Source organism: Phyllostomus discolor, chromosome 2, assembly GCF_004126475.2.
Source record: "Phyllostomus discolor isolate MPI-MPIP mPhyDis1 chromosome 2, mPhyDis1.pri.v3, whole genome shotgun sequence".
Classification (NCBI taxonomy): domain Eukaryota; kingdom Metazoa; phylum Chordata; class Mammalia; order Chiroptera; family Phyllostomidae; genus Phyllostomus; species Phyllostomus discolor.
This window is the reverse complement of record NC_040904.2, coordinates 106,374,663-106,518,841: the sequence shown is the minus strand read 5'-3', so window position 1 is coordinate 106,518,841 and position 144,179 is coordinate 106,374,663. Positions and strand designations below refer to the sequence as shown.

Genomic DNA, 144,179 nt, shown 5'->3' with positions numbered 1-144,179 from the left:
GAGAACTTTGCTCTCAGGATTTCAAACCTATTATTGCTTGAGAGATCCAGAAGCTCGTGTTGAGCTGGAGCCAGTTCCTGGATAGCTCCAGTACATGTGGCTCCTGACAGTTTTGAGGGGACTTTGCTGGGCTGGGAGGGCAGCAGAGCTGGGCAGTGCCCACCTGCAGAGCTGCCTTTGGGACCCCGTTGACTTCAGTTTTCCAGGACAACTTTCTGTCCACAGGCCACATGACAGCTAGAGTCATTTAGCACATGCACAAACTTTCTGCTGATAAGAAAGATTGCAATCAGTTTTGTATCTGGAAGGTACAGTGCTGAGTGTACCATCTGCCTCATTTCAAAGTTTATCATCATCAGCCCACAAGGTCTTCCTCCCATTTCATTTCTTTATTGCCCCCCACCTTTATCCTAGGCCCAATTGCTGTCCCCCAATCCCACACCCCACCCCACCACAGGCATCTGTATTTAATGTGTCTTCACATTTTTGTAAAGCATGCATGTTTTCATGTGTAGGTTTCTTTTATTTTTACAAACATTTTATTTATTTATTTTTAGAGAGAGGGAAAGAGAAGAGAAAGAGAGGGAGAAAAACATCAATGGGTGGTTGTCTTTCACACACCCCCAACTGAGGACCCAGCCTGCAACCCAAGCATGTACCCTGACCAGGAATTGAACACATGACCTTTCTGTTTGCAGGCTGGTGTTCAATCCACTGAGCCACACCAGCCAGGGCTGTTTCTTTAATATACATTGTCCTGTGCTAATAAATCTTATTCTCCTTTTCACTTTGTCTTTCCTTTGATGCTACACTTTTTAAAAATCCACATTCCATGGTTTCTAATTTATAAAGGATTCAGTGTTTCAGTGTTTCTAATTTATAAAGGATTCCTTCCTGGCTTTCACCTCTGGGAGACCAACACCTAGGTGTCTTCATTGCTTGAAACACCTTTACTCTTAAGATTATTAACAGAATCGATCAATAATCATTTTGTAAGCTCTTTTTTATTTTTAAATTACAGGTGATGTACAATATTATATTAGTTTAGGTGTACAACCGTATGATTAGACATGTGTATAACTTACGAAATTATTACCCCAACAGATATAGTACCCATCTGACATATACATAGTTAGTATAATATCATTGGCTATATTCCCTATGCTGCGCTTTACATCCCCATGGCTATTCTCTACCAATTGGTACTTCTTAATTCCTTCACCTTTTTCACCCACCACCCCCAACCCCACTCCTACCTGGCAACCATCAAATATGTTCTCTGTATCCATGAGACTGTTTCTGTAATGGTTTGTTCATTTATTCTGTTCTCTTTTTTTAGGTTCTACATATAAGTGAAATCATATGGTATTTGTCTTTCTCTGTCTGACTTATTTCCTCAGCACAATACCCTTTAGGTCCATCCATGTTGTTACAGATGGCAAGGTTTCATTCTTTGTTACGGCTGAGTCATATTCCATTGTGTATATGCCCTACTTTCTTTTATCTACTCATTTACTGATGGGCACTTGGGCTGCTTCCATATCTTGGCTATTGTAAGTAATGCTGCAATAAACATATGGATGCCTATGTTTTTTCGATGTAGTGTTTTGAATTTCTTTGGATAAATACCCAGAAGTAGAGTCGCTAGGTCCTTTGTTATCTCTTGTTAGAGCCTTCGTTTTAAAGTCTATTGTGTCCAATATAAATATTGCTACTCCAGCTTTTTGTGTTTTGTTTCCATTCTCATAAAATATCCTTTCCCATCTCTTTACTATCAGTCTGTGTGTGTCTTTTGATCCGAACTAAGTCCCTTGCAGACAGCGTATGTAGGGGTCTTCTTTTGTTACCCATTCAGCCACCATATAGCTTTTGATTGGAGCATTTAAACCATTTGCATTTAAATAAATTTAAATGTATTTAATAGATATGTATTTATTGCCATTGTATATTTATATTTCTGATCTTTTTTTCTTCTTTTTAAATTTTTTTTTTATTTTAAAGAGCGAGAGGAAGGGGAAGAGAGAAAGAGAGAGAGAGACATCAATTTGTTGTTCCACTTATTGATGCATTGGTTGATTCTTGCATGCGCTCTGACCAGGGATCAAACCCTCAACCTTGGTCTATCCGGACAATGCTCTAACCTACTGAGCTACGCCACCAGGGCCTCAGTGAGTTAATTTACATTTCTCTTAGTATAAGCACATTGATATGTTATAGTTACTCTTTCCTATTTTTTTTACTTTGCCTCTGATTATGGTGTCTTTTGCCATAGTGAACTTGTTTACTTTGATGTAGTGCCCTTTTCTCCTTTCCTTTTAAAGCTTCTGGATATTGTATCATACTTAGAAGTGCTTTCTTATCTCTGAAGTTATTTCTAATTCCTCCATTGCTTCTTCTGTATTTTGTAGTTTCATTTTTTTAACATTTATATGTTTGGTTCATCTCTGAATTATTTTGCTATAAAGTATGAGGTACTGTACAATTCTGTGTCTTCTTTTTATTTTTCAGAAGGCTACCCTATTTGCCTAGCAGCTTTATATGGAATAGTTTTCCTCTGCTGATTTGAAAGTTCAACTTTATCATATCCTAACTTCCCTTATATTTAAATCTATTCCTATACTTTCTATACTGTTCCATTGATCTGCCTACTCCTGTGCCAGTACTACACTAGTTTATTATGGCCCTATATAAAATAGACACTTTAATTTCTTATAAGCCTAGCCCCCTCTCATTTGTTCTGGATATTATTTGGTTGCCAAAAATAATTGCGGTGGTATATCTATTGGGCTCTCACTGATTTTACACAAATGGACTTTCTAAAACTCTGGTATGTCTTTCCATTTGTTCAGATCATCTTTTTATTCATAAATATATTGCATAAATCTCATTAAGTTTATTCCTAGTTGTTTCACTTTCTGGTTGTTATTATTTATTTTTGTTGTTTCATTATTGTAAAAAGATTATTTTCTTCCATTAGTTTTTCCGAGTACTTGTTTGTAAATGTTAAATCTATAGTTTCAACATATTAATAGTAAACCAAACATCTTACTGAATTATTTTGCTGTTTGTAATACTTTCTTTTCAATTAATAGGGTTTTTTACAGCAGTGTTAAGTTGACAGTAAAATTGAATGAAAAATATATCCCCCACATACTCCCTGCTCCTTCCCTCCCCACCCTCAATACCCTACATCGAAGTGGTGCATTTATTACATCCAATGAACCAACTTTGTCATAATGTCAACCAAGGTTCATAGTTTACATTAGGGCTCATTCTTTGTGCTACACAGTCTATGGGTTTCAACAAATGTACAATGACATAAATCTATCATTATAATATTATACAAATAGTTTCCGTGCCCTAAAAATCCTATGTTCCACCTATTCATCTCTCCCTCCCTGTGAACCCCTTGCAGCCACTGATCTTTGTACTATCTCTATAGTTTTGCCTTTTCCAGAATGCTATATAGTTGGAATCATACAATATGTAGCTTTTTCAGATTGCCTTCTTTCACTTAGCAATGCACATTTAAGCTTCCTCCATGTCTTTTTGTGGTTTGATTGCTCATTTCTTTTCAGCATTCAATAATATTCCATTATCTGGATATATCATAGTTTATCCATTCACCTATTGAAGGACATTTTTGTTGCTACCAATTTTGGGCAATTATGAATAAAGCTTCTATAAACATTTGCATGCAGGTTTTTGCATGGGTGCACATTTCACCTCATTTCAATAAAACCAAGGAGCATGACTGCTGGATTGTATAGTAACAATGAGTTTAGTTTTGTCAGAATCCCCCAAACTTTCTTTCAAAGTGGTTGTACCATTTTGTATTCCCACCCACAGTAAATGAGAGTTCTGTCGTTTTACATCCTTGCCAGCAGTTGGTGTTTAATACACTTTGAGTCAAATCTTTGGGGTTTCCTATAAAATTATGTCATCTAGAAATGTAATTTTTTCTCTTTCTAATTTCTACACCTCTATGTTCTACCCTTGTCAAATCACATTGGCTATTACATCCATTAAAATGTTAAATCATAGCTGTGAAAATGGACAAATCTCTTTTGTTCTTGATTTTGAGTTGGGGAAAACTTCTCCCCATTAAAAACAATGCTGCCTTTTATATTGAAATAAATATATTTCATCATGTTAAGGAAGAAGTAGATGCCTATTTTCTCTCTCTCTCTCTCTCTCTCTCTCCCCCTATTTTCATTTCATTAGAAGTGTTTACCAAGGCTCTCTGCTCCTCTTGTTAAGCAGACAGCTGTGTCTTCCTGCTCAGTGCCACTGCAACCCTGAGACATGATGGTGAAGTTCTCAGTGAATAGACTTGGCTGTATTGGGCACCTGGTCACAGGTGCTGCTTTAAAGGGCTCCTTAAAAGGGCTGCTTTTAACTCTGGCAAAGTGGATGTTGTGGCCATCAATGAATCCTTCATTGACCTCAACTACATGGTCTACATGTTCCAGCATGATTCTACTCATGGCAAGTTCAAAGGCACAGTCAAGGTTGAGAACAGGAAGCTTTTCATCAATGGAAAGTCCATCTCCATCTTCCCGGAGTGACATCTCCCAGCATCAAATGGGGTGATGCTGGTGCTGAGTATGTTATGGAGCCCACTGGTATCTTCACTACTTTGCAGAAGGCTGGGGCTCACTTAAAGGGAGGAGCCAAGAGGGTCATCATCTCTGCCCCTCCTGTGGATGTCCCCATGTTTGTGACAGGTGTGAACCATGACAGGTATGACACCTCCTTGAAGACTGTCAGCAATGTCTCCTGAACCACCAACTGCTTGGCCCCCTGGCCAAGGTCATCCATGACAACTCTAGCATGGTGAAGGGACTCATGACAACAGTCCACGCCATCACTATCACCCAGAAGACTGGTGATGGCCCCTCTGGGAAGCTGTGGTGTGAAGGCCAAGGGGCTACCCAGAACATTATCCTGCTTCTACTGGCACTGCCAAAGCTGTGAGCAAGGTCATCCCTGAGATGAATGGGAAGCTCACTGGCATGGCCTTCCTTGTGTCCACCCCCAATGTGTCAGTTGTGGAAGTTGTGGATCTGACCTAGTGCCTGGAGAAAGCTGCCAAATATGAAATATCGAGAGGGTAGTGAAGCAGTCATCAGAGGGCCCCTTGAAGAGCATCCTGGGCTATACCAAGGACCAGGTTGTCTCCTGCGAGTTTAACACTGACACCCACTTGTCCACCTTCAATGCTGGGGCTGGCATTGCCCTCAATGACCGTTCTATCCAGCTCATTTCTTGGTATGACAATGAATCTGGCCACGGCAACATGGTGGTGGGCCTTATGGCCCACATGGCTTCCAGGGACTAAGAGCCCCTGGACCAGCAGCCCCAGTGACAGGAAGAGAAGCCCTCAGTTCCTGGGAAGTCCTTGCCCCAAGTTGATCCCCTAACATGCTGAGTATCTCCTGACCTCCAGAGTTTTCACCACAGACCCTCCGAAGAAGGAAAGGGGCTTAGGGAGCCCTACCTTGTTGTGTATGGTCAATAAAGTTCACTACATTTCACCCCCCAAAAAGGAGTGTTTACTAAGATTAAACTATTGAATTTTTTAGCCTTTTTGAAAGTGGTCATATGACTTTTCTCATTTCATCTATTAATATGATAAATTATATTGATAGATTTCCTATATTTATTTATTTGTTTGTTTGTTTATTTATTTATTTATTTTTAGAGAAGAAAGGGAGGAAGAGAGAGAGAGAGAGAGAGAAACATCAATGTGAGGTTGCTGGGGGTCATGGCCTGCAACCCAGGCATGTACCCTGACTGAGAATCGAACCTGCGACACTTGGTTCGAAGCCCATGCTCAATCCACTGAGCTACGCCAGCCGGGGGAGATTTCCTATATTAAACCATCCTTATATTTCTAAAAGATAGCTATTTTTCAAAAATCCCCTTGAATCATTCACACACACGTACACAAAAATCTTTCATCTCTGAAGCCTTGTCTCTGAAAAAAATTGTTAAACACACAAATATGAAAAAGTTACTCATAAGTGACCCTATTCCTTCAAGTCCATCTATATATGAAAAACCCTGGGTTCTTTGGCTGGAGAGGCCCAGATGGTTGGCACAAAGGAACTCCCCACCCCTATCCCACTGTGCAATCACAGTTAGGTCAGACACAGTTGACTCTTTGCCTGTGGGCTTGCTCTGGGCCCAGGGAGCTATGGGGCCTACAGCCCCATCCAGACTTCAGGCAAGTCACTCCTTCCTACCTCTTAGAGTCACCAGTCAGTTCTGTTAATGATCTGAGATCTTTGTTTCTCAACGTCTTTTACAATGCTGGAGGCCCAGGGCCAGGGCCCCTCATGAGGAAATGAGGCAACCAGGACGCATGGAACAGAGATTGGGGTCACCTGGGCATGGTGTGTCCTTTGAGTTTCTTAGGAAATGGCTTCCTGGTTTCAGCAAGGAAATTTGTGCTCATGTGAAAGTGAGATACCTCTGCTTCTACAAATCAAATTCCTGGGACCACCAGTCTACTGTGTCTCTATTATCTCTGGCTCTGCCCTTAACTCTGATGTTATCTTTCTAGCTCTCTCTCTCTTCCCAGCCTGGATAGGCCCATGACCCTGCATCTCTGGCACCAAGTCCAGCTGACTAGTGGGTGTAATAAAGCAGGCCCAGATCATCAGTGTGGCAGGCACCGCCCAGGCATCGTAAAGACTGCAGCTGGTGAGTCCTTGGAATGGGTCAGGGTTTAGCTGAGACAAAGCCAAAAGGAAACAGCACAGGGCCAGCAGCACTGAAAAATTTAGCTACAATCATATGAAACTGCAGATAATCGGGTGGTTTTAACCTACAAAACAACAACAACAAAAACGGCACTATTATACGGTTCAAACACAAAAGCTGCTTTTCAGACCAAAATATGTAGTCACAGAACCAAGTCTGTAGTGCCACCCAGTGGTCAGAGCAAGTAAGAAGCACTTGTTTCATTAGTCATGAGGCCAACTAAGAATAACAGACTTCCCGCAAAGATGGAGGAGTAGGTAGACACACTGTGCCACCTTGCACAACCAAAAGAAGGACAACAAATTTAAAACCAAAAAACAACCAGAATTGACAGAAAATCGAACTGTAGGGAAGCCCGACAACCAAGGAGTTAAAGAAGAAATATTCATCCAGACCAGTAGGAAGGGTGGAGATGGGCAGCCGTACAGAAAGGACTCATGGCGAGGCCGCAGCTGGTGGACCCAGCAAGGTGGAGGTTTGCAGACTGGGTAGTCCCACATTCGTGTGAAGATAAACTGGGAGGAAAAACTGGGGAGCAAAATAGACCCCAAAACCCAGGGTTCCAGTGTGGGGAAATAAAGCCTCAAACCTCTGACTGAAAACATCTGTGGGGGTTGAGGTGGCAGTGGGAGAAACTCCAGCCTCACAGGAGAGTTTATTGGAAAGACCAACAGGGTCCTATAAAGTATACAAGTCCACCCACCTGGGAATTAACACCAGAAAGGCCCAATTTTATTGTGGGTAGTGAGGAAAGTGACTGAAGGACAGCTGAAAGTGGAGCAAGTGGCATTGTTCCCTCTCGGACCCCTTCCCCACCCCATACAGCATCACAAGGCAATGACATGGGTTGCCCCGCCCTGGTGAACACCTAAGGCTCCGCCCCTTACTATGTAACAGGTGCACCAAGGCAAAAAAAAATGGCCCAAATGAAAGAACAGATCAAAGCTCCAGAAAAAATACAACTAAGTGACAAAGAGACAGCCAACCCATCAGATGCACAGTTAAAAACACTGGTAATCAGGATGCTCACAGAATTGGTTGAATAGGGCCACAAATTAGATGAAAAAATTAAGGCTATAAAAAGTGAAATAAAGGGAAATGAACAGGAAACCAACAGTGGTGGGAAGGAAACTGGGACTTAAATCAACAGTTTGGAGCAGAAGGAAGAAAGACACATTCAACCAGAACAAAATGAAGAAACAAGAATTCAAAAAAACAAGGAGAGGTTTAGGAACCTCCAGGACATCTTTAAACATTCCAACCTCTGAATCATAGGAGTACCAAAAGGAGAAGAGGGAGAGCAAGAAATTGAAAACTCATTTGAACAAATAATGAAGGAGAACTTTCCCAATCTGGCAAAGGAAATAGACTTCCAGGAAGTCCAGGAAGCTCAGAGAGTCCCAGAAAAGTTGGACCCAAGGAGGAACACACCAAGGCACATCATAATTAAATTACCCAAGATTAAACGTAAGGAGAGAATCTTAAAAGCTGGAAGAGAAAAGGAGACATTTATCTACAAAGGAGTTCCCATAGACTATCAGCTGATTTCTCGAAAGAAATCTTGCATGCAAGAAGGGGCTGGAAAGAAGTATTTCAAGTCATGAAAGGCAAGGGCCTACATCCAAGATGACTCTATCCAGCAAAGCTATCATTTAGATTGGAAGGGCAGATAAAGTGCTCCCCAGATAAGGTCAAGTTAAAGGAGTTCAACATCACCAAGCCCTTATTATATGAAATGTTAAAGGAACTTACCTGAGACAAAGAAGATCAAAACTATGAACAGTAAAATGACAACAAACTCACAGTTATTAACAACCACATCTAAAACAAAAACAAATTAAGCAAACAACTAGAACAGTAACAGAACCACAGAAATGGAGATCACATGTAGGGTTATCGGCAAGGGAGTGGGAGGGGGGAAGGGTACAGAGAATAAGTAGTATAAATGGTAGGTACAGAATAGACAGGGGGAGGTTAAGAATAGTATAGAGAATGTAGAAGCCAAAGAACTTATTACATGTATGACCCATGGACATGAAGTAAAATGGGGGAATGTGGGTGGGAGGGAGTGTGCAGGGTGAAGGGGAATAAAGCGGGGGGGAATGGGACAGCTGTAATAGCATATTCAATAAATTATATTTAAAAAGAAGGACTTCCGGCCAAGATGGAGGCATAGGTGGATGCACCATACCTCCACGCACAACCAAGATTGGAACAGCAACAATTTAGAGGCAGAATAACATCCAGAACTGACAGAAAATTTATCTGAATGGAAGTCAGACAGCCAAGAAGTTGAAATAGACCCATTCATCCAGATCGGTAGGAGGGGCAGACACGAGCAGCCAGGTGCAGGTCACAGCGCAGAGAGCAGAGCAAGTTGGGTGCATAAGGCATCCAGGGTGCGCAAGATCGCAGCGGGTGGACCCTGAGTATACAAGCGGCAGCTGGCAGACCCAGTGAGGCAGCGATCGTGGAGCAGGGCAGAGCGTGCAACCCAGGACCCCAGAGAAGGGACTAAGGTCCCAGGGAGAGCGGAGCTACCGCCAGTGTTCCCTCTCGACTCCGCCCCCACATACAACACCACAATCTAGTGACTGGGGTGCCCAGCCCTGGTGAACACCTAAGGCTCCGCCCCTCACCATAACAGGAGTGACCAGACCAAAAAAAAAAAAAAAAAAAGAGAGAGAGAGGTGGCTCAAACAGAAGAACAAATCAGTGCCCCAGAACTTATCCTTTTAAGCGACCGAGAGATAGCCAACCTATCAGATGCACAGTTCAAAACACTGGTGATCAGAAAGCTCACAGAATTGGTTGATTTTGGTCACAAATTAGATGAACAAATGCAGGTTACAATAAAAGAAATGAAGGAAAATGCACAGGGAACCAATAGTAATGGGAAGGAAACTGGGACTCAAAACACTAGAGTGGACTAGAAGGAAGAAAGAAACAACCAAACAGGAAAGAATGGAAAAATAAGAATTCAAAAAAAATGAGGAGAAGCTTTGGAACCTCCAGGACATCTTTAAATGATCCAATATCTGAATTATAGGGGTACCAGAAGGAGAAGCGGAACAGCAACAGATTGAAAACATATTTGAACAAATAATAAAGGAGAACTTCCCCATTCTGGCAAAGGAAATAGTCTTCCAGGAAGTCCAGGAAGCTCAGAGAGTCCCAAAGAAGTTGGACCCAAGAAGAAACACACCAAGGCACATCATAATTCCATTAGCCAAGGTAAAAATAAAGGAGAGAATCCTAAAAGCAGCAAGAGATAAGGGGACAGTCACCTACAAGGGAGTTCCCATCAGACTGTCAGCTGATTTCTCAAGAGACCTTACAGGCAAGAAGGGGCTGGAAAGAAGTATTCCAACTCATGAAAGACAAGGATCTATATCCCAGATTGCTCTATCCAGCAAAGCTTTCATTTAGATTGGAAGGGCAGATAAAGTGCTTCTCAGATAAGATCAAGTGAAAGGAGTTCATCATCACCAAGCCCTTATTTTATGAAATGTTAAAGGGACTTATCTAAGAAAAGAAGATTAAAAAAAACATGTATAATAAAAGGACAGCAAACTCACAATTATTAACAACCACACCTAAAGCAAAACCAAAAGAAACTAAGCAAACAACTAGAACAGGAACAGAACCACAGAAATGGAGATCACATGGAGGGTTAGCAACAGGGGAGTGGGAGGAGGACAGAGGGGGAAAAGGTATAGAGAATAAGTAGCATAGATGGTAGGTAGAAAATAGACAGGGGGAGGGTAAGAATAGTATGGGAAATGTAGAAGCTAAAGAACTTATAACTATGACACATGGACATGAACTAAAGGGGGGGGATGTGGGTGGGAGACGGTGTGCAGGGTGGAGGGGAGTGAAGGGGGAAATGGGACAACTGTAATAGCATAATCAATAAAATATATTTAAAAATGAAATTAAAATAAAAAAGAAAAAATTTTAAAACAAACCTATATGTGGGCAGGGACAACAGTGTGAGGATTGCCTGAGGTAGTGGGGAAGGGGAGCTTTGTGAAGGGGAGCAAAGTGGGAAAAAAAGGGCTACATGCATTAGCATAAACAATAAAATATCATTTAGATTAAAAAAAAAAAGAATAACATTCCTGGAGCTCCAACTGCAGACTGAGCGGAGCTTTACGGTGATTATTTAATGCTACTGCAGTTTATGGTAATAATTACTTATTTGATGTATTACAAACAGCTCTTTTGATGTAGGCATTTAGGGATAATTATCTTCATTTTAGAGGGGAGAAAAATGAGGCTCAGGGGATTCAAGGGAGTGATGCAAGATCCCCCCAGCTGAGGGAGGCAGACCCAGGTTTGCTCTTCACATTCAGCATTTTCCCTTCCCACTTTAGGGAGAAGATGAGTTTGCAGGCAGGAGGCCCAACCACGGCCCACCGCCCCCCACCCCCGCCAGTAGCCCCAGCCAAAGGTGGTCCAGGTGCACACGCCTAAACGCCTGAGCACTTTGTTTCATACAGGAACAGATATTAGTGAAACTATTAAAGCAGGTCATTAAATTAACAGCTTTTTAAAAACTGTATTAAAAGAAATTTATAAAAGGACTTCCAGGCAAGATAGAGGCGTAGGTGAACACGGCTTGCCTCCTCGCACATCCAAATTACAACTAAAATATAGAACAACCATCACTCAGAGCCAGCAGAAATTGAGATGAATGGAAGCCTGACAACTACAGAATTAAGGAAACCACACCCATCCAGAGTGGTAGGAGGGGCAGAGATGTGGAACAGGCTGGTCCCACATCTATGTGTGGTGGTAAAAATTCAGGAGGGATATCTTAGGACTGAGGAGTCCCAGCCCCACACCAGACCTCCAGCCCAGGGTTCCAGTGCCAGGAAGATAAGTCCCCAAAACTTATGGCTGCAAAAACCAGTGGGAATTGAGTCAATGGAAGAAACTTCCGGAGTCCCAAGCAATTCCTCTTAAAGAACCCCCACGCGGACTTAGACTCAGTTCCTCTGAGCTTCAGTACTGGGGGTAGCAGCTTGGAGGACACCAGAGGCATATGGGGAGGAACTGCAGTGTCTGGCATCAAGGCAAAGCTGGAAGACAGCTTTCTCCCAGACAGAAAGATGGGCAGAGTCACAGAGTAGGCAGGCTTGTGCCATATCTGAGACTATCAACCTGGCTAACTCTGTTTGCCCTTACCAGGAGATCCCTGAGGCTCCACCCCACCCTGTTAACAATGGCTTTTGCATATGAATGGCTGGTCTTGGCTCAAGCTTCACAACTTCCTAAATCCTTTCAAACAACCAACATCTGGTAGCAGTGAGGCCCCAGCCTCTTGCTAAGTGGCCACAGGCATGACATTAGCAGCCATGAGCCAGGATTCACAGCTTGGCTTTGCCTAGGACTCTCCATCCCAGCATAAGTAGCAGCTTTCTCAGATTACTTTATAGTTCAGGCAGGGTGGCCTGAACAAAACACAGGTGGGGGCTGACCTTGGCCTGCACCACCTAGGAAACCCTAGGACCTGCACACCCAGTGGAGACCTATGGGCCATGTTGGAGCACTGCCACCCTACCCCTGCACAGCTGACCCTCCACGGAGGGCAGAGTTTGGTGATCAGTGGTCACAACAAGTCCCTGCACTTGACTGGCCTGAGTAAATCCCTCCCATTGACCTGCCAACAGCAATCAAGGCTCAAGTACAAGAGGAGGGTGTACTTAGCCCACACCAAGGGTGGACCTTGAGTACACAGCTTGGGTGATAAGGGAGGCTGTGCGATTGGACCCTACAAGACACCTACTACATTAGGCCACTCTACCAAGACAGGGAGTCATAGCAGCTCTACCTAGTACATAGGAAAAAACACAGGGAAGCTGCCAAAATGAAGACAAAGTAACATAGCCCAAATGAAAGAATAGATCAAAACTCCAGAAAAAGAACTAAACAAAACAGAGATAAGCAATCCATCACATTCAGAGGTCAAAACACTGGTTATAAGGATGCTCAAGGAACTTAGTGAGGACCTCTACCAACATGAAAAGATCTAGTCAGAAATGAAGGATGCACTAATTGAAACAAGGAACAACTTACAGGGAAACAGCAGTAGAATGGATGAAGGCAAGAATCAAATCAATGATTTGGAACATAAGGAAACAAAAATCAACCAATCGAAACAACAAGAAGGGAAGAGAATCCAAAACACTGGAGTATAGGCCCTGGCTGGTGTGGCTCAGTGAATTGAGTGCAGGCCTGCAAACCAAGGGGTTGCCAGTTTGATTCTCAGTCTAGGGCACATGCCTGGTTTGCTGGCCAGGTCCACAGTAGGGAGCACCTGAGAAACAACCATACATTGATAGTTTTCTCCCTTTTTTCTCCCTTCCTTCCCCTAAAATTTTTTTTAAAAGAAGAAAAAATGAAAATAGTATAAGCAGCCTCTGGAACAACTTCAAGAGGTCCAACAGTCACATCACAGGGGTACCACAAGGAGAAAAGAAAAAGTAAGAAATTGGAAATCTATTTGAAAAAATAATGAAAGCAAACTTCCCTAATTTGCTGAAGGAAATAGACATGCAAGTCCAGGAAGCACAGAGAGCCCCAAACAAGATGGATGCAAAGAGGCCCACTTCAAGACACATCATAATTAAAATGCCAAAGGTTAAAGATAAAGAGAATTTTAAAAGCAGCAAGAAAAAAAGCAGATAATTACCTACAAAGGAGTCTCCATAACACTATCAGCTGATTTCTCAAAAGAAACTTTGCAGGCTAGAAGGGGCTGGCAAGAAATACTCAAAGTCATGTAAAGGAGAGACCAATAGCCAAGATGGCTCTACCCAGCAAAGATATCATTTAGAGTTGAAGGGCAGATAAAGAGCTTCCCAAACAAAGAAAAAAACTAAAGGGATTCATCATCACCAAACCATTATTATATGAAATAGTAAAGGAACTTATTTAAGAAAAGAAGATCAAAACTATGAACAATGGCAATAAATTCACACCTGTCAACAGTTGAATCTAGAAAACAAGGTAAGCAAACAAGAACAGAGACAGAATCATGGATACAGAGAGTGTTTTGATGGTTGCCAGATGGGAGTGGGGTGTGGGAGAATGAGTGAAGAGGTGAGGGGATTAAGAAGTACAAATAGCCCTGGCTGGTGTGGCTCAGTGGATTGAGTACAGACCTATGAACCAAAGTGTCGCTGGTTCGATTCCCAGTCAGGGCACACGCCTGGGTTGTGGGCCAGGACCCCATCAGGGGGTGCTCGAAAGGCAACCACATATTGATGTTTCTCCCCCTCTTTCTCCCTCCCTTCCCCTCTCTCTAAAAATAAATAAATAAAATATTTTTAAAAAAAAAGAAGTACAAATAGGTAGCTACAGAATAACCATGGGGATGTAAAGTACAGTATAGGAAATGGAGTAGCCAAAGAACTTATATGCATAACCCATGGATATGAACAGTGATAGGGGATGAACAATTGCCTGAGGGAGTAGGGGTGCTGAGGGGAGGGGGACCAAGGGGGAAAAATTGGGATGACTGTAATAGCATTTTCTATGCTATTATAATATAATAAAAACATAAAACTAATAGAAGAAAAGAAAAAATATAAAAATGAAGAACAATACCATACGCTTCAAAGACATTGATCATTAATTGTCAACTTAGTGAAGTTCACTCTGAAAAATTCTCAGTCCAAAAATTAATCAGCATTTATGTAATTTGGATTCAGTGTTTTAATTTAAATCTTCTTCAAGGGTAAAGTGTTCTTTGAGTCAAATGACGTATACAAATGGCAATGTCCAAACACTCCTCCTGTGATGCCACAGCTATTTCCTCCCATCCCATGAGACAGGAGCCAAGAGAAGAAGCTGTCTTGATAGGAAGGCTGAGGAAATGGCAAAGCAGGCAGGATGCCCCCCACCTCCGAAGGCCCCCAATCTGGGTGCAATGAATCAGGAGGGTACTGCAATGGCCAGCCCTTGGGACACCATCAGAGCCATCTCAGCCTGAAAGGGCTGGGATTATCTCAGGTGACTTCCCTCCAGGACACTAGAGCTGTGAAGCTTTCTGGAGTTCAGCATCATTTTACAGTTGGGGAAGCTGAGCACAGAGAAGGAAATCAGCCTGTTCAGGGTCACACATCTACATGGTGGCAGTCAGGTCATTCCCTGAGCACTGACTCCGCATCCCAGCCCCCTCCAGGCCCTGGATGAGATGGGAAATCCTGCTGCTACCACTAACCTGTAACTTGTGAGTTAGATCTGAGCCACCAGGACATCAGCAGCTCTTGAGCATGTACAACGTGAAAAGTTTGTCCCATTGCATGTGGGTCGTGACCTGAGAAAAGAGGAGATGAAGATGGTTCTGTCATAGACTCTGCACCTGTCTTCCAGTTTCCTACACAGTGTAGTCCTGATTAAAGATGGTAACAATGGGAAGGAGAAAGATGAAAGATTAAGGGGGACAAAGGAAGAGAAGGTGACTTGAGGATAGGAAGAAGGGATCTTGGGTCCTGACCCCGGGTTACTTGATTACATCTCAGGCTTAGGAAAGGCTTTCATACTAGGCTGCTGTTTCTCATGTGAGCTTTGAGTACATATCCGAGCTTTTTATATTGTACACATATATTACTTTGATTAAAGATGCAGATTAAGGGGGGAGGGAGTATAAGGGGACTAAATGGTAATGGAAAAAATATAATAAAGATTATATACAGTCGTCTCTTGCTATATTGCAGTTCACTTATTGCAGCTTCACTGTACCAAGAGTTTTTTTTAAAAAAGTATATCTAATTCTGTATCACAGAGTTTTCGCTATATTGTGGGATTTTGCAATATACTGTACCTATATAGAATTTTATATGTTGTTAAAATTACATAGGTTTAAGAGTGGGGAAAGCATTTAAGAGCATATGAAGTGTTTATAAGAGAGTGGGAAAGGTTAATAAGAGAGTGGGAAGGGTTTATAAAGCTTCAAAATATATGTAAATAATAAAATAAATATAACACCGCTACTTTGTGGATTTTCATCTATCGCAGGGGTCTCTGGAACGTAACTCCCGCCATAGATGAGGGGTCACTGTATATATTTTTTAAGATTTTTTATTTATTTTTTATTATTAGATTTTTTTATTTATTATTTATTTTTAGAAAGAGGAAGAGAGGGAGACAGAGAGGGAAAGAAACATCAGTATATAGTTGACTCTCGCACACCCCCTACTGGAGACCTATCCTGCAACCCCTGCATGTGCCCTGACTGGGAATCAAACCAGCAACTCTTTGGTTCACAAGCTGGTGCTCAATCAACTGAGGCACACTGGCCAGGGCAGGTTATATAATTTTTTAAAAGATGCAAATTAAAGCAGGAAAGACTTCAATTATGCACAAGGTAACTGAAGGGAAACAAAGCATTATCCTGGCAACTAGAGAGGTGAAGATCCCAGAGGCCAGGGAGCCTGAGAGAGGGGCTGGAGTAGGGAAATGAATCTTGTCTCTCCACACCACACAGTGTTCCTATGGATTCACCATTGTCTTTAGCCTTTGTAGGATCATGGACTCTTTTAAAATTAGAAACCTCAATTCACCCCAGGAAAAATATATCCCAATATATGCATACCCACAAAATTATCCATGTAATTTCTTGGGTGCACAGACCCCAGATTAAGAGCTCCTATTCTATGTGCTGATGACCAACCAGACTGTTTTTCGAATCAAGACCTCTTTTCTGAGGTTCAAACCCACACATTCAACTGTCTTCTGCAAACCCTCATGGACATCTCCAAAGTACCAGATAACCAAAACCAAACTCACCTTCCCCCAGGTTTACTCCACCTCCAATATTCCCAATCTAGGGACTGGAACCATCATCTACCCAATTGTCCAAGTGCAACACCTGCCATCAGCCTGCACCAGGAGGCCTCAGTACTGTCTGCACCTCCAAGTCCATGGTGGAGGTTTTAAACCATAGGGCCCTAGGCCTCACCCCTGGCCTCCTGAATCAGGGCCTCTGGGAGTGGGGTGCAGGCTGGCATGTCTGAAGGGTGCCTCTCCCCTGCAGAACATCTGTCCCAGCCTCACTCCAGTCACCACATCCAGTGGTTGCTACCTACTGAATTCATTAACTAAACGTGATAGAAAAAGCAAAGGTAAAAAAAGGATTCTTGTGCATTTGCTGACAAGGAGTGGCCCTAACAATGCCATGTACTCTTGACTCCAGCATATAATGGCATGTCAATTTGCAAAACCTAATGCTAGTAATTGCAAGAGACCAAGAGAGCTATAGCTTCAAATGACAGATAATTCACAACTGTCCACTCTTGGAAAATCAGATTCCTCTTTCTCTGAAATCTCTGGCCTATTTTATAAAGATGAAGGCTGGAGAAAGATTTGAATGATATGAGCAAGAATATTAATCTAATATTGTCTACATATGCAAAAATATTAAGTGAGAGAGCAGTAGATGCATCTGATATTGACAAGATAGATGGACCCTTCAAAGAAGCCAATACTCTTGATATGTCAATACTCTTAATATGCTTTTTTGTTTCATTTTTGTTTTTGTTTAGGTTCAGTTGTTAATAGTTGTGAGTTTATTGTCATTTTACTGTTCATATTTTTTATCTTCTTTTTCTTAGATAAGTCCCTTTAACATTTCATATAATAAGGGCTTGGTGATGATGAACTCCTTTAACTTGACCTTATCTGGGAAGCACTTTATCTGCCCTTCCATTCTAAATGATAGCTTTGCTGGATAGAGGAGTCTTAGATGTAGGTCCTTGCCTGTCATGACTTGGAATACTTCTTTTCAGCCCCTTCTTGCCTGCAAGGTTTCTTTTGAGAAATCAGCTGATAGTCTTATGGGAATTCCTTTGTAGATAACTGTCTCCTTTTTTCTTGCTACTTTTAAGATTCTCTCCTTATCTTTAATCTTGGCTAATATAATTATGATATGATTTGGTGTGTGCTTCCTTGGGTCCAACTACTTTGGGACTCTCTGAGTTTCCTGGACTTTCTGAAATTCTATTTCCTTTGCCAGATTGGGGAAGTTCTCCTTCATTATTTGTTCAAATAAGTTTTCAATTTCTTGCTCTTCCTCTTCACCTTCTGGCATTCTTATGATTTAGACGTTGGAATGTTTAAACTTGTCCCAGATATTCCTGAGCCTCTCCTTGTTTTTTTGAATTCTTGTTTCTTCATTCTGTTCTGGTTGAAGATTTCTTTCTGGTCCAAACCATTTATTTGAATCCCAGTTTCCTTCCCATCACTGTTGGTTCCCTGTTCATTTCCCTTTATTTCACTTTTTATAGCCTTCATTTTTTCCTCTAATATGTGACCCTATTCAACCAATTCTATGAGCATCCTGATTACCAGTGTTTTGAACTGTGCATCTGATGGGTTGGTTATCTCTTCATCACTCAGTTGTATTTTTTCTGGACCTTTGATCTGTTCTTTCATTTTAGTCTTTTTTTTTTAATTTAAGATTTAGTCATCCATTTTTAGAGAGAGGAGAAAGGAGGGAGAAAGAGAGAAACAGCAATGTGTAGTTGCCTCTTGCGCTCCTCCTACTAGAGACTTGGCCTGCAACCCAGGCATGTGCCCCTTTGGTTCATAGGCCCACGCTCAATCCACTGAGCAACACCAGCCAGGGCTATTGAAAACTTTCTAACACAAGAAGGAGAGCTCCTGAAACAGAAGTTTACAATGATTTCAAACACACTGCACAGATAAAATAATGAACTTAGAATAAGCTGAGAATTCAAACCCATTATTGTTGTGATGAAAGAATGACACATATGCTCTGAAAGCTCTCTAGTTGTTAAAGAAAATGTATACCTTAAACACAGAAGGGGAAATCCTTAATTTCTTCTCTTGATTTAAAAGGTGCTTTAAACTGGATATTAATATGGAGTATGTAGCTTTTTTTCTGAGGATCAAGTATTTGGTGTGTTTTATAAAAGTGTAAATTATTGAAATTATATATAGATTCTTTCTTTTTTTTCTTAAACCCCCTAGCCTTCAACTTCTGAAAGAGAACTCAGTGAGTTAATATGATAATGTTTAACAACATTAAACATTATACTTTTTTTAAGATTTTATTTATTTATTTTTAGAGAGGAAAGGGAGGGAGATAGAGAGAAACATCGATGTGTGGTTGCTGGGGGTCATGGCCTGCAACTCAGGCATGTACCCTGACTGGGAATCGAACCTGCGACACTTTGGTTCGCAGCCCGAGCTCAATCCACTGAGCTATGCCAGCCAGGGCAACATTATATTTTTAAAAACATTTTGTTTAAATAGCAGATAGCTTTGAAGATCGTTTTAAAATGTTTTCTATGGTCAGTATTACAAAAAAAATTAAAACCCAAAGGTGATTTATCCAGTTTTGCAACATGTAATAAAGTACATGTGCTCTCATTTACGCTACTGCAACACCCTCCTTACTGATCTGCCTGTCTTCAGTCTGACCTCCTCCAATCCTCCTTCTGTAGCCAGAGCAAACATTCTGAAATGCAAATCTGACTACATCATTCCCTTGCTTAAAGCAGTCCAGTGACCCCCTCATGTCTCGCAGGATAAAGTGCACACTCCTTAACAAGATGCACAAGGCCCCACCCCACTCCAATCTGGCTCCTGCCTACTTCTATCTTTATGATGCCCACCCCCACCACCACACCCACACAATTTAATCCACAGCAACACTGCAACTAACTACTAAACTACTAACAGGCCCTCTGCCTGGAATCCTTTATCACCCCCCCAGGAAGCCTTCCTGGACCACACCTGGCTCGATTAGGTGCCCTTTCTTTCAGTGCTCAGAGCCACTCCTGCTTATCTTTAGCACAGGACTAACCACAGCTGATTTTTTACAAAAGTAATTCAAAGTGGAAAAGAGTCTTTTCAACAGATTGTGCTGGAAAATTGGATATCTATGTGGGGGAAAATGATCCTTACCTCACACCATACATAAAAATTAATTTGAATGTATCATAGACAAAAAACAAACAAACAAACAAACCAGGGTTCAGAGAGCTTCTGGGTTAGCAAACAGCCCTCATACAAGGAGGATGGTGTGCCCCAAACCCTTGGAAATTGAGGCTCCTGAGATCTCAGCACTTGCAGACCCTGCCTTATGTACCTCTTCATGTGGCTGTTACTCTATATCCTTTATAATATTCCTTATAATAAACTGGTAAACACTTTTAAAATGTATCATGGACCTATACAAAAAGCTAAAAATAGCAATTTTAGGAGAAAATCTTGTGACCTCACCTTAAGTTAGGCAAAGATTTCTTAGAACAAAAAGCATGAACCATCAAAAAATTTCGATAAATTGAACAGGGTCACAATTAGAAACTTTGGTTTTTCACCACTAAGAAAATAAGAAGACAAACCACAGACTGCAGTGGACTTCCATGCATTGCTGTGGTTAATATAAAATAGTATAACCACTGTAAAAACCACCTGAGAGCTTCTTATGAAGTTGAAACACCATACAACAAGCCATCCTATTCACTTGTAGTTATTTTACCCTACAGGTGAAATGGAAACATACATCCACACAAAGACTTTATAAGGATGTTCAAGGCAGTTTTATTCACCATCTCAAAACCAGGAACAACCCAAATGTCTTTCTCTGGGGTCCTGAGAAAACACCTCCCCAAGAGTATAGCTGGGCCTCCCCCCAATCCCTGCTAACATGCAGATGGATAAATAGCTTGTGGTATACACACACTGCCCACCAATGATAATGGTACACACAACTATGTGGACTCTCAAAGGCATTGTGCGAAGTGAAAGAAGCCAGGCACAAAAGACCACACCCTGTACGGTTCTATGTATATGAAATTTCGGGGAAGACAAAGCATAGTGATAAAATCAGATGAGCGGTTGTCTGAAGCTAGGGACGAGGGAGGATGAAGGACTAACTGCAAAGGGGCAGAAGTGAACTTTTGGGGGTAATAAAAGCATTTTACATCTTGAATTGGACTGTAGTTAGCCCGGTGCTTCCACTTGTCAAGTCAGAAAACTACGCGGTACTTAAAATTTATGCTATTTGCTCTATGTAAGTAATACCTTGATGAAGTAGTATTTTTTTTTTGGTGGGGGCTGCTGTGAAGCATAAAGGAGAAGATAGGTGAAGGGATTCTGCTCAAGACCCTCCAAAAAGCCAAAGACCAAAAACCATTGATTTGTTTTGGGGGAGAGGAGGGCGGGGGGGGGGGGGGCGGCGGCTCGGTTCTCTGCGCACTTCAGCCTCACAGAGAGGATCAGGGAAATATTCCCCCGCCAGGGGGTAGGGTCAGTTGGCGGGCCACCACATTCCGTCCAGCAGCAACCAGACGAGGGCACGGACCCACTGTGACCCGGGAGGCTTCTCCAGCAAGGGGGGCAGGGGTGGGGCGTGGGGGGGGGGGTGCGGTCCGTTCCTGCGGCCGAGGGACCAGCACCAGAAGCGGCGGGTGCAGCTCTGCGTCCTGCGCTCCTGGGAGCGTCCTGCCGCCTGCTAGGGCCGGGCGTCGAAGAACAGAGCCTGGGCTGTGGTGCACACAGCCCCGCCTGTCAGGCAACCTTGGGCCGGTCACCTGTCCTCCGCTTGTAATGCAGCAGGGAAGCTCTTTCCAGCACCAAAGGTGCGGCGGCCGCCGGCAGCTGCTGTGGTGTAACAGAACCTGCCTCTGCGGCTCCGCTCGCCAGACCAGGCCTGCAGAGAGGCTCGCCGGCGCCTCCAGCCCCTCCACGACCTTCTTCGCTCAGTGAAGCAGATCGTCTGAGCTTTACCAAATCCCCACCCAAAAAGGACTGAAAATTTTTGTTCTGAATGACACAAGAAGTGTGGCCTAGATTGTTTAATTATCCATGGTGCTTAAAAGGCAGCTCACCAGCCGTGGCTCGCCAAGGAGGGGACCGCTAAGGGAATAAGCTGGAATGCAGAGAGGGAAGGGATCGGTCACCGCCCGGTGGGACACGAGACCCTCCGTACCCTCCCCTGCAGTGGCCGCAGCCCGCCGGGACGCAGTGGGCTGCCCCGCCCACCGGCTGGCTCGCCGGTCTGCAGCCGTCTCCTCCTGGCGCTCTGCGCAGTGTTCCGGATTCCCTGGACCCTGCAGAAAGGCCACCGCGTGGAGGACACGCCGCCCCTCTCTGGCCCTCTGGTCCCGGCGGCTCCTGGCCCGACGCCACCAGCATCGCAGGTGCAGCCCAGAGCAGCGCGCGGGTGAGTGGGCCGGAGCAGCTCGGGAAGAGTAGCTGGAGTTCAAGGCGGGTGGGAGGGGTGGGCGGAAAGCAGGGGGGTCGGCAATTGTTTCCATTCCTACCTTCGTTAGCTGCCGAGAGACCAGCAGGTGCTAGAACTGGGGAGGCAGGCAGGGCAGCTACGGACCCCCGCATCCTCGCAGGCAACTTTCCCCACACCCGAACGCGAGATCGCGACCCGTGCGGAGACCGAGACTTGAATCCTTTCCTGCTACGGGCTGGCGTTCTTGGCTGGTTTTAGAACTTTGCTTTCCCCATCTATAAAATGGGATTATAATGCCACTTCCCAGGGTCCCTGTGAGGATGAAACCACAAGACCCGGCCAAGTGATGAGCAGGAAGCCTGTGGGGGCAGATAGGCCCACGTTATCCCCACTTCCGGCCTTGCGGGTGCATTCGGGCACAGAAAACGCCCCCAGCCTTGGACCTCGGTTCCACAACCTGGGTACTTGAGTTCTGGCTAGGAAAGAATTCAGACCCAAGATTTAAACTAGGAGAGAAAGTTTATTTATAGAGTCACAGAGGTAGAAGTAATGAGTGGTTGAAGAAATGGGCTCATGAAAACTTACAGAGAGAGGCAAAGAGGGGCGGTTGAAGCTTAGGAGAAACACAGGGAAGGAAAGTGCCTGGGGGAAGGCAGTGGGGAAATGCAAGGGCATGCTCTGTGGAGACACTTTCTGGGTCCTGGCAGTGTGTGTGTGTTGGGGGTGGGGGAGTCCCAACACAATATTGATCAGATTTCCAACTGTGTCCTTTCAGAGCCTTGGTTTCTACTGATTGTTCCGCACCAGGGCAGGAGTCATTAGTCAGTGCAGCTGGCCCTGATGACAGCCATGGCACTGCCTGTCTGGTTTTGCTGCCTTTCTGGGCCTGGAGCTGAAACACAACTGAGGCCTAGATTTTAATCCTAGGGGCTAATGCTTAAAGGAGTGGTGTGCAAGGACCCTCATGGGAGGCCACTCATGGGCCCCTTATTGATCCTTCAGGGGGGTCTACCACGTAGCTAGCTAGCTAGCAACATGCCACAGGAGGAAAGGTCAGGGGAGGGTCCAAACCTCATGACCAGTGATATGAAAGGTCAGGGGGTCTAAATGGCATGACTTGTGATATGCAAGCTAAGGGACAGTTACCCTGGGGGCAAGGTCCTTCTTTTCCTAGTTTTGCCCATTGCTAGGCACCTAGGGCTTTCTGTCCTGGTGACCTTCTGTACCTGGCCCATTGTCCTTCCTCTGCTCCTGTCTAAGTGCTTACCACACTTCCACAGGATGAGAGAATGGCCTCCTGACCCAGGAGTCTCGTGGGGATGAAACCCAAAAAGCCAGCATTGGTGCTGCCTGTCACTACCAGATCCAATAAGCAGTGACAGGGATTGAATTTCTATGGACGCTTCATTCAGATGGTTGGTGATCTGAGAAGACAGCAAGTTTGTACACTAATGGACCGTCTTAAATTCTGACCCTTTTTATAAGGAGAAGAAAGTGTAGGTAAGGGGCTTGGAATTCAGGGGAAAAGTTAATCAGATGAAAGCTGCAGCATTCTTTCATCTCTGTCCTGGGGGTGGTCTTTATCTGTGTCCTGGGCAGTGGGTGTGTCACCCTGGAGCACAATGGCTCAGGTACTGTCTTGACTGCTTGCAGTTTTCCTGAAGCACAAAGATTGCTCACGGTCTCCTGGAGTCAGCGTGGGTCACACCTCCAGTTCCTGAAACAATGGCTTTTTACATATATTGATTACTAAGCTTTATTAGCTATTACCTGAAACTAAAGTTTTCCCAAAATTTGAGTCCCCCATCATCCCCCCACTGTTAGTTTAAACTATCTTATTTCTAAGAGATCAGTTTCATTGGAAGTACTCATTTTGTTGTTGAGCATATCTTAGCATTAGCCCTTCTGATGGGGGCTTAGGGACACATTTAATTGCAGATCCACATAAGGGGGCACCTTGTGTGTAACAACAAGCTATAATAAATCAAAAAGTAGTTTTTAGCACAATTGACAAAAGTTGTACACTCTCCAGCCAGGGCTACATTAGTGACTTTTAAGGAAAACATTTCCCTACCCTTTAGAGTTATGACAGGTTCCCAATTATAAATATCAGAGTAGGTTATTTTCTTACTGATATGCTTAAACAAAGTATAATTTCAAAGGCTTTCCAGGGGAGTACAAACACCTATAAGACATGTAGTGAAAGTTTGTTCAACATTAAGTTCCTCCTGCAAGACACAATTCAGAGATGTTTACTACATTTTTGCTAAATATATCCAAATATTTTTAAGTATCTTTTATTGCTTATGTTGTTACAGTTGTCCATTTTCTTTCTCCCCTTTATTCCACTCCCCCCCTGCACCCCTTCCTTCAACCATTCTCCCCCTTAGTTCAGGTCCATGGGTTGTACACATAAGTTCTTTGGCTTCTCCATTTCCTATACTATTCTTAACCTCCCCCTGTGTATTTTCTACCTACCATTTATGATTCTTATTTCCTGTACCTTTTCTCCCATTCTCCCACCTCCCCTCCCCACTGATAACCTTCCAGGTGATCTCCATTTCTGTTATTCTCTTCCTATTCTAGTTGTTTGCTTAGTCTGGTTTTGTTTTTAAGGTTCAGTTGTTGATAGTTTATTGTCATTTTTCTGTTTATAGTTGTGATCTTTTTCTCAGAGGAGACCCTTTAACATTTCATATAATAAGGGCATGGTGATGACAAACTCCTTCAATTTGACCGTATCTGGGAAGCACTTTACCTGCCCTTCTGTTCTAAATGATAGCTTTGCTGGATAGAGTCATCTTGGATGCAGGTCCTTGCCTTTCATGACTTGGAATACTTCTTTCCAGCCCCTTCTTGCCTGCAAGATTTCTTTCAAGAAATCAGCTGACAGTCTTATGGGCACTGCTTTGTAGATAAATGTCTCCTTTTTTCCTCCTGCTTTTAAGATTCTCTCCTTACCTTTAATCTTGGGTAATGCAATTATGATGTGCCTTGGTGTGTGCTTCTTTGGGTCCAACTACTTTGGGACTCTCTGAGCTTCCAGAACTCGCATGTCTAGCTCCTTCACCAGATTGAGAAGTTTTCCCTCATTATTTTTTCAAATAAGTTTTCAATTTCTTGCTCTTCCTCTTCTCTTTCTAGTGTACCTGCTATTCAGATATTGGAACATTTAAAGATGTCCTGGAAATTCCTAAGCCTCTCCTCTTTTTTTTTTTTTAATTCTTTTCTCCTCATACTGTTCTGGTCAAATGTTTATTTCTTCCTTCTGGTCCAAACCATTGATTTGAGTCCCAGTTTTCTTCCCATCACTGTTGGTTTCCTGTATATTTTCCTTTATTTCACTTTGCATAGCCTTCATATTTTTCTTCTATTTTGGGACAATACTCAACCATTTCTGTGAGCGTCCTGATTACCAGTGTTTTGAACTCTGCATCTGATAGTTTGTCTATCTCCTTGTTGCTTAGTTCTGTTTTTGGAGTTTTGATATCTTCTTTCATTCGGACCATACTTCTTTGTCTCCATTCACCTGTTATGTTGTAAGGGGCAGAGCCTTAGCTATTCACCAGGGAGGGCAACTGATGTTGCTGTGTTGTGGTGCTGTATGGGGGGGAGGGGTCCAAGAGGGTACAATGCCATTTGGTTTACTCTTGCCCAGCTTTCATTTACTTCCCTCACTTCCCACAAGTGGATTGTGCCTTTTCAGGTGCTAATTCCCAGGTGGGTGGGCTTGTGTACATTCTATGATCCTGTGGGCCTTTCCAATGGACTCTCTTATGAGACTGGGAGTTTCTCCAGCTGCCCAACCCCCACAGGTGTTTACAGCCAGAGCTTTGAGACTTTAGTTTCCCACACTGGAACCCCAGGTTGGATGGCCTGTCTCACTCCCTAGTTGTTCCTCCTAATTTATCTGCATGTGAATGTGGGATATTCCAGTCTGCCAGCCACTGGCTTGCCAGCCACCACCTTGTCTTGCGTCCTCACCACCTTGGCTCCCCATCTCTGCTCCTACTAGTCTGGATGAATGTTTTTACAATTTCTTGGTTGTCAGACTTCTGTACAGTTCGATTTTCTGGCAGTTCTGGTTGACTTTTGTTTTTAAATTGGTTGTTATCCTTCTTTTGGTTGTTCGAGGAAGTAAAGCATATCTTCCTACACCTCCATCTTGGCCGGATATTTTTATCCCATTTGAAAGGAACAAGTTCCCTATAACATGGGTTTAAACAAAATTAAAGAAAAGAATATAAGTCATTGTTCTCAAAAGATGACTTTAAGGTCTTCTTGAGGTTCAGCAGTTTATTGCTCCTCCAGTGCTTTCTCTACTGTGGTACGATGAATCCAAGGGTTTATTTCTGCCAACTTCACCACAGTGGAGGTTGGTGAGGAGTACATCCCAAGGTTCAGTCCACTTTTCTTCTAGTTGGTTCTCTGGAGATCCTGTCCTCCAAGTCTTGAGTAGCACCATAACTCCAGGCTCAAAGGAATGAAGCCAACCTATAGGGGAGAAGTTTCTAATACAAGCAAGATCATTAATACAGCCAAAGTCTTATTTAAATGTTGTATATTTTCTTCACCTTCACTTCTTGATACATATCTCCCACCCCAATCATAGCCTGAAATGGTTGGCTGTACACAATTTCAGAAGGACTCAACTGAATCTACTTTGAGGAACCACCCTTATCCTGAGCAGGGCAATAGGTAAAGCTTGATCCCAATGGAGAACAGTTTCTTGGCACAGCTTGACTATATTTTTCTTTAAGGTGTGATTCATCTTCTCTAGGTAAAGAAGCCTGAGGTCTCCATGCTGTGTGGAGCCTCCACTTAATTCCTAAAAATTTACTAACCTTCTGTGTAGTTTCTCAAACAAAAGCAGGTCCATTGTTGCTCTGGATACTATCATGCAGACCAAAGTGAGGGATTATTTCCTTCAGTAGGACTTTCACTACCTTGAGGATTTCTCCATTCTTATAGGATAGGTTCTACCCATCCTGAAAAGGTGTCAACAGAGACTAACAAATATTTCCATCCTTGGACCCTTGGCATTTGAGTAAAGTCTATTTGCCAGTCTTCAAATGGGCATTGTCCTTGGTGTTGTTTCCCTTCTTTCTTTTCATGGGGATCTGTCTCCTGGCACAGGAGTTTTTCTCCTGGCACACAACACATCTAACAATAGCTTTTTGTATGGCCTTAGAAATTTCAGGACCTGTGAGCCACAGTTTAATATACATGGTTAATGACTCCCTTACATAGTGAGTGGCCTCATGCAAATGCTCATGACTGGCTGTAATAAATGTTCAGGAAGCAGTATAACTTCTTTCTTATTCTTTCTCCATCCACTATTAGCTCCTTCATCAGAACCCCAGCTCTCAGCTTTCTCTAAGTCTACAGTCAAATATTCAGGGTCAAATTGTGACAAGTCTAAAGCAGGTACCAAAGGCATTATAAACATTCCTTTACCAACCACTTTCGCTGCTCCACCAGCTAGATTGTTTCCTCTAGCCACTTCAGTGCCTTCATTATGATGCCCTGGGCAGTGCATAACTGCCACCTGTAAAGGTACCTGAACAGCTTCTAATAATTTTTAAATTTTTGCTGCATGCTTAATCTCCTTTTTATTGGAAGTTAATGGTTCTTTTCTCTTCCAGATGGAACCATGTGATTGCAAAATTATGAAATCTTACCTTGAGTCAGTGTACATATTTGCTTTTTTTGTGTGCAACAATTCCAGAGTCCTCATCAATGCAATCAATCAGTCCAGCTTTCTGAGCAGAGGTTCCCGGCAGCAAAGCCTTGACCTCTACTATTCCCTCAAAAATCATATCTGCATACCCAGCCTTCCTGTTTCTTTTGTCCATATAACTGTTTCTATCTGCATATAGAGTCCAGTCTCCCTCTTTTTGAGGATGGTCAGTTTTGAGGGAGCCATTGGGATTGTTGAGAAGAATGGCTTGGTACCTGCTTTCCTTTGTCCATTTTAAAGGGATATACTCTGTCCTTTCAGAGTTTTTCCAGTTTAACAGATCTGATGTAGAAAATGAAGCATGTGCCTATAATATCCAGCAGGTTGGCTCTTTGGCCGTAGTCCCACTGGAAGTTTTTGCAAAGGGTATTGCTCTTCCCTGGTGGGGCCTTTTCCTCCACCGAACTTGGTTCCCTGGTGGGTTCCAGATGGCAAGAGCAGTTCAGGCTCACTGTTCCCAGTTCCCTCAGTCAAGTAAGGAGGAAGATCCCACCAGGGCTGAAGGGACCCTGGGAATGCTCATCCTGATTATGTAAACTCATGAAAATTTCTAGGTAAAGCATTTTGTCCCACTTCCCCAATCTTTGACAAAACAATAACTCTAGTTATAGTACAATGCAGTAATTTACAGACCCCTTCAGCAGCCAGCATTCTCCTGAGTCTAGATTATACAATACATAAGCCAAACAGTATTACAATAAAAACCACTTTCTTTTTAGTAACAGGTTTACAAGCACAGGTCAATCAATCAGCCAAAACATCCCAAAGTTCTGTTTCCAAGAATGAAGACTTTTCCCCCATTCTACCAGACAGAACTTTGTAATGTTACAAAATCAGAAGACACCTTTTTACCAGACAGAGCTCTGTAAACCAGAAACATTTTAATTCCTGACCATCTAAGTCATAACCTGGGACGGTATCCTAAACCAGAATGTGTAGTGATTCAATCAAATGTGAGGACAACAGGAGGTGCTGAGAGTTGGAGGAGGAGAGTCCCCAAGTGAAATCAGCTGGCAGCTGCTAGGAAGTCTCCAGATCCACACCCGAGGGCCCCCCAGTCCGAGCAGCCAGGGGGACTCCCTGCCAAATACCCAGACTTACCTGAGAGTCCCAAAGTCTGTCCCAGAGTGAAGTCTCCAGAATATGAAACTAGAAAAGCCAGCATTTGAGCTGCCTGTCATCTACCAGACCCAGTAAGCAGAGATAGGGATTGAATCTTTATGGGTACTTTATTCAGATGTCCAGCAGTCTCAGAAAATGGTGGGTTTGTACCCTAACAGACCATCTTAAATTCCAACCCTTTTTATAAGGAGAAGAAAAACATCACTAGCCATCAGAGAGATGCAAATTAAAACCACAGTAAGATACCACTTCACATGGGTCAGAATGGGCATGATAAACAAATCAACAAACAATAAGTGTTGGAGAGGATGTGGAAAAAAGGAAACCCTAGTGCACTGTTAGTGGGAATGCAGATGGTGCAGCCACTGTGGAAAATAGTCTGGAATTTCCTCAGAAAACTAAAAATGGAACTGCCTTTTGACCCACCAATACCACTGTTGGGATTATACCCTAAGGATTCTGAAACACCAATTCAAAAGGACCTATGCACCCCAATGTTCATACAGCACAATTTACAATAGCCAAGTACTGGAAGCAACTTAAATGACCATCAGTAAATGAGTAGATCAAAAAACTGAGGTACATTTACATAATGGAATTCTACACAGAAGAAAGAAAGGAGCTCCTACCCTTTGCAACAGCATGGATGGAACTGGAGAGCATTATGCTAGGTGAAATAAGGCAGGTGATGAAAGAGAAATACCATGTGATCTCACCTGTTAATAGAATAGAACCTAATCAACAAAACAAATAAGCAAGCAAAATATAACCAGAGACATTTAAATAAAGAACAATCTGACAGTAACCAGAGAAGAGGGGGGAGAAGGATAATAGGGGATAATGGGGGAGGGCCATCAAGGAACGTGTATAAAGAACACAAGGACAAAGCCAAAGGGGTTAGGATCAAGGGGAGGAGGCAGGGCTGGTTGGGGCAGAAGGTGAAAATGGAGACAACTACATTTAAACAATAAAAAATAAATTAAATTAAAAATTAAATTTGAAGGTACCACACTAATAATCAATAATGGTTAGCACTAAAGAGAAAAGTGTAGGTAAAGGGTTTGGAATTCAGGGGAAAAGTTAATCAGATGAAAGCTGCAGCATTCTTTCATCTGAGTCCAGGGTGCTGGTCTTTATCTGTGTCCTGGGCAGTGAGTGTATCACCCTGGAGCACAATGGCTCAGATACCATGTTGATTGCTTGAGACCTCCTGGGACACGAGGATCTGCTTATGGTCTCCTGGAGTCAAGGTGTATCACACCTTCAGTTCCTGAAACAATGGCTTTTTACATACATTGACTACTAAGTTTATTAGCTATTACCTGAAACTAAAATTTTCCCAAAATTTGAGTCCCCCATCAGGGGCATGGACAAGGGTAAAAGCTGGGATTTCTGATCAACATGGATTCCTGTGTAGGTGTAGGTAAATATACTTTGCTTCCTTGCACAATCAAAAGAAGGACAACAAGAAATTCAAAAACAAAAAAATAACCAGAACTGACAGAAAATCAAACCGTATGGAAGTCTAACAAATAACTACTTAAAGAGGAAACATTCATTCAGACTGGCAAGAGTAGCAGAGACGTGCAGCCAGGATGGAGAGGATGTGAGGCAAGGTGGTGGCTAGCAGATCCGGTAGTCTCACGTTTGCATGTGGGTAAATGGGAAGGAACAACTGGGGAGACAAACCACGCAACCCAGGGTTCCAGCACGGAGAAAAGAAAGCCTCAAAACCTCTGGCTGTAAATATCTGTGGGAATTGTGGCAGCAGGGAAAACACCCAGCCTCACAGGTGAGCGTGGGAGAGACCCACAGGGTCCTAGAACATACACAAACTCATCCACCTGGGAATCAGCACCAGGAGGCCCAATTTGCTTGTAGTTAGCAGAGGAAGTGACTGAGAGTCAAGTGAGCAGCATTGTTCCCTCTCTGACCCCTCCTGCACATACAGCACCACAACATAATTATGTGGATTGCCCCCACCCCGGGAATACCTAAGGTTCCACCCCCTACAACATAACAGTTGCACCAAGACAAAGAAAAAAAAGGCCCAAATGAAAGAATACATTAAAGCTCCAAAAATAGAACTAAGCAACAAGGAGATAGACAAACTCAGATGCAGAGTTCAAAACACTGGTAATCAGGATGCTCACAAATTTGGTCGAGTATGGTAGAAAAATAGAAGAAAAAGTGAAAGCTATGCAAAGTGAAATAAAGGAAAATATACAGGAAACCAACAGGGATGGGAAGGAAACTGGGACTCAACTCAATGATTTGGAGCAAAAGGAAGAAATAAACATTCGACCAGAACAGGATGAAGAGAAAAGAATTCAAACAAATGAGGAGGCTTAGGAAGCTCCAGGACAACTTTAAATGTTCCAACATCTGAATCATTAGTGGTGCCAGAAGGAGCAGAGGGAGAGCAAGAAATTGAAAACTTACTTGAAAACATAATGAGGGAAAATTTCCCCAATCTGGCAAAGGAAATAGACTTCCAGGAAGCTCAGAGAGTCTCAAAGTAGTTGGACACAAAGAAGCACACACTAAGGCACATCATAATTACATTACCCAAGATTAGAGATAAGGAGAGAATCTTAACAGCAGCAAGAGAAAAGAGAGTTTCCTACAAAGGAGTTCCCATAAGACTATCAGCTGATTTCTCAAAAGAAATCTTGCAGGCAAGAAGAGTCTGGAAAGGAGTATTCAAAGTCATGAAAGGCAAGGACCTGCATCCAAGATTCCTCTATGGGATAGAGTCTATCCAGCAAAGCTATAATTTAGAATGGAAGGGCAGATAAAGTGTTTCCCAGATAAGGTCAAGTTAAAGGAGTTCATCATCACCAAGCCCTTAGTATATGAAATGTTAAAGGGACTTATCTAAGAAAAAGAACACAATTATGAACAGTAAAATAACAACAAACTCACAACTATCAACAACTGAACCTAAAAACAAAACAAAAACAAACTAAGCAAACAACTAGAACAGGAACAGAATCACAGAAGTGGAGATCATAAGGAGGGTTATCATCAGGGAGTGGTGGGGGTAAGGATAGAATGCGGGGGAAGGTACAGGGAATAGGAAACATAAATGGTAGGTACAAAATAGACAGGGGGAGGTTAAGAATTGTATAGGAAATGGAGAAGCTAAAGAACTTATATGTACGGCCCATGGACATGAACTAAGGGGAGTGAATGCTGGAGGGAGGGAGTGGGAGTGCAGGGCAGAGGTGGATAAAGGGAGAAAAAATGGGACAACTGTAATAGCATAATTATCGATTTTAATAATCAATAAAATATACTTTAAAAAATGGGTAAAAGCCCATTCACCAAAGGCGCTCCATACAGCCTTGCCAGTGATCACCTACTCTGCTTTGGTTGGTGGCCATCTGGTCCTTTGGGTGCGACGCACAATATGGCAAGGACAATTGCAGCTTCTGCTAAGGAGGACATCCTTCCCTGTTCCTTCTAACATGTCAGTCTTCATCTATGGCCGTAACACCCCGAATGCTCGCGATCTCCTGTAAAACGTCAATCTTCACCCCAGACATCTTTTCATCAGGGAACCACAATCAAAACTATTAATGTTACAGAACACAACAAGGGGGGCCTGGGATGATATACTATTATTAAAAGAAGGCCCTGGGTCCGTTATGTCCGCCGCCAGAGGAAAGACATCTCTCAATGCCAGAGATTCGTGAAAAGGAAAGGAAATGTTTATTTAATGCTATACAAACTTAAAGTAGTGACCTAATGTCTTCACCAAAATCCCAAAGTCCCTTAAAACACCCACAAACAGACACAGTCCTTCCTTCCTTCCCCCTTTGCCCAGTCCAGAGTACCATATCTCAGAAAAGGAAATAGAAGTCCATGGCTCAGGCAGTCCTCTGGTTCTTCCCAGTTAGTACTGCCTCTCGACTGGGAGACCTCCCTGGGTTCTTAGCACCCTCCGCTGAGTCACCCGGATCTCTGCTAAAACCAGGTGGTGGTTCCCCCTTCTAAAGCTGTGGGGGGGGGGGGTCCCCACTCTGTCAAGGCCACGTGGTTCTCCCTTTCTCAGAGCTGCGGGAGTCTTCACTCTGCTAAAGCTGTGTGGCTCTCTCTCCAATGGCCGTGATCCTCTCTCTCAGGGCTGCAGGAGTCTCCACTCCGTCAAGTCCGCATGCTTCTCCTTCTCTCAGGGCTGTGCATGGCTCTCCTTCCTAAAGCAGCATGGTTCTCCTCCTCAAGCAGCATGGTTCTTCTCCTCAATGGCCGCCAAGTCTGGGTTTTTAATCCCTGCGGCCAATCTTCCTCTGCAGCCTCATTTCTGACTCCTCCCACACTCGGCTTCACATGCCAGAACTCGTATCCTTCCAGCTTCACTGGGCTGCCATCAGGAGTCTGGGCAGGTGTGGCCCCATGTCCTGGAGCTAATCCTCTCTGAGCTCCCACGCAGGCGCTGTAATTCAGGGGACCCCCCCCCAGTTACATCTGGGTGGGGAAGTTACTTCCATTCCCCTGGCTTAGAGCTGATCACAGCTACTTAACATATCTATGTAACCAGTCAAAGGTTCTAGATGTGCCAAACGACCACATCAGAGCTTAGCTGCAAGGCTGTTGCTATGCTAAACAGCTCTCAATGGCCCTGCTCCATTTGTCCCTTCCCCCAACCCACACCCTGGGCCGGTGGGGGGGGGGGGGGGTGGAGACATCCCAAAATCTCCTAGACACCTTAAGTTCTGTACCTCATTTCAAATGCCTATTTGGGATCTCCCCTCTTGGCTGCACCCTGTAACATTAACACTGTAAAACTCCTTCCAGAGCAGAGTTCCTAAGTTGCGGGTGGGAACCAGAAGGTCATGGATGGTCACTTGATGTGGGCCAGTTAACGGAGATACCTTAAGCTCTTTCTCTCTCCCTCGTGTTAATGCTCTGTTGCATCCTTTGCTAATTGAAGGGTAAACATGGGTCCGTTTGGGCTGCCAGAAAAAGGAAGCAGCCAGGGTCAGACGTAGGCGGAGGTACCTGCAGGGTTTACTGCGGACCCAGAGTTGAGGTGAGAATGAAATTCAGCACCAGTCAGAAAAAATGATGGAGAAGCGCTCTCACCCCATGCCCCTGGGATGGACCCCAGAGTCTGGAGCCACATCTTGGCTTTGAGAGATACGATCCCTGTGCATTTTGGGAAGGAAAAGGTTCCTTTGGATGATGCTGGGGGGCCGGGGGGGGGGGGGGGCGCCCTGCCCCCTGCCCCCTTCTCCAGCACTCCTGCCCCCACCCCCGCAGTCTTTCAAACGCTCCAACGGTCCCAACAGGAGACCGAACCTTGGGACCGCTGCCCGCCCCTGCGAACAAGCGCCCAGCAGCTTTGACCCGGAGTTGGAGTTTGAAGGTAGGGCCATGCCTTGGGGCGAGCCACCACGTGGGGCAGCCATTTTGTGCCATGTTCGTTAATAGCGGTGTCCTCGGAGCCCACGTGGTGCTGCGGCGCACACAGTGGGAGCGCAGAAATGTGAGGGCCCCGGAGCCACCCGGGGCCTCTCTGACTCAGCGAGAAAGACCAGCGTTTCCACCCCCACCCACGCCACGAGGCCAGCACTTGGCCTTCTGTCCTTCCCTGCCACCCGCCCCGGCCCATGCCCGCCCGCGCCCGCCCGGCGCCCCTGTCTGTGGTAGTTGGCACTCGCTCCCTGGCCCACAGCCGCATGTCCACCGGCCCTGGGCGCGGTCCGTTTATCGTAAGGCCCCCTGTTCTGCGCTCCCGCAGTCGGAGCCGCTGCTCTGGCGGGAGTTGGAGCCGCAGGCTCGCGCCCTCAGTGGGCTAAGGCGAGTAGTTGCCAAGCTCCGTGGTGCCGGCCCTGCCCTCTGGGGACCCCCGGGCGGAGGCAACTGCCAGGACCTCTCCTCCGGCCTGGCCTCTGCCCGGGGCGTCCCAGCGGGAGCCGCGCGCTGGTCTCCGTCTGAAGGACGCCCCCCCCCCACCCCCCGCAGCTGTTAAATTCAATGCCCCCGCTTTGTCGCCCCCCCCCACACACGCTTCCAATTCTGCCCTTGACCCCGGGCACCCCCCCACCACCACAGTGGGCCCATCCGAAGTGTTCTCGAGGGGGCTAATGGATCCGAATGGATTCCAGACCGGGGGAGGGCCCCCACACAGGGCAAAGAAACACTCAGAAGTCCGCACAGCGGTCCGAGCAGCGCGAAGTGCGAAGTCTGACACGGGGCCCTGCAGAAACGGAGTTCAGGAGGGCTTCTCTGGTCCCGGCAGTTGAAGCAAAATGGATAATGAAAGAAACCACTTACGTTTGCTTTTTTAAAAATCATTATTTCGTCCTCACAACAGCCCTGAGGTATTATTGTTATCCTCATTTTGTAGGTAAATTAGGGTTCAGAGAGATTAAGTGCCTTTCACCATGAGCAAGTGGAAACAAGGATTTGAAACCGGCCCTAGCCGACGCCAAAGCTGGTCTTAACCTCCACACTTATTAATATGAACATAGGGGGCAAAGAAAGCAATGCGAGTAAAGACGCTGAAGTGAGAGACACAGAAGAATAGAAGAGGGGACTGAATGCTATTGCATTGTGTGGGGGAATGGTATTTTGGCATCCATTCATTTCTGGAACATTTGAGTTGTTTCCACTTTTTGGCTGTGAGCAATGCTGCTATAAACATTTTTGTATAAGTTTCATGTGGACATATTTTCATTTCCCTTGAGATAGATATTATGGAATATATCTATCCATATAGGATATGGGTGATATGATAACTATGTTTAACCATTTCAGGAGCTACTAAACTCTTTTTCAAGTGGCTGTACCTTGTTTTACATTCCCACCAACAGTGAAGGAGGATTCTGAATTCTCCCAATCTTGACCACATTTGTTGTGATCTGGCTTTTTGATTCTAGCCATCCTAGTGGATGTGAAGTGATATCTCAACTGTGGTTTTGATTTGAATGTGCAATTTTTTTAAATCAAAGAAGTCTTCTCTAGAAGTCCTCCAGCAAACTTGCCATCAAGACCCGTTGGTCAGGACGGTATTAAACACAACAGAAATGGGATCACCAGCGAGGACTCACCTCCTAGTTTGGAGCTGGGGTGGTGGAGGAGGGTGCGCACCCTAACAACATAGAAGGTAGACTGGTAGTTACTGTCTTCTTATTTATTTACTTATGTTCTTGTGGGAGGGAGGGGCAGCAAGTGTCCAGGTCATTTGATGGATTCAAAGGGTGACCATATTTGGGGCCAGGATCTTGGTATCACAACGTCCAGAAGCAAGGCAACAGGCAACAAGGGAGCCAATGACATGGACTAGGTGGATGAAATCAGTATGATGGGACACATGGCCGAAGAGAAGCGATGGGTGTGGGGTGGAGTTTTGCTCATATGCCACTGCTGGTTGCTGACTGACTGAAAATCTCTGGAAGGCTATAAAGACAAGCACAGGGGGAGAGTGCTCCTCTCAGAGTCTGCCCACATGTCCCCTGCCCTGCCAACCAGTGGTCATGTTCTTTTGGCATATGAATATTCTCATCCATGACAGTCTATTACCTGAAGACGACACCACTGACACCATATGGCCAGAGTACAGTACAGGAGATAGAAGTCAGAAGAAAAATCCTAGTTCAGAAAAAGCTAAAGGAGTTCATCACCACCAAACCAGTTTTACAAGAATTGTAAAGGGACGTCTTTAAGAAGAATAAAGATTAAAACAATACAAATAGTAAAAAGGCAATAACTATATATCAATAGTTACTTTATATGTGAATGGATTAAATGCTCCAATCAAAGACATAGGGTAGTTACAAAATAATATTGAATTGTAATATTAATATAATATAAACTATAATTGAAAAATGAAATATAAAAAAGACATGGGTTGGCTGAATGGTGAAGAAAACAAGACCCATACATATGATACCTACAAGAGACCCACTTCAGACCAAAAGACACACAGAGACTGAAAGTAAAGCAATGGGAAAGGTACTTCATGCAAATGGAATTTTTTAAAAGCTGGAGTAGCAATAGTTATACCAGAAAAAAATAGGCTGTAAAACAAAGACTATCTCAAGAGAGCTAATGCCAGAGCCCAGTGAGGGAAGCCTCTCGGTTGTACCTGACCACAGGGTGGCTGAGGAGAACCTACCACCAGGTAGATGCCACCTGTCATCAAGGGTAAAGGAGACCCCAACAAGCCGAGAGGCAAGATGTCCTCGTATACCTTCTTTTTTTTATATAAACATTTTTGTACCTTAGATGTAAGTAGTTCAGTTGTAGGTTATTTTCTTGTTTTTTTCCCTTTTTAAAAACATTTTTAAATTTTATTTATTTTTAGAGAGAAGGGAAGAGAGGGAGAAAGAGAGGGAAAGAAACATCAATATGTAGTTGCCTCTTGCACACCCCCAACTGAGGAGCAAGCCTGAAACCCAGGCATGTGCCCTAACTGGAAATCAAACTGGCAGCTCTTTGGTTCACAGGCTGGCGCTCAATCCACTGAACCACACCAGCTGGGACTCTTATGTGCCTTCTTCATGCAAACCTGCCAGAAAAAGCACAAGAAGAAACACCAATTCTTCCGTCAATTTTTCTGAATTCTCCAAGAAATGTTCAGAGAGATGGAAGACTATGTCTGCAAAGTTCAAAGATACAGCAAAGAGTGACAAAGCTGGCTATAATAGGGAGATGAAAAATTATGTTCCCCCCAAAGGTGATAAGAAAAGAAAGAAAAAAAATCCCAATGCTCCTCAAAGGCCTTCATTTGCCTTCTTCGCGTTTTGCTCTGAACATCACCCAAAGATCAAAAATGAACATCCTGGTTTATCCGTTGCGGATATTGCAAAATAAAATTGGGTAAAATGTGGTCTGGACAGTCAGCTAAAGATAAGCAGCCATATGAACAAGAAGCAGATGAGCTAAAGAAGAAGTATGAAGAGGGTATCTCCACATACTGTGCCAAGGGCAAATGTGAAGTAGGGAAGATGGGCCCAGGCAGGCCAGTAGGCTCAAAGAAGAATGAGCCAAAGAATGAGGAGGAAGAGAAAGATGATGATGAGGAAGAGCATGAAGATGAAGAAAAAGGCTGTCCTGTAATGATGTATATGGAATATTTATGTGTGCTAACACAATTGTTTTGCTAAGACTGAATTTAAGTGCAGCTCAACATTAATTACCTTCAGTATAAAAGCTACAGATTTTTGTATAGCTGATAAGATTTTTTATAGAGAAAATACTTTATTCAAAATGCATGTTGTAGCTTTTCAAGGAGCTACAACACTTACATTTTAAAGCTTTGGATGTTAAATGTTTCCAAATATTTAATGGTTTTTAAAATTCCTTACTTGTGTATGGTAGCACAGCAAACTTATAGGAATTAGTATCAATAGTAAATTTTGGGTCTTTTAGAATATTGCATTTCTTTTTTTAAAAAACTTTTGTAATAAAATTATGTATATTTTTTAAAAGGCTATAACAAGTGACAAAGAAGATCATTTTATGTACAATAGCCAAGGTGTGGAAGCAACCTAAGAGCCCACTGATAGACAATTAAATAAAGAAGATATGGTACATACATTCAATAGAATGTTACTCGCCATGAGAAACAGTGAAATCATTTGCAACAACATGGATGGACCTGGAGGGTATTGTGCTGGGTGAAGTGAGTCAAGCAGAGAAAGACAAATGCCATATGATTTCACTTACATGTGGAATGTAAAAAACAAAATAAATGGATGATCAGGCTCCTAGATATAGAGAACAAACTGATGGTTGCCAGATGGGAGGGGTTTAGGGGGCTTGGTCAAAAAGGTGAAGGGATGTAGAAGTACAAATTGGCAGTTACAAAATAGTCACAGGGATGTAAAATACAACATAGGGAATATAAGAAGAGTTCCTAAATTAGTTAAGTGCCTAACCATCATACTCTTAACCTGAAACTAATATAATGTTGAATGTCAACAGTAATTGAAAATTTTTTAATTTTTAAAGGAAGTCAGCAGGAAAAGAATTTATACAAGGAATTAGATACTAAAAACTATTACATGCACTGGAAGAATGGGCTGTCGTTTGGGCCTGCAGGAAAGACTGTCTGAAATACCCAGAAGTGACTCAGAGGAGCTACCACTTACGTGATAATCAGGCAACTGTAAAGGCCACCTTAGAACTCAGTCGAATTTAGTGACAGCACTGTGGCTTAGAATCAAGTGCCACCAGAAGCAGAGCTGCATCTTGATACCCATAAAGGTTGGAGTTGGACACTGGAGCACCACTGCAGGAAAATCCCATGTCTCCATAAGCTTCTTTGCTAGGAGAAAACAATGAAAACTGCAGAAACATGGTCTGTCTCATATCTGCTTTCTGAAGTTTTTTAAAGATTTTATTTATTTATTTTTAGAGGGAGGGAGAAAGAGGGACAGAAACATCAATGTGGAAGTATTCAAGATACATCAATTGGTTACCTCTTAATGCCCCCAACTACGGACCTGGCCCACAACCCAGGCATGTGCCCTGACTGGGAATCAAACCGGCAACCTTTCAGTTCGCAGGCTGGCACTCAATTCACTGAGCCACACCAGCCAGGGCTGCTTTCTAAATTCTTAAAACTCAATTTGCATAACCCAATTTCTAGGGACTCTATAAAATATAGGGGTTTTTTGTTGTTGTTGTTTCCCAGCCTTTATAATATAGGAAGACACTCTAGAAGGAGATGGGAATTGAGGAAACGACCCCTGTTGTCAAATGGCATGTGATGTAGGAGCCTGAAGTGGCCATTGTGTTTGACAATTAGAAAATCCAAGAGGCTATTGAGAGGACTGCGTTCGTGTACTGGAGATGGGGAAAGCCAGACTGTATTGGGTAGAATGTAAACAAATGTAAGGAGCAAATTCAGTGGATGTGGTGGTTTGAGGGCTCCTACAAGTGGAAGAGGAGAGAGGTAGCAAATAGAGGTCACATTCAGTTTCACGGAGAGATTCAGTTGATTGTTTTTCTAAGAGTGGTACAGAGTCCAACAAGTTTATGGATGGAAGGGAACATGCCAACAGACAAGAATGGGGGAGTAAGTGGATAGATGATGGATGAAGAGCTTGCAGCTGGTTGGAGGGAATGCTCCTGATGGATGGGAAGATGCTCATGATGTTTTGCTAAGTGACAAAAACATTATGCAGCAAACATTGTATGACTCCTTTCCTGTTTTAAAATATATTCGATATGCTTAAAATACTCACTGAATTGTCAGACAGCCCTCATAGAGACAACATTCCATTCCACTGTTGCCAGGCTGCACTCCAGAGATAGGGCAGCCCCAGCGGATGGCACGGGCTTGGGCAGGCTGTGCAGTAGCTGGAGGGGCAGGATAAGAGTGGGAAAGGGTGGATGGAGGACAGCAGACCTATATTCTTTTTTAATTTTATTTTTATTGTTTATGCTGTTAACAGTTGTTCCTGCTTTTTCTCCCTTTCCTCACCTCCTCCCAGTCCTACCATCTCCCCTCCCCAAGCCAGTATCTATATTGTTGTCTGTGTCCACAGATTGTGCATGTCTGTTCTTTGGTTAATTCCTTCACCATCTTTCATCCCATTCCCCCCCACCCCCGGGCCTCCTTTCTGGCAGCTGTCAGTGTATTTAATGTATCTAAGCTTCCATTACTATTTTGTTCATTAGTTTATTGTGTGCAATAGATTCCACATATAACTGAGATCATGTGGTATTTTTCTTTCATTGGTTGGCTTAATTCACTTAGCATAATTTTCTCCAGGTCCATCCATGGTGTTGCAAAATATGAGTTTCTGTTTTCTTTCTTTCTTTTTTTTACTGCCAGCAGACCTATACTCTTGCAGGCCATATGGCTACAGGCTGCCTTGCTCCATAAACCTTGTGCCCAAGTCGTGATCCTAACTCCCCCACCCTCCCACCTGCTGAGGAACAGCCTGCCAGCAGTTCTTCCAGAACTGGCTTCAGAGACTGAGGCATAGCATCTCCCCATCCCATCCAGCCACATTATGAAAAAATCACTAATGTGATCATAACAGTCTATTTTTTATGCCAACCATACATATGAATATATAGAGGAATAAACAGAATGATAAGCTTACATGTTCTGTGAAATTCCAAGAAAATCATATAACAAAATGTTAATAGTGTTTCTCTGAGCAATAGGAATTACGTTTAATTTTTCTCCTTTTTGCTTATTGTATTTACTACTTTCCCACAACAATCTTGTATTACTTTTATAAACAGAAAAAAACAATGAGATTGTTAAAACAACACACAAGTGGAGGGTTTTCTTCAGATTATAAAATAAATAAGTTGCTAAAAGTAACTAAAATGATGGGTAAAGTAGTATGTGAGTTAAGCAACAGATAAGGAATACTCAGGCATGAAAGCAGGGGCCTAGAGAGGTTCAAAAGCACTGGAGCCAGATTTGGACTCTAAGACTGGGTGCATCTGAGCATCAGTGTTTGTAGTATCTTAGGACTAACAGGTCAGAACATAAAGCCTTGTGCTCACCCTGAAGTCCAACAGGTGATGCTCTCAAAGCTGAGCCTGTGTGGGGCTACACTTCTCAATATAAAGATGACCTAGAAATAAACTCTTTTCATTCCCAGAAGACTGCAAGGAAAACTGCCTTTCATGGATCCTGATGCTAATCAATTTGGGATGGGGGGAGTTTCCCTTGAGAATTTGTGTCCATAAGCTTGCCCTCATATAAGTTTTCAACCTGAATTCACAGGCTTAGGCACCACCTTCACCCAAAGGGGAAAAAAAATACTTGGAGCCAATAATATGATTAAAAATGGCCCCAGACTTTTAATGCACCTAGGTACCTGATAGAAGCAAGTGTAAATCTTTTTTAGTGGAATGCAGAATTTGCCTTCATCCCTGGCTTCCAAGAATTATCACAGGCAACGTTTCTCCCAAAATGAGCAGCTTCCAAATAAAATACTTCACTAAACATACAAACAAACAAGGCATTGTGAGTGACAACCAGCCAAAACAAGCTACCAGGTTTGGATCCCCAGTGTTTGAATTATCGGGTCTAGCATATCAAATAAGTATGCTTAATATAATAAATAAAAGGGAGCTTTGCAAATATGACAAAAGAACAAACAGATGTGAAAAAAACAAATGAAAAAATATAAAATTGAAATTTGAAATTCAATACATACATTTAACAGGTGATGAAATAACTGCTGAAAGGATGATTGGGGATGTAGAAGACAGAACAGAAAAACTCTTTTTGAAATATAGCCCAGAGAGACAAAGATATGAAAATACAAAATAGAAGTTAAAATGGCATGGATGATAGACCAAGAGGGTCTGTTGTACATATAATTCTAAAGAAAGAGTAACAAAGAAGAGGGAAAAGGCAGTATTTGAAAAGATAATGGAGCCCTGGCTGGTGCAGCTCAGTGGATTGAGTGCCGGCCTGTGAACTGAAAGGTGGCCAGTCTGATTCCCAGTCAGGGCACATGCCTGGGTTTCAGGCCAGGTCCCCAGTTGGGCTGTGTGAGAGGTAACTGATCAGTGTATCTCACACACTGATGTTTCCCTCTCTTTCTCCCTCCCTTTCCCCTCTCTCTAACAGAATAAATAATGAAAAGCTTTAAAAAAAAAAGAAAAGACAATGGAGAATTACTTTTTATAAATGACAAAGGACCCTAATCCACAGAGTGAAGAGGCAAAGTTCCAACTGTGATAAAAAGAAATGTGCACCCAGAATCATATCATAAACAACAGAACATAGCATATTAAATATTAAAATATTAATATCTGCATTTTTATGACATAATGGAGATTGAGCATATAACTTCCAAACTGCTACAGAAAAATAAATTGGAAAAAAAAGTCAATCCAAAAGAAGGCAAGAAAGAAGAAAGATGATAAAAAAGGCATGGGGGGGACACAAAATAAGATATAAGAAGTAAATATATCAATAATTGTACTAAATTTAAATATTTCAAATAAAAAAGCTGCATTGCAAAGATAAGCACAGTCAAGCTAGGTGAACAAAATCCAATTACTTGTTCTTTAAAAGATAAATAAAAGTATAAACATAAGAAAAGTTGAAAGCAAAAAGTGTGGAAAATTATGTACTAGGTAAATACTAAATAAAAGAAGTCTCGTATAGCTGTATATATGTCAGACAAAACTTTTTAGGGAAAAACATTAGAAATAATAAATAATTATAATAATAAAATATTTAAATTTTCAGAAAGATAACAATTCTAAACTTTAATAAAAATGACAACTTCAGAAATGAGCTAAAATAACACAATTACAAGGCAAATAAGACAAATTTACCATCTCATGATGTATTTCAATACATTTCCATAATTTGTAAAATAAGCCGTAGAAAACGTTCAGGATATAAAAGATTTGAGCAACACAATTAACAAGATTGACCTAATGAACATGTATAGAACTCTACATCTAATAACTACAAAATATATGGTGCTTTCAAGCATCCATGGAATGTGTACAGAAATGGACCATAAAAGTTAATTGCTGGGGTTAAAGGGAGGGATGAATAGACAGAGCACAGGATTTTAGGGCATTAAAAATGCTCTGTATGATATTATAATGGTGGATACATGCTATTATACATTAGTGCATAATGTAAATATGGACTTTGAGTGATAATAATGTGTCACTGTAGGATTACTCATCAGTTGTTCAAATGTACCACTCTGGTGTGGCATGCTAATAATGGGGAGACAGTGCTTATGTATGGACAGAGGGTATACGGGAAATCTCTGTACCTTCCTGTCAATTTTGCAGTGAACCTGCTATAAAGAAAAAAAAAATTAAGTCTTATCCTGGACAGGTCACTCAGTTGATTGGAACATAGTCCCCATAAGCCAAAGTTTTGGGTTCAACCCCCAGTTGGGGCATACAAGAATCAACCGATGAATGTATTAAAATAAGTGGGACAAGAAGTCGGTCCTGCTTTCCTCCTTCCTCTGTCTAAAATCAATCAATAAATAAGTAAATAAGAAAAAAAATTGTCTTGATCAAAAAATTAAATGCTTTGACCATAACACATTAGTCAAAGAAAAAATTGCAATGAAATTAGAAAATATTTAGGACCAAAAGGTGATGAAAATATTACATAGCAAAGCTTGTGGTGTGCAGTTAATGCAGCAATCAGAGAAAAATATATAACTTAAATGTTTCTCATAGTAAACAGGCTCAAAATTAATGAGTAAGCATCCATATCAAAAGCACTGAAATAAAACAGCAAAATAAATCTCTTAAAAAGTAAAAGGGAGAAAAAATAAAGATTAGAAAAAGAAATCAATTTAAAAAAAGATGGGCTTGGCCAGTGTGGTGCAGTTGGTTGGGTGTCATCCCACAACCTGAAAGGTCATGGGTTCCATTCCTGGTCAGGGAACATGGGTTAGGTTGTGGATTTAGGGCAACTGATCAATGTTTCCCTCACATCAGTGTTTCTCTCCCCTTTTTCTCCCTCCCCTCTCTGCTCTAAATCAATAAGCATGTCCTCAGTGAGGATTTTAAAAAAATTAAAAGATGAACAAAGCCAGAAGTCAATTTTTTTGAAAAAGATTCATTGTAAAAAAACTCTGGTTAAAATGCTCAAGAAACAATAAGAAGGCACTAACCAATATTAGAATAGAAATAAATTAAGAATACAAGCCACAAATTGGAAAAGGATATTCATCATTCAATAAATGTAAGGAATATATAAAAAGTTCCTACACACAGTAAGAAAAAGATAGACACCCAATAAATGTAGTCAAAAGGAATAACACAGAAGAAGAAACAAAAATGTTCCACAAACATTTGAAAAGGTGTTCAGCCTCGTTAGTAATTAGGGAAAGAAATGCATGATAACACCCACATGGTTCACAAAAATTTCAATGTCAGACAATACTAAGCATAAATGAGCATATGAAGCAGTGGTCACCATAATACCTGCTTAGCTAGCAGGGACATTTGGAAAACAGATTGGCATTGCTTAATGAACTTAAAATTATGCATACCCAGGAATTTCATTTCTAGCTATGTACTTCAAAGAAGTCTTGGATAGGAATGTTTATAGCAGCAGTGTTAGGAATAGGAAAAATATTGTAAACACCTGGAGATAACTTAGCAGATAACAGTAAGAAGAATAAATAAGTTTTAGTATATTTACCCAATGGAATACCAAATACCAATAAGAAGAAACTACAGTTATAGGGGACAACATGATAAATAATCATTAACAGAATATTAAATAAAAGAAGCAAGTCATCAATGAGTTACATAAAGAATTATCTCGACTCCTGGCCAAGATGGAGGTATACGTAGATATGCTTCACTTCCTTGCACAACCAAAAGAGGACAACAACCAATTTAAAAACACAAAACAACCAGAACTGCCAGAAAATCGAACTATATGGAAGTCAGACAAACAAGAAGTTGAAGAAGAAACATTCATCCAGACTGGTAGGAGGGGCGGGGACAGGAAGCCAGGGCAGCAAGGACTTGCAATAAGGCTGCTGCTGGTGAACCAGGTGGGTGAGGCAGTGACTGATAGACTGGAGATATCCCACATTCATGTAAGAATAAGCCAGGAGGAACAACTAGGGAGCAAGACCATGCAACCCAGGGTTCCGGTGCAGGAAACAAAGCCTCAAAAACCTCTGGCTATAAAAATCTGTGGGGATTGTGGGAGAGGGAGAAAGCCCCAAACTCATAAGAGAGCCCATTGGGAAGGCCCACTGGATCCTAGAATGTACACAAGCCCACCCACCCAGGAATCAGCACCTGAAAGGGCACAATCTGCTTGTGGGTATCGGGGAAAGTGACTGAAAACAGGGCAAGAGCCAAGCCAGCAGCATTGTTCCCTCTCTGACCCCTCCGCCACACCATGACACAGCAACATGAGTTGCCCATCCTGGCAAATACCTAAGGCTCCACCCCTTGCAATGTAATAGTTGCACCAAAACAAAGAAATATGGCCCAAATGAAAGAATAGATCAAAGCTCGAAAAACAGAACTAAGCAACAAGGAGAAACACAAACTATCAGATGCAGAGTTCAAAACCCTGGTAATCAGGATGCTCACAGAAATGGTTGAATATGGTCGCAAAATAGAGGAAAAAGTGAAAGCTATGTAAAGTGAAATAAAGAAAAATATACAGGAAACCAACAGGGAAGGGAAGGAAACTGGGACTCAAATCAACAGTTTGGACCAGGAGGAGGAAATAAACATTCGACCAGAACAGGATGAAGAGAAAAGAATTCAAACAAATAAGGAGGCTTAGGAAGCTCCAGGACAACTTTAAATGTTCCAACATCTGAATCATAGGGCTGCCAGAAGGAGAAGAGGAAGAGCAAGAAATTGAAAACTTATTTGAAAACATAATGAAGGAGAACTTCCCCAATCTGGCAAAGGAAATAGGCTTCCAGGAAGCTCAAAGAGTCCCAGAGTAGTTGGACCCAAGGACGCACACACCAAGACACATCATAATTACATTACCCAAGATTACAGATAAGGAGAGAGAATCTTAACAGCAGCAAGAGAAAAGGAGAGAGTTTCCTACAAAGGAGTTCCCATAAGACTATCAGCTGATTTCTCAAAAGAAACCTTGCAAGCAAGAAGAGCCTGGAAAGGAGTATTCAAAGTCATGAAAGGCAAGGACCTGCATCCAAGATTCCTCTATGGGATAGAGTCTATCCAGCAAAGCTATAATTTAGAATGGAAGGGCAGATAAAGTGCTTCCCAGATAAGGTCAAGTTAAAGGAGTTCATCATCACTAAGCCCTTATTATATGAAATGTTAAAAGAACTTATCTAAGAAAAAGAACACAATTACGAACAGTAAAATAACAATAAACTCACAACTATCAACAACTGAACCTAAAAACAAAACAAAAACAAACTAAACAAACAACTAGAACAGGAACAGAATCACAGAAGTGGAGATCACAAGGAGGGTTATCAGCAGGGAGTGAGGATAGAATGGTGGGGGAAAGGTACAGGGAATAAGAATCATAAATGGTAGGTACAAAATAGATGGGGGAAGGTTAAGAATAGTATAGGAAATGGAGAAGCTAAAGAACTTATATGTCTTTAATGAGTTACATAAAGAATTATCAATGTCTATGGGTAAGACCCATAGACATGAACTAAGGGGGGGGGAATGCTGGAGGGAGTAGGAGTGCAGGGCAGAGGCGGATAAAGGGGAGAAAAAAATGGGACAACTGTAATAGTGTAACCGGAAAAAATACCGGCATTCGGGCTGCCTGTCACTACCAAATGCAATAAGCAATGACAGCGATTGAATCTTTTACGGGCGCTTTGCTCAGATGGCCGGTGATCCGAGAAGATGGCGGATTCACACCCTAACAAACCATCTTCCCTACTCTTTCCTGGCCAGATCTTTTATAAGGGGGGTGGGGGAGGACAAGCAGGGTTCGGTGAAGACTTTGATTCAGCAGCTGCCACATTCCTGTCCTGGGCCTTTAGCTGTCTCCAAGGGGGAGGGGTAGTTGCCTGCTTCTTCCTGGTACAGATGTCTCCAGGCGGTAATCTCTAGCCAGCGCCCCAGGAGGTTGGCCGCTTTTCCCAGGCACCAGGATGGGCTTTATCTGTAGTTTCTGAAACAAAAGCTTAACATACACATTACTTGCTAGATTTATGGCTATTTACCTTAAGCCAAAATTCTCCAAGTCTTAAGTCCCCTATCAATAGCATAACCAATAAATTATATTAAACAACAACAACAACAACAAAAAAGAGCCCTGGCTCATGTGGTTCAGTGGATTGAGCACTGGCCTTTGAGCCAAAGGGTCACTGGTTCAATTCCCAGTCAGGGCACATGCCTGGGTTGCAGGCCATGTCCTCAGTAGGGAGTACTTGAGAGGCACCACACATTGATGTTTCTCTCCCTCTCTTCCTCCCTCCCTTCCCCTCTCTAAAAATAAAGAAATAAAATCTTTTTTCAAAAAAAAAAAATTCTCTCATTGCCCTGGCTAGGTAGTTCAGTTGGATAAAATGTCATTCCCATACACCAAGGTCGTGGGTTCAATCCCCAGTTAGGGTACATACAGAAGTCAATGTTTCTGTCCCTCTCTCTTTCTCTATTTCTTCCTTCCTCCCTCCCTTCCTCTCTCTCAAATCAATAAATAAAAAATAATTTTTAAATGACCTGAAAACTTCAGTGTCTGCCCTGAAAGAGACCCTTATCTCCTATTGCCTGCAGGGCTGAAATGCTAAAAAATAAACACAGAATCTCATTCTGTGAGTGGCTAAATTACAATACAAACTGAATTTTCAGCCTCAAAGGATGATCACTCTTTAAGTGAGGGCATTTAATTGGGAGGAAATGGGATCATGAAAGTGGGAATGGGGACATGTGAGAAGACTGACAGAGCTGGGGTGCTAGAGTGGTCATTAAGGAGGGCTGTGAAAGAATTCAGAGAGGAAAACGCAGAGAACAAAGTTTGTTCACTTTCTAAGAGAGGAAGGGGACCAGGAGTGGAGAAATATGCTGGCTCTGAGAGGTTGGGGTTTTAAGCTTTTATTGGCTTATAAAGGGTGGGGTTGCTGTTGTATAGCCACTGGGCTGTTAAGGGCATTTTAACACAGGAGGTTTCAGAAGCTGCAGTTTGCTCCAATGTCATCTTTTGCCTGTGGCTGTGAGGAGCGGTTAGTCACGTTCTGTTCTAGCTTTTCCAGTAATTTTACAGTCCTGTGGACATAAGCTCAGAATACAGCAAATGGTCCAGGCTTTGTCCTCTCATGAAGGATGTTGAATCCCTAAATTCTGATGAGTCTTTTTTTACAAACAAAAGCAGTTCTTCCACAGCATCTGAGGAGTGCAACCCTGCATTGCCTTTGGAAATGGTAATGGCCTCCCGTGAGGCAGTTAATTTGCAAGACAATCTGATTCTCCTCAGGACCCACCCTAATACCCTCCTTTGCTTCTAGAATCAAGTCCAGCAGGTGCCTAAAGGGAAGGTACAAAGTGTAACACACAAGGAAGTTTGCTATCCATCCAAAGGACTGAGTGAGTTTCCCCAATTTATATGGACAGAAATCCAGGGGATATGAGATTGGAATGTGAGAGTGAAGTTATTGTGTAAGACCTGCTTGCCCTCCCCAGAATGGTCCAGAGAACACATTTCTCAGCAACACACCCACCAAGTCTGTCAGTGAACAGAAAGGCCATGACCTTCATGTAAACAAATGTGTGGGGGGGGGTACCTTTTTAAAGAAATGTAAAGAGTTTATTCAGATAACGATTTGCAGTAGTCCTCAGTCTGAACTGAGAATGTGTTCCAAAGTGGAGAGAGTACAGCATGGTTTATAAAGGCTAAAATTCAAGGAGCTGTTGATTGGAGATGGATTGCTAGGGAAAACAAGACATCATAACCTTACACCAGTTGTTTTCCGATTGGTGGGGACAAATGGACCTTCAATGACTAGCTGACTCAGTAATTAAGCAAATGTGGTTCTGAGATGAGAACAGTGAGTAATATATGATTAAACATTTATCAAGTCCTAGTTTCAGCCTGTAGGCCCGTAGAACAAAAAAGTTGTCTTTGATCACACAATCAGTACAGAGAATATTTTTTAAATATTTTAAAAGATTTTATTCATTTACTTTTAGAGAGAGGGAAAGGAAGAAAGAGAGGGAGAGAAACATCAATGTAAGAGAGAAACATCTGTCGGTTCCCTCTTGTCGGTCCAGGCTTTGTCCTCTCATGAAGGATGTTGACTGGGGATCCATCCCACAACCCAGGCATGTGCAGTGACTGGGAACTGAAATGGCCACCTTCCTCTTTGTGGGACGACAACCAACCAACTGAGCCACACTGGTCAGGGTAGCACAAGGAATACTTTTTAAAACAGTGATGCACAGAGTACAATTTATCAGACAGTACAATCAGCACAGGGGGGCAGTTCTGGAGCCCAAAAGGTAAAGTTACCTTCTGCAAGCAGCTTCAGAGCTCAGCTGAAAAAATCCCAATATTAGACCACAAATTATGAAATTAAAATTCTTATGAGTCCTCACACCTTTACCAGTATGTACTTTTCCTAGTTCCTCTGCTCTGACCAGCTTGTCACATGCCCACAGTGTGCCCAGTGGGGTGGGAAATATTATTTGCCTTAAACCACTCAGGGTTTATTCCTGGGTTTAAGGATGGGACCAAATCCCAGGCCACATAGCTGATGTCAACTAAGTATTCTATCACCAAAATGTTTTTCTGGGGGGGGGGGAGGGGATGGATTCTAATCCAGAATATGCAGACACATGCATGAAAAACACATACTTGCTGTGTAAGTACCACATGCTAACCAGCTGGGCCACTGGAGATCTCCTCCACCAGTCCTGATTTCTGTCCAGGTTAATTAAGGTCTCTGTCATGATTTTAATACTGAAAATTGCTGGTAGTGGGTGATGCATGTAGTTCTCAGTGGGAATTCTGACTACCTGGGAAAGGGAATAGATGATGGGCACTAAACAGATGTTCTGCTCTGATTGGTGTGGCTCCCTGCAAACCGAAAGGTCAGCTATTAGATTCCTAATCAGGGCACATGCCTGGGTTGTAGGTCAGGGCAATAGTTGGGGGCGTGTGAGGGGCAACCAATAGATGTATCTCTCACACATCAATGTTTCTCTCCTTTTCTTTGTGCCTCCTTTTCCTTCTCTCTAAAAATAAATAAATAAATAAAGTCTTTTTAAAAAATTAACAGATGTCCCCTTGCTGAATTTCTTCTGTCACTGCAGAGGGAAAACATTGCAGACTCAGAATCCAGGATTGTTCGTAACTACCCACATCAGTACAGGGCAGGCTGGGTTTGTGTTCCCAATCAGCATAGTGGATTTGTATTTTAATTCTCATCATGGAATAAAAGTTCTGTTCTATTTTTTAGTATATATTTTTATTTATTAATCTTGAGAGAGAGAGAAACATTTATTTTTTGTTCTACTTATTTATGCATGCATTGGTTGTTTCTTGTATGTGCCCTGCCTGAAGATTGAACCTGCAACCTGGGCATATTGGACGACTCTCTAACCAACTGAGCTATTCTGCCAGGACTAAAAGTTCTGTTCTTAAAGAAAAGTTTGAAACACATGCATGAATGTATCTAGGCAACTGGATGGAACCAAATCCTGTTTATTTTCATAGCACATCAGTGGACGTGCTACTCTGGGGATCTCCTAGAGTGTCTGAAGCAGCCAGGACTTTATTACTTGGGCCTCCACTAAAAAAGTAGTAACGGTAACCTCAGATTGATCGCTGCAAGCTCTGCACACTATGTGCCCTGCGTGCAATAGCTCTTTATTTCTCCCTCGACCCCATGAGGTTGATACTGTCATCTGCCTTTCTCAACAAGGAACCTGAGGTTTAGGGATATAAGCGGCTGGCCCAAGGCAGTAGCATGTTGAAGGACCACTTCCTGGTTCATAGCCAGTGGCTTCTGGCTGTGTCCTCACATGGTGGGCAGGTGTGAAGGGGCACTGTGGAGGCTCATTTATAGAAACACTATGATTCATGAGGGCTCCACCCTCATAACCGAAACACCTCCCAAAAGCCCCCACTTCCAGATACCATTACAGCATGCATTAAGATTTCAACACATGAATGTAAGGGGAGAGACCCAGACATTCAGACCCTAGCAGTAAGTTCCCATAAGTTTTTAAAAGGTAGGTTCCAGGGTGTGTGAAAGTTGGAGGGAGTGACTGGAGACAACAGAGTGGAATGTGGTGCATTCCTGCAGGGAATTGGGTGGGATCCATTGAGGTTCCCAAGTTTGTTTTCAGAACTGCAAGAGACAGGCTGCCATGCTTGCCTACAGACAGGAGCTGTGAACAGGGTTGGGGCTGTGAGACCTAGATTTGGAGGGCACCCTAATCCTAATTGCAAATGTTATATTTAGACACTTAGCAAAATGTCATGCTAGCAAATATGATTATCAAGTAATCAGGTTACTCAATGGGGGTCTCAGTTATCCCATCTGTAAAAAGGAAATGAGACCCACTGCCCCTGACTGGCAAAATTTAAATGAGATATGCATGTAATCTTTCTGGCACTTAACAGGCACTTAATAAATAGCAGCTGTTATTGTTATCATTTTAATTGTACATAGCTCCATTTTGAATTTGTTCAAATGATTGAACAGATCATAAATTACATGATAATAACAAATGTTATGGTTAGCAGATACAGATCTGTGGATCCAGAACAGCACCTGAAGTAGCTCAGAGGTCATGCAGAAGGCTCTTGGCCCAGTGTCTTGGAAGAAATTGGATCTGAAGATGGCATCTAGGGTGCTGTGGGGCAGCCTCAGCCTGCTCCGCCTGCTGTGGTGTCTCCTTCCACAGACAGGTTATGTGCACCCAGATGAGTTCTTCCAGTCACCTGAGGTCATGGCAGGTAAAGCGCCCCCTGCATGGTTAAGATAAATTGCAGCAAAGTTTGGGTTAGAGCTGACTGCATACTTAGTGGGGAGGGAGAAACATATCTGTGCAGATGAGCAGTAAGTCCATGAGGCTCTCTGGAATAAGAACGTGGGAGTGGAGACTTCGAATTTCCTTCCTGAGTGGTAACATTGACCTCCTGGATGTAACTAATGAAATGCCAGCCTTGTTGATGTTTTCCAACTTAGACCAACAGTACAGGTTATTTGGAGGAAAAATTGTTTTGTATTGCTCAATGGAAGGATTTGTGTTGGGCTTCCCTGGTGATTGGGAAAATTTACACAGGGTTGTAATCTGAACTAATGTAACTTTTCCTCTGTAGATTTACATGAGGGCTCAGGGAACCCAGACCTGGAATGCTCACTTGTTAGAACTTACCTGCTAGGCAGTGTAGGGCACATCATGAGGATAGTTGCTAGTGACCTTGAGCCTTTTCAGATGTGCTTTGGGCACATGGCTTCCTCCTCATGGTTGAAGATGGCTGCTTGAGCTCCAGCCATCAACTCTAAAACCAAGTCTTTCCAGCCACTGGAGAAGAAATGGGCATGCCTGCTCTCTTCTAGGGCATTTTTGAAAGTTGCATACCTTTTGCCCATTGCTATCCCATTAGTCAGGATGTATCACATGGCCACTCCTCGCTGCAAAGGAAGCTGAACATTATAGTCTTTATAACTGACCAAACATCCCACTAAAGAGACTAAGGAATAAGGAGGGAATGGATATTCAGAAGACATTCAGCTATTTCTGCCACAGACCTCAACAAGTGGATTTAACTTGAAAGGTCCAGTCTTCTTTTCTATACTTTTTAAAACCAGAGGCAGTAAAAAGCAGCCAGATTGACCTGACCCTAGATTTTCTGTTCCCCTTTCACCTTGTGACATAGAGAAAGTGGCTAAAAGGCTGAAGGAATAAGTAGGGGAAACAAATAGCCCTAAAACCAGCAATGTTATAAAGATGAGAAGTTGTGGGGTGGAGCTGAGATGCAGAAATTAAAAGTTTGTTTCCTTCATCCTCACCCCTCAGAGCTCTGGGACACTGGAGCACAGGGTCACAAACCAGGGCCGGCTGACAAGTATCCTAAGTACTGCTTGAATATATTCTTCTTATAAAAAATTTAAATGTAGACAAAACTAAAGTCACTTTTGACCATAGCCACAATTGCTCATTCCCTTCCACCTCCTCACACTGCTTATCCTGGGTAAGAATCATAATTACAGAGATGTGTTTTTGACTCTGACTTTGGAGACTTTAAATCTGAGGAAAGGATTGGAACCTCTCCCTGCTCCTCCCCATACACCCTGTCCAGGGCACATTGTCACCTTATGTCCCCAGCACAGTTCCTCCTGCTCCCTCCACAGGTAGGGCCGAACTCTCCTGTATTCATTTCTATTGCTGCCTAACAAATCACCACAAACCTAGCAGCTTGAAACTGTTGGTTCACAGTTCTGTTGGTTAGAAGTCAGGCATGGGCTCTCTTCTTAGGGCAGCACAAGACTGAAATCAAAGTATAGACTGGGCTGAGTTCTTGTCTGAAGCTCTGGGGGTGGGAAATCTGCTTTCCAAGCTCATTCTTCTTATTGGAAGAACTTGGTTTATTTTGGCTATGTGACTAAAGTCCCCGTTCCCTGCTGGCTGTCACCCAGGGGCTGCTCTCAGCTCTTAGAGGCTACCGCGTGCCTCGCCAATGGCTCCCTCCCTCTTAAGACAGCAATGGTACATCAAATCCTTTTAATGGTTTGAATCGCTGATGTCCTTTTCTGTCACCAGCTGGAGAAAACACTACTTTTAGAGGGCTCATGTGATTATTTCAGGCCCATCTGGGTTATCTCTGTATGTTATGGTCAGCTGTCCCCTGGGTCATAACCTAATCACAAGAGTGAAACCCACCATTTTCACAGTCCCAGGGGTTATGCAGGAAGTCAGCATTAGAGGGCTCGAATATCTTGGAGCCATCCTAGAATTTTGTGTACTGTATTCCCTGAGCTTGGAACTGGTTCACCTCTGCTTCTCTCTCTACAGAAGACATCCTGGGCATAGAGGCTGCCCGGCCTTGGGAGTTTCAGCCCAGCAACTCCTGCCGCACCGTGGTCTTCCCACTGCTGACCTCTGGCTCTGCTTTCTGGCTGCTCAGGCTCTGGGGAGAGTTGGGACTGTGGCCCATCCCAGTGAGTGGGTACGTGCTGCTGGTGGCACCGCGGCTCCTCCTCACTGCCCTCTCCTTTGCTCTGGATGTGGCCGTGTACCACCTGGCCCCACTGTGGAGGGCAGAGCGCTGGAATGCCCTGGTCCTGCTGTCTGGTTCCTACGTCACCCTGGTCTTCTATACAAGGACCTTCTCCAATGCCATCGAGGGACTGCTCTTTGCATGGCTGCTGGTACTGGTATCCTCCCGTGTAGCTTGGAGCCCCACAACCAAAGAGCCTGCTCCGTGGTGGCACAGCTGGCTTCTTGGAAGTATCGTGGCGGCTGGCTTCTTCAACCGGCCCACCTTTCTGGCCTTTGCTCTGATCCCCATCTTTCTCTGGAGCATTTGCGGAGCCACGAACCCTGCCTTCAAGTCACTGATCAAGGAAGCCCTGGGGCTCCTCCCAGGATCAATCCTCACCGCATCAGTGTTTGTGGCTGTGGATAGCTGGTATTTCTCCACTCTCTCTAGATCCAGGGCCCTTGTCCTGACGCCTGCCAATTTCCTACACTACAACCTGGATCCTCAAAACCTGGTGAGGCATGGCACACATTTTCGGCTCACTCACCTGGCAGTCAATGGCTTTCTGCTTTTTGGGATGCTGCATGCCCAGGCCCTGCAGGCTGGGTGGCAAGAGCTGCAAGCCTGCCTCCAGGCCTTTAAACAAACAGGCTTTCGGAGGGTGCCGGATGCCCAGAGTCTACTGTCCAGCCCCAGGTCTCACCTTCTGCTCTTCTACTTCCTGCCCCTGGCCCTGCTGTCTGCTTTTAGCCACCAGGAGGCTCGGTTCCTGATCCCCCTTCTGGTCCCCTTGGTCCTGCTTTGTAGTCCACAGACCCAACCTGTGCCCTACAAGGGCACCCTGGTCCTCTTCAATGTTCTGGGCGCCCTCTTCTTTGGCTGCCTGCACCAGGGGGGTCTAGTACCTGGCCTGGAGCACCTGGAGCGGGTGGTTCATGCACCTGTGCTCCCAAGTGTACCTACCCACTACACACTCCTCTTCACCCACACCTATATGCCTCCCCGACACCTCCTACATATCTCAGGTCTGGGATCACCTGTGGAGGTGGTGGACCTGGGTGGGACCGAGGACTGGGTACTGTGCCAAGCACTGAACAACTTCACCAGACAACCAGCCTGCCAAGTGGCTGGTGGACAGCGGCTCTGCCGCCTTTTTGTGGTGACTCCTGGCACCACCAGGCCTGCCATGGAGAAGTGCAGTTTTCCCCTCAAGAGTGAGACACTTGTGTTTCCCCACTTGACCCTTGAGGACCCACCAGCCCTGTCCTCCCTGCTGAGTGGGGTTTGGAGGGACCATCTCAGCCTTCACATCCTGGAGCTAGGAGAGAAGCCTGACAACATGACAGAAAATCCACTGCCATAGATGAAGGCACCACTCCACCTTCTGTGTAGGTAGCTGGGCTGGGACAGAGCCCTGAGTCTCTTCCATTCCTTTCCTTTCCCTTCCAGAACTCCCACCACTGCCTCTCCTACACACAGCCCTCAGCTGTCTTACCTTCTGGGTAATCTGACATCCTTTTCCCCTCAAAGACCAAAGATCTGACTGGTCAAGGTCCCTAAAGAACCTGGTATAACCAATGGCCCCCAGTGGTTCCTGCCCTATTCCTTCCAGCCACTGTGCTGTTTTAAATATATGGTAGCATCTGGTTGTGAAGAGACAATCATGTGCTAATGACATTCCTCAATGACCTCCAAATCTTCCAAGATGCCTTACCTCTTGCTGCCATGACAACCTTTGGCTTCCTAGACACCTAGAAGGAGGCAGTGGGAATGTAGAGAGAGTAGGAAGCTCAGATTCAAGGGACCAGAGTTCTAATCCCTGGTCTGACACTCACTGGCTCTGTGATCTTAAGAAAGCTTCTTCCCTTACCCAGCCTCAGTTTCCCAACCTGTACAAGGGATCAGAGGATCTCTGAGGTGTCTGCCAGCTAACACTGTGTCTGTCATTCCTGGGTCTGCAACACATGTCCCCTGGCTAGATAGGCATGTCTCTCCCATGATCTTTAAGCATAGAAGTGGGTGTGGTGGTGTAATTAATTGCACTTTTATGCCTGCTGCCTTAGTGTTTGGCTATTACTAAAAAAAAAAAAATAGATCTGGAGTATTTCTTTCCACTGCCTTCTACACCTCTCCATCAATGGCAGTGGGACACTTTGGCCTGTCATCCTTTAAGGATCATCCTCCTGGATAAAGGATCATTCTTCCTTTAAGAATCATTTTTCCTCCTGAGCCCGCCACACTCAGAGTGGAGGACACACAATAGTCAGCTTCTAGCAGCACCTGACAACCTGGTGCTCCCAGAAACCTTTCTTCTTAAATGTGATCTGGTTCCTTTCCAAGCTCAAAGGCCTTGTCTAAAACCCCTCTTCACAGGATAGAGAGCGAACCCCCTGCCAAACCAACACGTGTTGCTTTGATGGAAGCTATCATACCCCTGAGCATGCTGCTCCCAACACAGGTACTCTCTACCCCCTCCACTGGGGACATGAGGAGCTGTGGTACTACACCTGTCCTTATTCTCCCACCTCACACCTCTGCCACCTTATGAGAACAAGAGGCAACAGGGCCACAGAGACCAGTGAGCTGGAGGTCAGCACAGAGCAGGACACCAAACCTATACAAATAACCAAATCTGAGTCCTTTCCTAGTCTTACCTTTTGCTGGCTAAAGCCTTGTGTAATCTTAAAGCTATACCCCTCACAGGCATGCTGTTCTGTGACTGCTATTAGGGTCTTAGTGCCATACCTTTCTCATGACTCCAATCCTAGGAAGAGGAAATTCATTGGTAGGCTGGTAAATGTGTAGCAACCTGTTTTCTGGGGCAATCCCACCCCCAATTTTAGCATTTGCCTATTTCTGTGGTGTAAATACTCTCACATGGCTATTTCAAACTACTAAATTGATGTTACTGAATTCCAAGCTGGGAGGAGATACCAAGGATCTACTCTCATGAAGCAGCACAAACTGGCTCTAGAACACTATTGGACATTTGCTTCCTTTAAACTCTAGAGACTCATTCGTAGCAATTCATTATTCTTGTAGTTTGTTTCTGCTACAAACATCTTGACTTGTCTTCCTACCCCTAAGATATCATCTCTGGCAAATGATAAGCACATATTTATTTTGCAGCCAAAAATGGCATTTCTGTCCATAGATATAAAACCAAATGCCATGTCAGACACACCCAAGACACTAGGATCCCAAACTCCTCCGGCTTCTGCCTCTTCCCTTTTCCAGGTGAGTCCACAACCTCAGAATTCCCTGGAAAACCTGTTGGTGTAGATTGTGGTGGTCTGAGCTCTATTAAATTTGTCATTAAAATGTACCTGTGTGGCATCAAAAGGTGAGCTGAAATCACTGCAAGGTCTGCAGAATGAGGGGGTGAGCTGCTTCCCTCTCTGGCAGAGCTTAGGAGAGCTTGAATGGCACGCTGGGAGGCTGTTGTCGGGGTTGGGAGGATTTGGTCTGTTTCTTTAGTAGTAAGGTAATTGGTGAGAAGGCAAGCCACTAATACAAACACTGAGGCTTTTATAATGATGTGGGGAGACATCCCAATGACCTCTGGTTGGAGCAGAAAGGACAGTTTTCTCTCTACTCTCAGACGCTTTCTACAGAAATCGAAGGAACTTAAAGTTCTTAAATACTCCTTCCACAAAAAATAAGCAAGTGCTCCCTTCTCTTGCTTTCCTTCCTTTCTTACTAAATGGCCAGTTTGTCTTGAAATTTCATTGCTTCCTGCACCTCTTCCCTTTCTGTTTCTTCTAGAAAAAGACAGTGAGTGTGCTTGTTTATGTTGAAGGTAGGGATTTGGGCTGGGGAATGCTAATATTGTGCTGTTCTGATATCCAGAGACCAATGGATAGGACTGAGACCAAAGAGACAGACAAGACAGTAGAGTGAACAAGCTCCTCAGGCTCACCACTGCCAGGCTACAAGAATCCCGTGAGTTGCCTCTGGTCTAGAAGAAGGATATGTCCTCTTAGAGGAGAAGAGGGTAGTATGCCAAACCAGGATTTTTGTCATTAGGGGAATTGGACTTCTGGCCTCAGAGAGGATTAAATAGTACCTCTGATGGGAAGGCTGAAGGGTGGGATGCCAAGCAGGAGTTTGACCATTAGGAAAGTGTAGGACAAGCTACTTTCATTCCTTCATCCTCAGCGTAGGTCTCCAGCCCTATCCAGCTCCTCGTGACTATCAGAAAAACCAGAGTATAAGTCTGTTTGGTTACCAATCAGTCTAAAAGCTTCTCCCCTGGCTTTGACCTTTCTAGATTGCATGAATAACTGTGTAGCCTAATTAGAGGTGATCAGCCTCTAATGGCAGGACATTTCTGTATACAATGGATTTTCCTACTACTGAGTCCATTAGCTACACCATAATGTTTATATTGTATCCTTGACCCTCTAAAGTGGTGAATAGGAATCCAGATAGCTTGTTCCATGGTAGGCAGTAGTCCTTACACCCAGTGGTGATGGTGGGGAGTAGGAAGGCAGGCACTGAAGGTCAGAGTAAATGCTACAGAGAGCTATGCACTTAGGCCCTAGAGTCAAACGCCTGTATTCACATCCCGCTCAGTAAGCATCTAACCTTTCCGAAATTAAAGTGGCTGTAAGGATTAAGTGAGATAACCCACACAGGGTGCATTAGCAAATAGCAATACAAAGTAAGCACTCAGTATGTTAACCATTCATTCCCCGGGCCTATAGTGCCCAGGAATCCTAATACAGCTTGCTAGAGAAGTACCACACTCATATCCATTACTCAGCTCGCACATTTAATCACAGGATTTTGGCATCTGCTAAGTTGTCTTTCCATCCATGATCTCATCTGCAGACAGTGCCGTGCTACATCGATGCAGAGGCAGCAGCAACTACCACGAGTTTTAGTCCCATTCGCAGAAGGCAGACTCTTTCGCTCTGCGGTACGGTCCAGGGCTCTCTCTGCACGTGCAGTATCAGGGTCTAGCCTACCTCCATTTCTGTTAGGCTTCGGGGTATTTCTTCACACACTGCCCTGTCCGATCACAGGGCTGCACCGAGGACGTCCGTTTGGCTGCTCTGGGTTCTCTGATAAGTGGGCCTCTACAAGCCGAAATGAGTCAGGATTCGAAGCCTTGCGCAGTGCCGGGGATCACTCCTTAGCGCCCAGGCCCGTGTCCAGACCAGAAGGAAAAGCAGTCGATCTCCGGCCGGCCAAATCCGGGTTTAGTGGTTTGCGTCCCGGCCCCTCTGGCCACCTGGTGGTGGCCCGGGGCGCTCCCGGAGGCCGCGGCGCACCTCCTGAATGAAGGTGTCTCTGAAGCGGGCAGCGCGCCGGCCCAGGGAAGCCGCGGGCCCAGCCCCAAGACCTCGCAGACGACGGGCCGCGTCCTGGCCGCGCAGCTGGGCCTGCAGTAGTGCGAAGGCAGTGAGCTGCGCCGCACGCCGGATAGGCCGCGATTCGGCCAGGCGCTCCACTAGCTGCGGGCTGTGCAGCAGAACGGCCAGCAGCCTCCGTAGGACCATCCTTGGAGCAACCCGGAACCCGTAGCGCGCCGCCCTGGCTTCTAATCGGCGACGCTACATAACGGACCACGTCTAAATCCGCACCGCCCAGTGACGACACTGCCGGGCTGGGATTGGTCGACGAAAGTACGACTTTCAGCAGTCGCCCCCGCGCGTTTCCGCTTCCGTCACCTCCGCGGCGGCTAGTAGTTCCCGGAGTGACGGTGTGACCGTCCACATCTCTGCGCTATGTCCGGTGGCCTCCTGAAGGCGCTGCGCAGCGACTCCTATGTGGAGCTAAGCCAGTACCGGGACCAACACTTCCGGGTAAGGGAGGCCGAAACCCGAGAAGGGAAGGCCCTAGGCCAGAACGCTGAGAGTTGGTTTTCTCTGGTCTCATCCTGTCGTTTCCCATGCTTTGGTTTCCCGAAACGCGAAGTGAGGCCCAGTGCCTGCTGGGGAATGGATGCTGAAAGGGCGTTTGGGTATCACAGAATCTCCTTCTCTCCTAGAAATCGCATTTGAGGCTCGCCCTCCCATTCCCTTGCAGCCACTCTTTGTTCCCGGGCCAGTGTAGAAGGGTTCGAGCGGCAGTAGTGGTGGCTCACGTTTTCCTGGACTGTGCCTTGGTAACTTTCTCATGAGGGGAAGGGGTGTCCTTCTGACACCTGGAGGGTGTGGAGGCGCCTTCCTGACCCAGATATTGATATCTGGGGCCTTTTATTATGTTTTGGTTTAGATTAGATGAGCCAAACTGCCCTTTGGCGCTTCGAGTCTTCTACGCAGTGGGTGGGAGACAAAAGTTTAGACCAGTCTCCACCCCTAGGGAGCCATAGGAGTGGGGAGATGGACCAGCTTAGCACATTAAGTGTCTAGATCAGTGGTTTTCAATTTTTTTCATCTCACTGCACACAAACGACTTAAATTTCGTGGCACACCAAAATAATATTTTCTGACCTTACCGAAAAGTAGGTATGATTTTGACCCATTCACACCGTAGGGCTGTTGTTTTGGCTATTGTTATTTTTTTTTTTTAAGATTTGATCATCTAAGGGAAAAGAGGTCGGATATTGCATGTTTTGAAAATTCTTGTGGCACAAGTGTTGAAAACCGCTGCTATACATGTTCAAGTCAGAACTGCTGGGCCTCAGAAGAGGAAAATTTTAATTTGGCCTATGTCATAGATTTTGTGGAAAAAGAGAAGGCAACATATTCAAGGTGGTTTATTCACTAGCAGCAAAGGGTGGGGTGAAGCTAGCCTCACTAACCACTGTTATCCAGTGTTGTTGCTGAAGCCCCCTGCTAAACCCTACAAGGGTGTGCAACCTGTGGCCCTGCATTCAGCTCAGCATGGCTGTGAATGAGGCCCAACACAAAATTGTAAATTAACCTAAAACATTATGAGGGTTCTGTGTGTGTAATTATGTGTCCCAGTGTATTTATTGTATGTCCCAGAGATGCCAAAAGTTGGACACCCCTGCAAGAGAGAAGGAAGACAGTTTCTGCACTCCTAAGGGCTTGTAATCCCATAGGAGGGACTTTAAATGGAGGCAGGTAATCATCACCTGGAGAGAAATGAGGAGTGTAAAGGGAGGATGGGCTGTGAGAATTCAGAAAAGGGATATAACCCTTGTGACTGGGCAAGAAAGGGGCACATATTGAAGAAGGTAGGCGTGGGGAATGTGTAAACAGCGTTATTAGAGTAAGAAAAGGAAATTTTGTTTGAGGCCAGAGAGAGGAAGATCTTAAATTCCTTTACTCAGTCAGCTGATTTTAAATGTTTACCATGTGCCAGGCATGATTTTCACTTCTGTCACTTAAGAGTTCTCATTACTTTAGAAAGTTCCACATCATAACCATCTTGAATTTCAAGCATCCTGAAAAATCCAAACTGAAAGGATTCAACGTTTCCTATTATTCTTCCTTGAACTCTAAAGCCTGTAGCTTTATTTTGATAGTAGTAAGATACTGTCATGCAGAATTTCTAATGTTCCCTGAACGGAATCCACATTAATATCATACCTTAAGTACAACACAGTTGTGTTGAGCCATAGGCTATTTGTTTGGACATTATTTGTGTGAGTAAAGTAGAAAGAAAAAAGAAAATGCCCTCCTGACCATAATTTTAACAAATAAAAACATTCTATTACAGCAGTAATACAAATAAAGTGCATCTAATGTCTTATTCCAAAGTTCTAAAAACCTAATGTCTTGTGGACTTTGTAGTTTTTAAAAGTTTTGTTTGTTTATTTTTCAGAGGGAGGGGGAGGAAGAGAGGGAGAGAAGCATTGATCAGTTGCCTCCTGCAGGCCCCCAGCTGGGGACCTGGCCTGCAATCCAGGCATGTACCCTGACCAAGAATTGAACTTATGGACTTGCAGTTTGCTGGAGGACGCCTGACCCACTGAGCCACACCAGTCAGGGCACCCTGGGGACTTTTTAAGGAAGTATTGGATTGGGTATAAGACTGGATTTGAATGCTAGCTACAACTACAGAGTAGCTGTGTGACCCTGGGCAAGTCTTAACTGTCTTTACTGAGGTGTAAAATGAGAATAAATTAGGACCTACCTCACTCAGTTCTCAGAATTAATGGCGACCTCATACATGGAAATCTCTGACCTACAGTCCCTTGATTCTCACTGGTCAGACATACTTACCTTTTTCTTGTTGATGATATCTATGAGTATTCATACTTTAGAAGATATAAACTTGGAGCATATCCTTCACATTGTTCTGTACTTTTTCACTTTTTCACTTTATGGAAATGTTCTATATCACTATATGTGGATGAATACTTTTCTTGGGGCTACATAGTTTTATTTATTGAGATATCACGATTTAGTTAACCATTTTCCTTTTGATGTGACTTTAGATGGTTTCTCTGTTCTGCCACTGAACGTAAGCACAAGACCTATTACTCTGAGCACTGTACCACAAAGCATTCAGAGATGAATAATGCAGTCTTATTCTCAGAGTGAAGAAACTGGATTAGTATTCTAAACAGACCAGTAAATGAAAAAGCCGTGCCTCTTGGGAAAGTGCGCTGGTGGCCTAAACATGATTCTGCTCAACTGCTTTCCAAGTTTGAATACCACTGTGTGGCTAGTATTAGAGCCCAAACATGGGTCTGAGGGCCTGAGAACAGGTCAGTTGGTAGGTCTTCTATTTAATCAGTACTTGCCCTCCCCAGCGTGGAGGCTAAAAGATTTTCTCCTAAACTCAGAGAAAAATATATGAGCATGTAAACTACCTAAGCAGTTGTTGCTTTGAACATTCTCTATGGGAGGGTTACAGGGGTACCCTATCTCTGCAAATCCATTTATTTTTCATTGCAAAGGTTAAAAACGCCCTTTCAAACATATTGGTTCAGGGTCTGGAAATTAAACTTCAACTATTAGAAAAGGATCCAGCGCTGAGGATATGAGTATTCAGGAAAAGGCATGCCACTTGTATGGCAGGCATTATGGTACAGGAAAAGGAAGGCCACGTGCAATGTAACTTTCAAGTCATGGCCTTCTATTAAAAGCAACCTGGACCTTGTGTAAGCGTTTCATAGATTGTGAACACTTCTCCCCCTCTCTTTTTTTTTGGGGGGGGGGGGGGGCCAAGGTATTTTGTTATAGATTGGGATGATGAGAGAAGGTGATGCCTGAATCAGAATTAATGAAAAGTTTTCAAATATTAGCAATACTACCTAAGCAAGGATCTTCTTAGATTGTGTTAACTTTTTCTCTGTTTGAAATTCTAGGGTGACAATGAAGAACAGGAAAAACTACTGAAGAAAAGCTGTACACTATATGTTGGAAATCTTTCCTTTTACACAACTGAAGAACAAATCTATGAACTCTTCAGCAAAAGTGGTGACATAAAGAAAATCATTATGGGCCTGGATAAAATGAAGAAAACAGCATGTGGTTTCTGCTTTGTGGAGTATCCTTCCCTTGTCTGATGTAGCTATTAGATGAAGGTGGGATCTAGAGCAGTTAGTCATCTGCTTAAAAAAAAAAAAAGGATATTCGCTAATTAGCATTCCTAAACTTATCTCTCTCTCTCTCTCTCTTTCCTTCCTCCAGCTACTCCTACTTTCTGCCCAGTATGAGTATACTCTTACATTGTGAAAGCTGGTAACATTTATATTCTGTTCTGAAATCCATTCTTTGTTTACAGTTAATTTAAGAAAAATAATCTTTCAAGAATATATGCTCATGGTGTTTTAAAAAGTCAAGGGTATAGTGAAAATAAAATCCTTGTACCATTATAAGCCTAGAGACAATCAGTTATTCTCTTGGGTCTTTCCTGAAGAAATCCTGTGGATGTGTGGTAGTATACTGCATGCACTATTTTTTTTTTCACCTCTTAGAAGTTGTTGCACATTAGCACATGTAGGTCTACTTCTTTTTAAAATGGCTTTAAAGTATGTATCACGTAATATTAGGTGTATATAGCTTGATTTTCCTAGGTCAAAACCAAAACTATTTGTGATCATTTATTCTCTTCCTGGAAACTGTAAATATTGGAACTTCCAAATTTATCATCTTTTTCCCTAATAGCTTTCTTTTTGTGGTCATTTTGTTTTATATGGTGAGAAACTTCCCAGACCTGATCTGACATGTCTTTTGAAAATTTTGTCCTGAATTATGTGTGTATTTATGTTGTAAATTTCCCATAAAGGTTGGGTTTCCAATCATAATTAGGAAAAAGGCTGCTCATTTTGTGGACCCAGGCAGAGCTGCTCTCTTAAGTTGTTGCCTTACCTTTCAGATATGTGGGTTTTCCAAATGCCAGAAAGAATTATATGTTGGCCAGCTAACATCAAGATGGTGCCCTAGCTCTTCCAGACAGTTCTTTCAGAACCCCGTCATTTTATTTGTATTTACCTGAAATTAAATGCCTTCCTGCTAGCAAGTCTTTCCACATAGACTGTTCATTAAACCCTATTTGCAGCTTCACTTCTTATTCATCTATGAATTTAGAGCCTCCTGGGTTTCTGGTCTTCTCCTCTAACTTTTTTAGAGTATTTCAGACTGTGACTTTGTTTCATCCATTGGTACTCTCCCACTGGCTTTTGTTGAATCACTAGTCTGCTGATGGCCTCTTCTATTTTCTGGGTGTATGTTTCTTTTCTCTCATTTGAATGGGTCTTAAGAAGGAAAGGAGGAAAATGTGCTCACTATTAGCTTGAACCATAAACCCCACTTTTGGTTCTGGTATCTGATTTCTGGGCTCTGCAAGCTTCTTCCTTCCATTCTCCCTTCACATGCAAGGAACCAGAGTGCCCCTGTTTTGTTTTTGCCTCTGATAGCAGTAGTTCACAGGGGACTGGGAGAACAATGAAAACACAAAAGACAAAGAAAATCCACCCTGTATGTCATAATCTGTCTGAGAGCTAGAGTATTTTTGCTTTTGTCTTACAGGCCAAAGATGAACAATCATAATGGCAAATACCCAAAAGAGAAGCTGCCATTGGCACTGTTAATTTTGTTTGCCCTTTTAGCATGCATTTCATTCATCAACAAAAAATTACTGAATGCCCACTATGTGCTAGGCATCTTGTAGGTTCTAGACACTGGAATTTCAGCAAGTGTTTCCCAGTATAATTAAAGACAAGGCAAACAATGTCTAGATCAGCATTTCTCAGTCTTTCTTTTTAATGAAATACAACGGCAACTCCATGTGCCCATTGACCCCTTTTATTAAGGTTGTTCTTGAATATATAGCCTCAAATTTCGACGCTATTGATTCCTTAGATAAGTGTACATTTTGTGGCCTAAACCTACCCTAAACATATTTTATACTTTACAAAACAAAATATTTGGTGAACAGGACCAAATAATTATTAACAGGATTACTCAGGAAATCATGACCACTGTAGCCATGGATAAGTGTCATATTTCACTCTCTAGTGCTTCTGGACCAACCTCAAACAGGCGTGTGCAAACCAAATTACTGTCTTTAAACTCTATTTGGTTGGACTAGTTTTTGTACTTTTTCTTAACAGCTCAGCTTCATTTAGCTGTTGTTTGCTGTATTTCCAAAAAGGTTTGGAGAAATGCTATGTAGTGTTCCTTAATATTTACACGTAAGATACTATTCAAGAGCAGATGCTGAAAATGCCATGCGGTACATAAATGGAACTCGTCTGGATGACCGGATCATTCGCACAGACTGGGATGCAGGCTTTAAGGAGGGCAGACAGTATGGCCGTGGACGGTCTGGGGGCCAGGTATGCAGGGTCTCTGGGCTTAGCCTTTACCTGAGATTCCAGTCCTAATGACAAGAGTTACAACTTTGTGCCTTAGGCCCTGGCCAGGTAGCTCAGTTGGTATCCTGATACACCAAGGTTGCACATTTGATCCCTGGTCAGGGCACATGTTTATGCATTCATTGGTTGATTCTTGTTAAGTGAAACAACAAATCGGTGTTTCCGTCTTTCTCCCTCTCCCTTCCTCTCTCTAAAAATCAATAAATTTTTAAAAATTAAAGAAAATAACTTTGTGCCTGTAACGTCGGCTTGAAGTGAATCTCAAAACACCCATTGGGATTAGTAAATTTTTTTCCCAACCAATGAAATGGTATATTCTGTACATTTCCACAAGCAGCTATTACTGGACTGTAGCTAGGGACTAGATATTTTCCACTTGTGAAAGTGTCTAGAACAAAAACAAAATGTATTGATATTTGAGTTTTCTTTTTATTTTATAATAGATAACTGAGTTTAACTACTTTGGAATGTGTTATTTTTGAATGCTAGTGAATGATTATGTATTTGGTGCTTGGTAAAAACAAAACAAAACCCTTTTAGGTAGTCTCATAATTCTGCACAGCAATTAAGCTCTTTTGTTTTTAAATCCTCACCCGAGGACATGCTTATTGAATTTAGAGAGAGGGGAAAGGAGGGAGAAAGAGAAACATCAGCGGCCTCCCACATACTCCCCGACCAGGGAGCAAACCCACAACCTTTCAGTTTACCAGATAACACTCCAACTGAGCCCCACCTGCCAGGGCAAGGCAGTTAAACTTTGAATTAGTTGCTTTAAAAAATTACATCCTGCTTGAATGTTCGTTCACATTATTGACATCTGAAAAGGCTTAGGTATTTGACACATTTGTGGGAGATATCTGTTACACTAATCTTCTCTATACTGTAACTTGTGTTCTTTTCAATTAAGGTACGAGATGAGTATCGACAGGACTATGATGCTGGGAGAGGAGGCTATGGAAAACTAGCTCAAAACCAGTGAGCAGTTAAGAATCCCACCAAGAAAAATTCACTCCTTTGGCCTGCTGAATTTCACATACATTACCCAAGGTCTGCAAACCTGCTATTTTTACCAAGCTTTGAGAGCCAGAAGCCCACTTCATGGTTTTCCTCTGAAAATTATTAAAGGACAAAGTTCAAAAGAATGTCTTTAATTCTAGTCTTAGAATATTGACCATGTGTCAGGGTACCATGATTTCCTTACCAGGTCAAGACTGTGTTCCTTGGCAACAGATTTTATCTATAATGTTGATCTAACAAAAAACCCACACATATACCAAAACACACTTCTTTTAGGAAAACTGAAAATAATTAAAATTTTGTTTGCCATATTGATGTCTAAGTAGGTCCGTGGTCTACACTGGGGCCTGGAATTACTATTTAAAAACTTTTCAGTTTCCTTGAGATGAAGTTTAATAAATCAATTTTTGTGATATTGTATAGCTTTTCTTCTTTTTTTTTTTAATTCCCACCTGATGACATGCCTATTGGTTTTAGAGAAAAGGGAAAGGAGGTAATGGGGTGGGGGGCAGTGGAGGGGGGGACATCTATGTAAGAGAAACATCAATTAGTTGCCTCTAATATGCCCCCAAACCAGGCACCAAACCTGCAACCTAGGCATGTGCACTGACTGGGAATTGAACCCATAACCTTTTGGTTTACCCAGGGCAATATTGTAAAGCTTTGCTCTAAATTAGGAACAAATATTGACAACTTAATTTATTTCTGTTGAATTCTAATCTCTAAATGCAAATTTAGGTGTTAAGAAAATTCCCTAAATAGTTGGTCCAAAAGTAAGCCTTACAGCCCCAGGGGATACCACCCGCTTACATATCAGGAAATTAGGTTTGGGACTGGAAGAGTATTTACTAAACACCTTTTTCAAAAGATGTGTTTTTCCTGAGGTTAAAAAAAAAATAAGAGTTGATTTGTATTATAGAGTACCTTGAATACTCTAAGGGAAGTGGGGAACAGTGTCATTAAGAAATGGGTTGAAATATCAGAGGACATGAGTTAAAACATTGCCTTGATATGCTGAAGATTGCTGAGAGGGCCATCAGGTTTATTCTTTTCATTTTCATCGGGAATGAAGTAACTTTTTAAAAAGCTTAAAGGTTGAGAGACTGCCTAATGAAAACAATCAGAAATGCTTCCCTCAGGAACTGTGTTCTGGCTAATTCTCATGTTGAAGTCTGTCTTGTTTTTTTTTTTGTTAATGTGCTTACTGAGTTTCAGAACCTTGGTAATGATGGTCTGCACAGAGAAGAAAGTCTAGAGTATTTATTTTGCATCTATAAAGCAAGAGGTGATTTCTAACATTGTACTGAACTGTTGCTCATTTAAAACTGCTAATCTAGTATAATTTTCCCTGACATAAGTGAGTTTTTTTATCTAGTAATAAAGTATCCCCAAACTTTCTATAGTTTATGAAACTTGTGGCTGAAGTATCTCAATTGTGAGCATCTTTGACACTACATAAGTACAGGTTTTCTCATTAATGAAAGCTGGTTATTTGAAATTTTTAAAGATTTTATTTATTTATTTTCTGAGAGAGGGGAAAGGAGGGAGAGATAGAAAAAGAAACACCAGTGTGTAGTCGCCACTCACATGCCCCTTACTGGGGACCTGGCTTGCAACCCAGGCATGTGCCCTGATTGGGAATCAAACTGGCGACCTTTTGGTTCGCAGGCTGGTGCTCAATTCACTGAGCCACACCAGCCAGGGCTGGTTATTTGAATTTTTAAAACAGCTGTAACTACTAGCACCATATGCAGTTAATTTCATGAGGACATACTATTCATTTTTTAAAATTTCTTTTTACACTACAGTTTGAATTTAATGTGTTTTATATTATTTTGTAATAAAGCATAACTCAGATTTCTATAGGCCTTAAAACTACATAGGGGTTCTATTTGGAATTGTGTCTTCTGTAACAAATTTCAATAAAGTTGGGCCAACTTATCCTTGTCTGTGCCCATTTCCTTACCTATAAAGAGGGACAGTGGAACCCTCTTACTCTGAAATACTTAATGTGTTTTAGGGGAATCTATAAATAATGTGCAGAATTTGCATGTCCATTTTGACAGCTACCTAATATATTAGTCACTAGCCACATGTAGCTAATTAACTAAATTAAAACATTCAGTTCATCATTCAGACTAGCCACATTTCAAATGCTCAACAGCCACATGTGGCTACTGGCTGTTATAGTGGATGCAAACACAGAAGATTTCCGTCACTGCAAAAAATTCCATTGGACAGCACTGTTTAAGGGCAGGCTGCTTGGAGCCTACACTGGTCAGAGTTTACAAATAAGCCCTATTATGACTGGAATGTCACTGGGAAAAATCACGACTCACCAAACAGTACATATTATTTGATACAAGAGAACACACATTTATAAAGGCATTTAGTTTATTTTTTTTCAAAAAAATATTTTTGTTAGAAGGTTTGAGTCATTTTACATGATCACAACCTTTAAACAAATTTATTTTCTGACCAAAAGGTACCCCTTAAGTGAACAGCTTGTGTAGGTCTGCTTTTGTAATGCCCAAATACAATTAGCACTTCTCTGATGGTATTCCCTAGGATTTTAAGTTGTCTACAGGCCAGGAGGCAGAGCCCAGCACATAAAGTATGTGCTTTATAACCACAGATTAGTTTGGTTTCTTTTTGTTATTTTTTATTTTAGAGAGGGGGACAGGGAGGGGGAAGGAGAGAAACCCTGATATGAGAGAGAAACATCAACTGGCTGTCTTCTGTACACGCCCCAACTGTGGATGGAACCTGCAACCCAGGCATGTGCCCTGACCTGCAATCAAACCACAACCTTTTGGTTTGTGGGATGATGCTTAACCAACAGCCACACTGGCCAGGGCTAGTTTGGTTTGTTAACATCACTAAGCAGAGCAGGCAGTCAATATATCTAATGCACACCATTAATACACTGTTTCTTGCCTAAAGGGTCTGATCCACCCAGAGTTTCCCATTCTCTTTAACACAGTGAATGAACCATGACTGTGGAGAAAAGGGGCAGCTCAATTTAGGCTAGTGCTGGCTGTGTCCCAGTTAAGTCTGCTATGTTTTGTTCCAACTATGAATTGAAGATGACCAGTGTTACTCGCATTTAATGATAAATAGAAAATACAATGCAATTCCAGAAAAGGGATTTAGGGACTACTGGGAGTAAGTGCTTCTTTTCCCGTAGGAGGTTCCCTTCAGAGAAGGTTGGTTCTCTACAGTTCTTGAGGGCTCTTAACTAAAAGTTGAATGAAATCTACATTCATTGCTATAAGTTTAAGAAAAGGAAAAAAAATCACTGGAAAGAAGCAATGACAGACTGGTAGGTTTGCTGATGGAGAAAACTGGGCATCTTGTTGAAGGCACATTGTAGGTAGCTTTTAGTTTGTACAAGGCCTGTAATCAACCCCAAAAGCATAAGGTGTGCCCACCTTGTGGACAATTCAGTGCCAAGCTAGTAACAGTAGAACAATGCCTATCTCTTTCACCAACTGCCCAGACTGTACTTCAAAAATGTCTTTGTTGCAAAGAAGTAATTACTGCAAACATCAGGACAAAGGTCATTCTAATGTAGGGCTTGGGCTAAATGGGTTACCATAAGGGACAGGGGGGAGTGACTATGTGTATCAAAACCAAGTTTCATGAATGCAGAGAAACATTTTAACCAGACTTAAAATATGTGTAATTTAGGCTAAAGCATGCTGAACAGTGCACCTCAAGGTGTCCCATAAAGCTGGAAGTGAATGGAAAACTGGACTTGGACAGCTCGCTTTACGTTCCCTGTGAACATCCCTGCAAGCCTCAGTGCTGAGATGATGGTCATTTCTCAACTGGAAGAAATAAATGGCAAGTCAAGCTTTGGGCATTAAATAAGATTCTTACCAGAACACACTTCTGTCTCTTCTGTATGCCTAATTCTGTCAGTAAGGAAATAAGATAGGGAGCTCCAAAGTATAAGACATTTTGAATCAATAGCCTAGTTACTTACTACTTTGTATAGCTACAAAAAAAAAAAAGTAAGCAAAAGTATCACATACATATTGGGAAAATCTCATTTTGCATGCTTATGTCTGAAAATTGAAAATCTCAAGATGTCCTCCCCATTTTAAACTGTCATCTTTCCTAATGCAAACACAACCCTACCTATATAGCAGCATAAAGTAAGTACCTCTAATCTGTCTTTTTAACTACTTGAAGCACTACAAATACTGACCTGGTTTTATACTAAGGAGTTTTGAGTCTGGGAAACTTAGGCACGTTCTGGGGCTGTTTACAATGTAAACACTGGTGTTGGTGCTTGGAATGTCTGGGGAGGGAACCCTGTATGTAAACACCTTTACCTGCTGGCAGTCAGCCTTAGCTTGGTGAAGTTAAACTGCACATTTTAGCTTTTTATTTTCAACACCTAACTAGGCCTAGATCCCAAGTGTCTTCAGCCATTTTGTTGGTATTTTTCTGTATAAGCTTCTGGGTTTCTTACTATATACGTTGTTTTTCCTGCCCATTTCAGAACAGATAATAGGGAAGTCTAACATGCACTTTTATTTCCTTTTACATACCACGAAAGGCTAAAGATGCAAGATCCATTACATTAACCCTAATGAAGCCAAGTGTAAGGACAGGGCCACTTCTGCCTTTCTGCAGAAAATGATGTTCATAGAAGCGAAAAAAGGACTCTGGTGGTAGAGTCTCAGGGTCCACCAAGCAGAGGCCAAATGAGAAGCCCTGCATGTTCCTGAGATCACTAAACAGATAAGAGTGTGTGTGGGTGGGGGGGGGAACGGGACCAATGACTCCTGCAAAAGACCTGAAGCCAGCCTTCATTTTAAATGTTAGTATTTTAAATACCCTTGAAATAGAAAGGTATTTGGCAAATTTTAATTTCTTAAGGAAGATAACACAAGGGAAGTGTCAACTTGTAAATTATTCTTAGGCTGAGTTCTCATTGACCACTTGTTTGATAGATACTAAGTTTTTTAATGGGTCAAAAACAAAAATCCAGAGAATTCAATGTTCCGACAAAAACCTTTATAAGTCTTAGGCATTTATTATAATTCTCAAATGTGTCTTCGTGTATAAAACACACCAGTTAGCTTATGGCCACTTCCTCTCACCCTTCAAAAGGAATGCAACTCACAATCTAAGACTCACTTAGAGAGGGAAGTCAGTGAAAGGTACTGCTGGTAAAAGGAAGTAGGATAGGACTGGATTTGTCAAAACAACTCCTAGCTACCCTTTATGCCCAGGGAACACCTAATACTTTCAGAGTTATGTTGTATCAAAAACATCCTGCAGTTTTAGGTTCTGGGATTAATTAAATTTTAAACCTGTATTCAGTTCACATCTAACTAAGTTTCAAAAGCTGCACCAAATCTACTAGGCTTTTTTTAATACTCTGCACTGCATGCTCTGTCTATATGCATGCGGTATTTGGATAATAAATATTAAATATGGGGTGGGGGGAACACATGGAATCCATAAAGTTAAAACTGAAACCAAACTGAACATTAAAAAATAGTACATGGTAGCAAGAGAAATGAATAAGCGCTAAAAATAAACTTGAGGTAACAATAGTGGCCCAATACCACTGATCTGAAATATCTGTAAAAATTCAAATAAGTGTTTGGAGATTCAAGTAACAAACCATCTGCTGCAACTTGGTCAGACTTCCCAGCCTTGCTGAGTTTTAGTCCATGAGCCGGCACTCACACAGCTCCTTGTAAATCCTCTTCCGTACTCGGGGCATATCTTCTTGGGAAAACTGGAAAGGCTGCTCTAAGGCGAGGCACTTGCAGTACTGTAAAGGTCCCAGAAACACTTAAATGGCATGTGGAGTTATGTACCAGCCCAATGTATAACACAATTTACAAAAGCCTTTTGACCACTAAAGGAACCCAATATATGAGAAAGAATAGCCCCTGAAAGTGGCCATTATTTAAAATCTGAATAGTTTTTACTCTGGTCTTTACTCTAAAAGACCATTTGCAAATGGTTAAAAATTTATAGCTTCCAGAGTGGCTTACTAATAACCTCTGATAAGACATGGATGATATCAATTATACATGCTTGACCTTCAAAGGTGGTCTTCCAATATAGAAACTACTCCTTCTCAACAAGGAAGGGAGGAAGGAAAACTAACCTGATAACTGTAGTTAGTACCATGTACACATCACAGGGACTCCTATCTTGCCTCTCTAAACTCAACAAATTTAGTTCACACATTGTAAATTCCAAAGATAAAAAAAAGGAATTGCATTACCTGGAGCACAAAGACTCCACAGTCACTGTCATTTTTCTGCTGTGGAATACACTGAGGGGAAAACAAAATGATCATTAAAATAAGACCAAGTCCTACTCTTCAGGTAAGAAATATGTTTTTATAGAAAAATGAGCAAGACACAGGAAGTCTCTAGCCAGGACAGCTGGTATGTACCTCTCGCATTAAAATGTTTGATTTAATGGAGGCATTTGGCCACATGAAAAGAGCTATCAATCAACCACAATTTATAGAACATTTTGCCTAAATATGAAAAATGGGAAATCAAAACCCTACTTAAAGACTTCCATTTGGATAATTAACTTTGCTATGAATTCACTAACAATGAACTTGTGGATCAGAGAACATGTACCTAGACTCTGAACACTTAAACAGTTATAGTCCTGCTTAGCAGTCTTCACTTTTCATCTCATATTACATAACTGTGTCCTACTAAGGAAAGAAATTGTAAAGATAAATGGTATGTTTTCAAAAAAACTGTTACTATATCCTTCCTAAAGTGGGAATATGAAAGATCCTGTCTAAATTTAGGAGAATACCTATATATTCTAGCTGGGTAAATTCAGAAAATTTGCAGGTTCAATTCTAATTTGAACTAATATACTAAGTTATTTAAAACAAAACTTAAGCTTAAGTTTTTTTAGTATTTATTTTCAAAGAGAGGAGAAGGGAGGGAGAAAGAGAGGGAGAGAAACATCCATTGGTTGTTTCTTTTTTGCCCCAAATGGGGACCTGGCCTGCAACCCAGGCATGAACCCTGACAGGGAATCAAACTGGTGATCTTTCAGTTTGTAGGCTGGGTGCTCAATCCACTGAGCAACACCAGCCAGCGCATTTAAGTTTAAGTGTAAAACTTAGCACTTGGGACTTCCAGCCAAGTGGGGAAGTAGGTAGATACACTTTGCCTCCTTGCACAACCAAAAGAAGGTCAATGACAAATTTAAAAACAAAAACCAAAACAACTAGAAAATATAACTATGGAAGTCTGACAACCAAGGAATTACAGAAGAAACATTCACCCAGACTGGTAGAAGGGGTGGAGAAGACATGCAGCAAGGCAGTGGCTGGCGGTCCCACATTCATGTGCAGATAAACTGGGAGGAACAACTGGGGAGCCAGACAGACCATGCAACCCAGGTTTCCAGAGCAGAGAAATAAAGCCTCAAAACCTCTGGCTGTAAACCTATGGGGGTTGTGGTGGTGAGAGAAACTCCCAGACTTACAGGAGAGTTCATTAGAGAGTCTCACAGGGTCCTACCATGTATACAAACCCATCCCCCCAGGAATCAGCACCACAAGGGTCCAATTTGCTTGTGGGTAGCGGAAGAAATGACCAGAAGCCTGCCAGGTACCAAGCAGCAGCCTTGTTCCCTCTCTGACCCCTCCCCCACATACAGCACCACAATACAGCAATGGGGGTTGCCATGCAGTGGCAAATACCTATGGCTCCACCCTTTACAGTGTAAGAGGCACGTGGAGACAAAGAAATATGGCCCAAATGAAAGAACAGATTAAAGCTCCAAAAATGGAACTAAGCAATGAAGAGAAAGCCAACCTATCAGATGCACAGTTCAAAACACTGGTAATTAGGATGCCCACTGAAGTGGTTGAGTGTGGTTGAAAAACAGAAGACGTGAAGGCTATGAAAAGGAAAATGTACAGGGAACCAACAGTGAAGGGAAGGAAACCAGGACTCAGAACAATCTGGACCAGAAGGAAGAAGTAACATTCAACCAGAACAGAATAAACAAACAAGAATTCAAAAAAATAAGGAGAGGCTCAGGAACCTCCAGGACAACTTTAAATATGCCAACATCAGAATCATAGGGGTACCAGAAAGAGAAGAGGAAGAGCAAGAAATTGAAAACTTATTTAAACAAATAATGGAGGAGAACTCCCCCAATCTGGCAAAGGAAATAGTCTTCCAGGAAATTCAGGAAACTCAGAGAGTCCCCATGTAGTTGAAGCCAAGGAAGCACATACCAATGTACATCATAATTACATTACCCAAAATTAAAGATAAGGAGAGAATCGTAAAAGCAGAAAGAGAAAAGGAGACAGTTATCTACAAAAGAGTTCCCATAAGAGTATCAGTTAATTTCTCAAAAGAAACCTTGCAGGCAAGAAGGGGCTAGAAAAAAGTATTCCAAGTTATGAAAGGCAAGGACCAACATCCAAGATGACTCTATCCAGCAAAGCTATCATCTAGAATTGGAAGGGCAGATAAAGTGCTTCCCAGATAAAATTGAAGGAGTTCATCATCACCAAGCCCTTATATCAGGGGTGTCAAACTCATTTTCACCAGGGGCCACATCAGCCTTACAGTTGCCTTCAAAGGGCTGAATGTAATTTTAGGACTGTGGAAATGTAATTATTCCTTAACAGTTAAGCAAGAGCTTGGCACTGCTGCCAGGTAGAAACAAGGTGCCGGGCCAGAATCAGCCTGCAGGCCTTGTGTTTACCACCTATGTCTTACATGAAATGTTAAACGGACTTATCTAAGAAAAAGAAGATAAAAAATATGAATAGCAAAATGACAATAAACTCACAACAAACAATTGAACCTAAAACAAAAACAAAACAAACTAAGCAAACAACCAGAACAGGAACAGAATCACAGAAATGGAGCTCACATGGAGGGTTATCAATGGGGATGCAGAGTGGGGGGAATGGGGAAAAAGGTACAGGGAATAAGAATCATAAATAGAAGGTAGAAAATAAACAAGGGGAGGTTAAGAACAGTGTAGGAAATGGAGAAGCCATGGAACTTACATGTATGACCCATGGACATGAACTAATTGGGGGTAGAATGTTGGTGGGAGGGGGGTGCAGGGCAGCAGGGAATAAAGGGTAGAAAAATATGGGACAACTGTAACAGTATAATCAATAAAATATACTTTAAAAAATAAATATATAAAACTTAGTACTTTTTCAGTTTAAGTATGAACAAATACGTCTTGCCCCTTAAGTTTTGGGTTAAAGGTTTGTTTCAAGACTCTGCATTTTTAACATTGTGTCAATGATCCAGACGGGGACAGTAACAGGGGTGGTAGTGGAAGAAATTGGGACAACAGTAATAGAACAATTAAAAAAAAATTTTTAAAGAAAGATCCAGACAGACCTGAGTTCAAGGACCTGACTACCAATAGTTTTGATGGCCTCTAGGGAAGGTCACTCCGAGGCTTCAGTTTTGTTTTGTTTTGTTTTTTTATCTATAGAATAAAGAAAATGCCTATCCCAAAATGACCAGTTACCTTACAGGCTATAAGGATCAAATGAGATCACACAAGCCAAACACTTTGAAAACAAGAAAGCACTGACCATTAAAATATAAGACACTAGTATCTGTAACAGTTAAGCTAGAGCTCAGCACTGCTGCCAGGAAGAAACAAGGTGCCGGGCAAGATAAAACAAGGTGGCTTGTTTTGAGAGGCTACACCTGGGCATTGTGACTCCCATAGAGCTTTACATGTCTATGGGCCAAACATAGTGCTGCTTCCGGATTGAGCTCAGGCTGAAGCACTCAGTTCACTGCATTCCCCAAATGCCTGGAATGCAGCTCAGTGTATTTATTCCCTTTCTAAATAGTCACTGAGGAAGAGGCAGGTGCCACCAAAAAAAATGTGTATATGTAAAATATATATTTATATATAAATTATATATTTAATAAATATATAAGTAATTTAAATATATACATTTGTTTATATAAATTATACATGTATCCTCTCTCTCCCCCCACCCCGCCCCAGTGGAGCAACCATATCATCAGTAGCTGCCCCAGGGATGAAATAACTAAACTTATCTGTTCCCAGCAAGCACTGGGAAACAGCAACCAGATGATGAACAGTAAGGTTTTGAGCTGCTTCCCTGCGGCCTCCAGACTCTTCACTGGCATGTTCATCACCAATCTAAAAATGCTTTTAAAGACACCCAACCCTCTGATAATCCCATCCCCTTAAAAAGCCTGGGTTTTCATTTTTATCACCTACTTACCTTTGTAACAGCAGTCTGCCAACCCTGAAGAAATTCAGGTCTATTTTTTTCTCTGGCTTCAGTCAGCAAATACTTTTTAATATTCTGGTTGAAAAGAAACCAAAACACAGATGCTATGTTCCATGATTTGGTGAAAAATGGAACCTGCCCACAGCAGATAGAAGCAAAAGAGGAGGCTATGGTCCCACCATTCAGCAGAGTATGCATGAACAAGTTTAAAGCTGGAACTTTATTTCAGACCTTTTACTTTGTAACATTAAGGACTCTGACCCTCTATACCCAGGTATACACTTAGACTGTGGACACTGATATATGTTGTAATAAGAACCTGTTATGAGATGGTTGGCCTTTTTCAGCACTAAGTCAACCTACTGAACCTGAAACTTAAAGATTACTCATGCTCAACGGAGGGAAGGAACTCATGGCAGAAATCATTAGTAACTGGAACTAAATGAAACACATTCCTGTTTCCATACTTTAGAGAACTACAGGTAAAGGTATTATTCAATTTGTTGAGGTATAATTAAACCCATTCTAAATACTAAATAAAGGCATATCCATAGCTGACGTTTCTACCTAGATGAAGCCTACTGGAGTTTCAAATTTTCCATTATGCCCTCAACCTCATCATGCATATCTTTCTCTGCATACCTCTTCTAAGAGTGAAATCAGAAGTTACAGGAGATAAATTAATCCTTCCTGAAGGAAGAGTAGAAGCATGTGTGTGTATGTTTGTGTGTGTATACATACATGCACATATGTATTTTATTTACATAAATGTTATACTGTAGTATTCCTGCAACTTGCTTTTTTAGCCTTAGTATGTCTTCGAGATCTTACCATTTTAGAATACAGACATCTATATTCTTATTAACTGCTATGGTCAGTTTAACAGTGTGATTATACTACAGTGTACATATTTAGCTAATCTGTTGGTAGAGCTAAATTTAGGCAGTTTTGATTTTTCACTATTATCAATAATGCTGCAATGAAAATCCTGGTGCATGCCTCATCCTTATGTGCAAATACATTTTTATGGACTAGACACCAAGAAATGGAACAGGTAGGCAATAATTTACAAGGCACTGAGAAATTATCAGAATTGCAATTGTTCAAGTACACATTCCACCAGAAAATATGAACCTCTCCAAAGGTTCATATTACCCACATATGAGGTCTGTTTCCTCTTACCCACATAAACAACTGAATACCATTAAACTTTTCCTAATAGGCAAAATAAATTGAACCATATTTGCATTTCCTGTATTTCCAGTGAGGCTGAGTATCTCTCCATGTGTTTAATGGTTAAATGCATTTTTCCTAAAAATACTCATTAGATCCTTCTTTTTCTTATTTACTTGTAGGAACTCTTTATATATTATGGATAGTGTCTATTATATAGGTCACAAACATTTTCTTTTAACTTTATGACATACAGAAGTTTTAAATTATGATATGTTAAAATTTATCAATCTGTTCCTTTATGTCTTTTGCTTTTTTGTTGTTGTTCTGTGTAAGAATGCATTCCCTACTCTAAGAACTTAACATCTTCTATATTATATACTAACTTTTGTAGGTTTGTGTTTTACATTTAGATCATTATTATGTCTGGAATTTGTCTTTATAAATAGTATGAAGTAAGGATCTATATTTTACTTTTCAAATAGACAGCTAATTTTCCCAGTGACATATACTGAAGAGCCTGTCCTTTCCTAACTTTATCATATACTAAGTTTCCACATATACATGAGTTGTTTCTAGATTCTCTATGCTGTACCACCAATCTACTTATCTATTCCTAAATAAATATATAGTTTTTAATTATTAAAACTTTATGATATGGTTTGACATCTAGTAAACCAAGTATTCTATCCTTCACTGTTCTACTTCAAAACTATTTTAGTTGTGCATGCACACAAATTTTACAATGAGCTAACCAGGTTTCATCCAAAATCCTGATTGAAAACTAATTAGGACAGAAATTGGTATACATTAGTTTGGGAAGAATTGATCACTTTCCAATATTGAGTGTGTCTGTCTTCCCATCTATTCAGATTTCCTTCCAATATTTTAGTTTTCATCTTTAAAAACTTCCACATTTTTTGCTAAGGTATATTTCTGGATAATTTGTCTCTTTGTTACTTTTGAAAATGGAATCTTTCTGTGTTCAGTTACATTTTCTAACTGGTTCTTGCCAGTGCAGAAAAATTAAGAAACCTACTAAATTTTCTTGCTTTGTATCCCACCACTTCATTGAAATCTCATATTTGCCAGCTGATTCTCTTGGTTATAATTCATTCTACAGAAGTATCTTGAAGATACAAGCAAATTTCAGCTCTAAGAGAAACCAAGGAAAATGACTTCTATCCATATTCAAAATAAACTGTTAAAAGAAAGGCACAATGAAATCTGATAAAACCCAAATAAGGAATGTATCTCAGAGAGGGATCTGGACCATAGACAGATACCTGTTCCCACCTGGATATTCCTAGTAAGTCCTTTTCTCTGCAAACATTTCAGTGGGCATTTATCTCAGAAACTGATCCCCTTGGTATTGACTTATGCTACTGACTTATGCTACTGTATCTAGAGCCAAGATAATATTTGGTCAATCACAAGATATATAAAAAAATAGGCAGCATATTAACTTACCTCTACACAAAACTTAAAATGAATGCCTTGGGAATCATAAAATGAAATAATTCGGTTAGAGAGTGTCACAGTAATGAGAGACCAGTGGACTTCCAGGTGAATAGGAATCAACAGAAGACTCTTTTTAAACAGATCCACCTAATCAAGACAAGAAAAAGAAATGCAGCCATCACCACAGGCTATCCAAATCAAAAACAATGAACAATAGCTTCATTTATTAACCTTTGACCTGCCCAAGTCATAAAACTAGGAAGTGGTGAAGCCAGAATTCAAAGCCAGGTCTTAGTCTGAAGTCCACGCAACTACTAAGCTGTAATACACAGTAAGTAAACTGATGACACAGAACCCTGGCTGGTATGGCTCACTGGATTGAGTGCTGGCCTGCAGATCTAAGGGTTGCCTGTTTGGTTCCTAGTCAGGGCACATGCCTGGGTTGCAGGCTGGGTCACTGGTTTGGGGGTGTGTGAAAGGCAACCAACAGATATTTCTCTCCCTCCTTTCCCCTCTCTCTAAAAATAAATAAGTAAATTTGTTTTTAAAAGAAAAGAGGCCAGTTCTCCCTGGGAGGCAGCACTACATTTTGCTTTGCCAATGAAGGATACACAGCTCAAGCATAAACAGAGAGGATTCTCAAAGTCCCTTTAACCCTTTAGCTTGTCGCAACTCTACAAGTAACAACATTACCACATGATCCAGAAAAACGTAAGCACACACCATAATAAACATCACTGCACAAACTGTTCTGTCTTCATGTGCTTCCCAATATTACCTACAGAGTTGACTGAACCATATGCTTCTGAGCAACTGCAGCTCCAATGACATGAAGAGAAGTAACAGTACACCAAGTGCAACACAGAAATTAATCAGCTAGCTACATTCTAGAGCTTCCAATGGAAACTCACACTGCCAACACCTTTGTCTGTCAACTAACATTCTCAGGTGTAGATGTAACCAGAATTTTATCTTCCAGTCCATGTTCAATACTATACACTTCCAGTGAACAAGCTTAAATAAAAGGCTTTACACACACATAGCTCTTGTTTTATTAAACTTTCCATTTCACACTATCAAATGTCTTCCGAAAGATCATGCTTTATCATTAAAGGTTCCACTTAAAAGAGAGGTCATACAGTATTTGTCATTCACCACCTGGCTTATTTCACTAAGTATAGAATACTATGCAGCAGAAAGAAAAAAGGAGCTCCTACCCTTTGAGACAGCACAGATGGAACTAGAGAGCATTCTATTTTACATAATGAGGATAGTTTGCATTTATGTTTGCCTTTTCTGATCAGTGCTTCCAAATCTTACTGAGTACGTATTAAACTTAAGAGTGGTCAAACACTGCACTGGGGCTTTCAGAACAGTCAAGCAGGCTGAAAATGATCAGTAAATTCTCCTACATATATTTTCTCCTAAACTTAGGCAACTTCCAGATTTCAAGTAATTAGAGAGTTCTTTCACGTTTCTTAGCTACAATGGGTTTCTCTCCTTGCAACTGTACATGGCTCAACGGGGTGGGCAAAAGACTTCTTTCACAAAAATTTCAATATATATCAGGCCATTCTCATGTACAATTTTGTTATGCAGGTTGCATTTTAAGAGCTCGGAACAGAAGTTTCTGTAACTTACTTGTTCTGCAAGAAAAAATACCATTTACCTGGCTTTATAACAACATGCTTAAGAAACATGAGGTTAACCATAACTGACTTCAAAAGAGACCTTTATTTCTAAGTTTCTCACAATTCTACAAGTAAAAACGTTACTACACAATCTAGAAAAATATAAAAGCACACCTTAACAAACATCACTGCACAAACTGTTCTGTCTGTCTTCATGTGCTTCCCAGTATTACCTACAGAGCTGACCTGAACCATATGCTTCTGGGATACTGTAGTTCTGAAAACATGAAGAGAAATAACAATACACCAAGTGCAATGCAGAAATTGGTTTCAGCTGTATACTAGAGTTTCCAGTGGAAACTCAAACTGCCAACACCTCTGTCTGTCAACTAACATTCTCAGGTGTAGATGTAACCAGAATTTTATCTTTCAATCCATGCTTAGTCCTATACTCTTCCACTGAACAAGCTTAAACAAAAGGAAGAAAAGAAAACTGATGGCACAGAAAGCACCACTTTCCATTTCAACTGCTAAACCCGTGTTTAGCAACTGTCAGGTATGACTTGGCCCCTTATTTTATGCTTAACTAATTTTCTTGTACATATTTGACTGCAACTCAATTCTTATTAGAAAAGAATCATGGTATTAGAAAAGAGGGCTATAAAACTTCTGTCTTTCTACAGACTCAATTTAGTAGTTAAAATTGTGGGCTCTAAAGTGGTCAAGTTCAAATTGTCTGGTCTGAAGTCTCTGGTCAAATAGCTCTTGCATTTATTGGCCAGATGACTGTCAATTTTCACAGCTGTGTTTCAATTTCCACCATATGAAATACAGACAACAATAGTACCTACCTTATGAAGTTTTTGAGAGTGATAATCCAATAAATCTTAGCTATTATCATTGTTACTACCTTAGGTCACGCAGATGTCAAAACTGAGAAAAGTATTCCTGATAATACTTTACATCTTAATTCATCCTTTATATCCTAATATAATATCCTTTGCAATCTAGAAATATTTGCGATTCCACTCAAAATTCTAGTTGTGGATAATAAAATCGTAGGTGTTTAATAAACTACAAATTTGTAAAGTTAATAAATTTCTTTTTTTCCGGTACTTTAATTTTTTTAAAGGATTTATTTATTTATTTATTTATTTATAAAGAGAGGAAGAGAAACATCCATGTGTGAGAGCTACATTAATTGGTTGACTCTTTCACTCCCCCAACTGGGGACCTGGCCTGCAACCCAGACATGTGCCCTCACTGTGACTCAAACCAGCAGCCTTCTGGTTCCCAGGGTGGTGCTCAATCCACTGAGCCACACCAGCCAGGGCTTTTATAGGTATGTTGAAGATTACTGTAGAGATCCCTTGGGTTAAAAAACTACAAGTCTAGTTTAAAAGAGTTGAAATGTTCTCAAGGCTTTTTTGCTTTCTAATACTCAGATAAGGTCCTGCTCTGGAATACATAATGTTCTGCTGGTCTCCATGACCTTGGAGCAAAGCACTTTAGCACTTCTGTTTTTCAGTTCCCTGTATCCATAAACCTGGCAGATGGATAGAAAGAAATATTAGAAAGAATTGACAATTGGTTCTTTTCAGCTCAAAAATTCTGAGTATCTAAAACAAGAAATCACATTTAAAATACAGTATTAAATAATGACAAATTTATATTCTTTCCAAAAAAAAAACATTTTGGGAGGAGCATACAGCCATGCTGTGAGCTGTCTGTGGAAAGGAGTAACCTCCAGAAGCTGAGGACTTCAGTCATGCCATGACAACGAACTGAATTCTGCCACCAATGAAAAAGCTTGGAAGGTGAGAATGCAGTCTGGCTGAATCCTTGAGTGTGGTCTACTGAGACCCTGAGCAGATGACCCAGTTAAGCCATACCTGATCATCGAAACTGCGAGATAATCAATAATGGAAACATCTCAGCATATGAATCTGGGAAAGAGGTGAATGAGAGTGGTTCTGCAGTGTTCTCTAGGTGGCCTTTTAAAGGTCAGTTGATTGCAGACTAGAAAATGTATTCCTAGCCAGGAGGTCTGAAGTGTTATGGCATGTTCTCTGAGGTTCCCAAAGCATTCCTAAATACTCTGAGTTGGGTGACCACAACAAATAGAAAAGGAAGGGCCAGAAATTAAGACCCTCCAGAAATTTTCTGGACCAACCTAAACCTTTCAAACACTGAATCATACAACTTGAGAAACTCTAAAAACTGGACCACCAAGGTTCCTGATATCCTTAACACTATGGCTGGTGAGAATCTAACTAGAATCTCTTTATAAGCTTTTAATGATTAAAAAATAAGAAAATTTGCCCTGGCTGGTGTGGCTCAGTGGACTGAGTGTCGCCAGCCTGTGCAACAAAAGGTCACTGGTTCGATTTCCAGTTAGGGCACATGCATGGAAAACAGTATGGAGATTCCTCAAAATATTAAGAGAACTACCGTATGATCCAGCTATGCCACTTCTGGATATGTACCCCCATGTTAATTACAACATTATGTACAATAGCCAAGATATGGAAACAACCTAAGTTTCTATCAATGGAAGAACTGATAAAAAAAGGTGTGGTGTGTATATATAGAATGGAATATTATTCAGCCACAGGAAAGAATAAGATCTTGCCTCTTGCAACATGAATGGCCCTAGAGGGTATTATGCTAAAGGAAGTAAGTCAGATAGAAAAAGAAAATGCCACATGATTTCATTTATATGTGGAAACTAAAAGAAAAACTTTAACAAACAAATAATATTAATCTCATAGATACAAAGAACAGATTGGTGATCACCAGATAAAAAAAGGGTTGAGGGGTGGGCAGTATGAGTGAAGGTCTCATTACGTGGTGATGGGTAGTAACTAGACTTTGGGTGGTGATCACTTTGTAATATATACAAACCTCATATTATATTGCACACCTGAAACTTACAAAATGTTATATACCCATTCTATTTCAATAAAAAGGTGAATAAAAAAAAAAACTTTTGGACTTCCGGCAAGATGGAGGCATAGGTGGACGCACTGTACCTCCACGCACAACCAAGATTAGAACAACAACAATTTAGAGGCAGAGTAACACCCAGAACTGATAGAGAATTTATCTGAATGGAAGTCGGACAGCCAAGAAGTTGAAGTAGACCCGTTCATCCAGACCAGTAAGAGGGGCGGAGAGGAGCAGCCGTGTGCAGGTCGTGGCGAGCAGAGAACAGGAGAACTGGGCACATAAGGCAGCCGGGAGCTCGTAAGGCATCTAGGGTGCGCAAGATCGCAGCGGGTGGACCCTGAGTACGCAAGCGGCAGCTGGCGGACCCAGTGAGGCAGCGATTGTGGACCAGGGCAGAGTGCACAACCCAGGATCCCAGAGAAGGGACTGAAGTCCCAGGAAAACGGAGCTACCGCCATTGTTCCCTCCCGCCCCCGCCCCCACATACAATGTCACAATCTAGCGACTGGGGTGCCCAGCCCCGGTGAACACCTAAGGCTCCGCCCCTCAAAGTAACAGGAACGACCAGACCAAAAAAAAAAAAGAGAGAGAGACAGAGAGAGAGAGAGAGACATGTCTCAAACAGAAGAACAGATCAATGCCCCAGGACTCATCCTTTTGAGTGACCAAGAGATAGCCAATCTATCAGATGCACAGTTCAAAACACTGGTGATCAGGAAGCTCACAGAATTGGCTGATTTTGGGCGCAAATTACATGAAAAAATGCAGGTTACCATAAAAGAGATGAAGGAGGTACACAGAGAACCAACAGTGATGGGAAGGAAACTGGGGCTCAAAACACTAGAGTGGACCAGAAGGAAGAAAACAACAACCAAACAGGAAAGAATGGAGAAATAAGAATTCAAAAACACAAGGAGAAGCTTAGGAACCTCCAGGACATCTTGAAACGTTCCAACATCCGAATTATAGGGGTACCAGAAGGGGAAGAGGAAAAGCAACAGATTGAGCACGTATTTGAACAAATAATAAAGGAGAACTTCCCCATTCTGGCAAAAGAAATAGACTTCCAGGAAATCCAGGAAGCTCAGAGAGCCCCAAAGAAGTTGGACCCAAAAAGAAACACACCAAGGCACATCATAATTCCATTAGCCAAGGTAAAAATGAAGGAGAGAATCCTAGAAGCAGCAAGAGATAAGGGGATAGTAACCTACAAAGGAGTTCCCATCAGACTGTCAGCTGATTTCTCCAAAGAGACCTTATAGGCAAGAAGGGGCTGGAAAGAAATATTCCAACTCATGAAAGACAAGGACCTACATCCCAGATTGCTCTATCCAGCAAAGCTTTCATTTAGAATGGAAGGGCACACAAAGTGCTTCTCAGATAAGGTCAAGTGAAAGGAGTTCATCATCACCAAGCCCTTATTTTATGAAATGCTAAAGGGACTTATCTAAGAAAAGAAGATAAAGAAAAGACATGTATAGTAAAAGGACAGCAAACTCACAATTATTAACAACCACACCTAAAGCAAAACCAAAAGAAACTAAGTAAACAACTAGAACAGGAACAGAACCACAGAAATGGAGGGCACATGGAGGGTTAGCAGCAGGGGGGTGGGAGGAGGAGAGAGGGGGAAAAGGTATGGAGAATAAGTAGCATAGAATGTAGGTTGAAAGTAGATAGGGGGAGGGCAAGAACAGTATGGGAAATGTAGAAGCTAAAGAACTCATAAGTATGACACATGGACATGAACTAAAGGGGGGAAACATGGGTGGGAGAGGGGGTACAGGGTGGAGGGGAGAGAAAGGGGGAAATGGGACAACTGTAATAGCATAATCAATAAAATATATTAAAAATATATATATATCAATGTGAGAGAGAAAAACATTAACTGGTTACATCTCGTATATGCCTGAGTGAAACCAAACCTGCAACCCAGGGATGTGCCCTGGCCAAGAATCAAACCAGCAACCTTTCACTTTGCCTCACAATACCAACTAAGCCACAATGATCAGGGCTTCTTTTTTTAAATATGTTTATTTTCATGCACACAAACACATAGACACAACTTTATATATATATGAGGTCTGTCCAGAAAACGTCCAACCATTGTTAATATAATGAGAATGATTTGTGTAACATTGATGTAACCTGGCAGCCAAGGAGAGTGGACTGGAATGAATATGCATAAACAATGACAACTTCACTGTACTAGTCAGTGGGTACAGTAATGCCACTGAGTGAGCATGTGTGCTGTGTGGCCATCACACTCAAATGATTGAGCGAATAGAGCAATGAATCTTCATCAAATCTTGCATTAAGCTCGAATATTCCTCTATAGAAACTATCTGGATGACCCCAATGGCTGCAGCTATGGGTGACTGGAGATTGGCAGCTTCATCGCAAAAAACTGCCCACTCCTACATCACATCTTATGCCGAGTTTTTTTTTTTTTTTTGCAAAACATCAAATTACCCAGGTGATTCAGCCTCCTTATGGCCCAAAGCTGGTGCCCTCCAACCTCTGGCTTTTCCCAAAACTAAAATCACCTTTGAAAGGGAAGAAATTTCAGACTGTTAGCTGATAGCAACTGGGAGAACTGTCTGAGGCCCAAGGTGCCTACTTTGAAGGGGACTGAGGCATCATTGTCCTATACAATGTTTCTTGTATCTTCTTTAATGTCTCTATTTTTCACATTACAGGGCTGGATATTTTCCGGACAGACCTCATATAATTAAGAAGTGATTTGAGAACTGTGTATGTTCTGCGTAAAAGACACTTACTTAAGAACGAAAGACATACACTATTAAGGGACAAGAAAAAGTATTTCATGGAAGTGAAAATAAAAAAGTTGGGGCAGCAAATCTAGTATCAGACAAAATGAACTTTAAAACAAAGATTGTAAGAAGAGAAAGAAGGGCATTATATACTGATAAAGGGATCACCAACAAGAAGTTACGACACTTGTAAACATCAGTGCACCCAACATACTCAACAGAGGAACACCTCAATACATAAAGCAAAATATTAGCTGACATAAAATGAAAGACTGACAGTAGTACAATACTCGTAGTAGGGGACTTAAATACCCCACTTACAACAATGGACAGAAATAACACAGAAACACTGGCTTTAAATGACACATTATACAACACAGAATTAATAAATATATAGAATATTCTAACCCCAAACAACAGAATATACATTCTTTTCAAGTGCACATGGAGGATTCCCCACAATAGATCACCTTATACCACAAAAATTTCAATAAATTTAAGAAGACTGAAATCATATCAAGTATCATTTCAAACATAATGCTATGGATCTAGAAAACAATTACAAGATGAAAACTGAAAATAAAAAGGAACACTAATACTTGGAGGCTAAAAAAATTCTGTTAAACATCCAATGGGTAAAAGAAGAAATTAAAAAGGAAATAAAAAAATTTATCTTGCTCTGGCTGGTGTGGCTAAGTGGACTGCGTGCCGACCTGCAAACCAAAGGGTTGCTGGTTTGATGCCCAGTCAGGGCACAGGCCTGGTCTCCAGTAGGGGGCGTGTGAGAGGCAACTACACATTGATGTTTCCCTCTTTCTCCCTCCCTTCCTCTCTCTCTAAAAATAACTAAAGAAAATCTTTAAAAATAAAAGATTCTTGTTTAAACAAATTTTCTTGAGTCAAATGAAAATAGAAACACTTTCCAATCTGTGGAACATAGCAAAGACAGTTCAAAGAGGGAAGTTTATAGTCATACAAGGCCTACCTCAAGAAACAAGAAAAATCTCAAACAATTTAACCTTACACTAAAGGAACTAGAAAAAGAGCAAACAAAGCCCGAAATAAGTGGGATAATGGAAATAATAAAGATCAGGATGGAAATTAATAAAAGATGAAAAGATGAATGAAATAAGTACTGGTACCTTATTTTGCCATGTATAATGTGCATTTTTTGTCCAAATTTTTGAGGGAAAAATAAGGATGTGCATTATACAAGGACAGTACTAATTCTGTATCCATATAAACATTTTTCTCTTATTTATGCTTGTGTGTTAAAAGTGAAGCTCTAGAAAGCAATATTGATATCCATATGCAAAATAATATCCTGAAACACAACAATTGGTTTTGTTTCTAAATATAAAGAAATAAAAAAACTGAATTAAAAATTAAAATGAAAGATTTTTTTCTGAAAGTTTGGGCCAAAATGTGGGTGCACATTATATACAGAAGCACATTATACATAGCAAAATGCAGTACTTTAAAAAATAAAATTGACAGAGTTTAGCCAGTCTCATCAACAGAAAAAGAGAGAAGAGCCCAAATAAATAAATCAGAAATGAAAGAGTAGTGACAACCAACACCACAGAGAATACTATGAACAATTTACACCAACAAATTGGACAACCTGAAAGAAATGAATAAATTCCTGAAAATATACAATCTTCCAAGATGAAATTGAATCAGTATTCAAAAAATTCCAGACAAACAAAAGTCCAGGACCAGATTGCCTCACAGTTTAATTTTATAAAACATTCAAAGCAGAATTAATCCCTCTCCTTACACTATTACAAAAAAATTGAAGAGGAGGGAAAGCTTCCAAACATTACCCTGATACCAAAACCAAAGGCAACACAAAAAAAGAAAATTATAAGCCAATATCCCTGATGAACACAGATGTAAAAATTTTCAACAGCCCTGGCTGGTGTGGCTCAGTAGATTGAGCACTGGCATACAAACCAACAGAGCATGTGCCAGGGTTGCAGACTAGGTCCCTAGTTGGGGGAATGCAAGCAGCAACCACACATTAATGTTTCTCTCACATACTGCTGTTTCTTTCCCGTCCTTTTCTCCCCCTCTCCCCTCTCTAAAAATAAATAAAATCTTTTTTAAAAATCCCAACAAAATATTATCAAACTGTATTCAACAATACATTAAGACAGTGATTTTCAACTGGTGTTGAAACACACTGTTGTGTTGTGAGAATTTTTAAAACATGCAACACCTGACTATTTAGTCAGAAGCACTGACCTCTTTTCCCTTAGACTGTCAAATAAAAAAATGACCACAGCCAACACAATAGCTGTCTGTTGTGAATAAGTCAAAATTATACCCATTTTTTGGTCATATGGGCAACAAATATATTTTTGATGTGCCACAGAATTTTAGTAATTAGTTTATGTGTGCCATAAGATAAAAGATTGAAAACTGTTGCATTAAAAGAATCATACACCACGACCAAGAGGGATTTATTCCAGAGATACAAGGGTGGTTCAATATCTTCAAGTCTATCAATGTGATACTCAACATAAACAAAATGAAAGATAAAAATTATATGATCATCTCAATAGATGCAGAAATAGCATTTGACAAAATTCAACATGTTTACAATAAAAAAACCCTCAACGAAGTGGGTATAGTGGGAACATACCTCACAAAATAAAGACCACACATGACAAACTCACAGCTAACATCATACTGAACAGTGAAAAGCTGAAATTGTTTTTTTCTATAAGATCAGGAAAAAGACAAGGATGCCCACTCTTACTACTTTTATTCAACATAGTATTGGAAATCCTAGCCAGGGCAATCAGACAAAAAGAAGAAAAGAAAAAAAGGGAAAGGAAAGGAAATACATCCAAACTGGAAAAGAAGTAAAACTGTCTCTATATGCACTTGCCATGATACTATATATAGAAAACCCTAAAGATTACACCAAAAAACTATTAGAACTCATAAATGAATTCAGTAAAATTGCAGGATAACAATATTAATATCCAAAAAACCTCTGCATTTATATGCACTAATAACAAACTATCAGAAAGAAATTTTAAAAACTATTGACTTGCAATTGCATCAAAAAGAATAAAATTCCTAGGAATAAATTCAACCAAGGAGGTAAAAGACCTGTACTCAGAAAACTATTAAAACACCGATAAAAGAAACTGAAGAAGAACAAATAAATAGAAGGATATATCACACTTCATGAATTGGAGAAATTAATATTGTTAAAATGTCCATAAACTCAAAGCAATCTATAGATTCAATATAATTCCTATCAAAATACCAATGGTATTTCTTACAGAACTAGAACAAATAATCTTAAAATTTATATCAAGAAGACCCTGAATAGGCAAAGCAATCTTGAGAAATAAAAAGTTGGAGATATCATGTTCCTGGATTTCAAACAATACTACAAAGTTACAATTAAAAAAAAAAAAACAAAAAAACAAAAAACAGTATATACTGGCACAAAAACAGACACATAGGTCAATGGAACAGAAGAGAGAGCCCAGAAATAAAATAGCTATATGGTCAATTAATCTATGACAAAGAAGGGAAGAATATACAATGGGGAAAAAACAGTCTCTTCAATAAATGATGTTGGAAAACTGAACAGATATATTCAAAAATTGAAAATACACCACATTCTTATACTATATACAAAATAAACTCAAAATGGATTAAAGTGTACATGTAAGAACTGAAACTGTAAAACTCCTAGAAAAAGGCATAAGCAGTAAACTCTCTGACATCAGTCTTAGCAATATTTTTTGGATATGTCTTCTCAGGAAAACACAACAACAAAAGTAAACAAATGGGACCACATAAAACTAAAAAGGTTTGGCACAGCCAAGGAAACCATCAACAAAACTAAAAGACAACCTATGATTGGGAGAAAATATTTTCAAATGATATGTGTAATAAGAGATTAATATCTAAAATATATAAAGAATTCATACAACTTAATATCAAAAACACAAACAATCCAATTAAAAAATGGGCAGAGGATCTGAACAGACATTTCTCCAAAGACAACATACAGATGGCCAACATCACTAATCATCACAAATGAAAAGATGTTCAACATCACTAAATCACTAATCATCAGGGAAATGCAAATCAAAACTATGAGATATCACCTCACACCTGTTAGAAGGACTATTATCAAGAAGACAGCTAAGAATAAGAGTTGCTTTTCTCTGGTGTGATTGCATCCTGTGCAGCTGTTATGTGAACAGTAGTCGTTTATGTCCATCTGCCTTCTCTCCCACTTAATTGCTTGCCACCACCCGACGGAAGATTTGACAGACATGGACATGAGCCCCCTGAGGCCCCAAAACTATCTTTTTGGTTTTGAATTAAAGACTGACAAAGATTATCACTTTAAGGTGGATAATGATGAAAATGAGCAACAATTACCTTAGGAACAGTCATTTTAGGGGCTGGTGCAAAGGATGAATTTTACATTGTTGAAGCAGAAGCAATGAACTGTGAAGGCAATCCAATGAAAGTAACACTAGCAGCACCTCTGACAATGGCTGTACAGCCAATGATTTCCCTTAGTGGCTCTGAAATAATACCACCTGTTGTCTTATGGTTCAAGTGTAGTTTAGAGCCTGTGCATCTTGGCACACAACACTTAGGACTGTGGAGGACAATGCAGAGTCAGAAGATGAAGGGGAAGAGAATGTGAAACCCCTAAGTATATCTAGAAAGCATTCTGCCCTAGAAGTGGTAGCAAGTTTCCACAGAAAAAAGTAAAACTTTCTGCAGATGAGGATCATGATAATGAAGATAATGATGATGGTTTTGATAAGGAGGAAGCTGAAGAAAAACTTCCGATAAAGAAATCTGTATAAGATTTTCTAGCAAAAAATCAAACCAGAATGGAAAAGACTCAAAACTATTAACACCAAGATAAAAAAGTAAAGAATCCTTCAAGAAACAGGAAAGAAAATACCAAAAGGACTCAGTCCTGTAGAAGACAGAACAAAAATGAAACAAGTATAGAAAAAAAGTGGTTCTCTGGTGAAGGAAAACAGACATGCAAGTCCAGGAATCACAGAGTCCCAAACCTGCAAAAATATTCAAAGTTATGAAAAGGAGAGAACTAGATTGCTCTACCCAGCAAAGGCATCATTTAGAATCAAAGGCCAGATAAAGAGCTTCCCAGACAAGAAAAAACTAAAGGAGTTCATCATCACCAAACCATTATTATACAAAATGTCAAAGGGACTTATTTAAGAAAAAGAAGATCAAAACTATAAGCAATAAAATGGCAATAATTACAAACCTATCAACAATTGAATCTAAAAAACAAACAAAAAATATGAAGAACAGACAGAATCACGGATGCGGAGAGCGTTTTCATTGTTGCCAGATGGGAGGTGGGGACTGGGTGAAGAGGTGAAGGGATTAAGCACAAATGGGTAGTTACAGAATAGCCATGGGGATGTAAAGTACAGTATAGGAAATGGAGTAGCCAAAGAACTTACACACATGACCCATGGACAGGAACAATGGTGGAGGGACTGTCTGAGGGATCGGGTGATGCTGAGTGGAGAAGAGGCTAAGGGGGAAAAGTCAGGACAACTATAATAGCATAATCAATAAAATGTAATTTAAAAAAGAAAAGAAAAAGGTAGTTCTCTTCCCAAAGTAGAAGCCAAATGTATCAATTACGTGAAAGATTGCTTCTAGATGACCAACTAGAAGGCTATTCAAGATCTCTGGCAGTGGTGCAAGTTTCCTTAAGACAGTTTCCTTAAGATAGTTTAAACAGTTTGTTAAAATTTTCGATCTTATTTCGCATCTGTAATAGTTGGTATCTGGCTATTCTTTTTAAAATGCAGAGCAAGAACTTTCCCTACTATGTCTGATAAATGATGTCCAGGTTCCATTGCCAAGAATGTGTTGTCCAAAAACGTCTGTTCAGTTTTCGAAGTGAAACTCCACCCTCTGCTTGATTGTAAGTATACATGAAATGTTACAATAGGACACAGTAGGAGTGAAGGTTAAACAAATTGAAATGGTGGGAAGACAAAAATATATGTGTGAAATACTTTCAATATTTTAATAAAGTAAGAAAAAAAGATTAAGTGTTGACGAGGCTCTGCAGAAAAGGGAAACCTAGTGTACTACTGGTAGGATTGTAAATTGGTACAGCCACTATGGAAAACAGTATGGAGATTCCTCAAACATTTAAAAACAGAACTACCATATGACCCAGCAATTCCACTTATGGGGATTTTATCTAAAGAAACTGAAAACACTAATTCAAAAAGATATATGCACCCCTATGTTCACTGCAGCATTATTTACAATAGCAAAGATATGGAAGCAACTAGATGTCCATAGATAAGATGTGATACACACACACAACAGAATGTTATTCAACCATAAAAAGAAAAAAAAAAGAAAGAAACCATCTACAACAACAAAGATGGACATAGAGGGTATATAACAATAAGTGAAATAAGTCATACAGAAAATGACAAATACTGTATGGTTTCACTTACATGTGAAATCTAAAAACAAAACGAACAAACAAAAACAAATCTCACAGATATAGAGAACAAACTGATGGTTCCCAGAGAGGAGTAGGGGGATGGGCAAAACATGTGAAAGGAATTAAGAAGTACAAATTATGGATTACAAAATAAGTCACAGGTGTTATAATGTACAGCTCAGGGAATAGAATCAATAATGTTATAATAATGTATAGCAACAGATGGTTATAGGCTTAATATGGTGATCACTTTATAAGATATATAAATGTTGAATCAGTATGTTGTATACGTGAAAGGAATATTGTATGTGAACTATAATTTTTTTAAAAAAATGTGTGGGGCAGATTATATTATTAATCTCAATTATTTGTCGTACTCCCTATAAAAGAATTATACAGAACTGCCTATTGCCACATGGAGATATGTAGTCCTGTTATGTGATTTGATTTAACCAATGTTCTATAAATAGAAGTGAAGTTATTTCATGACCAAGCTGAAGCTTTAAGTGCTATTAAGTGGCCCTAAGACTGGAATGTCTCAAGATTAGGTGCTACTAACTTCAGTTTGAGGCCCATTAAAGGAATAAAGATGAGAAACTATAGATCGTCTCCTCAGATGCAGGAAAACCATTTGATAAAACCCAACATCCATTTATGATTTAAAAATCTCAGCAAACTAAGAATAAGACGAAACATTTTTATTCTTATAAAGGGCACTTACCAAAAAACTCACAGCTGACATCATAACTATTAGTGAATGACTTAATACTTTACTCCTAAGATTGAGAACAAGGCAAAGATGTCCTCTCGTGTTACTTCTATTCAACATTATACTAGAAGTCCTAGCAATAAGGCAAGAAAAAAATGACAAACAGTTTGGAAATGTAGAAAGAAAAGTCACTAATTACAAACATGACTGCCTATGAAAATCTCATAGAACATACAAAAACCTCATAGAACCAAGGAGTGAGTTTGGCAAGGTCTTAGGATACAAGGTCAACATACAGAAATCAACTGTATTTCTACAAACTAACAGCAAGCAATTGAAAAATAAAATTTTGAAGTTTCTGTTTATAGAAGTTTCAGAAACATGAAATGCTTAGGGATACATTTTAAAAATATGTATAAGATCTGCACAATAAGAATTATAAAACACTGCTGAGAAAAATTAAAGACCCAAACAAATGGAAAATATGCCATGTTCATGGATTGGAAGATGTAATATTGTTAAGATATCCATTCTCCCCAAAGGACATACAGATCAAATACAATCCCAACCAAATCTAATAGGTTTTTTTTTTTTAAGGGGAGATTAACAAACTGATTCTAAAATTTGTATGAAAATGCAAAGGGACCTTGAATCTCCAAAACAATCTGGAAAAAGATGGATTAAGTCAGCCAACTTATACTGAATTCAAAACATATTATTAGCCCTAGTTGGTATGGCTCAGTGGCTTGCAAACTGAAAGGTCTCCAGTTTGAATCCTGGTCAGGGCACATGCCTGAGTTGTGGGCCAGGTCCCCAGTTGGGAGCGCATGAAAGGCAACTATTTGATGTTTCTTTCCCTCTCTTTCTCCCTTCCTTCCCCTGTCTATAAATAAAATAAATACAATCTTTAAAAAAAAACCATATTACTCACATACAGTGATTAAGATAGTATGGTATAAGCATAAGAATGGAGATTAATGTAAGACAATATAAAGGCCAGAAATACACCACACATATATAGTCAAACTGATTTTCTACAAAGTTGCCACAGCAATTAGACAGGGAAAGAAAGAGAAGTCTTTTCAGCAAATGACATTGGAACAATGGGATATTCACATCAAGAAAAAAACAAAACAAAACAAAAAAACCCAGAACCTTGATCCCAACCTCATGTCTTACACAAAAATTGGGATACACCAGAGATGTAAATGTAAAACCTAAAACTTTAACATTAAAAGAAAACATCTCAGGGAAAATTTTTAGATTGGATATACAAAGCAAGAACTATATAAGAAAAAGTATGGTAAATTAGGTTTCATCAAAATTTATATTTTTTAAAAGATTTTATTTACTTATTTTTAGAGAGGGGAAGGGAGAAAGAAGAGAAAAAGAAACATCAATGTGTGGTTACCTCTCATGTGCCCCCTACCGGGGACCTGGCCCACAACCCAGGCATGTGCCCTGACTGGAAATCCAACTGGTAACCCTTTGGTTTCCAGGCTGGCACTCCATCCACTGAGCCACACCAGCCAGGGCAGGTTTCATCAAAATTTAAAATCTCCAGCCCTAGCTGGTGTGGCTCAGTGGATGGAGCACCAGCCTGGAAACCAAAGGGTCACCGATTCCCAGTGTGGGGGCATGAGAGAGGCACCTGATTGATGTTTCTCTCACAAATCAATGTTTCTCTCCCTCTCCTTCTTCCTTCCCCCTCCCCCCCCCAAAAAATAAATAAATAAAATCTTTAAAAATAAAGTAGAAAAGCAATAGACTGAGAGAAAACAACCACAAAACATAGATGTCACAGAAGACTTATATCCAGAACAAACCAATAAGCCTTTCTTTACTCTAAATCTTTTAATTTTTTTAATCTTCACCTGAAGATTTTTTTTTTCATTGCTTTTAGAGAGGAAAGGAGAGAGAAAAAAGCTTGGATGTGAGAGAGAAACATCAATTGGCTGCCTCCCATACCCATCCCAGTCTGGGATAGAACCCTCAACCATTTGTTTCCGACATAAATGGAAACATACGGGACCATGCTCCAACCAGCCAAGGCACACGGGCTAGGGCTTTCAGTTACATCATTCACCCATTTCTCTAAGGAGCTGGTGGGGTCTTTCTCTTACTGATTCATAGAAGAAGCCCTTTAAAGAAAATTACTTCTGTGATATTGCTAATTATTTCCCAGTTTACTATTTTTGTTTTTACATTGCTTCTATTTATACATGCAAAATTATTTTTTTTACATAATTGAATTAATTTTTTATAGCATCTGAGTTTTAAGTTGTACAAAGAATATACTTTACTACCCTGACATTTTTTTTTAAAAGTTCTTTCACAGAGACACCTAGCAGACTTCTGGTCAATATGGAGGTGTAGATATGCATGGTTCACCTCCTTGTACAACCATATCAAAACTGCAACTAAACTATAGAAAAAAAATCACTCAGAATCATCCGATATCAAGTTGAACGCAAGTCTGACAACTATGGAACTAAAGAAACCACATCCATCCAGGCTGGTAGGAGACATGGAATGGGCTGGTCCTACACCTACATGTGGTAGATAAAAATCCGAGAAGGATATCTCGGGAATGAGGGGTCCCAGTCCGACATCAAGCTCTCCAGCCCAGGGTTCCATGCCAGGAAGATAAGTCATCATAACTTCTGGCTACAAAAACCAGTGGAGATTGAGTTGGTGGAAGAAACTACTGGATTCCCACCCAAGCAGTTCCTCTTAAAGGGCGCTCTCAGACTTACTCAGACTCACTCCCTCTGAGCTCCGGCACCAGGGTAGAAGCCAAAAGGGGACCAGTGGCATACAGGTAGGAACTGAAGTGTCTGGCATCAGGACAAGAGCTGAGGGACAGCATTGTTCCAGACAGAAAGACGCGCAGAGGCCACTGATCCTTTTCTGAAAGATCCCCAGAGTCAGCAGGTAGGTACCATATCAGAGACTCCGTCAACCTGGCTCACATTGTTTGCCCTGCTCTGGAGATCCCAAGAGACTCTATACCACTAAACTCTGGTATAGTTGACTCTGGGCAACTAAAGGGCCCAGCCAAGTTGCTTTTCCATTTGAATGGCTGGTCTTCGCTCATGCTTCACAACATGCTACATCCTCTCAAATAAGCAACAGCCAGCCTCAATGAGTCCCTAGCCCCCGTACCTCTTGCTAAGTGATTCTAAACCTGGCACTAGCAACAGCCAGCCTTGGATCACAGCTTGGCTTCGCCTGGGGACCTCCAAGCCCAGCACAAGTAGCAGCGACCTGCAGGTTGCTTTGTAACTAATGCTGGGAGGCCTGAGAGGAATATTGGTGGGGGCTGACCTTGTCTGCACCACCCAGGAAACCACAGAGCCTACACACCTAGTGAACAGCTAAAGACCACATCTGAGCTCTACCACACTGCCTCTGCACAGCTGATCCTCCACAGAGCACAAGTTGGTGGTCAGTGGTCACATAAAGTACTTACAACTGACTGGCCTGGGTAAATCCCTCCCATTGACCTCCCAATAGCAATCAAGGCTCAACTACAAGAGGATGTACTCAGTCTACAAGATAGACACATCTCAAGTACACAGCTTGGGTGATAGGAGAGGCTGAGCCACTGGACCCTACAAAAAACCTACTACATTAGGCCACTCTACCAAGATGGGGAGTCATAGCAGCTCTACCTAATACATAACAACTCAGGGAGGCTGCCAAAATGAGGAGACAGAGAAACATGGCCCAAATGAAATAACAGATCAAAACTCCAGAAAAAGAACTAAACAAAATGAAGATAAGCAATACATCACATGCAGAGTTCAAAATACTGGTTATAAGGATGCTCAAGGAACTTAGTGAGAACCTCAACAGCATAAAAAAGACCCAGTTAGAAATGAAGGATACACTAATTGAAATAAAGAACAATTTAAAGGGAAACAATAGTAGAATGGATGAGGCCAAGAATCAAATCAATGATTTGGAACATAAGGAAGCAAAAACCAACCAATCAAAACAACAAGAAAGGAAAAAATTCCAAGAAAACTCCATGGATAGTGTAAGAAGCCTCTGAGACAACTTCAAGTACATCAACATTCACATTATAGGGTTGCCAGAAGGGGAAGAGAAAGAGCAAGAAACTGGAAATCTAATTAAACAACAATGAAAGAAAATTTCCCTAATTTGGTGAAGGAAACAGACATGCAAGTCCAGGAAGCTCAGAGAGTCCCAAACAAGATGGATGCAAAGAGGCCCACTCCAAGACACATCATAATTAAAATGCTAAAGGTTAAAGATAAAGAGAGAATCTTAAAAGCAGCAAGAGAAAAGCTGTTAGTTACCTACAGGGGAGTTCCTGTAAGACTGTCAGCCAATTTCTGAAAAGAAATATTCAAAGTCATGAAAAGCATGGACCTACAGCCAAGATTACTCTATCTAGCAAAACTGTCATTTAGAATTGAAGGGAAGATAAAGAGCTTCCCAGATAAGGTGAAGTTAACAAAAAACTAAGGAAGTTCATCATCACCAAATAATTATTATAAAAAATGTCAAAGGGACTTATTTAAGAAAAAGATCAAAACTACAAACAATAAAATGGCAATAAGTACATATGTATCAACAACTGCATCTAAAATACAAACTAAGAAAACAAGAAGAACAGAGATAGGATCATGGATATGGACAGCGTTTTTTAATGGTTGCCAGATGGGAGGGGGTTGTGAGAGAATGGGTAAAGAGGTGAGGGGATTAAGAAGTACAAATAGGTGCTTACAGAATAGTCACGGGGATGTAAAGTACAGCATATGGAATATAGTAGCCAAAGAACTTACACATATGACCTATGGACTTTGACGATGGTGTGTGGATGCCTGGGGAGTGGGGGGGTGCTGGGTGGACAGGAGCAAAGAGGGAAAAATCAGGACAACTATAATAGCATAATCTATAAAATACAATTTTTAAAAATTTCTCTTACGAATTCTCTTAGCACTGTCACTGTTTAATTTTGTTGCTTCTAAATTCTTATTCTATAATTTATCTTAATGTAATCTAATTTACTGAGTACTTAATTCTTCTATTTTTCATGTTTTTCCTTAATAATAAAGACCTTTATGGCTATTAGCTTTTTCTTCAAAACAGCTCTCCATAGTGGTTGGTAGATGTATTCCCCTTTCTATATCTTTGTAGATAGTTTGTACAAAATTTTGTTTCAGATCCAAGGGTTATATCCAGTAATGTGTTTATATGTAAAAATCTTCAAATTAAGATTTGTAATCCCCTTTAATTATTTATTTCAATTAGGTTGAATTATGGTCAAGAAATAATATAAGTAATAATTTTCTCTGTAGCCATGTACACAATCAATTTTTACAAATTTTCCTTAGAGGAATAAATGTATATTTTCTTTTGAGGGGAATAAAGATCTAGTACAGGGTTGTCCAACCTTATGGCACCTCTGGGCCATACCGGAAAAAGAAGAGTTGTCTTGGACCACACATTACATACGCAAACACTAATGAAGACTGGTGAGCCAAAAAAAAAAAAAAAGGTCTGTGCATAATTTTGATGATATCCATCACCACAGATAATCAAAAAAGTCCTCACATAATACCCCTATTATGCAGTGGCCCTTTTGGTAATCTTTTAAAATTGCCAAGCAGATCCCAACTTCGTGATCACTAATATACAAAATGTATATATCAAAGTAATAAAACTAAGTAATGTTTTAAGTAAATGTATGATTTTGTGTTGGGCCACATTCATAGCCATCCTGTGTCGCATGTGCCCTGACTGGGCATTGAACCCAGGACCTTTCAGTTTATGAGATAATGCTCCAACCAGCTAAGCCACGCCAGCCAGGGCTACCCTCTTTTCTAATATAAACACCACTGTACAGCCAGCAGTACAAGCCACATATGTGGAAGTCACTTTTCACACTTCCTTTTCCTTCTTCCCCATAACCAACCCATCACCAAATCCTGTTAATTTTAGTTCCTAGATCACACTCATATTTGGGTATATCTCCCATCTCTCTTGCTACCATTCTAATCCCAAATACCATCAATATGTCATGGCCTCCTATTCTACCCACATCAACTTTGTTCCCACATTCATCCATCTTCTTCAGTGCTGCTAGACTTTAAATGGCATGGTATCATCTAAAACCTTTCAATAGATTCCTATACAATTAAGATAAAATCAAAACACAGACCCTAAGGCCCTATATCTCTGGATCAGGTCCACTTCATACCAGTCTCTTCTTTGCTCTCTGCACTTCAGCTACACTAGCCTTCTCCCATGCTTCTACCATCATATGTAATGATTATTACTTACTGCGTATTTACCATGTACCTACTAGTTTACATGTGTTATCTCATTTATCCTCACAAGGTAAATACTATTGATTTTTACAGATGTGGAAACAGTGGCTTATCAAAATTAAGTAATTTGCCCAAGGTCTTACAACTAGTTAAGAGGCTGAACTAGGATCTGAACCCAGGTCTGATTCCTGAGTTCATTATATCTATTTCCCCAGATTTATACTCTTCAACCACATTTCATTTATCTTGGCACTACTAAGATGCCTTGCATAGCGATATTCAATCAGGTGTTTTTGTACTTTGCAAAATGTTATCTCTAGCCCTAGCTGGTGTGGCTCAGTAGATTGAGCACTGACCTGCAAATTGAAAGGTCACTGGTTCGATTCCCAGACCAGACACATGCCTGGGCTGCAAGCCAGGTCCCCAGTTGGGGATATGCGAGAGGCAACCAATGGATGTTTCTGTTGCACACCGATGTTTCTCTTCCTGTCCTTGTCCTTCCCTTTCCCTCTTGTTGAAAATATATAAATAAAGTTCTTTTGTTTTAAATTTATCCCCATCCACGACTACTTAACACAAGACTTAGAACCTTGTTTCTACCCAGCAGCAGCGCCGAGCTCTCACTTAACTGTTAACGAGTAGTTACATTCATACAGTCCTAAAATTTACATTCCACACTTTGAAGGCAACTGGGAGACTGATGTGGCCCCCGGTGAAAATGAGTTTGACACCCCTGCTCTAATCCATCCAATATAAAAAGTACAAAGTTATAATATCTCTAGGCATATGACCATAGAATTTGAAATTGTTGGTAATTTTCTCAATATATCAAAAACAGAATATAAATGGTCTTTTTTAATATTTCTGGGATAGTCAATGAATACAGATACCATATTTTGCTGTGAGTAACGCACTCCCGTGTATGACACGCACCCACAATTTTGGCCCAAACTTTTAGGAAAAATATTTTGTTTTAATTGCTTAATTCAATTTTAATTATTTAGATACTTTTTAAGAATATTATACAGGAATTTTAGCATTTATTTTTTAACATATTATGGTAAAAAAATTCATGTAACAAATAATTACAAAACACAAGAACAGATACAAGGTATTTCAGGTACTACCCATGTACAATGTGCGTCCTTATTTTTCCCCACAAAAATTTGGGCAAAAAGGTGTTCATTATACACAGCAAAATACTATAAATTAAGATTAAGACTTCTGGCCAAGATGGAGGTGTAGTTAGATATACTTTGCATGCTTGTACAACCAAAAGAAGGACAAGAACTAATTTAAAAACAAAACACAACCAGAACTGCCAGAAAGTTGAACTCTATGGAAGTCTGACAACCAAGGAGTTAAAGAAGAAACAGTTATCCAGATTGGTGGGAGTGGCAGAGACAGGCAGTTGGGGTGGAGAGGATCCTCTGCAAAGCGGTGGCTGGAAGATCTGGCAGGCCAACATTTGTGTGCAGATAAACTGGAAGGAGTAACTGTGGAGGGAGACAGACCATGCAACCCAGGGTTCCAGCACAGGAAAATAAAGCCTCAGAAATCTCTGGCTGTAAAAATCTGTGTGAAATGCTGCAGCAGGAGAAATTCCCAGGCACACAGCAGAGTTCACTGGAGAGACCCACAGGGTCCTAGAACACACACAAGCCCATACACCTGGGAATCATCACCAGAAGGGCCTAATTTGCTTGTGGGAAGCAGGGGAAGTGTCTGGAAGCTTGCCGGGCACCAAGCAAGCAGCATTGTTCCCTCTCTGACCCCTCCCCCACATTCAGCACCACAATATAGCAATGGGGGTTGCCATGCAGTGGCAAATACCTATGGCTCCACCCTTTACAGTGTAAGAGGCATGTGGAGACAAAGAAATATGGCCCAAATGAAAGAACAGATCAAAGCTCCAAAAATGGAACTAAGCAATGAAGAGAGAGCCAACCTACCAGATGCACAGTTCAAAACACTGGTAATTAGGATGCCCACAGAAGTGGTTGAGTATGAATGAAAAATAGAGGAAGAAGTGAAGACTATGCAATGTGCAATAAAGAGAAATATACAGGGGACCAGCAGTAAAGGGAAGGAACCAAGACTCAAATCAACGGTTTGGACCAGAAGGAAGAAATAAACATTCAACCAGAGCAGGATGAAGAAACAAGAATTCAAAAAAATGAGGAAAGGCTTAGGAACCTCTGGGACAACTTTAAACGTTCCAACATCCGAATCATGGGGGTGCCAGAAGGAGAAGAGGGAGAGCAAGAAACTGAAAACTTATTTGAAGAAATAATGAAGGAAAGCTTTCCCAATCTGGTGAAGAGATAGGCATACAAGCCCAGGAAGTCAGAGTCCCAAAGAAGTTGCACCCAAGGAGGAACACACCAAAGCACATCATAAGTTACCCAAGGTTAAGGATAAGGAGAGAATCTTAAAAGCAACAAGAGAAAAGGGAAGAGTTACCTACAAAGGAATTCCCATGACTATTGGCTGATTTCTCAAAAGAAACCTTGCAGATGAGAGGGGACTGGAAAGGAGTATTCCAAGTCATGACAGGCAAGGACCTACATCTAAGACTCCTCTATCCAGCAAAGCTATAATTTAGAATGGAAGAGCAGATGAAGTGCTTCCCAGACTAGGTCAAGTTAAAGGTCATCATCACCAAGCCCTTATTACATAAAATGTTAAAGGGACTTATCTAAAAAGATGATCAAAAATATGAACAGTAAAATGACAACAAACTCACAACTATCAACAACTAAACCTGAAAACAAACTAAGCAAACAACTAGAAAAGGAACAGAATCCCAGAAATGGAGATCACATAGAGGGTTGTCAGCAGGGAGGGGGAGGAGGAAGAGGGAAAAGGTATAGGGAATAAGAAGCATAAATGGTTGGTACAAAATAGACAGGGGGAGGTTAACAACAGTATAGGAGCCCTGGTTGGTAAAGCTCAGTGGATTCAGCACCGGACTGTGAAGCAAAGGGTCGCCTGTTGAACTCCCAATTGGGGCACATGCCTGAGTTGTGGGCCAGGTCCCCAGTGGAGGGCGGGGGCGCACAAGAGGCAACCACACATTGATATTTCTCTCCCTTTCTTTCTCCCTCACTTCCCTTCTCTCTAAAAATGAATAAATAAAATCTTTAAAAAAAGAAAAGAATAGTATAGAGAATGGAGAAGCCAAAGAACTTGTATGTATGACCCATGGACATGAACTAAGGTTGGTGCAGAATGAAGGTGGGAGGTGAGGTGAGGTGCAGGGCAGAAAGGAATAAAGGGGAGAAAAAAAATGGAACAACTATAATAGCATAATCAATTATATATATATATATTTTTTTTTTCTTCCCTGGCTGGTGTAGCTCGGTGGATTGAGCACAGGCTGCGAACCAAAGGGTAGCCAGTTTGATTCCCAGTCAGGGCACATGCCTGAGTGGCAGGCCAGGTCTCCAGTGGGGGCCATGTGAGAGGCAACCACACACTGATGTTTCCCTGCCTCTCTTTTTCCCTCCCTTCTCCTCTCTCTAAAAATAAATAAATAAAATCTTTTAAAAATAAAATAAACTTTTAAAAAAACAGAGACTGAAAGGAATTTTAGGGATTACTCTAATTTATTATTTTGATAAATAAGCAATCTAAAGCCCAAATTAAATGTCTTGTCCAAGTTGCACAATAAGGTAATAGTAATGCAAACCATTAATTTCTGCCCAGTGGTTGTTATATCATGCTCCAATCAAGTAGATAAGACTAATGTTACTAGTGTCTTGTCTTTTGAACAAGATTTAAAAGAACCAATAAAAAACTGTCACATTAAACAGTCTGTTTCTAATTAACATCATGTTAGTAATAAAGTTCTTATCCTTCCACTCAAAGTGACTTATCACTTGCATTTTAAATTTAGAATAAAGAGTAGTAAAGAGAATACCTTTTTAGTCCACCTTTTTACTCCATTATATCCTTTGGTTACCAGCTGTCTATGAAAAAAGCTGTTGAAGAAGTGAACCTAGAAGAGACAGCAAATATAAGCACCAAAATTATATTAGTCTGTGCCCAGATTTAACTAAAAAAAAATGGAAATTTAAAAATCCTTGAATATACTATAGACAAAATAATAAGTTTCTTCTTTAAAATAATAACCAAAAATATAGAAAATATATTACATGGTTCACAGAAGATTCTGTTCCAAATTTCCATTAGAATGACCATACAGCTGTTATCTATAGTTAGAGCTGGAATGGGCAGTAAGTCGATTATCTGAATCCAATCAAGCAGAGAAGCAAGCTGACAAATTTCTCCAAATTAGGTGATCAAGGTAAAAGAAGCTATGATATGATTACTTTGAACTAAAGGGATATAGATTAGAAAAACTAACCTCATATGAAGAAAGTGAATTTGAAGACACTTATTGTCATAACAACTGTAAAAAGGCCTTTGCTTAATCACTTCTAGCATTGAAAGAATTACTCTGGTCATTTGGAACATCATGTCCTGAATCCTTGGCTTCAAATTTCTGGCTTATAAATTAGTATCAGCTCACCTGAGATAGTAAAGTATTGTAGTCTAAGTGTTTACCCAGTAACTTTGACTTACTTGTGATGAAAAAATTGTTCTCTTACTGCTGAGGTTCTCAGGATGTGGTCACCAGACCGCATGCATTATCAGCATTACCTGGGAACTTGCCAAAATGCAATTTCTGAGGTCCTACCCCAAACCTATTGAAGCACAAACTGTGAGGTTGGGGCTCAGCAATCTGGTTTTATAAATCTTCCAGGGATTCTTAGGCATATTTATTTTGAGAACCATGTAGCTTAAGATACAGATAAAACAGAGCTTATAGTAGCTATCTCTAGAGCAGAGATCCTCGAACTTTGTATGCATTAGAATCGTGAATGCAATCTGACAGACTAGTCTCATGATTCCAATTTAAAATGCATAACATATTTGTAATTTTTAAAAAGTTATTTATTTATTTATTTTTAAAGAGATGGGAAGGGAGGTAGAAGAAGAGGGAGCAAAACATGGAGGGGTGAAAAATATATCGACTGGTTGCCTTTCACACACTCCCAAATGGGGACCTGGTCCGTAATCCAGGCATGTGCCCTGACTAGGAATCAAACCAGTGACCCGCTGGTTTGCAGGCCAGTGCTCAACCCATTGAGCCATACCAGCCAGGACCATATTTGTAATTTTAAGTAGGAAGTTGTGACATTTTGTCTCTATTCATAAATAGTGTTGGAATCTGAAATTCATTACATCACCTGATTAAACCATTAGACTTATAAAAGTTTATAAAGTACTTTGAAAGGTTTTGCTTGTTGAAATTAGAGGCTGTTCACTAAACAATCTGAATACTCAAAAAGAAAACATATTAAATTTAAAAATAGCTTTAATATATTACTAAGTTCTTAAGGGAATTTTACAATTTAAGGGAGTCAGTTTGTATTTGAACTGAGTAGCATAGCAAAAATTAATCCAAGAGCCTTGGCTGGTATGGCTCAGTGGATTGAGCACTGGCCTGTGAACCAAAGGGTCGCTGGTTCAATTCCCAATCAGAGCACGTGCCTGGGTTGCAGACCAGGTCCCCAGTAGGGGGTACACAAGAAGCAACCACACATTAATGTTCCTCTTTCTCTCTTCACCCTCCCTTCTCCTCTCTCTAAAAATAAATATTTAAAAAATAAAAGATTAATTCAAGATAAAGTTACAATAAAACACTACCATTTTTTTTTAACCCTCACCCTGAAGGACATTTTTTCTTTCATTGCTTTTAGAGGGTGAGGAAAGCAGGGAAGTAGAGAGAAACATCAAAGTGAGAGAATAGCATCAATTGGTTGCCTCCCTTACATGCCCAGATTGGAGATCAGACATTGCACGTGTCCAGGCTGGAGTCGCATATGACCATGCCCAGACCAAGGACTGAATCAACAACCTAGGTATGTGCCCTGACCAGGAATCGAACCTGCCACCTTTCAGTTATGGGATGATGCTCCAAACAAGCCACACTGGCTCAGGTACTTTACCACTTTTTAAAGAGAGCAAGACTATGTTAAATTCAAAAGCTTAAAACAGTCTTAACTGGTGTGGCCCAGTTGGTTGGGCATCATCACAGGCAAAGGGTCACTGGTTCAATTTCTGTTCAGGGTACATGCCTGATTTGCTGGTCAGTCCCCAGTCGGGGCACGTACAAGAGGCAATGCACTGATGTTTCTCTCACACATGAATGTTTTTCTCCCTCTCTTTACCCCTCCCTGCCACTCTAAAAAATTATTCAATCAATTAGTTAAAAAGCTTAAACAAATATTCCCTTTTATGCATCTTCTACCAAAAAAAATTTCCTTAAGATATCAACAAACACACTCTATTTATGTATTTACTTCTTTAGAGAGAATGGAAGGGAGAAAGAGAAAAACATCAACTGGTGGCCTCTCCCATGCCCCCAAATGGGGACTTGGCCTGCAACTCAGGCATATGCCCAGAGCAGGAATCAAACTAGTAACCCTTCAGTTTGCTGGACAATGCCCAACCCACTGAGCCACACCAGTCAGGGCTAACATACTCAATTTGAAACAAATAAGGAAGGTAACACTGGCATCATAACTTCCTTATGCAGAAGTGATTTCACAAAATGTAAGCCCCATCCCAGCACATGATCAAGACGAAATGTAACCCTTTTTATCTTTTTTTTAAAGATTTGGTTTTTTTAGAGAGAGAGAAAAGGGAGGAAGAGAGGGAGAGACACATCAATATGTGAGAGAAACATTGATGTGTTTTGCCTCTCGTACACGCCCCAACCATGGACGGGGCCCATAACCTAGGCATGTGACCTGAACAGGAATGTAACCTGCAACCTTTTGCTCTGTAGCACAACACTCAACCATTTGAGCCACACCAGTCAAGAGTGTAACTCTTTTTAAAAAACCTCAGGAATATCAGCCCCAGCCAGTGTGGCTCTGATGATTGGATGACACCTGCAAAATGAAAGGTTGTGGGTTCAATTCCCAGTCAGAGCACACACCTGGGTTGCCAGTTCAGTCCTGGGTCAAGGTACATGCAACAGGCAATCAATTGATGTCTCTCTCACACTAATGTTTCTCTCACTCTCTTTCTCCCTCCCTTCTCCTCTCTCTAGAATCAATACAAGAAAAAAAAAATCTAAGGAATATCAAATAATTACATAAAGGCTTTTTGTTGTTTTTTTTTTTTAAATAAGGACTCTCCTAAAGAAGAGTAAGTTTTCACTTACTTTGTCTGGCACTGCATCCATTATCAGCTCACCATACATATTAATGACCTATAAAAAGTCAACATAAAACCAGCTTACTAACCCTATACAACTCAAAACATCCCACTAAGAATGAATAACATAATATACTGCTAACAATTATCAAACCTTTTGGATAGTGAGGTTAGTGAGTCATTTCAGTAAAGAATAAAGAATCCTTGATTCCAAAAGATAATTGTGAGGCCAATCCAGAAGTTATCAATTATATTGTATTGTCCAATGTCCTCTGCAACTTTCCCATGATGGGAACCTACAATACACTCACCTGGTCATTCAGCCAATTCTGACCATCCAGCGTCGCCAGGTCATCCATATCCAGCATGTGCTTATTGTAAAAGACACGGAAGTTGCATTTTTGATGTGTGGCCCGATAGTTCGTTATTTCCCTATTGATAAACGGTTTTCTGAAACAGAAAGATTTTGAAATAAAAGGTTAAAAACATAAGTTCTGCTCTATTTATTCCTAAATCTTTAACCATAAAAAATCATACATACTAAGAATTTTATTTTAAAGGGCTTAACTTAGGCATCATTGACAAACCTATTAGAAAAGTCTTCATTAAAGACATCTTTTAATCTTCCAAGGACATCTTTTTCACTGAGTGGGACCAAACTGCCATATTTCTTCATAACCTCATCTAGAAATCCTTAAATAAAGAAAGAAAAATTAAGATGGAAAAAACCATTTTCAGCAAAGTCATTCTCCTAATACTTAACCTCTACATAATACTTAACACATATTTACTCTATATTACTACATATATTATTTTAAAAATCTGGACAAAGCCAAAGGGGGTAGGTTCGAAGGTGGGAGGCAGGGATGGGTGGAGTAAAGGGGCGTGGTGAGGTGAAAATGGAGACAACTGTACTTGAAAAACAATTTTAAAAATCTTTTAAAAGTTATGTTTTATAAACAAATTAAATGAATTAGGCCTTCACCATTCCAATCTAGAGAAATGCTCTAAGGCAACATTTCACATTGGATTTCTAAGCTACAATGCTAATGCACTATTAGGAGAAGGAACAGCTAGCTAAAACTAAAGGTTGACATCTTTCAGATTCTACCTTACAGTAGAATCCTATCTCCTAAAGAGTGAAATCTAAAGGGATTAATTGGGGGGTGGGCAGAGCAGAAGAGAGCAAGGGGAGAGGGGACTGAGACGACTCTAATTGGACAATAAATAAAGAACTTAATTACCTGATTAAATATGTCTATCACATTTAATGGAACATTTGTTAATGGAACAAATTATCTATTTAAAAATCACAATTAGAGCGAGTTAATTGTTGAGATAATTGTCAAAGTATCATTTGGTAAAGGTTAGTTTTGTCTCACAGCATGGGACAAATTCTAAGGCATTATTAATATCATATAATTTACAGTGCATTATACCCTGAATAGCACTATAAGGTAAGCTTAACTAGATAATAGCTGTTGAAGCTTATTTTAAGAAGAAAAACAGAATTAAGGATAACTTCTTGGCCAGAATATAGCAGTCTTCAGGTCAATTTAGGTCACATGTACATGTATTTTAATGGCTTCCAAAAGGATCCAGTGAATATACCTAAAAAGGCCCTACAGAATAAAACCAGGACATTATTCCTAAGTAAACACAAAGAAACCGAAACCGAGGGAAGGTTAAGAGGCTCACAGAAGTGCAGGGATGACTTGTGCTGAGTGCGTCAGTTTGACAATCAAGTCTACTAGGTTAACTGGGGAAAATAAGGACAATAGCTATTTATTTTACCCAGCTCCCTTTCTAACTTTAAGAAAGGCCTCTGTTACACATCAATACAAATGACTGTCTTAGGAATGGAGTGTTTGTATGGGAGAGGAGCAAAAAAGGGTGTGGAAAACCTATTTTTCTTCCTGTTAGTCTCCCATCAGAGTGGCTACCAATGGGAAAGGTTTAAGACAAGAACAAATGTCAAAACAGCACAGAGTTGTTTGCATATACCTAATGTAGTCTAGGCTTTGGGCATACAGAAAAGAATAAAAGGGGAGTCTTGTGTTCTAGCTTAATTAGAGCAGGAGATAGAGATTTGCAGCTTCTAAACTAGGAACAGAGCATATATTTGTCTACAGCATTTACCATATCTTTTTTTAATAAGTATGTAGATTTATTGATTGACTTTTTTTGAAAGAGTGAAACACCCAATTTGTTGTTCCACCCATTACGTATTCATTGGTTGCTTCTTGTATGTGCCCTGACCAGGGATAGAACCTGCAAACTTGGTGTATCAGGATGATGTGTTAACCAACTGGGCAACCCAGACAGGGCTACTATTTCTTATCTTATAGTTATCTAAGTATAATTTTGTATCTACATGGGAGAATGGATCCAAACAGAAGATAAGCAATTCCAACATTTGAGAAACTGCATTTAAGGAACAAATTTTATATAAAAATAAATGCCCCTAACAACAACAAAAAAGACTCAACTTTAGGGCCAGCAACCTTCACTGAGACTTCTCAAATAAGAAAGCAGGCTTGGCTATCATGGGGATATGTACTTCAATTCCAAACGAGTATTAAAGAGGTGTCCTTGCTAACAATGTTATCTCTGCATGGTAGTATTTTGGGGATTTTAAGTTGTTATATTTTTCCCTCTTACCTATATTTTTGTTTTCACTTTCAGATGATAAATATGGATTCCTAATGCATAGAAAAGCCCTACCAGAATCTTCAAGAACCCTAGATGACAATGTCTCACTGATGCACACCATTTACTCATTGGGACCAGAAGTAAAACAACAGTTAAAGAGCACTTGCCATAAACCAAGCACTAGCATATCTCACTTCATCCTTGTAAATACCCTGTTAGACAGTATCACTATTTTACAAATGGAGACACAAAGCTTAGGGAGGTTAAGTAACTTTCCCAAGGACTCTTAACTAGCATATGAAGGTCACAAAACAACAGAAACTGAGCAGTTAGCTCTTATGCTATGCCACCTCCAAATCAAGAAATACCTATTATTTTTGCTCTACGACTTGTTCATTTCATCTTTCCCTTTTAACACTTGTGAACCATTATCCAGAAAACAGACTTAAAATGAGTTAAATTCATATTTCTTAGTCCACTTGCTATCACCAAACTAATGAAATAAAAAGGAAAAGTGCATTTGAAATATAATTTATTTTACTTTAAAAGTACTAAAATTTCAATATAACCAAGAAACAAAGTATAGGGGAATTTCGGTCAAGAATGTGGCAGAAACAGACATGACTTGCCTCTTTGCAAAACTGCATCAAAATCACAACTAAAATATAGAACAAGCATCACTCAGAAATGTCAGAAATTAAGCTGAATGGAAGTCTGACAATTACAGAATTAAGGAAACCACATCCATCCAGACTGGTAGGAGAGGCACAGATTCCGAACAGGGTGGTCCCACACCCACATGGATAAAAACTCAAGAGGGATATCTTGGGAATGAGAAATCCTAGACCCACACCAGGTTCCTAGCCAAGGACTCCACTGCCAGGAAGGTAAGTCCCCACAAGTTCTTGCTGCAAAAACCAGCAGGGATTTAGTTGGTGGAAGAAACTTCTGGAGCCCCAAGCAGTTCCTTTTATAGAACCTACACACAGACTCATCTACTCAGACTCACTCCCTTTGAGCTGCAACACTAGTATAGCAGCTTGAAAGGCACCAGTGGTATACAGGGAGAAACTGAAGTGTCTGGCACCTGGGCGAGCAGAGGCCATTAACCCTTTGCTAAACCCTTCTCTCACAGAGCTGGTAAGCGGTGCCATATCTGAGACTTCATCAACCTGGCTAATACTGTTTGACCCACCTAGGAGATCCCCAGAGGCTCTGCCCCACCCAATTTATGGGCCACCTCAAGTTGCTTTTCCATAAGAATGGCTGGTCTTAGTTCCTAAATCCTATCAAACAAGCAAGAGCAGGCTTCTGTGAGCTCTAGTGGAAGCCAGATTAGATTCACAGCTTGGCTTTGCCTGGGAATCTCCAAGCCCAGCACAAAGAGCCACCATCTCAGATTGCTTTGCAGCTCAGGCAGTATGTCCTGGGCAAACACACTGGGGGTTGACCTCAACCCGCGCTACCTGGGAAACCCCAGGGCCAGCACACCCAGTGGACACCTACAGACCACATTGGAGCACCACCACCCTGCCCTTGAACAGCTGATCCTCCAAAGAGGGCGGAGGTTGGTGGTCAGTGGTCACAGAGAATATTGCAACTGAATGACGTGGGTAAATCCTGGCCATTGATCTGTCAACAGCAATCAAGGCTCAACTACAAGAGGAGAGTGTACTCAGCCCACAAGAAGGGCACACTTCGAGTACCCATCTTGGGTGATAGGGGAGGCTGTGCCACTGGACCCTACAAGACACCTACTACATTAGGGCACACTACCAAGACATGGAGTCAAACAGCTCTACCTAATACAAAGAAACAAACACAGGGAGGCTACCAAAACTAGGAAACAAAGAAATATGGCCCAAATGAAAGAACAAATCAAAGCTCCAGAAAAAGAACTAAACGAAATGAGATAAGCATTTTATCAGACGCAGAGTTCAACACACTGGTTATAAGGATGCTCAAGGAACTTAATGGGGACCCCAGCAGCATAAAAAAGACCCAGTGAGAAACAAAGGATACACTAATTGAAATAAAGAACAATTTACAGGGAAACAACAGAAGAGTGGATGAAGTTGAGAATCAAATCAATGATTTGGAAATAAGGAAGCCAAAAACAATCACACAAAAAGAACTAAAATATCCAAAAAAATGAGGATAGTATAAACAGCCTCTGGGACAACTTCAAGAGGTTCAACATTCACACCACAGGGGTGCCAGAAGATAAAGAGCAAAAAATTGGGAATCTGGAAAAACAGTGAAAGAAAATTTCCCCTGATTTGGTGAAGGAAATAGACATGCAAGTCCAGGAAAAACAGAGTCCCAGCTATGATGGCTGCAAAGAGGCCCACTCCAAGACACATCATAATTAAAAGGCTGAAGGTTCAAGATAAAGACTCTTAAAAGCAGAAAGAGAAGTTAGTTACTAGATGGGAGGGGAGAGGGAGAGAATGGGTGAGGAAGTAAGGGGATTAAGAAGTACAAGTAGGTAAGTTAACAGACTAGTCATTGGGATTTAAACTACAGTATAGGAAATGGAGTAGCCAAAGAACTTATATGCATGACCCAGGGACGTGAACAATGGTGTGGGGATTGCCTGAGGGAGTGGGGGGTGCTGGGTGGAGGAGGGCAAAGGGGGAAAAAAGTCAAGACAACTGTAATAGCATAATCAATAAAATATAATTTTAAAAAGCAGAGGATAAAATATAGGAAAAAATAACAAAAAACTCCAGTTCAAATTATACTCCATGCTGCAAATACAAAAGATAATAACATAAAAAAATAAAACCTGAGGTGTTATTAGAAGTTAAATTACTCAGTTAAGTTCAACTGTGTTAGATTGCTTTTTCTTGAAACAACCCACCTTAAAAATAGAAAAAGGTTCACCATGTTGTGCACATAAGAAATGTAACCACTTGGTTTCTCCAACAAAATACAATACACATGCCAGAAATCAAAAATAAGGAAGGCATAAAATATAAGGATAAATTGCCCCAGCTGGTATAAGCTCAGTGGACGGAGCACAGGCTTCGAACCAAAGGATCACCAGTTCGGTTCCCAGTCAGGGCACATGCCTAGGTTTCGGGCCAGGTCCACAATGGAGGCCAAGTGAGAGGTAACCACACATTGATGTTTCTCTCCCTCTCTTTCTCCCTCCCTTCCCCTCTCTCTAAAAAGAAATAAATATTTTTTAAAAAATGAGGACAAATTTAAGGATTATGCAAAACCTAAGTAAAAAGCACTATAAGATTCTGTTAGGAATATATAAGTCAATAAATCGAGAAATTCTTTGTTTTTAGATAGGAAAACACAAATATTCTAATGAACACAATTTTCTTTAAATTAATCTATAAATATAATACAGTAACAATTAAATGCCATGGTTTAATTGAAAAATATAAATCCAAAATTCATCTAGGGACAAAGTGTGAGAAATTCCTAGAAATTTTTAAGAGGATTAAAAAGGAGTGGTGAATAAGGGGCAAGAGAGGAAAAATTGAGCTAGTTCCATCAAATATAAAGACTACAGTAAGTAAAGCAGAATAGTGCTAACACAGAAATAGACCCAATGGCAGGTACATCTCATAACCATGGGGAAAATATGAATCAATAAACAGCATTATAACTAGTGACTAAATCTTTTATTCACAGTTGGAATTCATTTTGGTGTAAGGAATGTGGTAGATGTCCATCTTTACTTTTTTCCAAATAGCTAAATGTAAAAATGACAATTAATAGTAGAAAATAGGGTTGAACATTTTTATGGAATTTAAACAGGGGGAGGTGGGAGTGGGTGGGGCAGGGGACAGTGGTGGTGGGAAAATGGAGACAACTATACTTGAACAACAATTTAAAAAAGTAAAAAAAAAGAATTTAAACAGGAAGAAGTTTTAATTTTGAGAAGTTTTTTCCTAATACATAACCATAAATATTTTAAAATTAAGTGGCAGTTACCATATAATTCCTTTGTAACTTTTATGCACTTATGAACATGTATTTCTCAAACCTGTTAAGTAGTACATTGTACTTACTCTTCTTGAAGCTATTTTTTTCCATTCAATACATCACGCTGTTTTTACCTAAGTCAATGCAAAACAACCTAGCAGTCCATTAAATGGATATGCCATATTTTAACTAATTCCCTATTAATCAACATTTTAGCTGTCACTTTTTGATTCTCTAAATAATGTCCCCATTAATGCCTTTGACATATCTTTGTACTGTTGTTTCCCCAGAGTACTTGCTAAAAGTCAAATTTCTGGGTCAAAGGACATGAATATCTAAAACTTCAAATTCTTACTTACGGGTTTTATTGCATACATACACAAGATTTTAATGTTTATGGAGTCAAACTGGTGTATTTTTTTGCTTGAGTTTCCTATTGTGCTTGATAGTAAAATATTTCTCTTGTATTTCTTTTTTTTAATATATTTTATTGATTATGCTATTACAGTTGTCCCATTTTCCCTTCACTCCCCTCCACCCTGTACACGCTCTCCCACCCTTATCCCCCCCTTTAGTCATGTCCATGTGTCATACTCATAAGTTCTTTAGCTTCTACACTTCCCATACTATTCTTACTCTCCCCCTATCTATTTTCAACCTACATTCTATGCTACTTATTCTCTGTACCTTTTCCCCCTCTCTCCTCCTCCCACTCCCCTGTTGCTAACCCTCCACGTGATCTCCATTTCTGTGGTTCTGTTCCTGTTCTAGTTGTTTGCTTAGTTGGTTTTTGTTTTGCTTTAGGTGTGGTTGTTAATAATTGTGAGTTTGCTGTCCTTTTACTATACATGTTTTTTCTTTATCTTCTTTTCTTAGATAAGTTCCTTTAACATTTCATAAAATAAGGGCTTGGTGATGATGAACTCCTTTCACTTGACCTTATCTGAGAAGCACTTTATCTGCCCTTCCATTCTAAATGAGAGCTTTGCTGGATAGAGCAAACTGGGATGTAGGTCCTTGTCTTTCATGACTTGGAATATTTCTTTCCAGCCCCTTCTTGCCTATAAGGTCTCTTTGGAGAAATCAGCTGACAGTCTGATGGGAACTCCTTTGTAGGTTACTGTCCCCTTATCTCTTGCTGCTTCTAGGATTCTCTCCCTCATTTTCACCTTGGCTAATGGAATTATGATGTGCCTTGGTGTGTTTCTTCTTGGGTCCAACTTCTTTGGGGCTCTCTGAGCTTCCTGGATTTCCTGGAAGTCTATTTCCTTTGCCAGAATGGGGAAGTTCTCCTTTATTATTTGTCCAAATACATGCTCAATCTGTTGCTTTTCCTCTTCCCCTTCTGGCACCCTTATAATTTGGATGTTGGAACATTTCAAGATGTCCTGGAGGTTCCTAAGCTTCTCCTCGTGATTTTGAATTCTTATTTCTTCATTCTTTCCTGCTTGGATGTTATTTTCTTCCTTCTGGTCCACTCTAGTGTTTTGAGTCCCAGTTTCCTTCCCTTCACTATTGGTTCTCTGTGCATCTTCCTTCATCTCTTTTATAGTAACCTGCATTTTTTCATGTAATTTGCGCCCAAAATCAACCAATTCTGTGAGCTTCCTGATCACCAGTGTTTTGAACTGTGCATCTGATAGATTGGCTATCTGTTGGTCGCTAAAAAGGATGAGTCCTGGGGGATTGAGGTGTCCTTCTGTTGGAGACATGTCTTTCTCTCTCTTTTTTTCTCGGTCTGGTCGCTCCTGTTACGGTGAGGGGCAGAGCCTTAGGTGTTCACTGGGGCTGGGCACTCCAGTCGCTACATTGTGACGTTGTATGTGGGGGTGGGAGCGGGGGGGAACAATGGCGCTAGTTCCCCTCTCCTGGGGCGCCAGTTCCCCTCTCCTGGGGCGCCAGTAACCCCCCTGGGATCCTGGGTTTCGCACTCTGTCCTGGTCCACAATGCCACCTCACTGGGTCCGCCAGCCGCAGCTTACATACTCGGGGTCCACCGCTGCGCTGCAATCTTGCGCGTCCTGGAAGGCTTACTGCTCGGTGGCTTTACGCACCCAGTTCTCCCCGATCTCCGCGTGCTGCGACCCACCACTCCTCCTCTCTGCCTCTCCTACTGGTCTGGATTAATGGGTCTACTTCAACTTCTTGGCTGTCCAACTTCCATTCAGATAAATTCTGTCAGTTCTGGGTCTTATCCTACCTCTAAATTATTGTTGTTCTAATCTTGGTTGTGCATGGAGGTACGGTGCATCCACCTATGCCTTCATCTTGCCGGAAGTCCCCTGTATTTCTTTTAACAACTTTACTGAACTATGATTCATATACCACAAAATTCAACCTCTTAAAGTGAACAACTCAGTGATTTTGTATATTCAGAATTGTGCAACTATTACCACTACCTAAATCCAGAACATCTGCATTACTCCACAAAGAAACTTTATACTTGTTAGTAGTCACTCCTCATCATTCTCTCTCCCCAGCCTCTCGCAACCATTAATCTACTTTATATCTCTACGTATTTGCCCATTCTGGACATGTCAAATCAATAGAGTCATACAATGTGCAGCCTGTTAGTGCCTGGCTTCTTCTATTTAACATATTTTCAAGGTTAATCCACATTGAAACATACATCAGTATTCCACTTTTTTTTTTTTAACAATGCTTGGCACATACTAAGCACTCAATACATGTTCATTATTGTTAACACTACTGTCACCATTTTCAGAACCCAGTTCCCCAGGACCATCTTTTTTAATTTTTAAAAAGATTGTTTCTTTTTAGAGAGAGGAGAAAGAAGGAAGAAAGAGAGAGAGAAACACTGATGTGCAAGAGATACATCCATCGGTTGCTTCACACACACCCCCAGTTGGGGACCTGGACTGCAACCCAGGCATGTGCCCTGACCAGGAATTGAACCAATGACCTTTCAGTTCACAGGCTAGCACTCAGTAGCATGGCATGAGGAAGTAGGAATTTTTATAGAATTAACATTTAGTAATGTGTAATGTAATGCATAAAGTATATTAAAGACACATATGTATCTCCATACTCAAAAACTAGGGGGGGAGTTTTGGGGAATTAGAAACTGAGAAACTTCTAAAAGGTAGAAAGTAGAGGGAAAGTCCACAGGGTAGCCTCAGTGACAGAAGGAGGATTAGTGCAGGAAAATGATACAACACTGAATGATTCCCATTTATGGAGGTAGTGGAGGTGGAGAAGAAAGGGGAGACCTGTGATGAAAGACCAAGTACTTGGGGAATTTCAACAAAAGCATCTCTCCCTGTGTGTGCCACATATCAGCAAGGAGGATATCTGCTCTCAAGCTGAAATTCTTTCCCCCCTGTTTTATTGAGATACATAATTGACATGCAGCATTAGAATTCTAAGAACAGGAGACTGATGGGGAGACAGGACATTTCACCTTCTCACTGCCCTATTACTTGTAACTCCTGGCAAGAATGAGAAATAGCCATTCCCAGAAGAACAGTTTTTGGAGTTTTAGCATCTGCACTGCCATTGAAAATTGTTCAAGGCAGAACAACGGCTACTGCCCATCATAGCCCTCCCTCTGTCATCAAGTTACCCAATTAGAGATGAACCCAGAATCTATCTAAATATCTGAGAATAACCAACATAATGAAAGAGACAGATTCAATATTGAGTTCCATAGTATGTGGAATGCTGGCTCTTCCCTAATATAACTGCATGTTATGGTCATTGCAGTGGATTTATATATTTATCAAGAGCCAATTGTACTTATTTCAGTTTACTTACTGTGTTTCATAATTTTATTAAATACTGCATAAACTAATGAAATATGAGTGTAAAAAGAAAGTCACTACCTTCAAAACCAAGTTGGATGCTTTTCAATGACAGTTGTGAATTGCTGGAAAAAAATTAATATGGAGTTTTGCTCATTCTAGACAACTTTAAAAGACTTGAAGGAGGATATGATAATCTGGGTTTATGTACTAAGATTACTGGTAGCTACTGTTTTGGAAGGAAAGAAGTAGATTCCTATATCACAACATATTCTAGATTAATTAAACTTAGCTTATTGGAAACAAGTAAAGACACACAAACTTGTACACAAAAAAAGAAAAACATGTACACAAATGTTCGTACCATCATTATTCATAATAGCCCAAAATTAGAAATAACCTAAATGTTTACAAACTGATGAACAGATAAATAAAATTTGGTATATCTATACAATGGAATATTGTGCCACAAAAAGAAATGGAGCCCTGGCTGGTGTGTATGCCATATTCAATTTATCAATTGTTTTTCAAGTGCTACATCTATACGTGTAAGTTAAATGGTATTTGTGGGTAAATTCTAACTATTTGAGGTATATGTATCATAGTTCTTCTACTAACCTCATAGTAGGGAAATCTGTCTTTCTTCTAGGACAGTATAAACAACAGAAAAAGGTTTTTAAAATTTGATAGGACTCTGTAGTTTGTATTTTGTTGGGGGGTGCTTTTTATACACATTTAATGATTGGGCAAACGAAGTGTTCAGAATTGTTTAAACTAATAAGAAGGAACTCTCCTAACTCCCAGAAAAAAGCTTTCATAACAATTTGATATATCTGTCCAGGTATGTCCTAAACAAATATATGTGGACACATATATACATATAACTCATCCTATGTATATGCATATGTATCATTAACAAAATGACATCATTCCGTTTTACAACTTGCTTTTTTCACTTTATATAGACAGTTTTCAATATCAAAATGTAGATCAAATTTATTCCTTAACACCTTCATAGTATACTATTGCTTGGATGTGCCATAATTTATACTTCCACAGAAACATTTGTTTTGGTTGTTGTAAGTAATGTCTCTGTACAAATATATTTGCACTCTTATATCTTGGATAAATTTTAAGAAGGGGAATTAGTCAAAGATTGATGTTACCATATTGTCTTCTAGAAATGTTTATGCCAACTTACTTTATGGGGTGGATTTAGACAACCGGACTTTTAAATGTGATGTAGTAACTTGAAGTCATCAAGTAAAGACAGATAAATTTTACAATGTAAGAACTGAAATTTTCTGTTAAGCAAAAATGTCATACACAAAGTCAGGTACTGAGCTTTTACCTTTTGGGAGAAAAAAAACTTAAAACTCATAACATTTATAATTAAAACTGAATGTAACATCTTTAACCCAATAGAAAAATAGGCCAAGGAAAATTATATACAAGTAAAAAATGGCCAACATAGAAAAAATGTTCAAACTTTAAACTTAAATTCTCAAATTAAAACAAAAAAAAACCCCTCAGGATTTGTAAGACTGGCAAAGTTTAACAAGTGTAAACTGATTCAACTTCCTGGAGGACAATTTAACAATTCTCTTAAAATTTTAAGTGTAATTATTCCTCCTCCACTAATTCTATCAGTAGGAATTTAACTTACAGAAACAACTGCCTAAGTATAAAGAATTAGTTTCAGTGCACCGTTGTTTATAAACAAAAACAACTGGAAGCGACATAAGTCTATTAACCAAGAACTAAATAAACTATGGGACATCTATATGATACAGTAATATAAAAGATTTCAGGAAAAATGTCTAACTGCTTAAAGGGAAACCTATGTATAAAAGAGAAAAAACACCCTCCTAGAAAGGAAATGTCAAGTGTGGGCTGTAGATTGGGGGAGAATAAAGGAAGAGTGCATACCAGAAAGGCAGATTGACAGCTGTTCATCATCCACTGGAGATGTTTTCTGAGTGGTCTTCCCACTTCCCACTTGACTTTCTAGTTTGAGTCTGCTACATGTCAAAGGAGCCTCCAGTGGACTTTTACAATAAGGGTGGTCCAGCAACTTAGAACTAAGAATGTTCTGCTTGAGGGATCCATCCTCATCCATTTGGCATGAGCTCTCTTTCTGAACAGGCTCTTCGGACACAGGCCCATCTATACTACTTACAGATTGATCTACCCCAGACAATGACAATTTTACCCTGTCATCTTTGAGAGTACTTGTCCGATTTTCTTGATCCAGAGTCATAGCTTCTCTGTCGGTTTCTGAGATAAACACATTACTAGAATGATGGTCTGGTAAGGAGATGTCATGAATCAGCTCTGGAAACTCCCACTTAGGAGAGGAACAGGGTGACTGGTCCCAGGTGTAAGTGGCACTGCCATTCTGTTGGTCAGGAAACGCTTCACCTAAACTAAGCTCCTTGCCCAAAAAAGGGCTTCCTTTAGTGCAGCCATCAGGCATATGAGAGTTCTTTCCCTTCACCACAGCACTGCTGTCCATATCTGGGAAGCACGGTTGATGCTGACAAGAAGGGTCTTTAAGTTCTGGGGAAGAGAACGGGTTGCAACTGCCACCCTCACCGTTCTCCCTAAGGGTCTCTTGATGGTCCCCAGGGACCTGCATCCAGCTCTGCTGGGCTTTTTTTAACTTGCAAATTTTGCTTTTTGTTCTGAAGTGCTGGGATCTGAGAATCCTGTACCGAAACCTAATCATGGGTAATTTCTCATACATCATAAATGGAGATACTTTTACTCTTCTTTGTTGGTTAAGTTGGAACTTTTTTGCAGTCAGGGGTCCCCCATTCCTGTGATGCTCCAGCCCTTGGTAGTAGCCATAACAAAAGCGCTTTCTCTTATGCTTGCTCAAAGTGACCACAACGGTACCACTCTCAATTGAACTTTGACTCTCCCCATTAAACGTCATGGGAAAGTCAGAAGCTTGCAGTTCTGTCCTAGGTCTGTGACCAATGGCCTGACCTAAAACATTATTTGCTGACAAGTCAGCAACTGCCTTCAAGAGACTTTTTTCTCCATGGTATTCATGGTCAGAGTTCTTTGTTGATGACAGCAGCTTCTCTGCTTGGAGTTTCAGGAGGGTCCTCGAGGAGGAAACAAAGTGTTTAGTGCCTTTTCTTTTCACCTTAGATGAAAAAGTGTTAACATTTTCAGCAGCCACATTCAATTTTGCCTTAGCAAAAAAGGGTTCATCTTGGATCCATGTTTTCTGGATTTGAAGGGCCTTCTTTCTGCACTGGAAATGCCTCAACTGCCTGCTCCAAGTAATTAGCCTTCCCAACTTCGCTTTCAGAATGCACAAGTGCTGGTGAAAGTAGAACTTCTTAAAGCCTCCAAATCCAGTGTTCCACTTCTCAGAAAAGGCTAAGTGGATTCCTTTCCTCCATAGAATTTTCCTCTGTTTTTTCATTTTTCTGATGCATAATGAGATCTGGATGTAGCTATAAAGAAGAAAAAGAAAAGTTACATTTCTATCCTAAAAATGAGGTCATAAATACATACTCACAGAAACGTAAGTTGGAAAATTGAAAAAAAAAAAAAAAAGAGCACAGGAAGTTCAACTTAAGACTATCAGAAATAATGAAATCCTAATATTCAAGGTATTCCCCACAATGAAAGTTGAGGGGGGAAGACGTGAGTGCTCTAGTATGACCCTGTTTGCTGTACCTGCTTATGATAAGTTTCAAGAATCATTTCCCAATATTCAGCTTCTGATGGAATAGACAAGGGCAGTGAGTCAGGATAGAATTTCTGAGTATTGGCCCTGTTTCTCATATGTTAAGTGACTTTATATGGAGTCACCCAACTTCTGTGCTCTCATTTATAAAATGAAGCATGGGAGGGGTGAGGGGACCAGATACCAATTAAGACTAATTCCAGCCCTGGCTGGTGTGGCTCAGAGCACTAGCCTGAAAACTGAAAGATGGCTGGTTTGATTCCCCATCAGGTCACATGCCTGGGTTGCGGGCCAGATCCCTAGTTAGGGGCATGCAAGAAGCAACCGATCAATGTTTCTCTCCTTCTTTCTCCCAAAAATAAATAAATAATAATAATAAAAAAAAAAACAAAACAGAAAGACTGATTCCATTTGTTCCACTGTCCCACAAAGTGAAAGGTCACTGCTTCAATTCCCAGTAAGGGTACATGCCTAGGTTGCAGATTTAATCTCCAGCTGGGGCACATGTGAGAGGTGATTGATTGATATTTCTCTCTCAAATCATTTCTCTCCCTCTCTCCCTCCCTTCCCCTCTCTCTAAAAAATAACTATGTATTTTTTAAAAAGGGCATCCCATCAGAGAAACATCACACGCCCCCCACTGGGGACCTGGCCCGAAACCCAGGCATGTGCCCTGACTGGGAATCGAACCTACAATGCTTTGGTTTGCAGCCCATGCTCAATCCATTGAACTATGCCAGCCAGGGCAAAATGGAGTTTTTAAAAAGGCAAAAACACTCAACAACAAAGAAAATAAAAGTTTAAAGAAGAAAAGTAGGTGAATGAGAATTAACAGAATTAGTAAGCCAAAAGAGCAGAAACTAAGCCAGTAGTAGGGGAAACCAAAAAACAAGCTACAGGACCTTAGAAAGGCTTAAGAATTGGAAGTAATAATACCTATGAAGGTCAAAGTATGAGAGGAAGGGAAAAAGGAGGGACTGATTCAAAGTCTGAATAAAAACAGACCCTAATATCCCTTCCCCTACCCTAGCAGGTAACCAAAGTTTCGGGGAGGATGACCCAGGACATTTAAGCACACCATGCATATCAAAGGGCAGGGGTACAATAGGAGAATATTAAATAAGTTTACATAGTGAATTCCTCCCCTAACTTCTTTTGCTACTTGGTTCCCAGAAAGATTTACACCCCAAGGGTATAATCCTTCTTCCCAGGGGAGAAAATATCATTCAAAGAGAAAATATCAACAGATATTGATATTTTGGGATGCCTCAGCTAAACAGGCCTGAACGATCACTCTAGCAGGGGTGTCCAACCCACAGCCTGCAGGTTGCACATAGCCCAGGATGGCTATGAATGCAGCCCAACACAAAATTGTGAATTTACTTAAAATCTTCTTTTTGCTCATCAGTTTTCATTAGTGTTCGCTGGTGTATTTACTGTGTGGCCCAAGACAACTCTTCTTCCAGCATGGCCCAGAGACACTGAAAGGTTGGACACCCCTGCACAATGTAGTCCAAAGTTTAAGAAGCAGTGACTGCTGGGGGAAGAGGGGTATAAGGGGACTAAATTGTAATGGAAAAAATAAGATAAAGATTAAGTTAAAAAAAACAAAAGAAGCAGCCCTGGCTGGTGTAGCTAAGTGGATTGAGAGTAGGCCTGTGAACCAAAGGGACGCAGGTTGGATTCCTGGTCAGGGCACATGTCTGGGTTGCAGGCCACATTCCTGGTTGGGGGCATGAGAGAGGCAACAGATCAATGTTTCTCTCGCACATAGATGTTTCTCTCCCTCTCTTTCTCCCTCACTTACCCTCTCTCTAAAAATAAATTTTAAAAAATCTTTAAAAAAAAAAGCAATGAGACCCCAAACTCCTCCTCAACTCCATACAGCAGGTAACTGCCCTACCCCTACTTAACATTAGTTTATCCTTCAGAAAGGGTAAAATAGAAGCTATGAAGATGGGAATCCCAGGCATAATTTGAAGATAGGATTATATGTTAAATACATACAAGACCCCCACACACACTTTCCCATTTGTCTCCCAGACCCTGGGTAATCTGTCTTATCCACTCAAGCAGAAGATTGGAAGATTCTTCTCTAGAGAATCTGGTTAGTCCACAAGAAAATCTATTTACACAGACATTCCCCCCACAAAATGGTGCAGTATAGCCCGTAGTTCATTCCAAATTTAAGAAGTCTCGTCACATGCTCAGAGTCTCCAAGCAACTTCTTAGTAGTCTTTCTTTAAAATGACAGAATAACCAAGAATCACCAGACTTCTAGTGAACCAAAAGTAGACCAAAGAGATAAAAGCAAAAACTTATATGGAGAAGTCAACTCTAAAAAACTGAGGGGAGGGAAGGTGAGTTACTGTGTAGTGGGTACAGAGTTCAGTTTGGGAAGATGAAAAAAGTTCTGAAGATAAATGGTAGTGATGGCTGCACAACAATGTAAATGTAGTTAATGCCACTGCACTGTACACCTAAAAATGATTAAAATGGTAAATTTTGTTATGTATATTTTACCACAATAAAAAAGTGACAAAAGGGAAGAAAAAAAACCTAACAGTCCTAAAAGAAGTAAAAGAAATCCACTAGGAAAAAAAGAATAGAATGTTATTGTTTTTACAGGCACAGAAACTTGTCATTTTTATTGGGGCAGAATTTTTAAGTTAATAATCATAAACCATAAAGGGGCCTTGGAAATTAAATAGCAAAAATGAAAAACTCAATAGAAAATAAAGAGCTAATATCCCTAATACAATGAACTCTTAGACTGAGGAATAAAGAACAAAAAGCCTAATGGGAAAATGGAAGAAAAGACATGAGAAGACAATTCACAAAAAGATTTTTAAATAATCCTTATTCATAAGAAAAGATGTGCGAGCCCTAAACGGTGTGGCTCAGTTGGTTGGGCATCATTCCACAAAGTTAAAGGTCACCTGTTTGATTCCTGATCAGGATACATGCCTAGGTTGTGGGTTTGGTATATAGTTGGGGAGCATGTGAGAGGCAACCAATTGTGTCTCTCGCACATCAGTTTATCTTCCTCTCTTCCTCTCTCCTTTCCACTCTAAAAAATAAATAAATAAATAAATAAATAAATAAATAAATAAATATTTTTAAAGAAGAGATGTTCAAGAATTCCAAGATGGCTGCAGAGTAGGTGGAAGCAACTCCTACCTGCTCTTGGCCCCATATCTGATTTACAGCTAAATTACAGAGCAACTGACCTGAATAACCAACAGAACACTAGCTGAACTGCAATGTAACCACCAAGGTCTTACAGAAAAAGCCACATACAAACTGGTAAGAGAGGTGTTGACATGGAAAGGGACAGCTCTGCACTAAGGTGCAGTAGAGGCTGAAATGCTGGAGGGATACTGTGGCTGCAAAACTCCCTCCCCCTGGGAGCACAGGATCTCACCCCCACGAAGGAATCCCCAAATCAGAGCAACAGAGATGGGAAGGGAGCCTGAATAGTATCTGGTAGTAAAGATCAGTGGGGATTTGGTCTCCCTGAGAGACCCAAACCACACCCTCACAGGGAAGAGCACTACTAGTGTTACAGCACTAGCCTGGGGAATGCACAATCCAGATTCCAAGTGCTGGCAAGGCCACACTGCTGTCCTCAGCTCTGGTGGAAGGGTTTGCAGGCTACACCCAACAGTGACTTTAAGGGGCTTCTTTGTTCTGGGAAGGCTTCTGTCGGAGACCCAGATGGTAACTGAACCATGTGACTTTGGAAAGAGGGCCAGCCTCTACCACCTGTCAAATCACTTGCCCCCCCCCCCCCCCTTGCTGCTGAGTGCAGCCACACAGGGACTTCTGGCCCAGTCCTGAGGAATTTGGCTGCAGTGATGCAGGGGGACCAGAGGGCTGGGATTTTCAGACAGTGTCTCTCAGGAAAGCTTTGGTCTGGGAACCAGCTGGAGGAGTGCTGAGCTGTGTGGCTACATTGTGAGTAGTTTCCACAAATCCAGTTTCCCCTGTCAGTTTAACCCAAGCTACCCCTGGAAGGGAAAGGGTAGCTTTCCCTCACCACCCACTCCATGCTACAGGCTTGTAGGCACAACCCCTAACAGGACACTGTTTCAATTAGCCCTGCCAAACCCCAACACCCAGACGCACTGTCTGCGGTTCTACAGTGGGTAAGGGAGAGTGGCTCAGAGCTGGGGTATCCAAAGTGTGAGACCTTCGAAGACCTTTGTCTGGAACTAGGATGAACTGCTTAGGCCCCTCATGCTAGCTGGGCCAGCATCATCCACAACAGGAGACACTTTTGATCTATCCCCCTGAACCTCGGGCAAATGAGATTGCTCCTATAGAGGGGACAGGTATCTGCAACCAAACTGAACCTGCAGTGAACCCCTCCAGGGGAAACTAGAGTTGGCGACTCAGGCAGAGATTGAGTAATTTGGCTTTGAAGCAAAAGCCACTTTCTCCACACCTGAATACCTGACTGCATGATCACCAAGTAAGATACACACTGGCCCTGTTCTTCCAACCCTGGTTCCTCCACTCTAGTGAGTTCCCAATATGTGGAAAAGACTGTGGATTGCAGCTAACTGGGCTCATCATACAGTTTTTCTTTGGAAGCTCTGGAAGACCAGGCAACCTCAGGTAGAGGCGGGCCTAAGGGAGCCTCAGTTATTTTAATAGTTCTGCCCCCAGCCCTAAGGTGGAAGAAGCTGACTCTTTTACACAGATTGGCCCCTCCAGTAGATACAGATACAAACAATGAACAGTGTGGTAGCTCCAGACAAGTAGCTCAAAGCCATTTATACACCATGTCTGACAGCGACTTGTAATTAAACCTAACCCAAGTGGACCCAGAACCAACACCAAGTGGAGGGCTTCAGAATATACCAGAGCTTGACCCAACTAGCCACTCAAGCAGTGTACCCAAAGGGGAATTCCAGCAGGTACCAGCAAGTATTGCTGGGAACAATTCTACCTCAGAGGGCAGCCCCTGCAAAGCCTCATACACAGTGGTCGAGGTTTACCCTGATAGTCAACCAGCCTGAAGGGTTAATTCCACCCATGAAAGGGCCAACAGCATTCGAGACTCAACTACAACAGGAGGTGCACATAACTCACAAGAAACAGAGCTCAGGTAATGTAGATGATTTGTGCCACAGAACCCAGCAAGACACCTTCACCAGAAAACCATCATAACAAGTTTGGAAGTCACAGCAGATCTACCTAATACACAGAAAAAAAATGAGGAGACAAAGAAATATGTCCCAAATAAAGGAACAAGAGAAATCCCCAGAAAAAGAATTAGATGAAATGGAAGCAACCAAAATACCAGGTGCAGAGTTTAAAACAATGGCTATAAGGATGCTCAAGGGCCTTAGAAGAAGAACAAATGATCTCAGTAAGACCTTAAACAAAGAGATAGTAAGCATTAAAAAGGACATGCAAACCATAAAAAAGAACCAGTCAGAAATGAAGAATACACTAGAAGGAATCACAGACGGTTAGATGAAGCAAAGTACTGAATCAGTGATTTAGAGGACAAAACAACAGTAAGTACCCAAGAAGAGTATCTGAAGGAAAAGAGAATTTCAAAAAATTAGAAAAGTGTAAGGGACCTCTAGGATGATATGAAGTACAGCAACATCCACATCATAGGTATACCAGGAGGAGAGAAGGGTAAGCAAGGAACAGAGAACCTGTTGATGAAATAATGGCAGAAAACTACCATAACCTGGTGAAGGAGAAAGTCACACAACGTCAGGAAGCACAGAGTCTCCCAATCAAAGAGACCTACACAGAGACACATCATAATTAAAATAGCAAGTTTAAAGACAAAGAGAGAACCTTAAAGGCAGCAAGAGAGATAGTCAGTTACCTACAAGGGAGTTCCCATAAGGCTGTCCACTGATTTCTCAACAGAAACACAACAGGCCAGAAGGGACTGGCATGAAGTATTCACAGTGATGAAAAGCAAGAACCTGCAACCAACACTACTCTGTCCAGCAAGGCTACCATTTAAAATTGAAGGTGAAATAAAGAGTTTCCCAGACAAAAAAAAAACAAAACAAAAAAACCTAAAAGAGTTCATCACCACCAAACCAATATTGAAAAAAATGTTAAAGGGACTGCTTTAAAAAGAAAAGAGATAGAGGAACATAGATATTTTTTAAAAGGCAATAAATATTTATCAATAACCTTAAAGGTAAATGGATTAAATGTTCTAATCAAAAGACAGGTAGCTGAATGGATATGAAAATATAACCCATATATATGCTGTCAACAAGACACCCACCTCAGAACAAAAGATACATAGACTGAAAGTAAAGGGGTGAAAAAAATATTCCATGCAAATAGAAACAAAAAAGAAAGCTGAGGTAACAATACTTGCATCTGACAAAATGGACTTAAAAAAAAAAAAGGCCTCAACAATAGACAAAGAAGGTCACCACATACTAACAGATCGATCCAACAAGAGCATATAACCTCTATAAACATATATGCAACCCAATATAGGAGCACCTATATACATATAGAAATCTTGGTGGACTTGAAGAGAGACATTGACAGAAATACAGTCATACTAGGGAGTTTTAATACTCCACTGTCAACAATGGATAGATACTCCAGACAAAAAAATCAATAAGGCAACAGCAACCTTAAATCACACACTAGACTGGATGGTTCCAATAGATATTTACAGAACATTTCATCCCAAAATAGCAGAATATACATTCTTCTCAAGGGTGCATGGAACATTCTCAAAGATAACCACATGTGAGGACACAGAATAAGTCTTAACAAATTTAGAAGTACTGAAATCATATCAACCATCTTCTCATATCACAATGTCATGAAACTAGAAACCAATTACAATGTTTTTAAAAACTGGAATGTTCAAACACATGGAAGCTAAATAGCACGTTATTAAACAATGAATGGGTTAACAATGAGATAAAGGAAGAAATTTAAAAATACCTGGAAACAATGAAAATGAACACACGACAACCCAAAATCTACAGGACACAGATAAAGCAGTCCTGAGAGGAAAGTTCATAGCATTACAGGCCTACCTCAATAAGCAAGAACAAAATTTCAATCTAACCCTACACCTAAAAGCACTAGAAAAAGAACAACAAACAAAGCCCAAAGTAAAAAGGAAGGAAATTAAACAACATAGAGACAAAAAATAAATAAATATATAAAACCACACCACACACACTGTACAAAAGATTTGTTGAAATCAAGAGCTGGTTCTTTGAAAGGATAGACAAACTTTTAACCAGTAATCAGGACAAAAATAAATAAAAAAACAAAAATGAAAGAGGAGAATGGCATCACAAAAAAAGAGAGAAAGGATTGTTAGAAAGTATGCAAACCAACTGGACAACCTGGGCAAAATGGATAAATTCCTAGAAACATATAACCTTCCAAAACTGAATCAGGAAGAATTAGTAAACCTGAATAGAACAATTACAAATGAAAATGAAGCAGTAATTAAAAAAAAACAAAACTCCCAGCAAACAAAAGTCCTAAACCAGATGGCTTCGCAGGCAAATTTTACCAATAATTCAAAAAATACCTATCCTTCTCAAACTGAATTGAATTTGAAAAAATTCAAGCGGAGGGAAGACTTCCAAGTTCATTTTATAAGGCCAGCATTATCCTAGTTCCAAAACCAGATTTTAGTTACAAAGCACTACAAAGAAAGAAAGTTATAGGCCAATATCCCTGAGGAACATAGATGCTAAAATCCTCAAAAAATATTAGCAAATGGGATCCACTAATTCATTAAAAAGGTCATACACCATGATCAAGTGGTATTGTTGTGGGGATGCAAGCTTGGTACAATATTTGCAAATCAATAAATGTAATACATCACCTAATCAAAATGAAAGATAAAAATCACATGATCCTATCAATAGATACAGAAAGAACATTTGATAAAAATCAGCACCCATTTATGATAAAAACTCTCAGCAAAGTGGGAGCAAAGAGATCATACCTCAACATAATAAAGGCCATATATGAAAAATCCACAGCCAGCATCATACTCAATGGGAAAAAACTACAAGAAAGAACAAGACAGGGATGTCTGCTTTTACCATTCTTATTCAACATGATACTGAAAGTCCTACAGCAACCAGATAAGAAATAAAAGGCATCCAATTGGAAAGGGGGAAGTAAAGCTGTGATTATTCACAGATGACATGATACTGTACATAGAAAACTCTAAAGAATCCACAGAAAAATAGTAGATCTAATATATGAATTCAGCATAGTGGCAGAATACAAAATTAATATTCAGAAATCGGTGGCATTTTTATACACCCACAATAAACTATCAAAATGGGAAACTAAGAAAGCAATCTCATTTAGTATAGCAAAAACAACAACAAAAAAATAAGGTACCTGGAAAAGATTTTAACCAAGGATGTAAAAAATGTGTACTCAGAAAATTACAGGACATTGAAGAAAGAAACTGAGGTAGATACAAATAAGTGGATGCTTATACCACATTCATGGACTAGAAGAATTAACATCATTAAAATGTTCAAACTACCCAAAGCAATCTTTAGATTCAATGCAATTCCTACTAAAATACCATGGCAAATCTCACAGATCTAGCACAAATATTCCATTATTTATATAGAACCAAAAAAGGCCCCAAGCAGCCTAAGCAATATGAAGAAAGAACAAAATTGGAGGCATCATACTATCTGATAACAAACTATACTACAAGACTATTGTAATCAAAACAGCCTGGTACTGGCATAAAAGAACAGGCATATAGATCAACAGAACCAAACAGAGAACCCACACCTTTGTGGCCAATTAATATTTGATAAAGGAGGCAAGAGCATACAACAGAGTAAACACAGTCTTTTCAATAAATAGTATTGGGAAAACCAGACAGACACAAGCAAAAAAATAAATTAGACAACCAACTTACACTACACACAAGAATAAACTCAAAATGGATAAAATACTTAAATGTGTCACAAAACTGTAAAAATCATAGAAGAAAACATAGTAAAATCTCAAGACATTTAATTATAGCAATATTTTGATGATATATCTCCTAGAGCAAGGGAAACAAAAGAAAAAAAATAAACAAATGAGACTACATCAAACAAAAAGCAATCAAACTGCAAAAGCAATCACCAACAAAATGAAAAGGGAACCCACTGTATAGGAGAACATATTTGCCAACGATACATCTGATAAGATGTTAATTTCCAAAATCCTGAATTGGCTAAAAAGTCCATTTAGTTTTTCCCATAAAATAAAAAGACACATTATTCATTTTCACCAATAACTTTATTGACTTGGATATTTTGAGTATGTTGACTATCTCCTGTGGTATAACATTGATTGTTCTCAATTAATGTCTTGATTTGATTATTATCAACTTCAACTGGCCTACCCGACTGTGGAGCATCATCCAGCCTGAAACCTGTAGCACAAATCTTCACAAACCACTTCTGGCATGTTCTATCAGCCACAGCACCTTCTCTATACACTGCACAAGTCTTTTTTTGCATTTCATTGTTTTTCTTTTCTTGAAATAATAAAGCATAATATGCTGAAGATGTTGCCTAGTTTCTTCCATCTTCAATATTAAAATGGCTATACAAAATTTCACCAGTTTTGATAAGTTCTTTTTTAAATGCACACTGATATGACAATACTATCTTACTATCCGGCTATCACAATACAATCTAACAAAATTGTTTTGAATGAAATTAAAGACAACTAAGCACTACTAGAGCCATCTTATAGAAAAAAACAGATGAGCTTTTTGGCCAACCCAGTAATAACTATATATAGTGCCAGGTAGATAGATATGTGAAATACTGGGGGGAACCACTTTGTAAAGTATGTGATTGTCCAGTCACTATGCTGTACACCTAAACTACAAAATAATACTGAATGCAAACTGTAATTTTAAAAAAATAAAAAATAAAGGCAGTATGTAAATGCCATGCTCAACTACTCCCATGACCACATCAAAATTACAATTACAGAACAATCATCACTGAGAACTTCCTGAAGTTGAACTGAACAGCAGTCCTACTAAGGATATACAAAAGCAGCCACATGGGGACTTGTAGGAGGGGCAGACCCAGAACAGGCAGGTCCCACATGCACATGGAACAGTTAAAAATCAGGAGGGATGCCCTGGCTGGTGTAACTCAGTAGGTTGAACACCAGACTGTGAACTGAAGGGTCACAGGTTCAATTCCCGGGCAGGGCACATGCCTGGATTGTGGGCCAGGCCTCTGGTTGGGGGTGTGCAAGAAGCTCCCACATCAATGTTTCTCTCCCTCTCTTCCTCCCTTCCCACCACCTCTAAAAAAAAATAATACAGTCTTTTTAAAAAATCACAAGGGATTAAAAACCAAATTAAAAAAAAAAATCAGGAGTACCCTGGTATAAGAGACTGTTCTGCATGACGTGGGCCCAGCTCCCACTCATACAGGCCAGTGGAAAGCAAGGTCCAGTAAACAGGACCCATGCCCATGGATAGGTTCACCCATGGGGAATCAGGCCTGCATTGTACCTAGGCTGCTTTGAGACTTGCTTTTTGCTAAAAATCCCTCACCCTCAATTGAGGCAGCAAACGTTTACTGCATATCTTTAAAGTAACTTCCTAAAATCTATGGTAAACCTTCCAAGGAAGAGTGTAACCAGTTCAACCACTTTTCCCTTTGCATTTGCAAATATCCTTCTTCTGTGATGTAATTAGCAACATCTTCTCCTTTGTTTTCTGTAAAAGATAACCACCTAAAGCAAACCTGTGCATAGTAAATAAGGACCAGCCTTAATGCAGTGTGCCCAGAAAAAACAATAAAAGTCTGTCAAGGCAAGGGTCAGCGCACTTTCCTCTTGAGAGAGTGGCTGTGCCATCCCTTTTCCTCCACAGGACTCTGCAGTCCATATGAATCTGTCTTGTCTCAGCCACAACGCCATGCACCCCACAAGGCGGGGTCTGCGTCACCCTGGCCTGGTAGCTTGGCTGGTTGGAGTGTCATCCTGACGTGCTGGGGTTGTGGGTTCAATCCCTGGTCAGGGCACAAATGGAAGTTAACCAATGAGTGTGTGAATAAGTGGAACAAATTGATATTTTTTTCACTCTCCCTTCTTCTCTCTCTAAAATCAATCAATCAATAAATAAATCAGGAGGGATATCATCATTGCAGAGGTCCACCCTGAGGAGCAAGGGGTCCCAAACCCACATCAGGCTCCCCAGCCCAGGGTTCCAGGGCTGGAAAGAGAAATTCCCATAACTTCTGGCAAGTGAAAACCAGTGGAGATTGGGACTGAGTGAAACAGAGGGCTTCTGAAGTCCCAGGCATTCCCCTTGAAGGGCCTGCACGCAGACTTACTCACTGAAGGACTCACTCACTCTGAGCTTCATGTTAAATGGAAATGAAAAAAGAAAAGTATAAAGAATAATTACACCAGACAAAACAAACTTTAAAGCGAAGGTTATAAAAGGAGACAAAGACAGTCCCAGAAATTCCACTTCTGATATGTATCCAAAGAAACCCAAAACACTAATTCAAAAAGACATATGCATCCATATGTTCATTGCAGCATTACTTACAATAGCTAAGATAAGGAAGCAACCTAAGTGTCCATCAATAGGTGAACAGATAAAGAACTGGTGGTGCATATATACAATGAAATATTACTTAGGCATATTACTTAGCTGTAAGAAAGAATAAAATCTTGCCACTTGTGACAATACAGATAGATCTAGAATGCTAAGTGAAACAAGTCAGAGAAAAACAAATACAATATGATTTCACTTCTATGTAGAATCTGAAAAGCAAAATGAACCAAGAAAACAGAAACAAACTCACACATAGAAAGAACATTATGATGGTTGCCCAATGGGAGGGATGCTAGGAAAATGAGTGAAAAGGGGAACAAGATTAAGACGTACAAATTGGCCCTGCCTAGTATGGCTCAGTGGATTGAGTGGCGGCTGCAAACCAAAAGGTCTCCAGTTTGATTCCCAGTCAGGGTACATGCCTGGGTTGCAGGCCAGGTCCCCAGTTGGGGACATGTGAGAGGCAACCACACATTGGTGCTTCTCTCCCCCTTTCTCCTTCCCTTCCCCTCTAAAAATATACTTTAAAAATCTTTTTAAAAAGGTACAAATTGGTAGTTACAAAACTGCCACAGGGTTGTTTAGTATAGCATAGCGAATATAGTCAATAATATTGTAATAACTATGTATGGTATCAGATGGGTACTAGATTTATCAGGGTGATCACTTTGTAATCACTATGTTGTGTACCTAAAACTAATGTAATATTGTCTATTAACTATAATTATAAAATAAAAATTGAAAAAAGTGAAAAAGAACACATTGAAAACTAATATTCATAGTTACGGTTTATAACAGTTGAAGAACATGGACTAAGATCAGCCAAGTGAAAAAGCATACAGGACAGAGTACAGAAGTAAAAAATGCAGAGCTGCTGGGGGTTTTTCTCCCCTTGGAGCCAGGACAGCTTTACACTCCCAGCATTAGTGTATGACAATATGCACAGAGCATTGTTAGCCAGGAAAATTCACAAGACCCTTGATATCCAGAGTTTTTATTGGGGTTTATAGACATAATTGATTGCCCACAAGACTGAGCTCAGTCTTCAGTCCACTGGAAATCCACAGATACTAAAGTCAATCATTCTAAATCATACTGGTTTTTCTGACATGGTCAGCCCCATCCTAAATCATACTGTTAGACTATCAGTGACCCAAGGCCCTGAAGCAAATACTCTCTAATCAGGCACAGCAGAAGGCAAGGAAAGGAGGCTCTTTTTTGGACAAAGTTAAATTCTTTACTATACAACCACCTTTCATAAAAGAAAAAATAAGAAAATACACATGGATCTGCTCTTTTGTGCCCCCTCCAAAGACAAACTGAAATAAAAATCAAATCATGGGAAGGATAAACCAGAAATTAACGAGAATAGTTACTATATGGCATGAGGTGAAAAAAATGAGGACTAAGAAAATGGTGGAAGGGATGAGAGGGGAGTGGAACTTCTCTGAGTATGCCTTTCTGTAAAGTTCTGACTTTTAGAACCACGTTAATGCCTCAAATACTGTAAAAATAAATAATTAAAATCAACCAGAATGCAGGAAGAATCTAACATGAATTACAGGAAATAAATGAAACTAAATGTATTACAAATAAATACCATAACCACACTAAAAGGAGTAGACCAGAAAAGAATTAGCTAAAGTAACTTTGGAGACCCTAGCTGGGTAGCTCAGTTGCTTAAGCATCTGTCCTGATACCCCAAAGTTGTGGGTTTGATCCCCAGTCAGGGTATACACAAGAATCTGCCAATGAATGCATAAATAAGAAACAACAAATCGGTGTTTCTTTATTTCTCTAAAACTAATACATTTTTTTAAAAAATCCAAAAAGAACCCCGGCTGGCATAGCTCAGTGGATTGAGCTCGGGCTACGAACCAAAGCATCGCAGGTTTGATTCCCAGTCAAGGCACATGCCTGGGTTGCAGGCCATGGCCCCCAGCAACCGCACATTGATGGTTCTCTCTCTTTCTCCCTCCCTTACCTCTCTAAAAATAAATAAATAAAAATCTTTTAAAGAAATCCAAAAAGAGAATTGGAGATTTACACATTTATGGTACCTACTAATAATACGTTTTTCACATTTAGCTATCAGATATAAAGTGGATTAAGCATCCAATTTTGGTCTCAAGTCCTTACAAACAGAAGACTGCCTCAAGTACCACTGAAAAGTGGACTTCTAAATTCCACTTTTCACTGGGTCTTCAATCCTTACAAGATACTCCCTGCCTTTGTTTCTGTGTTAAATTTGTGATATCAGTTTAGATGAAAATTGTGACCCCTAGGGCCCTGGCTGGGGTAACTCAGTGGATTGAGCACGGGCCTGCAAACCAACAGGATGCCAGTTCGATTCCCAGTCAGGGCACATGCCTGGGTTGCAGCCATATCCCCAGTAGGAGGCATGTGAGAGGCCACCACACACTGATGCTTCTTTCCCCTTTCCTTTCCTTCCCCTCTCTCTAAAAATAAATAAATAAAATCTTAAAAAATAATAAAAAATAAAATTGTGACCCTCGGTTCATTATTTACCTTTTCTTCTTAAATGCCTCTACTTAAAAAGTTCACTCTATCAGAATCTGAAACAACAATTTTTCAAAGTTTAGAATTAAGATACTTCAAACTGACAAAAATAAAAATTTTAGAGACTCAGCAACTTGTTTTTCATCTGCATCTGAATTCACAGACTACCTATCTGTTAACACAGCTTTTTAAATTTAAGATTTTATTTATTTATTTATTTATTTATTTTTAGAGAGAGAGGGAGGGAGAAAGAGAGGGAGAGAACTATCAATCAGTTGCCTCTCACACAAGACGTGAGTGGGGATAAACTGCAACCCAGGCATGTGCCAGGACCAGAAATCAAGCCTCCGACCCTTCGCTTTGGGGGACAACACTCAACCAACTGAGCCACACCAGTCAGGGCAATACAGCTTTTTTAATCAGTGAATTTAGAATGCCCTTTGTCATCTGGTTGTAGGAAATTAACATGCTATAAACTGGGTCATTTTCACAAAGAAAATAATTCAGCATCTTCCTTTGGAGGATTTCTGATGTACAGTCCATTTCTGACTTTACTACTAACATAGAATTACATACACAGATTTACTGGAGCAATGAGAAGGTTATCAAAGAATTATTTGAGGGCTGAATACATTTATCTGAAAGGGACATTCACCCTAACATGTGTCTATGTGTGTGCCTGATGGCCTATTACCTTAATAATTCTTAAAATATTAACACCCCCCCAAAAAAAGTCATGACATTTTCACTATAATGAGTAAGAAAAATACAAAAAGCACTATTACCACCTCATCAGCTAATGCTTTCTAGGCATCTACCAAATTCTTTAAATCAGTAGCACAGTATAACTTAACCAAAAAGAGAAAAATAAACTAAAAATGTAAAGACAAGCTTCAAGCAAATACTGAAAACCTTTAGTTAAATCAGGTGTTTATAAGGCAATATAGAGCAGTTCTCAAACTAGTTAGTGATACAAAGTTAAGTGGCCAGGCACACTAGAATGGAGGGGGAAAGCCTGTGTATAGCACTAGGCTTACAATAAGCCAATACAAAAAAAAAAATATTCTTAAGTTGTATTCTTTCATGATTTATGAAGGCTTGGCACAAAAGCCTACTAAAAAAGTGATTTATAAAGTGATATTTAATCTTTTTTTTTAAACTATATCCATAATCCATTAATCAATGGTTTTCCATTTCTTTTTTTTTTTTTTAAGATTTTATTTATTTATTTTTAGAGAGGGAAGGGAGGGAGATAGAGAGAGAGAGAGAGAAACATCAATGTGCGGTTGCTGGGGGTTCTGGCCTGCAACCCAGGATGTACCCTGGCTGGGAATCGAACCTGGGACACTTTGGTTCCCAGCCCACGCTCAATCCACTGAGCTACGCCAGCCAGGGCTAGTGATATTTAATCTTTACATTATTCTACCAACAAACAAACCTAAGCAACATTTACTAAGAAATTTTAATATAAATTTTACTTCATCAAAGAGTATTAGGGAGTCTAAATGCATAGAAAGATATAAAAACAGCTACACATTCTGCCCTCACTGGTGTGGCTCAGTGAATTAATGCAGGCCCATGACCAAAAGGTTGCTGGTTCAATTCCTAGCCAGGGAACATGCCTGGGTTGCAGCCCAGGTTCCCCAGTTGGGGGCGTGCAAGAGACAACCAAATGATGTATCTCTCACATTGATCTTTCTCTTTCTCTCTTTCTTTCTCTCTCTCTCTCTCTCCCCCTTCCATTCTAAGAATAAATAAAATCTTTAAAAAATTACACATACTAACTTAACTTGTTTTCTTTTTCTTTTATTGATTTTAGAGAGAGGGGAAGAGAGGGAAAAAGAGAGTAAGAGAAACAATGATGTGAGAAACACTGATCAGCTGCCTCCTGTACATGCCCCAACCCTAGCTGGGGGACCTAACCTGCAAACCAGGCATGTGTCCTGAGTGGGAATTGAACCCACGACCTTACAGTTTGCAGGAGACACCCAACCAACTGAGCCACACTGCCGAGGGCTTAAATAACTTGTTTTTAACTTCTGGGCTCAAGGCACCACAAAACCTGAAATAGTACTATTGATTCAAGTAAGATCATTTGTTAAGGAAAGTTATAAAGAAAAAAATTAAGGACTTCTGGCCAAGAAGGAGACATAGGTCGATACACAGTGCCTCCTCACACAACCAAAAGAAAGTCAACAACAAATTTAAAAACAAAAAACCACCAGAAATGACAGAAAAATCGAACTGTACGGAATTCTGACATCCAAGGAGTTAAAGAAACATTCATCCAGAATGGCAGGGGGGGTGGAGATGAGCAGGAGGTAGGGGTAGAGAGGACTCCCGGCAAGACTGCAGCAGGCAGAGCAGGTAAACCGAGAGGAACAACATGGGAACACAACAGACCTCACAACCTAGGGTTCCAGTGAGGGGAAATAAAGCCTCAAAACCTCTGACTAAAAAAACCTGTGGAGGTTGAGGCAGTGGGAGAAACTGCCAGCCTCACAGGAGAGTTTGTTGGAAAGACCCACAGGGTCCTAGAATGTACACAAGTCCACCCACCTGGGAATCAGCACCACAAGGGTCCAACTTGCTTGTGGGTAGTAGAAGTGACTGAAAGTTGACAGAGAGCTGAGCAGGCCGCATTGTTCCCTCTCCAACCCCTCCCTCACCCCTCCCCCACATACTGAGGCACAACACAGACAAATGGGTTGCCCCACTTTGGTGAATACCTAAGGCCCCGCCCCTTACTATGTGACAGGTCCTCCAAGACTTAAAAAAAAGACCCAAATGAAAGAACAGATCAAAGCTCCAGAAAAAATAGAACTAAACAATGAAAAGATAGCCAACCTATCAGATGCAGAGTTCAAAACACTGGTAGTCAGGATGCTCACAGATTTTGTTAAGTATGGTCACAAAATAGAAAAAGTGAAGACTATGAAAAGCGAAATAAAGGGAACCAACAGTGAAGGAAAGAAAAATAGGACTCAGATCAACAGTTTGGATCAGAAGGAAGAAATAAACATTCAACCAGAACAGAAAGAAACAAGAATTCAAAAAAATGAAGAGAGGCTTAGGAACCTCTGGGACAACTTCAAACATCCCAACATCAGAATCATAGGGGTGCCAGAAGGAGAAGAGGAAGAGCAAGAAATTGAAAACTTATTTGGACAAATAATGAAGGAGAACTTCCCCAGTCTGGCAAAGGAAACAGACTTCCAGGAAGTCCAGTAAGCTCAGAGAGTCCTAAAGAAGTTGGACCTAAGGAAGCACACACCAGTGAACATCATAATTAAGTTACCCAAGATTAAAGATAAGGAGAGAATCTTAAAAGTAGTAAGAGAAACGGAGATAGTTACCTACAAAGGAGTTCCCATAAGAGTGTCAGCTGATTTCTCAAAAGAAACCTTATAGGCAAGAAGGGGTTGGAAAGAAGTTTTCCAAGTCATGAAGGGCAAGGACCTACATGCAAGATTATTCTATTCAGCAGAGCTATCATTTAGAATGGAAGGGCAGATAAAGTGCTTCCCAGGTAAGGTCAAGTTAAAGGAGTTCATCATCACCAAGCCCTTATTATATGAAATGTTAAAGGGACTTATCTAAGAAATAGATGATCAAAAATATGAACAGTAAAATGACAACAAACTCAACTATAAACTGAACCTAAAAAAACAAAACAAAACAAAACAAAAAACAAACTAGCAAACAACAAGAACAGCAACAGAATCACAGAAATGGAGATCACATGGAGGGTTATCAGCAAGGAAGGGGATGAGGGGAATGGGAGAAAAGGTCAGGGACTAAGTAGCATAAATGGTAAGTACAAAATAGACGGGGGGAGGGGGCAGGAGTAAGAATAGTATAAGAAATGTAGAAGCCAAAAAACTTATATGTACAACCCATGAACATGAGCTAAGGTAGGGGAATGCTGGTGGAAGAGGGGGTGCAGGGCGGAGAGGACTAAAGGGGAGAAAAAACTGGGACAACTGTAAGAGCATAATCAATAAATTTAAAAAATTAAGAAGGCAACAAATTACTTGGGCATAACACTCATCTTTGAGTATGTTTATAAATAAAATGTGAACCTGATCTACATCTGTGTTTGCATACCATGAGTCACCTGAGAGGCTTTTTAAAATAGCCAGGTCCCTCTTCACATCCTCTGAGGTAGCATCCAGGCATCTGGGGTTTGGCTTTAACTCCCCAACTGCTTCTGATGCTGAGCCAGATTTTAGAACCATTCTATCAATGACCCTCAAGGTCCCTTTCTTATCCATGACTTAAAAATTCCAAACTAGCCCTGGCTGGAGTAGCTCAGTGGATTGAGCACGGGCTAGGAACCAAAGTGTCCCAGGTTCGATTCCCAGCCAGGGTACATTCCTGGGTTGCAGGCCATGACCCCCGGCAACCGCACATTGATGTTTCTCTCTCTATCTCCCTCCCTTCCCTCTCTAAAAATAAATAAATAAAATATTTAAAAAAAAAATTCCAAACTGACAATTCTGTGTCAAAAGAACTGAATATAATAGCACTTGGTTAACATACTGCACAGCAGCCAATATTACATTCTACTGAGGTAAAGAAAGCATCCTTAACATGTCTAGCAAATATAACAGGGGCCACTCATTCAAAACACTGACTCGGTCTCCCAACCCTCTTCCCCAAACACTTCTCTAACTTAGGTTCTATTAAATTTCACAGTGGTGAATGTTCTTCTCTCTCTAATACAGAGAAAAGCATCTCATCAGGCTCACCCACTCAAAAGGATTCAAGTTCCTGTAGTTACCCTCTACAAATATTTTTTTAAAAATCCTCACCCAAGGATATGTTCATTGATTATAGAGAGAAAGGAAAAGAGGGAGGGAAGGGAGAGAGGGAGGAGAGGAAGGGAGAGGAAGGGAGAGAAAGAGAGAGAAACATCAATTTGTTGCCTCCCCTACATGCCCCCACAGGGGATTGAACCTGCAACCTCTTGTTATACAATGCTGTGACCAACTGAGCCACTGGCCAAGGCCTCTGCACATTTTCAAACTAACATGAAATGTTTTGGAGGCAGAGCAAAGGGGTCCTCAGAAATAGGTGCAAAGAATTCCTTCTAAAGTGGGCCAAGGTGTACATGAAACCCCTCCTAGGTTTTCTCCTCAAGTTATTTTTAGTAAGGAACAAAAGTAATTTGGGTCATTCCTCATATACTAATAATGTTCTACCAATAAAGCATGAACCATCTGGGTGGTTAGGAGACTGATTTCTTCCTAATGCTGGCCTACCCAAAACAGAAACTTGTGTGGTTACACAAGATCCTAGCATCTTCTTTGGCACACCTCTCCATACTAAGCTTAGTTATTCTGGACAAAAGACATAATTAGGAACCTACCATTTAGTGTCCCGAATATTCTTAAACCGAGTTTAACTAGATTCCCAAAACATCTCATGATTAATTTAAAGTTCTTCATTTCGTTGAATTCTCCTTACTAATTTATATAGGTATTAAAAAAACTCCACTTTACACGTCGAAGTGCCTAGCACGAGATTAAAATTACTACCAAATGGCAAGCTAGGATTTCAACTCAGCTCTTCAAGCTCTAAATTGAAAACCCTTCCCACATCCGTCCTCTCCCAATGGCGTGAGCATACAGTGGCACTGGGGTTGATACTTCCTACCAAACAGAAAATCAGGTCTCCCACCACCCTAATGCTCAATTGTGCCATACCCATTCACTAGAACAGGGTCCCAGGAGTGAGAGGAAGAAACCAAAGGGCAGAAGGAAGCAGAACTGTCCGAACAAATAAAAATCCTTGACTTCCAAGACGGCAGGGGCTGAAGTTCCCCTAACAGCAATTCTCTCAACGCTTTCCCTGGCTTCAGAAGGAGAGGCCGTGGCGGCGCTAGTTTTCTCTACTTCTGCGTCCTACAGCTCGAACTGGAAAGAAAGAGGGGAAGACAGCGGTCCCCTGGGAACGAGCTCCCTTCCCGCCCCAGAAAGGTACAGAAGCGGCCCCGGGAGAAATCCGCTGCCTCCAGTGCGGACGTGGGAGGAGGGCAGCGCTGGAGGCCTCCAGGCCAGGGTGCTGAGCTGGCGCGCACTGGAGCAGGAATGGCCAGGAAGCCGGATCTATAAGACATTCGGCTGAACTGACAGCCGGACTCCTGCTTACCTCCGTCCTTCACTGCCCTCACCTGCCTCACCGTAGGCCCAGATACTGCGGCAGCTCGCACTGCGGCCCTGCCTTCGCCCGCTCCAAGGAAAAGCCCCGTCAGCGAGAGATGCCTGGCCTGCTCTGAGCGGCCACGGCCGCGGAGCTTTCTTTGGAGCTCCTGCTGAAGCCGGCGCTCACTTACGTCGTCACCTCCTTCCGTGCCCTTCCGCCTCAGCCCCGCCTGCGCTGCGTGCCGAGGGGCGGGAATGCTAGCGACGCCCAGCGCTAGGGGCGTGGCTCCGCCTTCCACTTCCTGCTGCGAGCTTGCCCCTCTCCCCCCTAGCCCCCCTTCCCTGGACTTCTGGCTAGTGCGCTACGCTCCGACTGGTTGGGCTTCTTTCGCGCCTCCTTCCCTACACGTTGAGGACTTGTAGAAACTGTGATCTAGGAATTCCAGAGGCTTTGCAAAGTGGCTTTGATACTTCAGACCTCTCTGAAATTTTTACTTTCAAAAGGCTAGGGTCGACCACTACTACTGTACAGCCTCTCCTCCCTCCACTAACCGCTTTTGCTAAACACCAAAAATCTCGCTCCTGCTCTGGATGCTCTGACCCAGGCTTTTCTTCTCCTGTTCTCCAATGGTAACCTTACCCTGTGGTACCATACCAGATAAGTGGTATTGTATTGAACCACTTTATCTGTGCCCCGCCTTTCCTTAACTGAATTTGAGAACACTTACCACGGAGGGAAGAACTTGGATATACTCACTGTAGTAACCCTGGGAAAAACTAGTGACTGACCTACAAGTGCTAACTCTGTGCTGTAAATCTCATTTTCTTTCTGATTGAGAGAGGAAAGTGGCATCAGCCTGATGTGTCGAAATACTACTCATTCAACATTTTTAAAATGTAAACATGAAGTAGTCCTTTGTAAGCCTTCCGCCTACTTGTGGGGAAAGGGACAAATAGTTATAATGCAATATTATGACAGCTAGAAAACATTACAGCCAATTTCTGGTGGAAAATAAATTCAATTTGGGAAATATTCTGACACATCTGATCAGTTCACTAGGGAGGAGTAGAGAGGGGCTGTAGGAGGAGGTTACCTGAAGTAAACAGCCTAGGACAGGATTGGCTGAGAGGCTGAAAGCTCCAGAGCATATGGACTTATGGGCCAGAAGATTTAAAATAAAAAAAGGGCAGACACTGGCTTTTGGGCTCGCTTCCTCAAGTATGCCTGGATGATCATGCTGCAGCTGCCTGCATTTCCCAAAGGACAGTAATTTGGACGGATTTTGGATGGGAGAAGAATCAGTGGATACAAGCTAGGATCGGGCTGGCCTGGTAGACGGTGGCAGAGCTATTCTTTGGGTGTCCTAGTGAGGATAAGCTCTGAGGCAGAAGCCTGCCATTTTCCCAAAATTGTGTAGTTTTTGTATCTTACATTGTTTTAGTTTGTAAACTAACCCTGTTGAAATAAGGTAATTAAAAACTAACAGGGGGACCTGGCTGGTGTGACTCAGTGGGTAGCGTGCCGGCCTGTGAATCAAAGGTTTGATTCCCAGTCAGGGCACATCCTGGGTTAGGGGCCAGATCCCCAGAAGGGGGTGCTCCA

The 144,179-nt window shown here is 41.0% G+C and overlaps 4 protein-coding genes and 4 pseudogenes across 10 annotated transcripts; 6 read left to right on the top strand and 2 right to left on the bottom strand.

Annotated features, from left to right (window-relative positions):
* Positions 1-4,382: 4,382 nt before the first annotated feature.
* Positions 4,383-5,594, top strand: LOC114490983 (annotated as a pseudogene).
* An 11,384-nt stretch (positions 5,595-16,978) lies between these two features.
* On the top strand, positions 16,979-18,490 carry LOC114489248 (annotated as a pseudogene).
* Positions 18,491-36,845: 18,355 nt separating this feature from the next.
* Positions 36,846-37,969, top strand: LOC114488875 (annotated as a pseudogene).
* Positions 37,970-50,857: 12,888 nt separating this feature from the next.
* On the top strand, positions 50,858-58,157 carry PIGZ (phosphatidylinositol glycan anchor biosynthesis class Z). The gene is made up of 2 exons (XM_028505296.2): positions 50,858-52,218; positions 54,282-58,157. The coding sequence occupies exons 1-2, from the start codon at positions 52,053-52,055 to the stop codon at positions 55,829-55,831; spliced, it is 1,716 nt and encodes a 571-aa protein (XP_028361097.1). The 5' UTR covers positions 50,858-52,052; the 3' UTR covers positions 55,832-58,157.
* A 1,064-nt stretch (positions 58,158-59,221) lies between these two features.
* Positions 59,222-60,090, bottom strand: NCBP2AS2 (NCBP2 antisense 2 (head to head)). The gene has a single exon (XM_028504983.2). It carries the CDS (start codon positions 59,970-59,972, stop codon positions 59,673-59,675), a length of 300 nt encoding a protein of 99 aa, XP_028360784.1. The 5' UTR covers positions 59,973-60,090; the 3' UTR covers positions 59,222-59,672.
* Positions 60,091-60,122: 32 nt separating this feature from the next.
* On the top strand, positions 60,123-68,311 carry NCBP2 (nuclear cap binding protein subunit 2). The gene is made up of 4 exons (XM_028505265.2): positions 60,123-60,278; positions 63,701-63,882; positions 66,037-66,175; positions 67,122-68,311. Exons 1-4 carry the CDS (start codon positions 60,201-60,203, stop codon positions 67,191-67,193), a joined length of 471 nt encoding a protein of 156 aa, XP_028361066.1. The 5' UTR covers positions 60,123-60,200; the 3' UTR covers positions 67,194-68,311.
* Positions 68,312-69,607: 1,296 nt separating this feature from the next.
* SENP5 (SUMO specific peptidase 5) lies at positions 69,608-142,798 on the bottom strand. Of its 7 annotated transcripts, none has more exons than XM_028505259.2 (10): positions 142,584-142,798; positions 120,538-122,078; positions 108,838-108,943; positions 108,562-108,700; positions 108,258-108,305; positions 104,940-105,017; positions 80,154-80,291; positions 77,502-77,585; positions 73,491-73,541; positions 69,608-73,028 (listed from the first exon to the last, which is right to left on the bottom strand). In XM_028505259.2, the coding sequence occupies exons 2-10, from the start codon at positions 122,045-122,047 to the stop codon at positions 72,918-72,920; spliced, it is 2,265 nt and encodes a 754-aa protein (XP_028361060.1). In that variant the 5' UTR covers positions 122,048-122,078; positions 142,584-142,798; the 3' UTR covers positions 69,608-72,917. The 7 variants fall into 7 exon arrangements, with proteins under 7 accessions (XP_028361060.1, XP_028361063.1, XP_035874178.1 ...); XM_028505260.2 differs by having other exon boundaries at positions 70,420-73,028; positions 142,606-142,797; XM_028505261.2 differs by having other exon boundaries at positions 70,420-73,028; positions 142,768-142,787.
* Positions 91,530-93,404, top strand: LOC114490692 (annotated as a pseudogene).
* Positions 142,799-144,179: the final 1,381 nt, after the last annotated feature.

Bases quoted from the DNA above. Each gene is read 5' to 3' on its own strand.
- PIGZ (XM_028505296.2), top strand. From the start codon at position 52,053: ATGCAGAAGGCTCTTGGCCCAGTGTCTTGGAAGAAATTGGATCTGAAG. The intron at 52,219-54,281 runs GTAAAGCGCCCC...CTCTCTCTACAG, and splicing joins GTCACCTGAGGTCATGGCAG to AAGACATCCTGGGCATAGAG.
- NCBP2AS2 (XM_028504983.2), bottom strand. From the start codon at position 59,972: ATGGTCCTACGGAGGCTGCTGGCCGTTCTGCTGCACAGCCCGCAGCTA.
- NCBP2 (XM_028505265.2), top strand. From the start codon at position 60,201: ATGTCCGGTGGCCTCCTGAAGGCGCTGCGCAGCGACTCCTATGTGGAG. The intron at 60,279-63,700 runs GTAAGGGAGGCC...TTGAAATTCTAG, and splicing joins ACCGGGACCAACACTTCCGG to GGTGACAATGAAGAACAGGA. The intron at 63,883-66,036 runs GTATCCTTCCCT...TTTACACGTAAG, and splicing joins TGTGGTTTCTGCTTTGTGGA to ATACTATTCAAGAGCAGATG.
- SENP5 (XM_028505259.2), bottom strand. From the start codon at position 122,047: ATGAAAAAACAGAGGAAAATTCTATGGAGGAAAGGAATCCACTTAGCC. The intron at 108,701-108,837 runs GTTTGTCAATGA...TTTCTGTTTCAG, and splicing joins AATGAAGACTTTTCTAATAG to AAAACCGTTTATCAATAGGG. The intron at 108,306-108,561 runs GTGAGTGTATTG...GACTTTTTATAG, and splicing joins AGAATTGGCTGAATGACCAG to GTCATTAATATGTATGGTGA.